This window comes from Mirounga angustirostris, unplaced genomic scaffold (genome assembly GCF_029215605.1).
Source record: "Mirounga angustirostris isolate CCGP_5_RB_7025 unplaced genomic scaffold, mMirAng1.0.hap1 SCAF_5, whole genome shotgun sequence".
NCBI lineage: Eukaryota > Metazoa > Chordata > Mammalia > Carnivora > Phocidae > Mirounga > Mirounga angustirostris.
In genome coordinates, this window is record NW_026991713.1 from 148,844,231 (window position 1) to 148,985,323 (window position 141,093).

A 141,093-nucleotide genomic window follows, 5' to 3' on the forward strand; every position below is an offset into this window, starting at 1 on the left:
AAAGAGTAGCTGGCCCTGGGCCCAGAAGGTTCTGGAGCTTAGAAGGTGGGCTGTGGTATAGGAATGTGCCCTCTATCCATCTCTCATCTCACACGTGAAGGCCGGTAGGCCAGTTCCAGGTTGATTCCTGGCACCACTTTCCCTTCTAGAAGCTTCCTCCTGCCTCGAGTGAGATCCAAGGGGAGCAGAGTCCTGCCTGGACCCTTGGGCTCTGGTACCGTGTCCACAGTACAGCCCCAGAACCAGCCCCAGTCTCAGTTCCTGTGGGAACCACAGGGAACCAATGGGAGCCAGCCCAGTTCTCAGCTCCTCCTGATACTATATTCTTGCTCATATATCGCTCTATTATAATACTACTCCATATTAATGAAATATGATAACATTATACATTAGTATTTTATTATTCTGTTAACCTCAACACGGAAGTCTCACAGACCCTATCATCTGGCAATTCTATGATCCAGGACTTGATATTTCCCTGAAAGTTAGTGGTTTTTATTTTCCACCTTTATTTTCCACCTTTTTAAGGTGGAAATTCCACTTGAATTTTTTTTTGGGAAAAGCACCCACTTGTGGGATTGTGGGGACGACTGGATGAGATGACCGGAGCTCGGGGTGGTCAGCACTCAACAAACGCCAGGTTCTGTGATTCTAGCTCAGCAGCACCATGCTTTTATATGTTTCAAATTATTCTTTAAAATCAAGAAATCAAAAAGAATAAGGCATATCTATGCAAGATGATGGGAAGCGAGTTTTGAGATCTATTTTCAAGTGAGAAAAGCAAAGAACAGCATGTATGGAATATTACCATCTGTAGTTTTAAAAATGGGGATATCTCATTCATACAACTCAATAGCAAAAAAAAAAAATGTGATTTAAAAATGGGCAGAGGATCTGAATAGACATTTTCCCAAAGAAGACATACAGACGGCCAAGTCTGTGAAAGTACTTGCCAAGTATGTACACAAGTACAAGGTACATGAAAAGGTGCTCAATGTCACGAATCACCAAGGAAATGCAAATCAAAACCACGATGAGGGATCACCTCACACCTGCAGAATGGCTATTACAAAAAGGACAGGATACAGGTGTTGGCGAGGATGTGGAGAACAGGAACTCTCCTGCACTGTTGGGAATGAAAACTGGTTCAGCCACTGTGGAAAACAGTATGGAGGTTTCTCAAAAAAATTAAAATAGAACCACCATATGATCCAACAATTCCACTTCTGGGTGTAGATCCAAAGGAAATGAAATCACTATCTCGAAAAGATATGGATCCATTGCAACACTATTTCCAACAGCCAAGACATGGAAACAACCTAAGTGTCCATCGATGGATGAATGGATAAAGAAGATGCGGTGTATACGTATACAGTGGAACACCATTCAGCCATAAAGCAAAGAAAGAAATCCTGCCATCTGCAACCACATGGATGGAACTTTGAGGGCATTATGCTAAGTGAAATAAGACAGAGAAAGACAAATGCTGTATGACCTCACTTACATGTGCAATCTAAAAACGCTAAATCATAGAAACAAAGAACAGATTGGGGGTTGCCACAAAGAACAGTTGGGGGAGAGGAGGGGTGGGGTGGGGGGGATGGGTGAAGGTGGTCAACAGGTACAAATTTCCAGTTATAAAATAAGGAAGTCCTGGGGATGTCATATAAAGCATCGTGACTACAGCTAGTAATACCATCTTGCATATTTGAGAGTTGCTAAGAGAATAAATCTTAAAAGCTCTCATCACAAGAAAAGCAAATCTGTAACTGTGTTTCTGGTGACTGATGTTAGGGAATCTTACTGCGTTGATCATTTTGCAATACATGCAAATATCAAATTATTATGTTGTGTATCTGAAATGAATATGTTATATGTCAGGGTGCCTGTCTGGCTCAGTTGGTGGAGCATGCAACTGTTGATCTCGGGGTTGTGTCTTCAAGTTCCATGCTGGGTGTGGAAATTACTTAAAAATAAAATCTTGGGGGACGCCTGGGTGGCTCAGTCGGTTAAGCGTCTGCCTTCAGCTCAGGTCATGGTCCCAGGGTCCTGGGATCAAGCCCCGCATCGGGCTCCCTGCTCAGCGGGGAGGCTGCTTCTCCCTCTCCCTCTGCCTGTCTGCCTACTTGTGATCTCTCTCTCTCTGTCAAATAAATAAATAAAATATTTAAAAAAAAAAAAAAAGGTAAAATGAGGCAGTTAAGATGGGCCTGAATCTGCCTGCTATCCTTGTAAGAAGAGATTAAGAAACAGGGAGAGAAACCCACCCCGCCAGCACCTCGAGCTCGGATTTGCTGTCTCCAGAGCCATGAGAATGGACATTTCTGTTGTCTGAACCCCCAGCCTGTGGGACTTTGTTACGGCGGCCCGAGCAGACTAGTTCAGTGCGAAAAAACAATGTAAGGTATCTCATTAATAATTTTTATATCGCTTCCATATCCTGGGTTTGGATATATGAAGCTACAGAAAATACATTATTAAAATAAATTTCACCTGTTTCTACGTTTTTTACATGTGGCTCCTTGAAAATCTCAAATTTCACGTGTGGCTCTCATTCAAGGCTCATATCATATTTCTAGTGGACATCACACCTAGCATGGTGTCTGGCACATAGTAGGTGTTCAACAAACACCTGTTGAATAAAGAAATTCAATAGTTGTCTTTGGGAGTGACTGGAGGACATAAGGGAAGGAGCTTGGCTTGTCCCCTTGATTTCACCATGAACAAGTATCTTCTTTGAAAAAAAAAGATCTAGAATAAAATATACCCCTTGTCAAAACAACATTAATATTTATGCACTTAAAAGATGCCTCTAGGGACACCTGGGTGGCTCAGTTGGCTAAGTGTCCGACTGCTGATTTCGGCTCAGGTCATGATCTCAGGGTTGTGAGATCGAGCCCTGCATTGGGTTCTGCACTCAGTGTGAGTCTGCTTAGGACTCTCTCTCTCTCTTCCTCTGCCCCTCTCCCTGCACTCGATCGCTCTCTAAATAAATACAATAAAATAAATAAAATCTTTTAAAAAAGATGCCTCTCCCAGGTATGGACATAATAGTTAGGCACCAGGTGCTCTCAGATGGATGGACTGCTGGAGATCTTGGACTCAGACGGCAGGGGAGATCCCTCTCTACACCAGGCTCAGGCAGGGAAGCAGGCCCCAGAGTCCATGCACACGCCCCTTCCCCAGGATGAACAAAACACACGTGGGGCCCCAGTCCAGCCCTACGTACCCCCACTCATACTCCAATCCTCCTGCCTGCTTCTGGGGTTTGTCCATCTGTAAAATGGGCACATTAGGCTCACACCATTTTTTACAAAAACCTCTTATGGAAAACTTCAAATATATACAAAGTCACAGATGATAATAAAGGGAGCCTCCACACACCATCCTCCCCCTCCACACAACCATCAACTCATGGCCAATCATTGTAACATATACCCCCTCTCCACCTGATTGTTTTATTTATTTATTTTTAAAGGGGCTGGTCCTGGATAAATCCCTTTAAATACCCACAGTGGTATCAACCACCTGGGTTTACTGGGGGCGTCACTAACACGACAGGCTCTGCACTTGTATCTTCTTGTCTCAACTTCCCAAAGGCCCTGCCAGGTAGGGGCTATGACTCATTACTCCCATCTCACAGATGAGGAGACTGAGGCTCACACAGAAGGGACTTGCCCAAGGTCACCCAAATTCCTTGACATCCCTTCCTTCAAAAAATGGAGCCGCTCCCCTGAGCGTGGGCTGGCCTTAGTGACCCACTTCCAGGGAAGAGAATACAGTGGGAATGAGGGAGGGTGACTTGTGTGACGAGCTCATACAAGGCATCCTTCTTGCTCCCCATCTGGAATCACTCAGGCTGGGGGAAGCTGGCTGCCATGTTGTGAGGATGCTCAAGAGCAGAGGCCTCCCGCCCACAGCACATGGAAATGGGTCCTCCAGCCTGTCAGGCCTTCCTGTGACCACACCCCTGGCTGGCATCTTGTCTGCAACCTCTTGAGAGACTCTGAGCCAGAACCAACCAGCGGAGCCCCTCCTGAACTCTGGACCCACAGAAGCTGCGAGGAAAAACGTCATCTGCTGAGGGTTGGGGTGGTTTGTTATGTAGCAATAAACTAATACATGCCATAAGACAAAAATGGGTCTGCATGATTCCAGCAGCTCCACGCTTACCCCTGCTCCTCAGGCAGGGCCTTCCAACAGGCAGGTGCGGGGGATGTGAGCTTTGTACGGTCTCAGGGAGGGGTGTGCATGAGCCCCTACTCCACCCAGGGGCAGACCTGGGAGCCCTCTGCCCCCAGCCCGTGCCCCAGCCTGGCTGAGGGCTGACCCCTCCTAGCAGGACCCCGCGTTTCCTGGGGCGCTGGACTGTAAGTGCCGTGGATACAGGGACATGATTGTCGGTCACCACGGAAGCCTGCAGGGCACATAGTAGGTGTTCAATAAACAGTTATTCCACGACTCATCACCCCGAACAAGCTTCTATGGGGGGACGTATTGGCTGATTAGAAGCCCTTTTTGCAGGCAGTGCACTGGGGGTCTGTCTCCTGTAGGAGACATGCCAGCCTTATACCCTCAGCCGGGCTGGGACACAACCCCCGGAGGCGTGACTATAATAATAGTTAACTCTAGTGAACGAGCTCAGCTGCGGTCTACTCATGCCTCCTGTGCAGATTATTTCTACATCTTTCAGCAAGGAAGAGCTAGTTACTCCCATCTTACAAATAAGGAAATATAGGCACAGAAGAGGTCACTGGGAGGTGACAAAGCTGGGCTCAAGGGCAGCTCAGGGCCCTTTGTCTGCTGGCAGACCCCGGGCCTGGAGCACGTGCTGGAGTCTGCGTCCCCTCTTGGCGGGAAGCCCCCAGCCCTCGGATCTAGAGAAGAGGGCTGTGTGCGCTCGGGCTCAGCTGTGGAGAAAAGCCCCTGAGAGCTGGGCCTTGGGAGTAGTAATTCCTGCCTGACCCCAAAGCAACCCAGGCCCAGGATGGCAGCTTTGGATAATGGATGACACGGGGAGAACATTACGGCCAGTGAATCATCTATGTGGCTTCCGACGGCCCTAGAGGAAGAGGATGGATGGACTTTGCTGCCAGCCTCTCGCCAGCTTCAGAGTCAAAGGCAGGGACCCCAGGGGAATCGAGGGCCGGGGAGGGGAGGGTCAACTGCACTGCCCACCCCTCCTCCATTTCAACCTTTAGACACTTCCTCCTGGAGAGACAGCCATTCCACTCCCCAGGGACTGGATCCTGGAGGCTGGAGGAAGGGAAGGAGATGGCTTTGATGTGTGGTGGTGATGCCAGGGTTCAAGTCCTCTGCCACATGCTAGGTGTGTGCCCTTGGAGGATTTACTCACTCCTATTGAGACTCCATTTCCTCATCTGTAAAGGGTAGGGGGAAACATCTATTTCATGGAGTTGCCAGGGGTTCCATGAGTTAATAACACATATAAAGTGCTTGCCAAGTTACCTGACACATAGCAGGTGCTCAATAAATGCTAGTCGGTGTTCTTATGCTTTGTACCAAGCAATGTGGGGAGCATTCTGCATACTTTAACTCATGGAATCTCCAAACCAGCCAAGGGCAGTATCCACTGGAATTCCTATTCTACAGATGAGGAAATGGGAGGCTCACAGACCTGAAGCATAGGATCTCACAGGCAATCCATAAGAGCAGCAGAATTTGAACTCAAAACCCAGTGAGCAATTTCTAGTATAGTCAAGAGTGCCAGTCTAATGTCCTGTCCCACTGTCCCCCAAATACACCTGTCACCCTACAAAAGCCCCTAAGGTTATACGACCAATCCCTACCTCATACCATATATACAAAAATCAACTCTGGATTAAAGGCTTAAATGTCAAAAACAAACAAAAACCACTTAAAAATCTTTTGTAGAAATTATAGGTAAATATCCTTTGGAACTTGATGTTGATTATAGATTATGAACTCAAATGTCTAAAACAAAGGTTCAGAACCTTAATAGAAAGTATAGGTGAATCTACTTTAGACCTTAGGTTGAGAAAGATGTTCAGCATCATTAGTGATCAAGGAAATGCAAATGAAGGTCTCAACTGGAAACAGCTTTATACTCAATTGGCAAACATTTTCAAATCTAATAATGCCAAGTGTCAGAGAGGACACAGATCGTATGCGTTGCTGGTGGGAGTGTAAATAGTGCAGCCACTTTAATTTTTTAAAGATTTTATTTATTTATTTGACAGAGAATGACAAAGCGAGAAAGAGAACAGAAGCAGGAGGAGTGGGAGAGGGAGAAGCAGGCTTCCCGCGGAGCAGGGAGCCCGATGTGGGGCTTGATCCCAGGACCCTGGGATCATGACCCGACCTGAAGGCAGACGCTTAAGGACTGAGCCACCCAGGCACCCCAGTACAACCACTTTAGAAAGCTGTTTCCTACTGCCTCCTAAACACTCACATATTCTGAGTCCTGGTGATTCCATTTCTAGGTAAACACCCCAGAGGAAATCCTGCATGTGTGTACCAAGAGCCATTCACAAGAACATCCAAACAGCACTTCCAGATGCCTGGACACCACCCAAAAGGCCATCCACAAGAGAGCAGCTGTACGCTGACCCGGTGGAATATGACAGGACAGTTAAAACAAGTGAACGAGTATGGGTCAATCTTAGTTACGTACTATTACATGAAGAAATTAAGCCCCAGAAGATTCAAACACCTTGATACACTTTTTTGGTTGTCTGGATGCCCTTGTTATGGATGGACTTGTTTCCCCACCCCCGCCAAATATATTAAAGTCCTAATTCTTGGAACCTATAAATCTGACCTTATTTGGAAAAAGAGTCTTTGCGGATGTGATTAATTAAGTTTAGATGAAGTCTTATTGAGTTAGAATGGGACTAGCCCATATATGGTCGACTAGTTTTTTTGATAAGGGTGACAAGAACAGCCGGTGGTGAAAAAGAAGTGTCTTCAATAAATGGTACTGGGGGGCGACTGGGTGTCTCAGTCGGTTGAGTGTTTGACGCTTGATGTCAGCTCGGGTTATGATCTCAGGGTCCTGGGATCAAGTCCCTCATAGTGAGCCCCGCATCAGTGGGCTCTGCTGGCTCCCTGTGCTGTCCCTCTCTCTCTCTCTCTCTCTAAAATAAATAAATAAATCTTAAATAAATAAATGGTATTCGGTAAACTGGGTATCTGATGCAAAAGAATGAAACCAGACCCCTGTCTTACACCACTCCCAAAAATCAACTCAAAATGGATCAAAGACTTAAATATAAGATCTAAAACCATAAAACTTATAGAGCGCCTGGGTGGCTCAGTTGGTGAAGCGACTGCCTTCAGCTCAGGTCATGATCCTGGAGTCCCGGGATCGAGTCCCGCATCGGGCTCCCTGCTCAACGGAGAGTCTGCTTCTCCCTCTGACCCTCTTCCCTCTTGTGCTCTCTGTCTTTCATTCACCCTCTCTCAAATAAATAAATAAAATCCTTTTAAAATAAATAAATAGGGCGCCTGGGTGGCTCAGTTGGTTAAGTGACTGCCTTCGGCTCAGGTCATGATCCTGGAGTCCCTGGATCAAGTCCCGCATCGGGCTCCCTGCTCAGCAGGGAGCCTGCTTCTCCCTCTGACCCTCCCCCCTCTCATGCTCTCTCTATCTCATTCTCTCTCAAATGAATAAATAAAATCTTTTTAAAAATAAAATAAAATAAAATAAATAAATAAAACCATAAAACTTCTAGAAGAAAACATAGGAGCAAATCTCCTTGACATTAGACTTGGCAATGATTTCTTATATGAGATACCAAAAGCACAGGCAACAAAAGCTAAAATAACAAGGGGGACTATATCAAACTAAAGAGCTTATACAGAGCAAAGGAAACAATCAAGTGGAAAAGCAATCTACAGAATGGGATCCCAAATATATAAAGGACTCATACAACCCAATAGCAAAAAAGCAAACAATCCAATTAAAAAACAGGCTAAGGACCTGAACAGACATTTTTCCAAAGAAGATAATACGAATGGCCAACAGGTAGATGAAAAGGTGCCCAACATCACTCATCATCAGGGAAATGCAAATCAAAACCACAGTGTGATACCACATCACATCTGTTAGGATGGCTGTCTTCAAAGACAAGAGATAACAAGGGTCAGGGAAGATGTGCAGAAAAGACACTTTGGTGCACCGCTGGTGGGAATGTAAATTGGTACAGCCAGTACGGAAAACAGTATGGAGGTTCCTCAAAAAATAAAAAATAGAAGTCCCGTAGGATCCAGCAATCCCACTTCTGGGTATTGATCTGAAGGAAATGAAATCACTATCTTTTTTTTTTTTTTTTTAAGATTTTATTTATTTGACAGAGAGAAACACAGTGAGAGCAGGAACACAAGCAGGGGGAGTGAAGAGGGAGAAGCAGGCTTCCCCCGGAGCAGGGAGCCCAACGCAGGGCTCAATCCCAGAATCCTGGGATCATGACCAGAGCCGAAGGCAGACACTTAACCGACTGAGCCACCCAGACGCCCCGAAATCACTATCTTGAAGTGATATCTGTGTCCCCATGTCATTGCAGCGTTATTTATAATAGCCAAGACACGGAGACAACTTCAATGTCCTTCAATGGATGAATGGATAAAGAAAATGTGGTACACACACACACACACGCTGGAATATTGTTCAGCCATACAAAAGAAGGAAATCCTGCCATGTGCAACATGGATGAAGTTGGAGTGCATTATGCTAAGTGGAATAGACCAGACAGAAAAAACCAAATACTGTATGGTATCACTTCTATGTGGAATTAAAACAAAAGAGCGAGTTGCATAGAAACAGAGAATAGAATGGTGGTTGCCAGAAGCTGGGGGGAAGGGCAGATGGGGAGATGGAGGTCAAAGAGTACAATCTTCCAGTTAAAAGATGAAGAAGTCCTGGGGATCTAATGCACAGCATGATGAGGACAGTTTCCAACTCAGTACTGTATGCATGGAAATCTTTGAGGGGAGATCTTAGGCATTCTTACCACATAATCATTCCGTAATGTGTATCAAATCATCACATTGTACCCCTTAAATATATACAATTATATTTGTCAATGATTCCGCAATAATGTTGGGGGGCGGGGCGTGAGGAGAACTCACGTGACAGCAGGGTGGCAGAGACTGGAGTGACGCATCCACAAGCCAAGGGTTGCCAAGGATGGCTGCCAGCCACCAGCAGCCGGGACAGGCAGGGAACAGATCCTTCCCTGGAGCCTTCGGGGGGAACACAGCTCCGCCGACACCTTGAATGCGGACCTCTGGCCTCCAGGACTGGAAGAGAAGACACTTCTCTTGTGTTAAAGCCACCCAGTTGGTGGCCATTTATCCCAGCAGCCCCAGGAAACGAATATACTCCTCTGCTCAGGTGGCATCTCTGTGTCACATTTTGGTAATTCTCGCAGTATTTCAAACTTTTTCATTATTATTCTATTTGAATTGCTGCAATCTCCTGATACAACTTGAAGGGATGAGGAGTTGCTTCTCACGGACGAGCAAAGAAAGTGGTTTCTGAAGATGCCATGCAGATGTTGAAATGACAACAAAGGACTGAGAATATGACATGAACTTAGTGGATAAAGCAGCGACGGGGTTTGGAGGGTTGACCCCAGTTTGGAAGGAAGTTCTGCTGTGGGTGAGATGCGATCAAGGAGCATCCCATGCTACCGAGAAATCGTTCAGGAAAAGAAGAAGCCATCCAAGCGGCAGACTTCATTGTTTTATTTTTAAGAACCTACCACAGCCACCCCCACCTTCGGCAGCCACCACCCTGATCGGTCAGCGCCATCAACATGGAGGCAAGACCCTCCACCGGCAAAAGGATTACAGCTCTCTGAAAGTTCAGAAGCCGGCTAGCGTTTTTTAGAAATATTTTTTTAATTAAGGCATGTGCATTGTTTTATAGACATAATGTTATTGCACACCTAATAGACTTCAGTATAGTGTGGACATAACTCGGACATGCACTGGGAAACAAAAAAAATTCATCCAACTTGCTTTATTGTGATATTTGCTTTACTGCGTTGGTCTGGACCAAAACCAACCATATCTCCAAGGTGTGCCCGAATACCTGTAGGATGTGGGTATGATAAAACTGCCCAAACAGGAAGGCAGGGAGTGATGAAGACAGGATTCAAGGCAGGGATGGGATGGGGGTCCCTCGGGATTAGATGTTGGCCATTGTTAGGGTCCTAGCTTTTGATCAATGGGCTATGGGGTGTGTATTACATGACTAGAGTTATTTTAATCATGGACATTTTTAATAAGAGCAGATCATGCAAGGACCAAAGAGAATACACCATGATCCGGATTATGATGTGCCCATAATTCTGTGTACCTGAAGTTCATGACCTGAGTTCTGCCTGTCCAGCTCATGGCTATCTACCCAGCACCCAGCACAGGGCTCGGCACATAGTAGGTGCCCAATAAAGATTGGATAGATGAATGATTTAGTGAATGGGTGATTAACGGGCTCCAGTGGTCAAGTGTGGGGGGGGGGGCGGGGTGAATACCACAGATGGAAACACAGGGCAGCCCAGGGGTGGTGTAGGGGTGTGGAGAGCACCTGAGGTGAGGCATGCTGATCCCCACAATGACACCACAGACCCCAGGAATGAGGACCAGATCTGACCCAGGCCCTACACAACCCATGACCACCCAGATAGAGTTTTCTTGTGGATACAGGAGCTTGGGGGATATCTCGGTCTCCCAGCCAGGGCTCTGCTGGGCCCTGCAGTCAGGGGATGGTGGGGTGCCTGAGCTGTGAGTGGTTCAGTTCCAAGAGGTTCCCCACATCATCCAACCGTCTGCCACCGTCCCCAGTGCTTCCATGTCCCCATACCCCCTCTAGTCACTCCCATTATATGCCGCTTCAAGGTGACTCACTTTTTCCCTCCTAAATAGATGGATTTAAAAAGGAATGGCTGGGCGCCTGGGTGGCTCAGTCGTTAAGCGTCTGCCTTCGGCTCAGGTCTTGATCCCAGCATCCTGGGATGGAGCCCCGCATCGGGCTCCCTGCTCCGCAGGGAGCCTGCTTCTCCCTCTCCCACTCCTCCTGCTTGTGTTCCTGCTCTCTCTCTCTGTCAAATAAGTAAATAAAATCTTAAAAAAAATAAAATAAAATAAAAAGGAATGGCTATGTCACGACCATAAATGGAAAAGCAATACCTGTGCCACAAATAGGAGACTGTAAACATAAACAGGCAGAAAACAAGAGGCTGTGCAATTCTAGCTCAAAAGCGCAAGGCCCGCTCTCTCCCGGCCGGCAGTGGCTGAGCCAGCGCTGAGCCAGCGCGGGAGGGATGTTAATGCTGCCTAACAGTAAGTGAAGCTTTCTCCCCTTGAAGGAGAATTGCTGTGTGATTCAGAGCTAGGGGCCGCCTTCTCTGTGACCCACCCTAACCTCAGCCTGCAGGACTCGCCAGTGGGTTGCCCCTCACCCTTTGGGAAACTGCCCCCTGACCAAGCAGTTTTCATTTTGTTTTTAGGCCCAGAACCCTTACGGGGAAGCCTCATGAGCAGAGGCCCGCCCGGCCTGAGAGCTGTAGCTAGGCAGGGAGGCCCAGCTGGAGGAGTCTCCCTAGCTCTACTTCCCAGCGAGCCCCTCCCTTGTTCCAGCCCCTCCAGCACCCCAGGGAAGCAGGCACAGGGCCAGACTGGCACGGGGCAGGCCCAGCTGGGCCCCGGCAAGCCCCAGGGAGCCAGGGTGAACTCATCCCTCGCCCTTAATTATCTTCCTGGCTAATGAACATCTGAGAAGCTCCATGCCATCAACAGGGAGGACCCCTGGGATGCTCAGGGCTGGGAGGTTCTAAGGGCCAGATGTCACCTCGGAGGGAGGTGGTAGGGGCCCTGAGAGAGGAAATGGGCTTGGGGAGGGGAGCTATACTTCCTGCTGCTTCTCTGTAGGGGAGATAGCTGGAGCCAGGCAGGCAGTTAGAGCCGAGGTTAAGTGTAGGACTCTACAGCCTACCATATGGGGATGAAACCAGGCTCAGAGCTCACCACTTTGGGTGACCTCTAGTGAATGCCTTAGCCCCTCATTGCTCCAAGTGTGGTTCACAAACCATCAGCACCACCTGGGAGCTTGTGAGGAATGCAGAACCTCAGGCCCAGACCTACTGAGCCAGAACCTGCATTTCAACAAGACCTCCAGGGGATTTGTGCCTCAGTTTCCCCATCTGTAAAACAGGATTAAAATGTGCTTATACGTATGGGGTGCTTGCTGTTTGCTGCTATTATCATAACTTATCACTCTTATTATTGACACAACTCACTCTGGGCAAGATAAAGGCTGGTCCCAGGTCGCCTACTCCCAGCCCCCCACCTCTCAGCATCCCACAGGTGGGTTTCATGGGACTAGAAACTTGTGGTTCCAGAGACGCAGTGACTTGCCCAAATTCCACATGGGGAAGCCCAAGTTCACCCCACACCTGACTGACCCAGTTACTACTGTTAATAGTGAACGGGTAGGATTGCGTCCTCTGCAGCAGGCACTTGAGGGACTCCCAACCACCCCCTGATGGCGACCTTACTCCCGCCCCCATCTTCAGATGATACTCAAGGACAGAGAAGTTACGCTGCTTTTCCAAAGCTACCCAGCAAGAAAGGCTGGATTTGAGCCCCAGCGGGCTCTCAACTTCTATGTCACATGGCATTCCCCTCATCATTTTGCCCCAGAGTCTCCCCCACCCCCGCCCCCCACAGTGTCCTTGCCTCTCCAGTCATCTGCCAGTCCTGGCTCTGGGGTTCTGAGCCTGCCCCTCCCACGTCCTCACCACTAATGAGGTCTCTGCCAACTTAACACTGGGATTGCAGAGAGCTCTGGAACTGGCTCCGTGGGAAAAACCTGCTTCCCTCTGCTCTGAGCTCCTAGGTGTGGCTGCTGGAGGGGAGCCTTTGAAGGCAGCGCTGGGCAGAGCCAGGAGCTAGAGCTGTTCTGAGATGCTTGATCTCGCCTCAAGAATAGCTGACCTGGAGCCAGGCTTCCCTCTGTTTCTCTGTCCCCCATTCCTGCTTAACCTCCAGCTCACCATTGGCGCCTGGCCCCCCCTGGCTAGGGTGGAGGCTGGGCCAGGCCTGGAGGTCTACAGTGTGATCATTCACTCACTCACTCACCATCCCTGGATTCAGGATCTACTGTGTGTCAGGTACTGTTCGGCAGATGTGGCAATGCACAGAACAGACCAAGGCCTGGCGGGAGAGACACACCAGAAGTTAATCACACACCCTCACAATGCACGGGGAGGGAGAATAATGAAAGGGACTGCTCTTGGGTGCGTATCTGGAAGATGAAGGGCAAGAATGTTGCAGCAGAAAGAAACAGCGCTGGCCAAGGTCGGGTGGCTGGGCGTGGGGGTGTGGGGGTGTGGGGGGTGTGGGGGTGGGGGAGGGAACAGCTTGGTGCCTGTGAGGAAGGAAAGAGGCCAGCCATGCTGGAGTGGGGAGAGTAAGCAGGGCCTGACCACCAGGCCTCGTGAGCTGGGCCCTCCATCTGCTCCCAGAGGCTTTGCTTGAGGCTTGGAAAGACATTTACAGCAGACAAAGGCTCCAGCTCCCATGATGAGGGGCTCTACCTGCACCCCTCCTACCTTCCAAGCTGTGGGGGCCCGGAGGACTTGGGCCACAGAGGCCTTGAGGGACCCACTCTCACCCCTCCTGTAGGCCCCAGCTGGCCACAAAGGGGCTCTCATCTCGCTGGACTGCCTTCTTGGGTGGACAAGTGGGGATTAGCACACTAACAGGCACCTCGGTGTGTCCAGGCAGACAAGGCCTGGCCTGGAATTCTGCCTCCATCACGAGGAGACCGTGGTACTTCACTCTGGAGCCTTGGGTTCCTCATCTGTAAAATGGGTCGGGTGGATAAAATGTGTTAAGCCAAGAGTACAGGGCGTGGCACGTGGTGGGGGCCTAATCACGGGCTTATTACGTTAAAGAGCCATGATTACAAGCGGCCAAAGGGCTGCAAATTCCCCGCAGCTCAGCCCGCACCTGAAGGAGAGCTCCGTGCGGGCAAGGTCCTTGTTGGTTTTGTTCGTGGCTGTTCTCTCGGCCACCGGTGAACCCGGCACCCGGCGGGTGTTCCGCAGGGTGGAGTGAACCGATGCACGAATGATGAATGAATGAATGAACGAACGACTGAATGACCTGCTCCCTCCCCAAACTAGGACATTCAACTGCAATGTCCCGCTCTCTCTCCAGCCCCGGCCCAGGGTGCCGCGGCACCCTGTTCCCAGACAACACTCTTACCTGCGGTGCGCCTCAGTTGCCCTCTCTGTGAGTGGGCGGGAATAAGGGCAACGTCGCCGCGTTCGAGGGAGGGCTGCCGCGGGCGCCCCGCACCCACCGGCACCCAATCCGCGCGCGCCGAGGCCGAGTCCGCCCCCCGCCCCCAGGGCTGCCGGCTGCGCGCAGCCCCTGCCCCGCCGGGGCCGCCCCGGCCCCGCGCGCACGTGACCCCGCCCCGGCCCGCCCCGGCCCGCCGTCCCAGCGCGGGCTTCCATTGGCCGCTTCGAGCGGGCCACGCCTCCGGCCGGGGCGGAGCCGGAGATGCCCCGCCCGCCGCAGAGCGGGGCTCCTGCGTCCCGACGGTGCGCCGCGGCCGGACCGGGCTGGCTGGCGGGCGGAGCCGGGCCCGCGGGGCTGCTGCGGTGCGATCGGGCCGGGCTGCGGGCGGCGCAATGGTGAGCAGAGCCGGGCGGGCCGGGCGCTCGGGCCGGGCGGGGGTTCGCGGGAGGGGAAGGGGCGGCCCCCGGTGGGCTGGGGGCGCGCGCGGGGCGGCTCAGCCGCGGGCCAGGGGGTTGGGGGGGCGTCTCTGCGGCGGGGGAGGGGCAGCCTGGGCGGGGGCGCGGCTTCGGGAGGAGGGTCTGTTCCGGGGGGCTGCGCCCGCGGGCGGGGGTTCTTTGTCCGCTGCGCTGCGGCGAGATCGGGACAAAGGAGGCGGCGGGGGGCGGCGGCCGCTTTGCGGGGAGCGGGTCTCTCCTCCCCTCCCCTCCCACCCCGTGCCTGCCAGCCACCGCGGCCCGCAGTTCCGCGCCCCAGGCCGGCCGCTGGCTTCCTCGGGACGCCTCGGGATATTTAAAATTAACGGAGGAGGCGGGCGTCCTAGCATCCCCCAGGGTGGCCCGGAGGGCTTCGGGGGTTAGGGGTGGGAGCGCGGGTCCTGGCGAGGTCTGGCGCCCATTTAGCAGGTGGGGAAACTGAGGACGGGCCGCAGCGTTTGGTGCCGAGTTTCGTCGGCGGTGACTGCGCGGCGTGGGCATGACTGGGTATCGTGGTCCCCCGTCCCTCCTCTCCCCCGCCCCAGTCGGGCCGGCTGGAGTTGCTTCTCCACTTGTCGCCCCCCTCCAGCTGTCGCCCAGGGGGCCGAGCCCCTTCGTCCCTCTAGCCTCGCTCAGCTCCTTGGTGGAGTGGGGGAGACGGCGTCGCCTGGCAGGGTTAAATGAGACGGTGCGTTGAGCTCGCCTGGCACGGCGCCTGCACGTTGCCCGCGCTCAGCACGCGGTAGCTGCCGGGGCGCCTGTCATTCCTGTGTCCCCAGCATCGAGCCCTTGTCACCCATCCTGCCCCGGCGGGGGCCGCACTCGGGTTTACCTGACCCCTGGGCCTGAGGCAGGGGAGTGGGGAGGTGGGGGCCAAGAATATGACATTTTTGTCTCAGGGTTGAAATCTGGGATTCAGAATCCAGGCTGCCTGGGTTCGATGTCCTGTGCAGCTACTTTTGAGCTTTGTGACCTTGGGCAATTGACTTAATTTCTCTGAGCCACAGATTCTTTATCTGCAAAGTGGGCTTAATAACAACACTACAGTTGTTTTGAGGCTGAGCGGAGAGAGGATCTGCGTGAAGTGCTTAGCTTCTCCGCGTCTGGCACATGGTAATCATTGGCAACTTTCGTTGGGCATCTGCTGTTATTACTAAAGTTGTTTGGCCAAGTGGGCTGATCCTGTGAGGATGATCAGTGGCTGATTCACAGGGTGGGGGTACGAGCCGCAGGTCTGGGTCCCAAGCCTGGGCCCCAGGAGACCCAGACTGACCTTGGGGCAGTCCCTTGGAGCAGTCCCTGGGCTCGGTCTGCACCAGCTTCCTCTTCTGCCCCCTGGGAACCTAGGGGGTTCTGGTGCGAGCTTCCTCTTCTGGAGGATGGAGTGTGATTGGGTGGCTGATGAGAGGCCGAGATGACACTGGCTATATGGCTGCACATAGCCTCAGCCCCGTAATGCTTTTTCCCATCTGCATCCCTGCTGTTCTTGGTCCTGGTTTTTGGAGGGCAGGAGCCTTGTGCCATGCATCCTTGGGTCCCAGTGCCTGCTTGGATCTGGCACGGGGTATATACTTCCCCTGCATCCTGACTCTGCCCAGCAGTGCCCTGTCCTTGGGCAGGCTTCAGCAGACTGGTGACCCTGGACTTTAGAGCTTGTTTTTCTAGGAGCTGTGGGTGAGATCCGAGGGTCAGGCCACCCTTGGCCCAGGGAGGCAGGATTGAGGGTCCACGGAGCGGGAGAGTGGAGGATTGGTCCTGTATGTTTTGGGGGATCCAGATGGCCTCGGGTGCTAGCCTTCATCCTGACTGAGGGAACTTTCCAGGAGCTGCTACAGAGGTTGGGGGTGGGGAGGTATGTTCTGTCCCTCCCCCCCCCACCCCCCGCGGAGCGCCCAGAGCCTCCAGGCTGCTGGCTCTGCTCTGTCCACCAGGCTGGCCCCGTCCTCTGCACTTGGAAGACCCCCTCCTTTGATCTCCTGGGCCCCACTTCTGGGGGCACATCCCACATTCTGGCTCTTCAGTCTTGGGCAATGCACTCAAACTCTCTGTGCCTCAGTTTCCTTATCTGTAAAGTGGGATCGATACCGGTGAGCTGTGTTAGCCACAGGGTTGTTGGTAGGATGAAGCAAGTGTATGGGAATGAGTGTTGAGCTAATTTGATGATTGTTCTGAGAGGGTGCAGGTTTCCCACGCGCCATCCTGGGCGTCGACCCAGCCCAAGCTGTGGCATCCCTGTCCTACCCTGTGTGCTTGCCTGGATCAGGGTGAGGGGTCAGCTGACTTGCAGGAGATACCTTGGCTCAGAAGGGCATGAGGGAAGTCGGGAGAGGCAAAGCAAGTGGGTAGGGTCCAGCCTGGGCCACGGGGGTTCAGGGGGAACCAGCCAGCCACCCTCATGCTTCACATGTCCCCTGGGCTCTGATTCCCGGTGGCACCCCACTCTCCCTGCCTCCTAGCACGTGGAGACAGCTGCCCCTTCATGGGCTCAGACCTCTTGGGAATCCACCTGCCCTTGCACTCAGGCTGCCAGCTTCCTGGAGTCTATTGGGACAGGTGTGGGGACCCATGTGGAGGGTCCCGGGAGTGGCTTTGGGTTAGAGAGCGGGCTCAGGGGTGGGAGCTGCCGACCACAATCCCCATGAGGGCAGGGGCCCCTCTAACTTATCACTATGTCTCCGGGCTTGGAACACTCAGCGGGCATTTATCGAGCACCTGCTGTGCACTGGTAATAGGGCTGGGGATCGAAATGGTAAAATGCAAGGCAATTGCAGGTGTGGGGTGGTGGGGCGTCTGGAGCCAGGGTGGTCTGGGAAGGTACCCTCCCAGAGGCACCCACGGAGAAAGTCCCGAATGGTAAGAAGGAGCCAGTCACGGGACAGTCAGGAAAGAACATTCCAGGAAGGAGGAACAGAAAGTTCAGAGGGTTTGAGGTGGGAGGGCAGGGAGGGTGTGAAGAAATCCAGGGAGGCAGGGAGTTTTGCTTCTCTGCTGATGCCAGGAAGGGCTCTGAGCAGTGGGTGGTGTGAGCAGAGTTTTTAAACCATCATTTCTGAGGAAATACTTGCTGAGTGAATGCAGGGACAAACAACTCACTTGGGGCAGGGAGGGGTGGCGCCAGTAAGCACAGGCCAGGCATGCCCATGGCCTGGTCAACCGGGCTCTGTGCACTTGGGGGTGAGAGTCCTCCTGGCCTGGGGCGGGGGCAGCAGATAGGGTTTTCCGGTCACCAGTCCTCTCAAAGGGTCCCTCTGAGCTGGGGCTGCCTCTGTCTCAGTTTCCCCATCAGTCCTGGGACCATGTGGCTTTCCCTGGACTGGTAGGCGCCTCCTAGGCTCCCTGGCAGGTTTGGCCCCTGGGGGTCCCCCCTCCTCAGGTCTTGCCGCCATTGTTTGATTTCCTACTTCCTGCCCCCAAACACACATATACTTCCCCTTTTCTGAATTGATACTGCATTGCCTTCCTGTCCAGGGGCCTGGTAGGAGGGCAGGCACCCCAGCAGGTGCCAGACACAAGAGGGCCAGGGGAGGGACAAGGCAGGTGGGCGTCCTCTGTAGCAGGAAGAGCAGTTCACCCGGCACAGCTGGCACGCTGTCCGGCGGGCGGGGGGGGGGGGGGTACCTGTCCTGTCTGGAGGCCTGAGGGGACAGGCTGAGAGGGATGGTGGGAGCTGATGGCAGCCCTGCTGGTGGCAGGGAGGAGGCCAGAATAGTCTGTGCACTTGGCAGCCGAGCAGTGTGCAGGGCCCCTCCTGGAGCACACAGCCTGATGGGGGAGGCAGGTGCCAACCAGATGGCCGTGCTGTGGAAGCCAGGGTTGCACACTGAAGCAAGCGCCCTGGAGGGAGGGCAGGAGTAGGTGCAGGTGCAGGATGAGGAGACCCTCCTGGGCTGCGGGGCCTGGCAGGCGTCCCTTACTGAGCTGGAGTTAACCAGGGCCCGCCGGGGTTTCTCACCCTCCGCACTACTGATATTTGGGGTCAGATCTCTGTTAATGGGGGCTGTCCCCTGCACCGTGGGATGTTTAGCACTCCCCTGGTCTCTGTCCACTCCATCCCAGGAGAACCCCCTCACTGCCGGTGGTGATGACAAAAACGTCTCCAGACATTGCCAGATGTCCCCTGGGAGGCACAGTGGCCCCAGCTGAGGCCCACTGAACAGGGGGAGGGGAGCAGAGCATTGGGGCACAGAGACCTGTCTGGCTAAAGGCCTGGAAGTCATGTGGCCGGGGAGAAGCAGGGGGTGCGGGCGCAGCCTGTCGGGCCCTGTAGGACTTGAGGCTTTTCCTCTGGGCCACAGGGGCGTTGGCTACAGTGGACCCACACAGGTGGGCCACGGAGCCTGGTGGGAGTGACAGCCACAGCCTGAGCCTGCAAGTGGTAAGGGGGGGCAGACGTCAGAGGTATCACCCCCCTCCTGCCCAGGACATCTCTGCAAATGTGGGCATGGTTGGCAGGGCCGTACTCGGGGGGAGGGCCCTGGACAGACTCCAGGGGCGTCGACTGAGCCACCTTGGACCTCCAGGAACGCCTGGCCTTGGGTGGGCGGGGAGTCTCCTTGGTGTGGGTAAGAATCACTTCTCATTATGGCTGTTATTGCTCAAGGACGGCAGGTTCCATCCTGTCTGGAGGGAAAGCCTTCCCTTCCAGAGCTCTCTCCCTGTGTTGATGGCCATCTCTGCAGAGTTCAACAGCTAGCTCTTACTGAGCGCTGAGAGTGGCTCATGCGTTTCCCCACCCTCAGACGCTGGGGTGCTCGATACTCTTATTTGCTTCCTTTAGGGCAAGGAGGCCAAGTTAGAAAGTGCAGGGTCTTGGGACGCAGGGGAGCCGGCTGGCTCCAGCACCTGCAGCCTCAGAAGCCCGAGAGGGTCTGGGATTTTTCTGCCTGCTGGGCTTCCCAGTGCTGGCTCCCCTGCGCCCCTCGCCAGCCCTGTCCATAGAGGAGGAATCCGAGGCCCAGCGAGGTGCAGAGGTTTGTCTGAGGCGGGCGGCGGTCCAGCGCACTCTCCCGCTGCCTACCGCCCTCAGCTCCTGCACTTGCCTGCAGGCCCTCCCCTGCCTCAGAGCCTTCGCCAATGCCATTCGCCTGCCAGGAATGCTCCCCAGGGGCTGGCTCTTCCTGCTGCCTCAGCATCAGCCTCACCTCCCCGGGTATCGCCTGCCCCGCCCGATGTAGCACCCTGGCACCCCGGCCCCTGTGTTCCTGGCATGGCGTTGGCATATCAACCCATTTGTGGTCCGGGGCCCGCCCCTGACGCTGAGCTCGGTGCGGGCCGAGGCCGGTCTGCCCTCCCCCAGGCTGTCCTGAGTGCCTCCACATTCCAGGACCCAGGCGGGTCACAGTTCTCTGGTGGACAAAGGCTGTCATCTGCTGCAGCCTCTCCCAGGTGTTCCAGGAGACTTGGCTGGGTTACATATGTCGCCCGTTGGAGCGACGGACTGAGGTCACTTCCCTGCTTTCCATTCCCTCGTGTCTGGCCATCACAGAGTACTGGCTCCTCTTGGTCCCTGGGCAGTTCCTGGCTGAGCGAGGGTGACTCCTGTCTGGTAGCAGAAGCACCGATGGTGTCAGGGGTAGGAAGTGGAAGTGGGCTGTTGGGAGCGAAGAGAACGCTTGTGACGTCATGAGCTAGAAACAGCGAAAGCCAGCCGGCGTGTTTTTCACTAGGATGAGGGCAGGATGGTCAGGCTTAAGACCTGATTAAAAAGAGCCCCTTTGGGAGAGGTCCCCCCACCCCGGCCGCCCCGAGCTTGGGAGCTGGCAGGGCCCCGTGGAGTCCCCGGTGGAGCCTCACCCTGCTTTGTCTTTCAGGGCTCTCGGGTCCAGCCTGGGTTCCAGCCTCGCTGAGCAGACGGCCCCACGAGCTTCCTCCCGCGGAAGCCCAGGCGCTGACCATGTCTATTATGGACCACAGCCCCACCACGGGCGTGGTCACGGTCATCGTCATCCTCATCGCCATCGCTGCCCTGGGGGCCTTGATCCTGGGTTGCTGGTGCTACCTGCGCCTGCAGCATATCAGCCAGTCGGAAGACGAGGAGAGCATCGTGGGCGATGGCGAGACCAAGGAGCCCTTCCTGCTGGTGCAGTACTCCGCCAAGGGACCGTGCGGGGAGAGAAAGGCCAAGCTAACCCCACACGGCCCAGACGTCCACGGTTGAGCTGGGATGCGGAGGCCCCGTGGCCTGTTTGCAGCTGGCTGAGAGGCATGGGGAGGGGCGGAACCACAGACGTGCTGCTGGGGACGGCTTGACACCTGCAGGCATGGCCTGGCTGGGCTTCATCACCGCATGCACTGGCTCCTGAGGCCTTGGCCGTCCTTAGCCGGGACGCCTCCTGGTGGGACTGCCCATTGCAGGCAGTGGGCAGGCCTGACCTTGCTGGGGCTCACGACCCCGTAGCGCTTTTGTTACTTGAATGTTGAGCTGAGCCTGTTTTTGATGGAGCTACTACTGTAACGCGTGAACTCACAAACCTGTGAACTGTAAATAGGCCCCAGAAGCATGTGCTGAAGCCTTTTTTTGCTGATTTTTAAAAATACCGTGTAGAGCACATGGGACAGACTGTAGTCATGATAAGCTGACTCAAGGCTGTGGGGGGGGGTTTCTTAGACATGGAAGGCCCACACTGCACTTGGTAGGGGCCTCTAATATATATGTGTGTATGTGTGTGGGCAGAGGACGGGACATGTCTGTTTTAAGTCTCATGGCTGACCAGCTGGGGTGCTTTGGTGATTTCTGCTTGGTTAGCAATGGATGGAAGAACCACGCGCCCCCCTTCGGTCGCGAAATAACCAGTTCCTGTTGAGAGTGGAGTTACTGCAAGGAAGCCGCCGCCGCTGCTTGAGAGCCGGTGAAGGACGAGCCGGGGCCCGCATCCTGAGGGCTACCAGGCGGCCTGGTGGCAGAGCAGTTTCTTAAGCATGCTGAGCACTCTCCCCCGCCACTGCTGTCCCCCCTGGCCCGCCCCCCGCAGCATTACTCATCATTAAGCTTCGCTAGGAACACCAGCGCCTGTGGCGGCTACCTTTATCTGAAACCCAGCTGGCCCAGCAAAGAGGAAATAGTGTTTTTTGTTTGTTGTTCTATTTAATACTTTCTGCACTGGAGGGGTGGGGGAGGAGACCTCGAGGGTCCCCCCTCCTCCTTTTCATGCATTAGTCTCCTTTCTTCTCTGAGCACCACCCACCTGCTGGGTACTGGACTTCACTTTCCCCAGCGGGCCACCTAGGAGAGTCTCCTGACCCTGCTCCAAGAGCCCCAAGTGCATGAGCACCCAGGAAAGCCCCCTGGGACGGCGGCCTGACAGCCCACCCCTACTGGGCCCCGGGGGAGGGCGTGGCGGGGAGAGTGAGTTTCAGGTTCAGGACGGGGTTTCCATGAAGATGAGTTGGTGGCTGTCACTCGGGCCAGCGCCCCCACAAACATCTCCAAGGTTTCCCTTGTGTATACTTCAGTGAACTCGCTGAGATTGTTAATCCCACCACCATAAAGCACATTCTCCACTATCATGATTAAAACGTGGCTTGTGTCAGCATCCTTGGTAATAAACTGGAGGCCAGCGTGGGCTTAGCTGCGGAGCACTGGTCGGGCTGACGGCAGGTCCTCTGGCCTCACTCAAGTCTCTAACAAGCATGTGGAACTCATAATCTACTTTCTGGAACCTCAAGGAGGGGGCTTAGGGAACACTTCGTTTTAGCAGCATACCCTTCAGTTGGGGGTCAAACATGAAGTGTTAGCTTGTGGGATGGGAGAAGGGTAGCTCGGTAGTGTCTGAGCTGTAGGCGGGAAGGAGACGCCCCAGGGGGCTACTGAGGAGCCCCTGCAAGGCAGCTGGGCCTTAGCACAGGAGACACGTCCCTGTCCCCTAAAACGGGGATGGCCGAGCCTGAGAGGCCAGAGACCCTCAGAGGCCCCTTGGACCGGAGGAGGCCAGCACTCTCAAAGGCGCCCCCTGGAAGATCTGGGAGAAGGCTGGCTTTCCGGTGAAGGACCCTGGAGACCCAACGTGGAAGGTGTAGGGGTGTCTGATCCGTTCCGCTCACATCTCAGAACTTCCAGGCTTTCTACCTCTACTTTCCGCAGCCAGCAGCACACGGCCAGGCTGTCTTCATCTGGGGAACCGAGGAACCCCGGCCCCAGGCCGTCCCTGAACGAGATGGCTTTGACTGTCAGACTTGCCCTGAGGTTTGAACTGGTGGCGGTGAAGTTCTGGTTTTGAAATGATGAACCTTCACTTTCTCCTGGGTTTCACTCCTGGGGGTTCCTCATCCCACCTCTGCCCCGGTTGCCAGGGGCAACGTCTTTGCAGTGGCAGGGCCGGGTCAGGGTCGCAGGCTCGGGGGTGGCACTGGTGAGGGTCTCTGCGAGGCAAGTGGGAGTGCCCGGAGAGGCGGCGAACAACCACATAATAGCGCTCACTGTTCCTATTGATCAATAGCTACTATTTTTAGTGTCGACGCCAGAACCACACATTCACATGGCTTAGTTAAGTTATGACCTCTCATTGAATTCTTTCTGAATAGCCCCACTGTTGTGTTCTGGTCTTCTGACGGGTCAGTCAGGAAATCAGCCTTTCATCCTGCATGTCATCACAGAAGCAACCGTCGGGGAATGGGGAGGGAACTCTTTGTGACACTGAGCCACGAAACTACGGACCTACTTTTCAGACAAATGTTCAAATGGACTGTGTTACTGTTTCTGTCCAAGCTACCAAGTTTGTGCAATAAGTGGAAGGGATGTCATCCCTATTCAATAAACGCTGAATGACATTCAACTTGATTTTCTAGACCACTGAGAAAATCTTTATTTACAATAAATTTCAATAAAATTTGCATAAATATATTCCCAATGTACAGTTTTCACCTCTGATTTCTTCATGTCATTTTAAAAGTTAGTCTGTCCTGTTCTCATTGCTCCTTTCAGACGCCAGTGTGGAGCTGCTGTTGGAAGGCAGAGGGGTGCTGCCAGGTAGCCGGGAGGGGCCTGGGGGCTCGGGGTGGTCAGAGCCGACCTCCTGTGGGGGAGGGAGGCTTTCGGCTCCGTCCTTGCCCTCCAACTTCCGCTCCATGGTTGCCACCAGGATCTTGAGCCACGTGTTCTCGGTGAGGAGGTTTTCCGAGGCGTCGGCCAGCTCCTGGAGCTTACGGGCCACCTCCTCGAGCTCGCGGGTTTTCTGCTCGTACAGGGCCTGCAGCTGCTGGCTGTGCAGCTGGAGCAGGCTGTGCTGCTTCTCCAGGGTCTGCTTCTGCCGGAGCAGCCGGTGCTCGTCCCTGCGCACACTGGAGAGCTGGGCCTCCACCTGCACCTGTGCGCGCTGAAGGGTGCTGATTTCTGCCCTCAGCTTCTGGATCTCTCTCTCCAAGTGGGAGATGTGCCCCTGCTGGAAGACTGCCTCGCTCTGAAGACACTCTTTGGTAGGAGGGTTAGCTAAGTTCTGGGGGACGGAAGCAGGGTCTGAGTGATGCAAAATGAACCTCAGCAGATTAGGAAGGGTGATGGGAAGGTCTTCGGGGTATTTCACACTACGGTCCTTTCTGGAGAGAAAGGGAAAGGAGTCAAACGTGAGAGTCCTGTCAACATTCGTAGTCCAAACTACACCACTACTGAAGGTCAGGCTGCTTACTTCCCACCGAAAGACATTCCGAGGATTTTACTTAAAGCGGGGAAAATGTTATCTGGGCAAAAACTTTTCTACGAAGCTGAAGATGTCCCATGTGCTCATTCTGTAATTAACGTGGCTTATCTCAAATATGTGTTTGTTCCTGAGGACAAAGAGCCCAGTTTCTGGTAACAACCTTCCAAGAAAGACAAGAAGCTCCCAGACCCAAGCCTCAAGCCAGGGATGGAGGGCACCGGCAGCGCATGGGCAACGGGGCCTCCGCGAGCTCTGAGAGGCTCAGGGGCGTGTAAGGAAGGATGTCCTGGGGCAGGACGTCACCCGTGTCACTCCGTGGCCGTCAACAGTGGCGCAATAGGGAAGACTGAACACTCAGCCAGATTTCTTCCGCCAACATTTATTACACATTATCCAAGGCAGGAGTTCTCAACCGGGGGCGACTATAACTCCCCAGGGGCATCTGGCAACATCTGGAGACATTTTTATTACCACGATGGAGGAGGTATCACTCAAGCCCTGACCCCTGATACAAAGACCAACCAAGGGACTCCGAGAAATTAAGGCCACCCCGCCCTGAAAGCACAGAATAAGGAAGGAAAGTGACATATGAAGGGGGTTCCCCCAAAGCTCTGTTGCAAGTCCTGATGTAGAAAATTCCTTTTTAGAAGTTGTCATTTAACTGTCTGATGACCAACATTTCTGCCACATATGGGCCCCAGAGCCGCCTGCCGGGCAGACTCACAAGGCTGCCACTCACAATCCTGAGCGCCCAGACAGGTGACCCCTCTGCACCCCTGCACTGCCTCATTTCTGTAAAAGGGGTAATAAACGCATCGTCACTCTCACGGGACTGCTGTTCAGATGACACGGATTAACCTGAATGCTGAGTGTTAGCTGAAAAACAGTCATATCATTCCTTAAAAAACCAAGAAACCATTCATTAAAAGCTTACACACCCTCTCCACACACAAAGCCAGTGGTCAAATATCTAAGAAAAGACAAAAGGTGTTCTGCTGATGGATAGCTCTTTCCCAATGAAATAAGAATCACAGGGAAATTAAAATCACACATGCCCTGTTTTATACATTTACGGAGACTTTCAGATACATGGACTAGTCAAATATGTGGAGTAAGTATATAACCACACCCTCCCTTAAAGCATGGTTTTCTTCACAGAGAGAAGCTTCCTTCGAGTTGGGGACTCCCAGCCTTTCAACGGATGACTGAAAACCCCCAGGTCCCTATGAGGTGCAGGTGAGGAACGACGACGAGTGGACGAGCGGACAAGTGGAGGCTGGCTCCGCCCCTGAGCCGTGCAGCGCAAACCTGGTCTCACAGGACAGAGGAGCTGAATCCCCAGGAGAGAGCTGCCGAGGTGCCTTAGTGTGTGTGGAGACATTTGCAGGACTGAGAATGACACCTGTCAGCACACTATTCTGGAGTCCAGTCCCTGGAGCAATCTCTGTGAATCCACCGAACCCATGTGCTGAACGGCTTTCCAACTTTCTAGGAGTGGCAAGGACACGAGGTGTGAACAAACTTCCACAAAGGAATCATTTTGGAAGTGGAGTCGTAAAAGGCCCCACGGTGTGAGTCCACTCTCAATCCGCTAGGAGTGTGTTCATGCACCTCTAGCACCTAAACGGCTAGATGAAAACATGAGGAACAGGATATAAGGCCTCTACTCCAAAGAAGGGGGTAGGAGAGTGGGGGCAGGCGGGCTGCTCCCTTCCCAGGGCCCACACTACAGTAATCCACCGCACCCCCGGGACATCCTCAGCCAGGCCCGGCCAGAGCACCTGACTTCCGCAACGTCACACAGAGCGGTGTGAGCAGAGCGGCTGCAAGACGTCCCTGCACAGGAGAGCCGGACCTGCAGGGGCAGGAGGGGCACAGCCATCCCATGTGGCTTCTCTCTTCCATGACTATAAAACACGTGCTCACTGGGGACCAGCTGCAAAGCAAACCAGCTGCAGCCCTCACATCACCTGTAATCCTCCTCCAAAAGAACTGTCAACATCTTGACATTTCTCCTACTTGCTGCACACATTTGAACCTAGTGCACATGCAAACTTCTCTTTTATCAAAACCCATATATTCTCTTCACTAAAAATAACATAAGCATATGCATTGTGAAAAAGACCTTTTTCATTTCCTCTCTTGCAAGCTGTCAGCTCCTGCCCATGACACCTTCTGGCCCATTATGCCGAACACTCAACTTGAACCAGCTGACGAGGAGCTTACTTCATTGCTGAATACTCTTTGTTTTTAGGAAATAAGAAAAATTCCATTCCTGAGCAGTAAGGCTTTGGTTTCCCAAGCTCTGCGTACTAACAAAGAGCTGGACTCTCTTCTCATATCCAATATTTACCTTCTTGACTTTTTAATGGGGAGGGGCTGCAGGGAACACCAACACGCATCCCCACAGTGACATCAGGTGGCTTCCCGATGAAAGCTCGGCCCCCCACACAGCCTGACTCAGTCTCCCAAACACACGATTCTCTGTCTCTCTCTCTTGCTCTCTCTCAATACATACTCCTGCATTCTAGTTGCTGAGAATGTCTCCATGCAAAGGCATGTGCTGGGTGTTATGACTTTACCACTTTCCCAGACTATGTTTGAAATTCCAAAACCAGGCTTCATTAGATTTCATGCCCGACCTCCATCCCACACAGATGAAATTGCGAGTGTTAGTGCCCAGGATCCCTTGACTGTGTGGCACTTTAAATGCTTCTTAGAAGGAAAAGGTTCATCACGACAGTTAACAGATGAGTCACACTCTGTTTTTAGTGTGTGATGTGACAGGACCCTACTACCCCAGGAAGTATTCCAGCAAAAATTCCTTGAGATAAAGAGGAAAAAACAAGGAAATGATTCAATCTCTAGGAAGGAAGCATGCTCCTGGAGAAACAGAAAGTATGGCAGTGGCTACAATGAACAGTAGAAGTGAGTGCAGGAGATGAGAACAGGAGACATCACATGTATGACTTAGGAACCTCACTAAAATAATCCTGCAAATGCTTCCCCCTGGAAAGATACTGTCAGAGCCGGGTGACTGGTCCCTGAGGACCCATTCTTCTATAAACAAAAGGGAATATTTTTTTAAAACAGGGCAGAACATCTGGTTTATCAGGCTTTCAAAGGCCAAGAGTTAATTTCCTTTTTAGCAAAACATCCGCATCTAACATTTACTAATTGCCAAGTTAGGCTTTGCTTATGTCCCACCCCTGTCTATTGGGCTTTCAGGGTAGTTGCTGTCATCACTGAATTTGGGAGTCCGCTTAGACAAATGTGAAGACATTCAAGGTGACAGCCCCAGGGCAGACGTTCACAGAAGTCTGCACACCTGGGGAGAAGGCTCCTTGAATCCCAGGAATGGGGTGCAGTGGGGAGGAGAGTCTCCATTTCCAACTTGCACAAGAGGGACAAGGTGCTCATCAGCAGGACCCGATGGAAAATGACACACGTGAAAGCCTGGGGCAAGCAGGGCCTGACGTCCGGGGGCTCAACAATGAGCGACCATCCTGCCCCACGTGAATGTGGCTCTTTGCTTTCCATCCACTGTAGTACGCTCATAAGGCCAAGAAGGCAAACGAGTCCTGATGGCCACATTCACGTTCGTGAGAACACACACTCTGGGAGGGGAAAGTTCTCACCAAAACCACATCTGACCTCGTGATGCCAAAGCCCTTTTACCCCTGGTCCCTAATGGCACATTTTTTGAACAATGTATTTTATTCATAATAGTTTAGTAATAGCTAATGATTTGCATTTCACTTCTCTGAAGTGCCTTAAACCCATTTCATTTTCAGCAAAAGAATCCCATCCGCCCAAATATTGAAAAAATTCAGCTTTACCTGTTGCAGGGAAAAAATAAGACAGTGGGAAGACGGTCGACCATAAATTCCCAAGGAAGGTCATTCTGAGACACATCAATCCTGGCAAAGGGAAAGATGAGAAAAAGTGAAAGATCAGCCCAAGACACTCCACCCTGAAAGAAGCTTCTCCAGTAACAGAAGAGCCTGGAACATTTGCTGTGGCCACACTGACCAGCCCCTCATAGTCAGTGCCAGTGCAAGCCGGCTGCAACTCAGGCAAGAAGAGCTGATGCTTCCAGAATATGTAACTTTCCACCTCACTTACGGAGCGGAAGGGACATGTCCTCAGAGTAAAAATGAGCTTTCCAAAACAAAACAAAACAAAACAAAAAAACCACCTCACTGACACCTTGGGAGCAGTCCACCCACCTGACGGGATCTGGTCAAGTACTTTAATCTCTCCATCGGCTCTGGAAAAAGGAAATCACTGTGCAAAATACATCAAGCCTCTGAAGACATAAGAAAGCTACATTCTATTTTATATTTATATTTTGTAAATCTGGAGGGAGGCCACAAACCTGTATTTTTTAGCAGATTTTAGATTAATTTTCTAATGCAGAAGATGACAAAAAATGACACCTGTGTTCAATTACCCACCCTGTGCTTTATTACTATTGAAGGAGGCAGCAGCCCCCAACCCCAGCCCGCAGGGATCACTCAGGTGGTGCAGAAACAAACAAAAAACATCCTAGAAGGAGGGAGCAGACCATGGAGGGCCACTTGGCCAGGAGGCTCCGATGTCAATCATCACAAACAATGCATACAAAAGATGGCAATTTTTTGTATCACTACCTTGACAGAAGTTTCCAGAAAGTATAATGGGGGGTGGGAGTGAATCAGTACCATGCATTTGTCCAGAAGGATGACCAAATTATAATGGTTTCAAACAACTGAACAAAACAGCACTCCTCCCTCTGCCTGGGACAGCCTGCCTAAAACATCAGAGTTCCGTTTTTTAAACAAGTGGCATTGAACGCTTTAGTCTATCATCAAATACTTTTCTTCTGAGTTTTACTTCAAAAACAAAAATTTAAATTTGAAAGAAAAACATCATCGTAAACATCCGCTCAGAATTCCACTGGGCTAATCAGGACCTTCTTTCTGGGATTCTCATTCGGGCTTGGTGTATATGCCTCTACATTGTAAAGAGCGGCACTTGTACATCTCATATGCGATTCTTTTCAATTAATTTTATGAAAAGCATTGCTCTAATAAATGGGTCAAAATCCCATCAAACTCCCAGCCACAACTGACTTAGCTATGGCTCTCCTGTTGGACATAAACCATGCCACAGTGTCACGCTCCTCTCCAAGCCCTAGTTCCTTAATTCCCCAAAGTGAAATTAACTGGGGCAAAAATGTTAACTATTTTTGTGCTTTCTTACAAATGCTGCTAACACGCTTACCAAAACGGTTACGCCCAATTCATGAGCTAGGTCTGACTGTGCCAACTTCACTTTATCAACACAAGATGCTGTCACTTAAAAGCATCTGTTAGTAAGTGTAAATGACACTTTGTTATTATTTTATACTTATTAGACTGTAATCTCCATACTTGTTTATTTATACTCTCCTCCTCCAGGAAAAACCTACTCAAGTCTTTTCTTCACCCAGGAGTCCCTCCCGGCTGTGTCTCCCCTGCCCCCGGGCTGGTTTTTCAGTGTGGTAGAACACACATAAAATGTCCCAGCCCGACCATTTCTGAGCGCAGAGCTCAGCAGTGATAAGTGCACTCATAATGGGGTGCAGCCATCACCACCACCCAACTCCCCAACCATTTCTTCATCCTGCAAAACGGAGACCTTCTATCCATTCAACAGCTCCCCACTCCCCCGCACCCACCATCTACTTTCTGTCTCTGTGAATCTGACTCCTCTGGGTGCCTCATATCCCTGCAATCACACAGTATGTGTCCTTTTTTTTTTTTTTTTAAGATTTTATTTGTTTATTTGAGAGAGAGAGAGTGTGAGCACAAGCAGGGGCAGGGAGGGGCAGGGGGAGAAGCAGACTACCCACTGAGCAGGGAGCACTGAATAGGGCTGGATCCCAAGCCCTGAGATCATGACCTGAGCCAAAGGCAGACGCTTAACCGACTGGGCCACCCAGGCATCCCGTGTCCTTTTGTATCTTTGTACTTCATTTAGCACTGAGTCCTCAAGGTTCATCCATGTTGTAGCAGGTGTCAGAATGTCCCTCCTTTTTAAGGCTGAAGAACATTCCCCCATGCGGACAGACCACATTCTCCTCTTGGCAGTTCCTTAAGCCTTTGTTCTTTCTCAGGGTCTGGAGTATGAACACCTGATTCTGGGTCCTGGTCCCTCACTTACAGGCAGTGTGACTCTGGGCAAGTTACCTACCCTCTCTGTGACTCAGTTTCCTCCTCAGTAAAAAGAGATCCTAAGACCTGCTTCACTGAGTGTTCCAACGAGCAGGACAGATAACATGTATGAAGAAAAATCTCATGGCACAGTAACTCCTCAAATTTGGCTCTAATCATCACTTAGACCAGATCCAGTGGGTGAAATACAGATGCTGTAAAATACAGCTACTGTCCTTTTTTTAAAGCCTACCTTCCTCACTTCTCTCATTGAGCCCTTTTCTAGTGGAATCTGTTTATCTTTAATTATTTTTTGTAACTGCTTCACCTTGGAAAGTTTCCATCTCTCGAAGGAACTAGCAAAACCCAATACTCTACGTTCTGCTATTTTTTCCTATGATTTAATCTTCTATATTTAATTCTATCTGGAAGGCTGAAGTCTAAACAACGCCCCCCCAGCCCAAACAGCTTAGTACCTTTTCCAAAAACTCTTTATTTGAGGCTTGTTTTTTACAAAACAATGATTTAAAAATTGTTTTGCTTACTACAGAGGCCACGTCTGGTTACCCAAGGAATCACAAAACTAGAACACATAGTTATCAACCAATTCTTCCTCCTAATTTTAGGAGTGAGAAGGGAAACTAAACCTGGTGGAGAGATTTGCTCCAGGTCCCAGGGCCGGTTGGAGGCACACTGGGGACCTGTCCCCTTTCACTGGGCCAAGGCCCCAGCACCATGGAAGTCCGTGGGCACCCTTCCCATGGTATTCCGGAGAGTTGGCCAATCCAAGGGTTGTCCTAGCAACCAGGTCAGCACTGCTCCTCCACTCACCCTTCCATGAATTCAATCAGGGCTAAACATACTCGACACCATGGAAGGAACATTCAGAAATCATCAGGAAAACTTCAGTTTCGGTGAGGTTTTGCTCATGGCTTTAAACTGACAATTAAATCACACCAAGTCTTACCCAAGGTTAACGAACAATGGGCAGACCCTTGCAAACCATATGGCTAAGCCGTAAGGAGGGAAGACAGGCACAGGCCCAAAGTGCCGCAGGCTCCCTTACCTTGCCACAGTGAATGTATCCGTCGGCAGGAGGCGAGCTAGCTGGATAAAGATATGATTGAGGGATGGACAGAAGCCACACCACTGTGCGTAATACAGCAGCAAAACGTCCTGGGGGAAGGGAAGACGGCTGTTACTGGCGCCTAGGAAATGGGCTCACATCCTCATTGTGCTTAGAACCCAGCAGGCATTCAAGAAATGTTGCTTATGCACCCATGATGAAAAATTTTATTTTTAGATCTTTCCAATTATGTGTTTTTTTGTTTTGTTTTGTTTTTTAAGATTTTATTTGACAGAGAGAGCGAGAGAGCACAAGCAGGGGGAGCAGGAGGAGAGGGAGAAGCAGGCTTCCCTCCAAGCAGGGAGCCCGATGTGGGGCTTGGTGACCCGAGCCGAAGGCAGACGCCCAACCATCTGAGCCACCCAGGTGCCTCATTATGTGCTTTCTTTAAGGACTTTTTGCAGTTAGAAAACCAGCATGTAACTCATGCATGCTGTGCAAGAAGACTGCCATGTGATTAATCTGCACATCAAACCTGAATGCTCACCCCAACAACTGCAGCTCTGGGGATTATTTTAGTAGGGAGAGATGGCATGATTTCTGCCTCTCTCATGATTCCATACCTGTTTTTGAAGGACCACTTCCCAAAAGGTATCAGTTGTTACTTCAGTGATTAGATGCTGAGAAGGGTACTGGGCAGAGTCACTTCCAATGAGATGCCTTTTCAGGGGACTGTAGAGAACGCTGAAGTTTTGAATAAAAGACTCTAAAAATAAAGAGAAAATGAGATCAGCTCTTCGCTAAGTACTGGGAGAGTAGCTGGCCTACTTTAAACTCTACATTTAAAAAAAATGGGCTGGCTTCACAGGCTTGCATTTTTAACACTTCACCTACAGGCAAAACCCTGAATGCACCAGGCGGGGATTTAGGTAACAAAATGCCGCACAATGTCAGATGCTCTAGTATTTACAGACTAGGAATTCTCCTTTTTTTCTAACAGGATCAGTCCACAAAGAGACACCCGAGACTGCACAGATCATCATGCCACAATCTTTAAGAGATTTCAACCTACGATCGCAAGACCTCTAAACATCACTACAAAGACAGCTACTACACAAGCTGCCGTGAGCGGACAGGTGTTCCTCATGTTTATTTGAGTTCTTCAAGTTTCCTTTTTGAAAGTTTAGGAAAAATAAACTCAATCATATTTAGTGGGAAAACCTATAAATAAAACCCACAAGCAATCTGAAAACCTAACTTGAACTGACAGCTTTTCCCTTCCCATAAACTCCAGTGTCCTCAGATTGCTTGGTTGTCTGTCAGAAGCAGGACTGATCTGCTGTGTTCTCCCTTCTTTCTCCTACTTCTAACTCTCCATTTTGAGGTCCAATAGTGATGTGTTCCGCAGAGGGAGGAGGAGTGAAGGGTGTCATGTGCATACTAAAGAGAGGTCATTGTCTTGCATGTGAGTTACTTACTTGGCTAGGTTTCTGAAACATAAAACCAAAAATTCCCTCATGTGAACGAAACCTAAATCCCTAAACTGGCCCGGAGAAGCTGAATGAAGAGTCAACTCTGCAAACCAGCGACACACAGGCCTTTTTTCACGAGGACCCTTACAAATGTCACCAACTACAGGACAAAGAAAAACTGAGCTAGACTTATGTTTCAGAGTAGATACAGAAGATCAAAAGAAATCTGAAGGGGGCGCCTGGGTGGCTCAGTTGGTTAAGTGACTGCCTTCGGCTCAGGTCATGATCCTGGAGTCCCGGGATCGAGTCCCGCATAGGGCTCCCTGCTCAGCAGGGAGTCTGCTTCTCCCTCTGATCCTCCCCCCTCTCATGCTCTCTATCTCATTCTCTCTCTCAAATAAATAAAATCTTAAAAAAAAAAAAAAGAAATCTGAAGAAGGCTTCTTTCAGATGACCCTTGAACTCAAATTGAACACCATTATGAGCTCACTGAATGGCAAGTATTACTGAACAGAATTATGAAGTCTAATAAACACTCTAAAAACACAGGCTTGTTTCACTTTAAGAAAACTCAGGAGGTGCCTGGGTGGCTCAGTTGGTTAAGCGTTTGCCCTCCGCTCAGGTCATGATCTCAGGGTCCTGGGACCAAGCCCTGTGTCAGGATCCCTGCTCAGCAGGGAGCCTGCTTCTCCCATTCCCCACCCCCACCCCCCCGGGCTCCTGCTCTCTTTCGTTATCTCTCTAATAAATAAATTTCACTCTTGCTTTCATATTCTCTAAAACTTGGAAGTAAAAGGTTTCTCTCCCTACCAAATTCCTCCTGTCTCCATTTGGCAAACAATGACTTTCCCCGTGTTTCCACTGAGGCTGAACTAACACGGCTTTTGAATTCTCACTTCCTTGTGTGGACATCAAGGATGTCAGCAAAGTCCTGGGAACAGGACAGCGTGGGTTAGTTCACTGCTGCTGCCAAGCCCCAACAGCAAGCTCGCGGATGTTTTCCCATCACGGGGCTCCCCACCCCCAAAGTGGGTTTTTGCTGGTCTGCAACAGGACACTTGTTTGTTGCCCTTGACGCTTGTTTGTTACAATCGAGACACAGAAGATCAGAGCAGCATCTCTCAAGGAGGTATAAACAGCAAAAGAACAAATTAGGTCTGGTGGCCTTGATACTTGCACATCCAAACCTGTGAGACCAAAGGGAGGACAGGTGGTTCTACGTTTCACTGCTTCCTGTTTAAGCTCCTTTGGAGTGGCACTGCTGCGGGGGTCCCATTCATCAGCCCCCCGGGATGCTCGTAGCACAATGGGTCGCCACCCCATTGCCTTTCCTGCCCACCCCATGCAGCTCACTGCAACTCAGAAACGGGACAGGCACTGCCAGTCTGGAACATTGGACTCCTATCCCCCCCAACCCCCCAGGGACTACAAGACAAACTTATCCAAAATCTGGAGTTAGGAAGTTTCTGTTCCCTTTATTAGACAAAATTAGCTTCTTTTAAAATGATGACCAACTGCAGTCTAAAGATTTCAAGTGAGCTACAGAACTGACATCCCCCCATGACCAAATGTACTGAGATCCCTGGATAATAGTTACCGGTATTAAATTAAGCAATACTTTTTTATGTTGGGGAAGGAAACTGCCCACAGTACCTAGGGTGAACTTCATAAGAGCTTGTTTTGGATCCAAGATATAGTGAGACTCTTCTTTCACATCAACAATTGTGGCAAATTCCTTCACCCGAGTGGCGCTCGGAGCCCCCAGCCTCTCTGCATATAACCAAAATAAATTTGAATCCAAAAGGTAGATGTTCAGGGTCTTGTTGGTTCTGCAGCTCAGGCCTGTGAAGTTTGTGCTACTCACGTCCACTTCAGGAAAGAGATACCTGTTCTCCTCAATGTGAGGAACGGAGCCTGGGGGATCAGCCTCACATTTCTTCTCGAGGGAAGAAAACGCGATGGTCGGGGTTTCAAAGACACCTTGTCCAGAATCAATGAAGCCCGTCACGGCCCTGTTTATGGTCCTGCAACATGCAGTGTAGTAGCTGAAGGGGCTGTAGAAACTCAGAAAATTGCTGCATTCTATGCTGTCCGACGCCACATGATAAAAGGTCTGCTCCTTGAGGTAGAAAGAATCCAAAGCTGCCGCCATCTCAAAAAAGCTGCACTGCGGCATGCCGACCGAGCTCGGCCTGACGCCCCCCGCGCTCTGGTTGACACACAGCTCACAGACGTTGTGCGTCCTGGAGACAGAGTGCCACTGGGGCAGCACCACGGTGTTGCAGCAGGGGGACGCCGTGATCAGCGGCGGCTCCGGCAGCTGCGCGGGGGGCTCAGGCGCCAGAGGCCTGAACACCGGGGTGTCCACTCGCCGCAGGTGCTGAAGGAGCCGCTCTACCACCTGGTCCCCGTGACAGTTGTTGTACTCCAAGGCCACTTCGGTGATCTGAAACACAGGGTGGAGCTCATGAGAGGCACGGCGATGGCGGAGGGAGGGAGCCCGCAGCCATCGGGCCCGGGAAGCATCCTAGTCCGATTCACCAGGAGCCCGGGCCGGCTCTTCCGCTCACTCCATCAAACAGGAAAGCATTACCCCAAAGCTATGAATGAAGAGGCCTGGATTACCTTTCAGAACATGTCACTCTATTAACAGTGAGCCAACTGTGGGGAGCAGGAAGGGGTCTTAGAGGCAGACGTCTCCATCCACCACACGACAAGAGCCAAGCTCCCCCTCTGCAACATACCTCTAAGCTGAGGGGCCACTCTTCCATACGTATGATGTCTTCTTCACCTTTGCTAACAGTCTAAAAATGTCCCAAACACCTCATGAGTGGATCACAGTATTTCACGGCATACCTGTTTCCAAATAAATTCACACCTCACAGGAGGCTACAAATTCAACCTGTTCCAAACCATACTTATCCATCCTGTCTTCCCCCATAACCTCCTCCCCACCCTGTGCTGCCCTCTCTGGGAAAACAGCATTACAAAGTGGGAATGGTGATCCCTCGAGCCCCAACTTCCCCTCTGCGTCCGCACGAGCCTCAAGCTCCGCCACCTCTGACTTCAGCTACAAAGCCGTCCCCATCCTTTGTGTCCCCATGGCCACGGCCTCGATTCAGGCCCTCAGTCGTCACAGACCACCACCACATGTTCTCCCCTGCCTCACTCGGCCTCCACACTGTCACTATTAATTTTAAAATTACCACCCTAAGCACAGCACTCTTCTGCCAAATGACATTCGATGGCTCCCTACTACCTGGAGGATAAAACCTAACACAGTCTGGCCTGCATTTGCCTTTCCAGGGTCACCCCACCCTCTTTAGAGCAGGCCTGGCCAGGACCTCCTCCATCCGACAAACCTCAATACTGTCCCCAAGGCCCAATAGCAGGGTGGCTGCTTCGGTAAAGCTAACGCCGCCTGCGCCACCTCACCTGGGAGTTTGGCTCTGCCTCTTCGGGACCCCAAAGTCCTTCCCACAGAGTCTCACAAGTGTCTGTTCAGATGCCCCTCCTCCCCACAAGCTTATGGACCCTCACAGGTAGAAACCCTGTTTGATTTCTCCTGTTCTCCCCACAGCCAGGCACAGAACAAATGCACAAGAAGATCTGGTGAATGAATGGCATCTCGGGGTAACATACACACTCCCACTTCCTGGGGAGATTAACCACTTTACCCTCAGATCAGTATTAGCCCGATTAGATTTACATTTCATTCTAAGACTATCTCCAAACTGAATACCTTTCACTACCCACCCCAGGTTCATAAGAAAAACAAGCAAGTCATTACAATCCAAAGGCATTTACTCCACCTATTGTCTAAAATAGAATCACGTGCTCACTTGGATCAAATCTTGCCAGTTAGTTAAAAGGTGTTAAGTCACTCGGGATTTTGTTTCATTCAAGTGTGTCTGTGTGTAAAGCCACTTAGTGAGTACTTTTCCAATTTCAGAAAAACTCCAAATTTTATATACGGTATTTATAGAGGGTGTTAATTCAAGACATATGCATCTGTACAGAAATATAAACTGAATAGTTCTCGGGCATAAGAAAACATCACTTCAGATGATAAACCAGTGTTTCCTTTTCTCCCCCCATATAAAGCGTCTCAGCCCTCTCTGGAAAAGGCTCTGACAGCACAGCCCACTAATAAGGTCAGGCCCGTGCGATCCACAGGAGCCCAGCTGCCCTCTGGCCCCATCCGGGCACTGCTCTGCACCCAAACACACAATGGATTACCATTCCCACCCGTGCCCCCTGCCCATCCCCCCCCAAAACCCCACAGAAATTGAAGTATTTACTGCAATCTTTTACAAGAAGCCCAAGGAGGAGTATACTAAGGACAGCAGGGGTCCTTAAAGGGTTTTCTCTCCTCATCTCTTTTCACAACACTGCTCATAAGCAAAGCACCACGTAAAGGATATTTTTAATTGAAGAAAATATTTTGTATAGAATAATGCTCTTAAAAAAGAGAGGAATTCTTATTTTTCTCCTATAAATTGAACTGGTTTTCACTTTCACATTCCTTTCACACCTGGGGCAGTTTTGACAATGCAAGTCCAGTTCCATCTTTACATGTGAAATGCTTGAGGTCATACTTAATTTCACATGAACTAATGAGGAAAATCTGGCAAATAACTTCAACTATTTGTGCTGTAAATGCTTTCTTCCATTTTCTTTAATCAGACAAATGTTTAAGCCAGAACAAGATAACCATGACCTTGCTCGTGAGGCTCACACACTGAACGTGTCAGAGCGGCGCTGTGAAAGCGGAAACGAGGCACACGGACTCTTTGCTGGCTGCAGGGAGCATGTCTTCTGAGCAGCTGGGACGTCCTATGACCTCTCCAGGACCCTCTGCAGAGACTCAGGGGGCCAGCAGCCTGATGCTGTGCTCTCCCGTGAGGGTGCTGGGGGGGATGCGCGTGTGTCGGCAGCTGCTGGCCCCGGACCGGGGCTCACAAGGGAGCCAGCATATGGCCGTCCTCTTGTGTGCCACCCACCACACTCCCCACTATGGCTGCCTCAAAACCCGCTGCCCAGCAAGCCCCGACGCTACTACTCTCACGGGACACTGACCTCTCTCCACAACGTAAGCGTCCTCAACCGCCTGCCCAACTGGGCCTCGAGGTGGGCATGGGTAAAAGGCTTAAGGCTTAAACTCTCCTGCGCTTGAGGAGCTGATGAGCTTAGAACTCAGCCTGGGAATGTCCAAGTATGCTGCTCCCCCGACCCAACCCCGACGGCTTCCTCACCCCTGCTCACATACCCCACTTCCCGTCCCCACCAGCACCCAAGCTCCGGACTTTACTACTTCCCACACTCCTGGAACACTGCTGCCTGGAAAATGCGAATCATGGGAACACCACTCTGCGGACATCTCTCCTTTGTCAGTGACACTGTGCTGGCCACGCTGAACCCTGGAGTCCTCGAAGTCGCACCCAACGGCCTCTCCTCTTCAGGCTTTCCACCTGGGACTTCTCCAGGCAGCCCCTCTGGGGGCCACACAACCCGCACTACTTGCTAACACTGAACCCGCAGCAACCTCCCCACCACCGTGCCTCTGCTCAGGCTGCGCCTTCCCTTACGCTTCCTTCAGCGCATCCACATCCCGGCCACCCTAAAAGTCTGTCCCCCATCCCTGCCCCACCCACAGCCTCAGCTTCCTGGCACAGAGCCCTCTCTCCTCCAGTTCCTCCTGAGCCGGGCCTGGGGCTGACCTTCCTCCGCCCTGAATTAATTAAAAGCAAGCTCCTCCTGCCCCTACTGGACAAGCCTCTGAGACCACGAGGGTAAGGCTGCGTCTTCTCCATCTTTCTCCCCCACGGCTCCCTGACACAGTGCTCCATAAACATTTGCTAAACTGACCTAAAATGAAGAGGGAAACGTACTGCACAGAACACTTTACTTGGCTAATAAGGAAGCCATAATACCGCTGAGATGCCATTTGGTTATCAACAATCTCAACCATACACTGAGGTTGGGGAATCCACTCACCTTGCAGGGACACCCTGAGCTCTGAGGAAAGAGCCACAGGAACAAAGAGATTTAAAAAAAAAAAAAAAAAAAGAAGGCCTGGCCATAGATGGAGGAGTCAGGGGAGAGAAGGGAAACGCTGAGCCAGGGAAAAAGGCAGGAAAGCTAGCGTCCTCCCACCAGGGGCCTAAATCCAACCACGACCCCCTGAACAGAGGACCGGCTCCAGTTACAAAACACTACCCCACCCAGGACACTTACTTGCCCAAATCAGACAAGATAGAATTCTCCACAAAGAAATTTTAGAAGTCAAAGTAAAAATCCCAAACCATAGCTAATGCCGTGGTTAAAAACCCCACCTTTCCTACAAAGAGCCTTATGGCTCTTAATAGTAGATGTAGTAAAGGCCTAGTAATTTGGGAGAGTGTCAGTTCATAAACTATCCGTGTAGTGAAGATTTTCTCAAGAAAATAAGTCTTATTACTTCAAGTCCTCCCTAATCAGAGGAGAAGAAACAAAGCTATTTCATTTCTCTCGTTTCTTCCTTGAAGCCAGAGTAGCAGCGGGGGTAACAACTCTCACAATAAGGCTCCAGAATAGCAAAGTCAGGGGTCTGGCTGGGCAAGAGGCCCGTCTCCCTGCCGCCTCCAGGCAGACCATCAGGCTCACGTGGAGGGGCTCGGGGAGAGGCAGTGTCTGGTTAGCCTGGCCAGTGGTACACTGGCGGTCTGAAATTGGTTTTGGCCAATTAAGGGATCCTTGAGGGAAGGAAAAAATAAACCCCCCAGTAAATCCAATTTAGCAATCCCAGGCGCTCTCTGTAATTGTTATTACTCTCTCTAAGTGCCTCCAAATGATCCATGTATAAAATCAACTCCCACCCAGAGAGCGTGAGTGCACCAGCCGAAACAGGAAAAGCAGAGGGAGGGGCAGACTCCTGACAGCGTCCGCCTCTGGAAACCGCTCTGCTTATCTTCACAAGAAAGGCTTAGAGAAACAGGGGAGCCCAGCATCACCATTGCCGCTCCCGGCTGCCGGGTTGAGGTCGGCCAGGGCTGGTGGTCAGACCCAACCCCCCCACAATGGCCACCCCCGAGGCCACCCCGCACCCTGCCCGTGCCACAGTCCAGCCCCTCTACGCCACTCCCGCAGTGGGCCATGGCGGGACGGGGGACATCTGGTCCCACCCTGGGGAGGCGCAGCTCGGACAGGCCTGTTCTCGCCGATTCCCCCAGACTCGAGCAGCTGTCCGTCAACGTGGCCAGAGAGGCCGCGGTGGGTCCTACCCCCGGCACCCACTCTCCTGCCCACTTACGGGACGAAGGAGTAACGGTGCAGAAATGCAGCGGCCGCTGCTGGCGGGCTCTCGGCTCCCGGCGGAAATCACCGTGAACCGGGAGCGAGACGTCCAAGTTCACGAGGCTTTCCTGGTCCCTAGGAGATACCTTTTAACATTATGACTCTTACCTCATCTATTAAAGGGTGGCTTTCGGCTAAAGGATTAAAAGGGAGAAATACAAGAAGCGCCGGCCCCTTCTTGAGCTCATTGTTCAGCAGGAGGCTCTTGCCGCCGTGCGGCCGCAGCCATCGCAGCAGCGCCTCTCGATTCTCTAAGGCCCACTTATGGATGTTCTCTGCCGTGTAGTTGACAGCCTCCCTGCGGAAGACCTGCGAAGGACAACACAGGGAAGGCTGAAGGCAGGGCAGGCTCAGGAGGCCCCGACCACCCCACCACTGCCCAGCTGCAGACAAGACGACTCAGGGACGTGACCTGCCCCTGCTCCTCCAGACACAGCGTTTCCTCACAAGTGGTTGGAAAGAGCGGAAGCGGCTGCAGAGAGGTGACTTCCAGGTCACAGATGCCTCCCGTCCCCTTCAGCTGACTCCTCTACCACTGAAGAACTCTCCCAATCTGCTGCTGGCAACAATGACCTCTTCCACCCTGGCCAAAGGGAACTATTACATTTTACTGGGTTCTTATACAAGGATTATTGTAAAAGGATCAATGAACACCTACAGGAAAGGAGGTTATAAAGCCAAGGATCATTTAGATTTTTACACTGGTTCCTCAAAACTTGGCTCATAATGGCGGGAGGAGCACCCCCCCCCCATTCCGCCACCCCGTTAGGGCAGACCTTTGTATCTGTTCTGGCCCCCTGTACTCCCAGTGACTACAAGAACACTTGGCACACAGCAGGAACTCAACAAATACTTGAAAGAATCCACGAATGACCCACAACTTGTACAAGACCACAGATCACACTTATGTGTACAGAATGAAGGAAAGAGACACTTAGGTTTTGTGCTTTGTTTCTCTGTAACAACCAAAGTAGGTCAACATAAAATTATGTTTGAAATTCCAAAAATATGCATCACTGGGTTTCAAATGAAACTCCCCAAAAAAGTGCTTTGGAGGGTTCCACAAAATGAGATCTTTTATACTCTCCAAAACAGAGAATTAAATTGCCTCGTGACAAAGATGTCCACTGGTTTTATGTTAAAATACTGGTATCCCAGTAGTAGTTCATTTGATAAAAGGAATTCTGCTAAACCAACCAAATGACCTTAAGAACTACAGACCTGATGCAGTAAGCCCAGTGCATTTGCCAGGGCCATTCCCACAGCCCTAGCTTCTCTGTTTCATGTTCCTTCCTCAGTGCCCTCCCCTCTAAATCCATACGATACATGGTGGTTGTACAGCATGCTACAAAAGGAGGATGAAGGAAGATGGGACAGACAGCGAAAGCAGAGGAAGTAAGAAGCAGCTCAGAGGCACGAGGAGAGCGGGAAGGCAGCAGAGAAACCAGCAAAGCAGTGACTCTTGAAGTGGGATGGCGGGAGTTTGAAAAAATATACTCAAACATCATGTACACATTTCTATTTGCGAAACACAAAAACACATTTGACTTTTGGAGTCCAAACTACAAGAAATACAGCATAGCATCTGGGCTGCTAGGGAGCTGCAGAAGCCAGGGCGACTGGCAACCAAGGGAGCACCCCGGAGAGGGCCTAACAGTCCCCCCACAGGCATGCGACTTGCACGCTGAGTTGAGGGGAGCCCAGGTTCAACAGGCTGGGTACACAGGTTACACAGATACTGGTCTTCACTCAACCTGTAAGTCACACACACTGTCAGTGAAGTTAGAGACAGAAAATACTTAAGAAAAATAAACTCTCAGTGATGGGACTGAAGAAGCAGCAACAAATAGAGCAGAGGTACAGGACTAAGCAGGATACAGGTCAAAAGCTCAGAAATAGCTGAGTTGGGGTTGGTTCACCAAAAGCAAATGAAGACAGGGAACAAAGACGACAATGGAAAACCAAGGCTCACTGGGGTGAGAAGCTATCAACTTCTCACTGTGACTTAACAAGAACTTCAAAATCTGTTTCACCACCTAAGGAGAAGAGCATGTCACATGAGTACTCCTGATGAATGGAACAAATAAACAGAGAACATCGCCCAATGGAAGCTTAACCTCTGAGAACACGGGCCCAGAGTAACAATTCTCCAACGGAACAATCCTGCAATTTCATCCAAGGAGGAAAACTAACGAGGCTGTACCAGAGTCAAAGAATATAAACAAAGAATTTCTAGATGTTACATTTGAGAGCCCTTTAATGCAGGGGTTCATAAACAGGGGTACGGGCTCTAGCATGGGGTTGCAGAACTCTCAATTTGCATATAAAATCATGTACACTTTCCTAGGGAGAGCACCCACAGATTTTATCCAATTCTCAAAGAAGTCTGTGACCTAAACAAGGTTAAGAACCACGGCGCTAATATAAATGTGATTTCAAAATACTTACAAGTGATGTGTTGAAATGTCTATGTAAATACACACTTCCAGAGTGTACTAAGGATACCAGTTTCGCAAGATGTTTATTTGTGATAACCCCAAATCGTACTGTTCCTAGGTAATCTGAAACAGAAAATTTTCCTTTATTAAAGAAAAAGCCTATGCCTTAAAACCACCACAAAACCCAATGATCAAGTCTTGATGCACAAATCCCCAGAGCAAAGCTCTTTCCAGTCACCTAAGCCTAGACAAGAAAGGAGGGGCTGGAGAAACCTCCTCCTGAAACAGACCTCACGCCTCCTCCTGATGACCATCCCTCACGGTCACCTGCGATGATGTGACCTCCTCTCCCGTGACCCCGTGCCCGTCTCTCATTTACCCCACCGTAGAGCCCAGGCACATGCTGTTCTCTCTGGACACTCCCATGGCTGGCTCCATGCCATTCAGACCTCAGCTCCAACCCCACCTTCTCCAAGAAGCCTTCCCTGACCATCCCACCTCAGTGCAAATACTCCGAGGATGAAGTCTCTAAGGGCAAACTGGGGCTTCCTCTCCACTCGAGCACTCTCTCTACCATTACTCTATTTTTTTTATAGCATTTATTAATATCTACATAATCTGGTTGATTTATTTTGATTTTCTTTGGTCCAACTTCCTCTTAACTCCTGTGAAATTAGCAACCTTGTTTATTGCTATTACCCCGGCACCTACAGCAGTGCCTAGGCATCTAAGAGATCAATAAACACTGGTTAAATGAATGAATCTAAAATGTACAAAGAACTCACACAAATAAATAAGAGAAAGAAAGCAGTTAAAAATGGGCAAACCACAGAAAAAAATGCAAAAGGCTAATAATTACATGAAAATACACTCAACCTCCCTACTTAGAGGGAGGAAAGCGAATTAAAACAAAGTACCCCTCTCTACCCTCAAACTGCCCCAAATTTGAGACGCAGGAAATACCAAGTGTTGGTGGCCAGTAGAGAAAGGTCACTCTGATATGATGCTGGCGGGACACGGAACGTGGCGGCCACTCGGGAGAGCACGGGGTGTGCTGCTCGCCATGAGATGCGGGCAGAGGCTGCAGCCCCGAGCCCCGCTGCTGATCCGCACCCGGGCGCTCTGAGCCACACACACGGACCGTCACCAGAAGTACTCTGGCAGATGTTCAGAACAATGGAGGGGGGCTATCTGTACGGCACGAACATTTTTCTTGACACGTGAGTGAAAAAGCAAGCTGAAGAAAGGTAAAGTATACCTTTTTATCGGTTAAAAAAAACACACACAAAACCTCACACCTTATAAAACAACATACATTATTTTTTCCCTACAGGAACGTATGTTTAAAAAAAGTATAAAGACTCTGAAAGGATAATAAAAATAGTTTTATGTGGGGGATAGAGATCAGAGGGGACCTTATCCTTATGTGTAAGCTTTCTCTTCTTTCCCTCAAGGAGTAGATGTAGTATTTGTGCGGCTAAAAATTGACTAAAATATCTAGTATTAAAGGCAAGTGGAGGGACGCCGGGGTGGCTCAGATGGTTGAGCATCTGCCTTCGGCTCAGGTCATGATCCCAGGGTCCTGGGATCGAGCTCCACATCGGGCTCTGTGCCCAGCGGGGAGCCTGCTTCTCCCTCTCCCTCTGCCTGCCTGTCTGCCTACTTGTGATCTCTCTCTCTCTCTCTCTCAAATAAATAAATAAAATCTTAAAAAAAAAAAAAGGCGAGTGGATAAGATGGTGTAGGAAAAGGTACCCTCTTTCCTAGCCCCCTTCTGCTTTATTGGATGTTAAATAAAATACCAGTTAACTTTAAATATAACCAAGTTCTATCTAAGTAGCCAAAATGTAAAAATATGAAAGTACTAAAACACACCAAGTTTCCAGCTTCACCCACCCCAGTCCCACTCTGCAGCAGGGGTGTCGCCTTGCTCTTGGACGAGTGGCCAAGAGGGAGAAAGCGGGCGTGGCAATCCCTGAGACCACCTTTCATACAAATCTGACGAGTTTAAAATGGCACAAAACCAAAGAAACAGGAAGGGTAAGTCAGTAACGACAGAGACTGGTTAGGTATGGGGGGCGGGGGGCAAGGATGGGCAAGGATGGGAAAGGGGTCGGGAAACAGGGGTGAGGCAGCCTGACGCTCCTCCTCCGGGGACACCTTTTCCTATCGGGACTCTCAGAGCCCAAGCGATGTTTCACACCCTTCACATACCCACAAACAAAAATCATTAAACCAACCAAGATGTGGGGGTGCCCAATGTGGAACACAAGCACTAACAAATAAACTTAACTATCACACCACGGTGGAAGGGTGGAGGGGTAGGGAGAAAGAACGAGTAACTGGAACAGTATCTTAGACTGAGTACCGTAGAACTAAGGACAATGAGAGCCAGGCTTCTCGGGGTGGGTGGAGAAAGTTACACATTAATAAAGAAAGCTACACTCTGGTGTTAGATTGGAATCAGAGGGAATTAGTATAAACTTAGGGCTTTTCTCACACACACACAACAGAGAACTACAGACGTAGGCATACGCGCGGGTGTAAATATATACATGTCCTTGCTCTGCCCGCTGAAAGGGCCTACAAGTCATGACACCCGATACCAAAGAGCATACGCAGCACCCCAGTCTTGGTTTCTAATTGCCTTTCTTCCATAAAAGAAACCAGGGCTCCCTGGAGAAGAGGCTGATTCCAGAGCTGGGGCAAGGGAAGCACAGAAGGAGATGGAAACAGCTTGTGTCACAATAAAGGACAGAGCATGTTCAAAGGACACAGGAGCCGACCCAAGACACTCCTAAAGGCGAGAGCTGGAGCTCTTTGAGCAACAAGATGAACAATGACCAGTGTTCCTGAAAAGGGTCAAGTTCACACAAGACATGGGAAGACTAAGGAGTTGTCATCAGTTGGAAGAGACTAAGGAGAAAAAAGAACTAAATGTGATGTGGGATCCCATATTGGGTCCTAGAACAGAAAAGAAACATTTCATGAAGACACTGGCAAAATTTAAATAAGGCCTGTGGTTCAGTTAATGATACTGTACCAATGGTAATTTCTTAGTTTTGACCAAAGCACCGTCACAAATGGTTGGTTATATAACATCTTAACATTGGGGGAAGCGAGGTGAAGGAAGAAAACAGAGGAACTCCCAGTCCTATTTCTGCAACTTTTCTACAAGTATAAAATTAGCTCAAAATCTGGATTTTAAAAAATGGCATAACATTTAAGTTCAGATGCCAAAGCTGTCAGAAGAAAAAGCAGGACGTAAGAGAGGGTTAGAAGGCACCACTCTCCAGAAGAAGGCTGAATCTTGGTGGACAGCCACGGCTAAAAAGAGAAAAGAGAAGGAAAAGCAGCCACTGAGGAAATACACTTGATAGCCAGCCAGTGTCACCAACATGACTTATCGGAGCAGAGGAATAAAAAGTGACAGGCTGGGCGCCTGGGTGGCTCAGATGGTTAAGTGTCTGCCTTCAGCTCAGGTCATGATCCCAGGGTCCTGGGATCGAGTCCCACATCAGGCTCCCTGCTCAGCGGGGAACCTGCTTCTCCCTCTGCCTCTCTCTTCTGTCTCTTATGAATAAATAAATAAAATGTTTAAAAAAAAAAAATAAAGTGACAGGCTGATCCAAAAGTTGAAAGGGCCTGTTCAAAAAACCTGTTTAACTGCATTAAGAAGGGACAGCCTGCCTGCACACAGCAGATTCAAACATGCCCAAACATATCACAATTTTAAAACTTTACTTTTCACATACAGAGATATCTATGAAATTCACACATCTATTTTAAGTTCCTGCATATAGCGGAAACCTTGCTAGAAGAGGCCACTTAAATTTGCACTGTCATGTGTACAAGGAGTACTTGAATTAGCAGAAGAAGTTTATAGTGTTAAGAAAGACACACAAAAAAATAACGCTTCTCACCTCCACATCCAGAACATTCTCTGTTAAGCAAGGGCTCCAAGGCTTTCTACAGTAGGAGTCTCTGTCATTTCTAAAATGAGTAATTTTGTCCTAAAGGTGGTGAAGCTTCAATATTTTAATTAAGGACTCTGAATTCGTTGAATTAAAAATAAATTTGGGGGGCGCCTGGGTCTCTCAGTCATTGAGCGTCTGCCTTCGGCTCAGGTCATGATCCCAGGGTCCTGGGATCGAGTCCCGCATCGGGCTCCCTGCTCCGCGGGGAGCCTGCTTCTCCCTCTCCCACTCCCCTTGCTTGTGTTCCCTCTCTCTCTCTGTCAAATAAATAAATAAAAATCTTTAAAAAAATAAAAAATAAAAATAAATTTGAAATAACGCTTTCCCCTCCCCCACCAAAATAAGGTCCAACAATGACATACATCCTGTTCAATTAATTTTTTTAAAAATCTCAATAAACTCTTCTTAGCCAGGTAACTGGCCAGTTTCAAGTCTCTATTAATCATTTAGTGAAAGGCGTCACAAAGACCACTTGCAAGATGTACCAAGACCAGGAAAGAACGTCGGGGTAAAACCAGTAGTTAAAACCAGTTTCTGTAGCTGGTCAGTCAGGCAGCTAAGGAGGTCGAGTTGACCACAGCATGAAGACTGGCTTATTGGCCGCTTGCTACAAAAGGTGCTGAGTCCCTGGCTCTGGGTCCCTCAGCTACAAGGCAGCCCACCACAAACACAGCCACCATCTAGGCCTACGGCACCACATCACTGTTTGTGTGCTCTGAATAATAAATGACCTTGATTTGATCCATTAATCTTGTCTACTTTCAGGGGCGCCTGGGTGGCTCAGATGGCTAAGCGTCTGCCTTCGGCTCAGGTCATGATCCCAGAGTCCTGGGATCGAGCCCCACATCAGGCTACTGGTTCAGCGGGGAGTCGGCTTCTCCCTCTCCCTCTGCCTCTTCCCCTGCTCACGCTCTCTATCTGTATGTCTTAAATTAATAAATAAAATCTTAAAAAAAAAATCTTGTCTACTTTCAGTACTTATACAGGTTTACCCCTTGCTATCTTTGAGGTTGGGGTTGTTCTCTGCCACTAACGGAAAGCTCCACCCCTGCTTCCCACACTCCCCTTAGGTATATAGCTTCTGTTGACCTTCCCGTGCCTTCCAAACACCACTGTCACCATTTACCTCATGGCAACCACCAAAGACACATCCAGGATGGAAGAATCTGAAATTCCATCTGGCTTCTACTCAGATGCATCTGGCTCATCGCGATCTTTCTGGTTTACATCAAGACTTTTGTTTTGGGGCTTTTGCATAACATTTTAATATCAGACTATTTTATTTTGCTTAAAACCACTTGCCTTAAATTCAATTTTTAATATGAAAACTTCAGTTTAGTATTGGGGTAAAGCACATATACTGAGGGAAAATCTACTACCTCAAGGAGGCAAAATGTTAAAATTCTCAAACAGTCCAGAAAGAGTAACAAATAGTTTCCTTTATTAAGAAAGAGAACAGATTTTCAACGGTTTTAAAATTACTAATAGGGGTACCTGGGTGGCTGAGACGGTTGAGTGTCTAACTTTTGATTTCGGTTCAGGTCATGAGATCGAGCCCCGAGCAGGCTCTGCACTCAGCATGGAATCTGCTTAAGAGTCTCTCTCCCTGGGGCGCCGGGGCGGCTCAGTTGGTTGGGCATCAGCCTTCGGCTCAGGTCATGATTCCAGAGTCCTGGGATTGAGCCCCACTTCGGGCTCCCTGCTCATCGGGGAGCCTGATTCTCCCTCTCCACCCCCACCCCCTGCTCGTGCTCTCTCTCGCTATCTCTGTCTCAAATAAATAAAACCTTTTAAAAAAAAAAATCTCCCTCCCTTTCCCCCTCCCCCTCCCCCACTCGCACACTTGTGCACACGCTCTCTTGAGCTCTCTCAAAAAAATAGTAATAATAATAATAATAATAAATTTGCCTGAAGCAAAGTTACACAACTCACACTCACCAACTAACAGATAACCAGGGACACGAATCTGAAATATTAACTCAGGGATGTGCTCGCAGGAGACTCAGTAGCTCAAGAAAAAATTGCTTTACCCTTGGACACTTGGATAATGAGGCCTATGTCCAGAATTGCACGGTCCTATACATTAGCCACTAGCAACATATGGCTAATGTGCACTTTAAATGCGAGTGAGGGGCACCTGGGTGGCTCAGTCGTTAAGCGTCTGCCCTCAGCTCAGGTCATGATCCCAGGGTCCTGGGATCGAGCCCTGCATCAGGCTCCCTGCTCGGCAGGCGAGTCTGCTTCTCCCTCTACCCCTCCCCCTACTTGTTCCCCCCCAATAAATAAATAAATAAAATCTTAAAATAAATAAATGTGAGTGAAGGACTAGATTTTTAACTTTATTTCATTTTAAATGATTTAATTTTTTTTTTAAGATTTTATTTATTTGATAGACACAGCGAGAGAGGGAACACAAACGGGGGAGTGGGAGAGGGAGAAGCAGGCCTCCCGCTGAGCAGGGAGCCCAATGCGGGGCTCGATTCCAGGACCCTGGGATCATGACCTGAGCCAAAGGCAGACGCTTAACGACTGAGCCACCCAGGTGCCCCTTAACTAATTTAATTTTAAATCAAATTGACCGACTCAACTCAGTCATTAGAAAACTTTTAAGTATGTTTAAAACAACTTGAGTATGTAAATCATTTTCCCACCGTAATCTTTATGTAATCTAAATACAGATTAAGTACTTCCAATGAAATTTCAGCATCTGAATTAAAATGTGCTGTTAAATGTAAAAGTATAAATAACTAGTGTAAAAGTATAAAAGACTAGGTTCAAAAATATGTATATATATAATATCTCAACAGCTTTTATATTGATTGTATGTTAAAATGGTAATAATTTGGATACAGTGGGTTAAATGTATTATTTTATATACATAAGTTATTTTTACCAACTTCTTCTTAACTTTTAATGTAGCCAACCAGAAAATTTTAAAATACCTATGTGGTTCATGTTATATTTCTATTGGACTATGCCAGGGTGGTAATTGTGAAAAAGCAAGATTCATGTAAACTCGGGAAGAAACTTAGGCTGATATGATAAACCCAATAGCAAGTCTTAATAATGGTCAATGATCTGGGAAGGACACCTAAGAGAATATTTCTTACATTTTTTTTCCCACAAGAACCCCTCCAACAGCAGAGAATTATTAATTTTATTTTTAAAAGTGTGACCTTATCTCTCCTTCAGAAAGGAAAAGGTGGATCTCTAGACCTTGTATAAACTGCTGAGCATCTGAAATTAATTCTCTCTCAGAGGCCTAGAGCTAACAGCACTTGGTGCACTGCAAAGTAAGGCACCCAAGGATATACTCAAAGAATGAAGAGAAATGCTGGAGCTGAGCAGTGAGGAAATTTTTATACCAGGACTGGCCATGTGCTATCCAGCAGACATCTGTGTGAGCTAATCTCTTAGGGATTGTGGAATAAAATGGAGTATCAGGTCATGTAAAATACTCATGAGGAGAACGGCTAATAAATAAAGCATGATACTTCAAAACTAAATACCACTGGATTAAGTCCTGTGGCTTTTCACCAGCATGGCTAAGAAGTCACTGACTCCCTGGGAAAATTTCTTTCCCTTCTTTACTCTGGGAAGTAGTGACATTTCCAAAAAGCAAACCTGCATCATGGTACCTTCCACCCTGGAAACAAGCCTCACTTTACTCTATACTCTGCCATTTTTATGAACTGCTTTCCCACTCTTCTTTCCAAGGTTTTAGACAAGGCAGGAAAAGGGAAACAACAGGAATACATAAAAAGGGTAACAACCCGCCCCCGTGTTACTTAGCATTTATATAGTGATTTATAATTATTCAGTGGATGACTTCCCACATTTCCAATAATAAATACATCCATCCAAATGAAAAAAAACCTTCAAAGAAATGTAATAGACTACAGAAATGTTTGCATCCAACATACGAACTATAACAATTACTTGCATTTTGTCACTAGAAATTTGACTCTGAGCCTTGTGTATTTTCAAAATTCTTAATATAAAGCACAAAACAATTATCCAGAAAATTCTCTGGCATTTGGGCACCACAGAGACATGCACATTCTGGTGCCTGCCACAATATGGCTAAATGCTAAGTAAACACAGAACTCCTTCACTGGGACTTTTAATTTCTTGTGAGTTAGGGAGGAGAGAAATGCAGTTCCAAATATGTTGTTTTAGGGGAACACAAACTGCAGAGCTAAATATGCACTGTCACATATACTAATGACAGTAAACACCCTCACACCATCCGTATTTCACCAAAGCACAATATTAAAATGATCAAGTACTTCTCTCACACGTATTTCTTTTTTTTTTTTTTTTTAAGATTTTATTTATTTATTTGACGGAGAGAGAGAGAGCGAGAGCAGGAACACAAGGAGGGGGAGTGGGAGAGGGAGACGCAGGCTTCCCGCAGAGCAGGGAGCCCGATGTGGGGCTCGATCCCAGGACCCTGGGATCATGACCTGAGCCAAAGGCAGCTGCTTAACCGACTGAGCCACCCCAGGCGCCCCTCTCACACGTATTTCAATTAAATTCCTTTTTGTTTTAACACCTTCAGGGAAGGAAAGACTTCACAAAAGAAACCCATCCGCTTACAAATCCCTCCTCCATCCCCATTTAAGGCTGTTCTTACTAGGGTCTAGCACAAGGGTCACACGTTCTTTTTTTATTTTTTTCTTGCAAACAACCCTTTACAAATATGAAAGCAATTCTTACCTCCCAGGCCTACAAAAACAGGCCAAGGGCCAGTGCATTCTCAAGCTGAAGTGTCTTTTAGAGGCGATCAGGGCACAGCTCCCTCATCTTCCAGACAGGGAACATGAAGACCAGTTGGAAGGGGTCATGGGTCACACAGGACACCGGCTACTAAAATGACTTATTAAGAGACTCAGTCCGGGCCTATGGGAACTTCTTGTTAGGAAGATACTAATAAAGTTCAGGGGAAAATTAGAAAATAATACTAGTTGCTAAGTGGGTGCACAGCCAACTCGTGAGCTCCAGGAAAGGACCGGTGGTATGGAAATCTCCATTTGATGCCCGTAATGTACTAGACATTATGCTAGCGAGGCAGAATTTATAAATACCCCAAGGACTTCAGCTAGGCCTTGAAAAATTAGGGAGGTGGATATTAACTAGGGAAAGGTATTCTAGTTAAAGCAGTATCATGGGCAAAGGCCAGGAGGCAGGAATCACCATCCTGTGCCCCCTGCCTCATCCCAGGAGTGTACAACAGTAAATGGGAGTAACATGGTCCTGGGTTCCTATCCCAGCTCATTTACTGGTATGCGACTGTATTCATTTGCTACCTCTACTCTCACAAATTACCACAAATTTAGTAGATTAAAAAGACTATTTACCTCACAGTTCTGGAGGTCAGAAGTCCAAAACGGGCCTCAAGGGCTATAATCAAGGTGTCAGTAGGGCATGATCCCTCTGGCTCTTGGGGAGAATCCATCTCCTTCCGGTCACCAGCCTCCACAGGCTGCCTGCACTCCTTGGCTTGTGGCCCCTCCCACCTTCAAAGACAGCAAGGGCTGGACAAGTCCTTCTCAAATTGCATCACTTTGACACTGTTCTTTGCCTCTCAATTCCAATTTTAAGGATCCTCCTGATGACACTGGGCCCACTCAGATAATCCAGGATAATCTCCTGTTCTCAAGGTCAGCTGATTAGCAACCCAATTCCACATGCAACCTCAATTCTCCCTTGCCATGCGACGCACCATGTTCATAGGTTCTGGTGATTAGAACAGGGGCATCTCTGGGGAGCCACCATTCTGCCCGCCACAGTGACCTCGGGTCAGTTAACAGTCTCCTCAGAGCCTGTTTCCTCACCAGAGACAGTCACAATGACATATTCACAGTTTCTACTTCAAAGAGTGAAGATTGCATCATCCAGATAAAGGGCTTGACTAACGGAAGGGCTCAGCCTAGTAAGAGCTTACCATACCCACCTTTACATAAAAAGTGGTCAAGTAGAGACCAGAACTGGGTTTGTCTGCACTGAGTTGTTTCACTGTAAGCTTGTGACTTTATTATAGAAGGTGATCCCTGAGAGTTTTTTAAGATTTAAATATTTTTGGTTCTTTGTCTGGAATCTTATCTTAGCTTCAAAAACATCAAAGAAGCAAACCAAAAACCTTGAAGAAATAGGATACACACACACTCCCTAAAAAGGACAATCTTCCAAAAGTAGAAAAGATCACAAAACAGAAAGTGAAGATGGTCCTATTTTTAAAATACATAGGTTCAAGGAATCTAAATATCTATAAATGACTAAATTTGGTTTGGAGCTTCCTGCATACCTTTTGCTTTCCAGAGCCCCTCTCTATCTTCCTTCTAGTTCCTTACACACTTACCTGAAGGCTGACACCTCATTCTCCCGGAAAACCTCCCCACCCCAGCACCACTTCCTCTGAACTATCCGTGATCTGATGTGGATGTCCCGCCTCCACACTCCAACAACCTGTCACAAACCTGTCCCCAGTCTCACATTGTAGGCAAGCCTGCCTGTCTGCCTCACTCTCTGGTGGTACTGTATGTTGGGGAACTAGTTTTTTTTTTCATCTTTCTAGTTGGAGCACATAGTAGATCCTCAAATATTTGTTGAATTAAAAAGTCATGTTTCTGAATATAACTTATGCGGGGAGGTCTGGCCTTAATTCTTACCTAGCGGTATTTACAAGGCTTAAGAGATAAGCCACAAGGGGAAGAAAAGCATCTCCTGTGAAACATGAGGAGGACATCCTTGCTAAAATGATAGCAACATCACAAAAAAAAGTCAGTTTTAGGCACAGGAACAAAAAGTATGGAATTTCTAACTCACGCTAATGTGTATTAATCAGTACCCAGAGGGCCTTAGAACTCAAGGAGACAGGAAAAGATTTCCCTCTACAAGTACAGTGACAATGAATGAGATTATCTAAGAATACCAAGCAATCCTAGAACCTATTTCATTCACAGAGAACTGTTAAGCCCAATGCCTGATCCAAACTCTCAAGAGTTAGATCCAGGAACCCAAGGAAAAAAAAAAAGCAATCTCAGAATCAACCTTGCCTAAGAAATCAGTCCCTTGTTTTCTCAATACCTTTAAGAATGTGTGTCACTTACAGAATAAGAAAATCCTCCTCTCTGGACTTCCGGATATTACATAAAATTTCACAATCTAACAGAAAAGTGCTCCCAAAAAAGCTTTATTCATGAACAAGGATATGGAGGAGAGCGCTTTGTATGCATCCTGACTCAATTCTACCAGCAAAGCACAGCTCCACTGGACGCCACCTGGTGGAGTAGAGAGACCCTACACTGGAATTAGCAGTTCGTCCTCTACTAAATTCCTCTTTAAAAAATTCATTACAACAGTAGTTCCCAAAGGGTGTTCCTTAGAAAACTAAGGCCACAAGGTTCCCCAGTCAACTAAGTTTAGGAATTCCTAACGGTGGCAGAATAAAGTAGAAACGACATCCTTAGTTAATGGATTAGTGTATTTCAAGGTAACATTTAAGTACCATGTGAATTTCAGTTCAGTTCCTTAGGATTCCAGTGTCAGGGGACAGAGAAAAGACAGTGGAAAGACAGAGAAAGAAGAATGCTTCAGGAAGGGGCCAACGCAGTCCTGTCGTGAGCGATGCCTACACCCTGGTCTAAGGAACCCAAAAGGCCAGGCACGAGGAGAAGTGGTGGTGGTGGGAAGGGATCCAAAGTGACTTAGTATCTCACTGCTTCAATCACTCTCACTTGAGCAATTTCAAGGTCAAGTGCCCTTTATTATAGTCATTCATTCAACCTTTTAACTACAACACTGAAATCGAGAAAAAGAACCACAGATTAAACTACATGAAAACACAGAACTGCTGGGTGCCTGGGTGGCTCAGTTGGTTAAGCAACTGCCTTCGGCTCAGGTCATGATCCTGGTGTCCCGGGATCGAGTCCCGCATCGGACTCCCTGCTCAGTGGGGAGTCTGCTTCTCCCTCTGACCCTACCCCCTCTTGTGCACTCTCTCTCACTCTCTCTCTCTAATAAATAGATAAAATCTAAAAAAAAAAAAAAAAGAAAGAAAGAAAGAAAGAAAATACAGAACTGCTATATAAAAAACGGTGACAGTAACACAGCCAGGAAAATAACGGACAGAAATATGACAAAGCAGCACCGCCCCCACCACCTAACAGGCAGGCCTCCATCAACAGAGAGATCAGCACCAAGACTGCAATCAAGGGGTGAAGGACCCAGATAACTGAGATGAAAGGAAACAGTTAAAACAACAAAAAGAGAAAGCAATCACTATTAAGTGCTCAGGCGGAAAGCCAATTTTCCCTAATTCCCTTACAATAATGTGTAAAAGTATCAAATGTTACAGAAACGGTCTTAAGGGAGGGAGCAAAGTACCACGGAAGCAGATCTTACAACTAAACTCACGCAGGGGCGCCTGGGTGGCTCAGTTGGTTAAGCGACTGCCTTCGGCTCAGGTCATGATCCTGGAGTCCCTGGATCGAGTCCCGCATCGGGCTCCCTGCTCGGCAGGGAGCCTGCTTCTGCCTCTGACCCTCCCCCCTCTCATGTGCTCTCTCTCTCCCATTCTCTCCGTCTCAAATAAATAAATAAAATCTTTAAAAAAAAAAAACAACTAAACTCACGCATTCTTGAGGTAGGCATGTACTCTCTCATAGCACACCCTCCACACCTAGACACGGTACGTTCTCAAAATACTTGTCCACTCATGCCAGCCAGCTACCTTAAGACAAATGTTAGAGAGCGTCCTGGCTATTTCTAAGACAATTAAAAAAAATAAAGGCAATGGAAAGATACGTGCATTCTGTAAACACTTGTGGCATGTTAAACCAGGACATCTGCTTTCTACCACAACAGACTAAACACTTCTTTAGTTAAGCTCTCCATAACCAATTGTTAAGTGAGGCAAATGTGCCTTAGGCCTCAATTTGTTGTACACAATCTAAATACAACCTTGACCTATAATTTACATTTCAAACTATAACATTAAAAAAAAAGTGTGCACACATTTCTCTTACTGAACAGCTACTATTAATAAGTAAAATACTGTCTGACTTCTGGGTATGAGAAAGAAAAGTGGAGGAAAAAACCAGATGCCCAAAGCAAGGTTTTAGTGCACATATTATGGGAAGTCATCATTCCAAACTTGTCTTTTTCTTCTAAAAATGGTTCATTAAACTTAAGTGAGAGCTTACCCACAAAAACGAAGTGAAAAATGATGAATTAGAATGAATCTCCGCTCTTGCAAAGTTCATATGCAAAAGGATTTTACCAGACCCCACTAGAGTCACAAGCTAGGGAAGAAATGTAGCCAAGGTAATCAGAGACTAGATTTATTCTGAGAAGAAACTGCCTGTGATCATTTGTCAATATTAGGGATTCGACCAAAGAGGTTTACTTTGTTCCTTCAAATAGTTTTTACCCATTTATCACCTTCCTTTGCTTAAAAAAAGAAAAGAAAAAAAGGGGGCTAAAAGATTACTGTATCTTGTACTTGGAAAGGTTCTTCCAAAAAAGAAGTAATATTTTGAAAACCTCTGAATGAAAAAGTAATTTAAGATGAATCATTAGCACACAACATAAGCTAACCAGATAATAAAACATCCTTCCACCATCTCGAAATGTCCTCTTCAACTTAAGAACTTGAATGCTACCATCATGTCGATGAGGAAGTGATTGCAGACTGGCCTTTCACGTACAGTTTTCGCTTGAGATCTCTGAGGGGGCTTTCATTTTTTTTTCTTTTTTTAGATTTTATTTATTCATTTGAGACAGAGAGATAGAGAGAGAGAGAGCATGAGCAGGGAGGGGAAGCAGAGGGAGAAGCAGACTCCACACTGAGCTGGGAGTCCAACACGGGGCTCAATGCCAGGACCTAGAGATCACGACCAGAGCTAAAGGCAGATGCTTAACCATCTGAGCCACTTGGCGCCCCAGGGCTTTCATTTTCTTTCTTTTTTTTTCTTTTTTTTTTAAAGATTTTATTTATTTGACAGAGAGAGACACAGCAAGAGAGGGAACACAAGCAGGGGGAGTGGGAGAGGGAGAAGCAGGCCTCCCGCAGAGCAGGGAGCCCGATGCGGGACTCGATCCAGGGACTCCAGGATCATGACCTGAGCTGAAGGCAGTCGCTCAACCAACTGAGCCACCCAGGCGCCCTGTTTTTTGTTTTTTTAAAGATTTTATTTATTTATTTGACAGAGAGAGAGCACAAGTAGGCAGAGTGGTAGACGGAGAAGGAGAAGCAGACTCCCCGCTGAGCAGGGAGCCCGATGCGGGGCTCGATCCCAGGACTCTGGGATCATGACCTGAGCCGAAGGCAGACGCTTAACGACTGAGCCACCCAGGCGCCCCGGGGCTTTCATTTTCTAAAAACATTTTTGAGTACCGGCTTCTCAAGCTTTTTTATGTTGGCAGTATGCTGCTTTCAAAATTTTAACTCACACTAAGTCTTCTTAGTCACCTGAATCTGGGCAGCTCAGTCTTTCAAGTGGACAGACACATACTTATGTGACAGCCTGATTTCCTCTCTTAACGTCCCTAGTGAAAAACACGAATGCAGTAGTTCTCTATGCATACAACCCTAAGACAGTGTCTATCTTAAAATGGCCAGTCATATGACTGTTTGATGTATTACTAGTATACTATTCTAATCCTCCTCCCCTCAAAATATGGAAGCAATCTAATACCCAGTAACAGAAGGACAGTTACATATTTTTGGTTGATCTACTGGGGGAAAGATGACACAGCCATCACTCTGATCGCTCACTTGGCAAACAGTGACTGAACCCCTGCTATGTGCCAGATGCTGGAGGAAAAGCACTTCCTGAAGACACGGGCCCCACCCTCAGAAATTGCACAGTCTGAGGAAGAAGACAGACATTAAACAAATCTCATAACTTCATACATAAATATAAACTATGTTAAGTGCTACAAATGAGAAGCAATAGGATACCCAACTGAGATCGGGGGAAACTGTAGAAGTGGTATTTGACTGGACCCTGAAGGATGAATTGGGGTCTGACAAGTGGAGACCTGGGCCCTAGAGGCTGGGGAGAATGGACCCTAATGTGAGGAAGAAGGGGCAAGAGTGGGTACCAGCTGAGGGTCCACTGGCCTAGTCCAGGGGTGGGGGAATGGGCCTGGACCAGCACGGTAACAGAAGACAGACAAGTGAGCAGATGAAAGTGTATCAGAGAAGACAGACAAGTGAGCAGATGAAAGTGTATCCAACAGAAAACTGACAGGAGGTCATGACTGTTACAGAGAAGAACATGGAACAACATGAAAAGATGGGCAGGACACAATGTTTCATTTAAAAAGTAGGGACCTCAAATAATGTATGATTCAGCTGAGTATAAACAAATAAAACAAAATTATACATATACATACATATATATATATATATATATGCATACTTATGCTGTAATGTGATATGACTTTTATACTTGTAAAAATACTCCCCAAAGGAAATGTATTCCCAAATTATGGTATATCCAACTGGTAATATAACCACTAAAATTCTGACCAAAACTTGTAACTATACACTCAGAAAGGTTATGGTATAAATTTTCAACTGCAAAATATATAATTGCAGACACAGTATGATCAAACCACAGTTTAAAAAGCTACAAATCTTAGAGACTAGACTGTATTTGAAATAGCATAGTATTTTGTTTGCCAACAGAACACAAAACAGTGTATTTTATATAAATACAGAGAAAAGGAATTGGGAAATTTAAATATAGAATCATAAGGGTAACATATGTAAAAGAAGATCTAAATATACACACATTTGTTGCAAGTACCAATGTCTGGATAGGAATTATTTTTACCTTTCTTTAGTGAGTGCAGTGCTGAAGTGAAGAAGGTCAGATAACCAGGAGGCTGGGGCGAGCCACTGAACTCAAAGTAGCCGAGGACTCCAGGCTGCAGGAACAAGAGCAGAATGAGGTGACTGAGGGACCAGAGGCCACTGCGTCACAGGAATATTTTATATCTGGACATGCCATCATTATTTGGCAACTGCAATTTGTTGTGTTTCATTTTTTAAGAAGGCTAACCACATGAACAAAGTTGCGAACAGTACTGAGCTTTCCCTCCATCTACACAACCAACAGGGTAAGGGATGGAGACGCAGAGCGTTCACAGGGGCATTCAGAGCTGAAACTTCCTTCCCTCTCCCTAAGTGGATCGATCTCTCCACCCTCTGCTTACAGTTCTTAGGCAGACGCTTAACGATCTGAGCCACCCAGGCGCCCTGCTTAGAGTTCTTCTAGATCCCTGGCTAGAAACCTCACCATCAAGACGAGTAACTCATGCCTTTTGTTTAGTGCCTCTAGGCAAACTAAATCAATGATTTCTTTATAACCTTTCTCAGATTTCTTCCTCAATCGCTTCCTCTCATTTACTCTAAACATGCCTTCACACTTAGGGAAATCAGGTTAAATGAGACTGGCTCAGCTAGTGTTCAAGGTCATCCTTCCAGGGGCTCTTTGCCCCCATACCCAGACCCCCACATTATACAATGACAACCTTCCTCTCTGGTCAGGTCAGTCTGTGGAAGGCCCATCTCTTACCCTCTTGCTCCTCCACTCCCACAAGTTTCTTTCCACCTGCTCAATCCACTTATCTAAGCTTTAGCACAGAACACCCCTGCGTTCTGCCAAACCAATTAATTGTCTCCTACCAGACCAATCCTGCCTTCCACGTCAGGGTAACTGCTTCCTTCTCTTGAAGGCCCTGTGGCACAAATTCTGTCTGGTGGCATCCTGTGATAATCGTATCTGCCCTAAAAGCCAAACTGTGAGATCCCTGGGGAAAGAGTGCTGGGCCTGGAGTCTGACACTGAATGGTCTTGGGTGGACACTTCAATGGAAAGCCTCAGCCTCCTTCTCTGGCAAATGGGGACAATTCATCACAAGGTTACTGAGAAGAATGAGCTTGATAAAGCACTAGGCAAATGTAAAGACCCCTTTCTGGCCCTAAAGCACATGCTTAATAAGTAAATGGAGCTGATCTGATCACTGGGACAAAATCAGATCCCAAAGGTAAAGTAGAAATTTAATCTGTTGGTAAAATTTTACATCAGTACACTGTAAAAAAAGGGGAAATTTCTGATCTGTAGTGGAAAACACACCCTTTCAAATCTAATACACTTGCTTATTTTAAGATTCAATTTTAAATAAACCAACTGGTTTTTAGAAACAGAGAGTCAGAATGTTTAATCCTAATATCTAAAAAAAAGAAAACAGCACATAAATTTATTTCTCAAACAACTGAGGAAATCAGAAAACAACATTTTTTCTGCTAAACTCCTTCAACATGTTTTTAACAAGCCGACCCAGAACTGACTTCAAGTAGAATTACAGTGTTTGGGTTCTTACGGTTTCAAACAAGGCTATGACAGTGTAATAAGCGCTTCTACCGAAAACAAAGAAAGACAACATCTTTAGAAATTCTAGTCACTTCGTTAATATTGGGCACAAAAGATAACAAAAATGGAAACTAACAGAAAGACAACAGACTCATTTAAGTTTCTTTAAATTCTGACCAATCTTCCAAACCAAAATCAAATGGAATAAATTCATCCTACATATTAATAACTGTTTCGTGGCTAAAAATTAAATGAGGTCAATTTCAGCCCTCTTCTCACTCATGCTAAGAGTGGACACATGGCCCACAAGCATGCATCTGTCTACACGCATGGTGCAACTACACATGTTCATGCATACATATGAACGGGTACACATAGTAGTGAAGTAAGGAAAATGCGAATTCGAAGTCTTCAAGGAAAACCCAAACTCAACCTTTCAAAACAAGTAACAGGGTGGACACCTCTATAAGGGAAGAATTTCTTCTTGTTGACAGCCTCACAGCTGCAGTTTTCCAAGGGCCTTCGTAGTTTGGAGGAAGGAGCCTCATCTTCAAAAGAACCAGCACTGCAATTTTCAAGCACTTTGACCAAAGCAATCCCATAAACAATACAAAGCAAGTAATCCCATCTGCAAAATTATTTTCACTTCTCATTGCCAAAGAAATGAAGACCATAAGACTCAACAACTACAGGGGATGATACAAAGCTACAGAAATTGTAAAAAACTAGCCATTCAGAACACAAGGAACAGGCAAAGTCTATTTCAAGTGTTATTTTTCAAATATGCACAATACCATTAATGGTCTGTATTAAATTTTGAAAACCGGCATGTTTGAGAATGAACCTTAAAATATTTCAAACAAAAAAGTGCATATTCACACACAAGGACCTTTCTAGGTCCAGGCCCATAGTTTGCTCAGCAGCAAATAAACCCAGGGCCCACTGCCAGGCAGACGACTCTGTCCAGACCCCGCCCCTGTGAGGCTCTTTCAGATGAGCCGGCCGAGCACGTAGACCTGCCTGACGCTGGGCTGAAGTTGGGGAGCAAGACCTGCCGATCCACAGGCTGTCCCTCCTCACTCGGATGCTTACCAACGTGTGAAGGTCTTCCACCCCCAGGGTCCTACTGGTCCATTCCTGGATGCTTAACTGGCCACCAGATGAGCGGACACAGGAGCTCAAGTGCCCGTGCTCTTCCCTCACGCGTGTCACGGTCAGGTTTAATCGGGACCCACGACAGTAGGAAGACACCTCTGTGACCTCCTCTCCTACCACTGTGCCCTCTGCTCTGGCTCCACCAGTCCTAGTCCTTCCTTAGGACCTCTGACTTCCTGTTCCCTCCTCCTGAAGCACTCCCTCCATCTTTCCTCAGGGCTGCCTCACACACAGGCTTCAGTGGAAGTTTCTGCTGCGACATCCTTTCCTCAGAGGAAAGGCTTCCCTGTCTTCTAAATCAGTTATACCATTCCTCCCTGCCCTTGCGTCTACCACATCACCCTCCTTCATTTTCCTGTGGGCACTTATCTGAAACGACCTTGTACATTAGTTTCCTAGAGCTGCCCTAACAAATTACCTCAAACTCAGTGGCCTCAAACAACACATTTATTCTCACAGTTCTAGAGGCTAGCAGTGCGGAATCAGGAGGGCAGCAGGACTGTGCTCTCTCTGCAGGCTCCGAGGAAGAATCCTTCCTTGCCTCTTCCCCAGCTTTTGGTGGCTCCAGACATTCCCTGGCCTGTGGCTGCACCACTCCCGTGTCTGCCTGTGGCTTCACATGGCCTTCTCGCCGGTGTCTCTGTGTCCTCTCCTCTTCTTATACAGACACCAGTTACTGGGTGTCTTTAGGACCTGCTCTAAGTCCAGGATGCTTTCATCTCGAGATCCTTAACTAACGACACCTGTAAAGACCCTATCTCCCAATAAGGCCAATGCTGAGGTTCCGGGCAGACAGGCATTTTGGGAGGACACTTCTCAACTCCCTGCACCTTGTCTGTGTTCCTGTTTGTTGTTTATCTCCAGAGGGTCTCTCTTGTTCATCACTACATATCCACTTCAGACAGTACCTGGCACCGGGCAGGCACAAAATAAACATTTGTGAATGAGTGGAAGAATGGAGACAAAAAGAGAAATGAGACAAAGCGCCTCCTACAATTTAGCAAGACTAAAACATGATGAGTACCAGATTACAACTTGACCCAGTTTGCATGCTTTTAATTCCATTCCCTGGGGTACAGTATACTCAGCACCTGCTATCATGAGGAGGCTGGAAAGAGGCTATTTATAGGAGGCCAGCAAACCTCATCAGCATAAAGTATTTCTTTGCTAAGTGAACACCATTTGCAGTGAGGCATACATTTTGGCAGACGGGGTGCACACCCTCTAGTGGCCGTAAGAACAGTAACCTCAGTGTTTCTACTCCTTGGCACTGGAAGTATTTCTTACTAATGTCAACTCACACCCGAGAAAATTCAGAACTGTTTCATTCACGGTGCTATCAACCTAGGAGTTGACAGAGGTGGTACCTATTTATTTGCTCAACTGCAGAGTAGACTTTTACTAACAAACAACAGGTAACAGCAGGTGCCAGGCATTCTACTAGGTTTTTCTCCAAAAGGCTCAGGTTTTCTATCACCAGGCAATTTTCCTAACACCCAACTTTCCCCTCCAAAAGATTCCCAAGATTGTTCCCCATCCCACTTAAATTTAAAACAATGTGGTTTGCCAAACCTGCTAAGAATAAATTAATGGATGTACGCTAAATCACTGATCGTAAGTGGATAAATTACAGAAAACTCATGAAAAGAATCAAAAACTATTTTGGCTGCAAATACAAGATAAGCATTCTAAATAATACTGTTGGCTTTTGGTAGGTAGGTTACAAGGCACAAATCAGATGATTCTGTCAAGTGTTTTCAAAAACAAAAAAGCATTATTGATGTAGAAGCTACTGATACCTGTCAAATGATACCTAAAAAAATACTAAAATTAGAAGAGTCATAGAACTCCTGACCTTGTAAGTGACATTACCATTACCAAACGCTATTCCCTGCCCACTCAACTCGACATTCACCAAAATAAAAATGCCCCTGGCATATGTTTGTCTATGTTGTCCACAAGTAATAAACGACACTTTCCTGTCTGTATCTTAAACAGGCAGGAAGAACCCTCAAGGAAGAGGGATTCTACAGATGGAGGGAATGAAGAAAGCAGAATTTCTTTTTCTTTTTTAAGATTTTTTTTTTTTTTGAGAGAGAGAGGGAATGACAGAGAGCATGACAGGGAGGAGGGTCGGGTGAGAAGCAGACTCCCGGCTGAGCAGGGAGCCCGATGCAGGACTCGATTCTGGGACTCCAGGATCATGACCTGGGCCGAAGGCAGTCTCGCTTAACTAACTGAGCCACCCAGGAGCCCGAAAGTAGAATTTCTTAATATGGTTTGCAACAGGAGGACTTCAAGCTCTTCTTCTCCCTCTGCAGTATCCACTGGCAAGTTTACCTCAGTTTCTAGTGGCATTCATTATTTATAAGGCAGGTATGATTTCATTTATTTATTTACTTATTTACTTACTTATTTTTAAGGAATCTCTACACCCAACATGGGGCTCAAACTTACAACCCTCGAGATCAAGAGTGCACACTCTCCCAACTGGGCCAACCAGGTGCTCCAAGGCAGGTATGATTTTAGTGCATATCTGAGAAGAAAAATCTAGACGTTACCCTGCCTCGATACTGTGACTATCCTACATAGAACACCCACTCGTGCCCCCCACGTTCTGAATCTGTTTAGAAGGACCTATCATTTCTATCTCACATGGCTATTGAGGAAGATCAGAAGCAAAAGCACGTGAAAACTGGAGGGCACTTTACCAGAGCATAGTTTACACATTCTTTGTTGGCTAATAACAAGTAAAGTATTTTGGAACTTACAGAAACAAGTATTTATAATATTCACCCTGCAATGTCTTTCTGTGATGTTCAATAAATCAAAGGCAAAATTATTTTCCTAAAAACTGCATCCAGGCTCAGTGTCATATTCTACTCAGTGCATCCAGGCTCAGTGACATTGCTAATGTCAGGACTAAAACCTAGAAAACTAGAGTTAATGACGAGCAAACCGATTTGGGCAGGTTTGAGATATCAAGTTAAATACAATGTTTTCCACTGGTTAAAAACTTTTACTGGTTTCGATAATTCAGTATCAAATCAACTGAAAGAGGCTTTTGGAAGGATTCATCTGAGGGACTTACAAAAATTCAAACCAAGATAAAACTAGAGCATTTCTCTTTGTGACAGCAACATAAGCATATACATATATGGTCAGGATACACATAATAAAAGTTTATGTTAAAGGTTATTACTTCCAGAATATCATCACTTCCCAAGTAATAAACACTAATGGCACAATTTTATGACGGTCCAAACTGCTCACAAATATCTCGATTAAAGACAAATGAATTTACAATTAATCAGTATGGTTTTTTTTAATGAGGGGACAATTATCAAATGTACTCCTTCAAGATGTCACAAACACACCTAGAGACATAAGCAAAAAGCATTGCCATTCTAACAAACCTCAGAAGTGCCACAAAAACATTAAAGCATTATTTTAGCCCAATTCTGGTATACTTAAATTTAAATACACTTAATATTGAAATCCCTTTACAAAACACAAAAATTACGAGATAAGGCTCTTGATCAAAAGATGTACCTTTCATAGTAAGATTTCTTTAAATTAGCAAGACCCTTAACATATTAGGAAGTATATTTTGTGGGGAGGGGCAGTAACAATGAGTATAAGACTGAACATCACGGACAGCTCTACTGATGACAATACAACTCATCCTGTCTCTAGTCCCCCCAGATAACGCTCCAGGATTTTCCAGTCAAGGCACTGCTTGATTTCCATATTCTCTCTGCCACTGTGATATGAGATAAGCTTGCAACAATTAGATTGTGGCATTCTGCGTGCTACCTGAAAAAAAAAGATCTGTTTGTTCTAATACCTGTGAAGCATCCTAAGGCCTTATTTGGGAAAAACAGTAATTTACAAGAGACATTCTCAACTGAGGTGATTTTGTCCCCCTAGGGAATATCTGGCAATGCCTGGCTATTTTTGGTTGTCACAGCTAAGGGCGGAAGGAAGTGCTACAGGTGTCCAGTAGGTGGAGGCCAAGACTGCTGCTAAACATTCTGCAAAGTGTGGGACAGCCCCCACCCTCACAGAACTACCTGACTCCAAGTGTCAATAATGCCGAGGTTGGGAAACCTTAATTCAGAGGAATGTCCAGAAGCATATTGTGCTCTATAGCGGGGCCTCCAAAAATGTCTTTACCTTTCCTCTTTATTCGACTCTCGAAGCCATGGCGGTGGTTTCATTTCTGGATCTAACATTTTGCCGTTACGTCATCTTACAAAGAGTGTGCACGAAACCGAGACCATCTAGGCAGTGTTGGCAGGTTTCACAAGATAGATGGTTTCACAAGTGCCATGCTGGGCTGGCCTCCTGAGTTCTTTCACCATTAATCAAATATTGTCTCTTGCCAACCAGGCAATTTCATCTCAGTGAGAAGCAGCCCAGTGAAAGATGATACTAACATGATAAAAGCTATCTACCACTTTGGGAGGAAGCATTCTAAAGGCTGACAGGCCATACGGGGTCCCATCTTGGCAGCACCTTCTTGGTCCTGTTTTAAAGGCAGTCTGAACACTGCTGTACATCATTCTAACTCAGCAGGCCGCCGAAATGAGTAATGTCACCAGCACATCAGTGAGTCTGATGTGAACTCAGCGTCAAACTTTGAGCATCATCTCTGAAAGCACTGCTAACAAGTAGATTCAGAGAATGCAGAGGCTAAAGGTAAGGAACCAGCTTTGCTGCTCAGTCATAAAGGGGAACTCGCCTCTCTCCTGCAGGTCCAACCACAGAGACACTATAGAGGCCATAAACAAAACAAGATCAGAAAGAGCTCTGATACAGATGTTCAAAGGCATGTCTCAAAAAAACTTCCCCAACCAATAACTGATGAACCTTCTTCTGCCTCCCTCTTTCAGCCTCTAAACTTCATCAAAGTCAAAACAGTCAGAAGGGATTATGTGAGCCAATTCCCTACCTTCAGAGACTAGAAATCTGTATAAAACTCAGAAGTCAGAGACTTGCTAATGTCAGGACTAAAACCTAGACCTCTAGAGTCCTAGCTGAGTCCTACTCCTTATCACATGACCCCTGCTAAGAACTAGCTCTGAACTCTGGATACAGATCTCCAAAGGAGCTGAAAATAATAATGAAGTTGCCTCTCAGTACTCTTATTATAAGGCTAAGTGATCTCAATGTTTTCCATACTTTTCTTTGAAAGGGTAAACACATAATATATACTATTTATTCATGTGCCATTGCTCGTCTGCCATTTTCCCTTTATTTTTTAGGAGAAACTCAGTGAAAATGTAAAGAAAAAAACAGGATTTCAAGCAAAACTAGGCACAGTGTCCTACAGAAGTCCCTACAAAGCCTACCTGAAGGAAGACCTCTTCACCCCTGCAGGTCATTTTTTATCATCTTAATTATAAAACAAACAAAAGATTTCTTATATAAGTAGGAAGTTCCAGCAAACATTACACACATGTCGAGTTCTCTCAATAGTGCTAAATATCCAGGATTTTCCCATGACGCCATTTCTATGGATAAGTTTTCATTTATTGGGACTACATCCTGCAGGCACTTTCATGTCTTATTTAATCCCTGTTTATAGATGAAGGCATGGAGGCTTAAAGAGGTTAAGAAGCCCATAGGCCACACAGCTAACAAGTGACGGAGCTCGGTGTCTAAGTCCTGATTCTTCACCATTCTGCCGTACCGCCTCCGTGACCGTCATCTACTGCAAATCTACATGAAAACCCACCTATCACACAACTATTGCAACTAAGAGTTAAATGCCCGTTCCAGTCCCCTGATGCCTGGCAGGTGAGTGACCTGCCCCATGTCACAGAACCAGTTAGTGCTGCCAGTGGGACCAGGCCCAGGCACCCAGGGTGGCTCCCAGCTGCCAGCCTGCCTTGGCAGAATGAGAGACAAGCCTGTGAGGGGCATGGAGAGCCATCCCGTGCCTGCCCTCGCAGAACGAGAGACAAGCCTGTGAGGGGCATGGAAAGCCATCCCATAGCCACGTAAGAGTAAGGACACATTCACTCTAATGCACAGCTGAGAACTTACAAGCAGAATAACTAGATATTAACACTGCTGCTTAAAGAATCTACTCAGAGTTAACACATAAACAGTGTCCCTAACATGACCGAAAAGCTGTAACGACAGAAATTCATGTCCAATCTACATAAAATCTCCCCAGTGCAAAAGGTAAAATCCAACCCAGTCACAATTACTAAATCCTCAGTGAGGTCTGGATTCGTAGGGTTTATGTCTCAGGTACCTATGGTCCTGTATCTAGGTATCACTTTTACTTGCTGTACCCAAGTATGATTTACACTTGCTGCAATGACTTCTTCTGTGGAACTGTTCTTATAATTTATTGAGATTATTTTAAGCTTTATACTGGCCTCTCAATAATAAGAGGTCCTGAACACACACTGAAGATCCTATAAAAAACAATTTATCAGGGGATGAAGCTGGCAATGGGAAAGCAGCAGAGAAGCCATGTTAGGAAACTTTCTGTTAATAAGACCTTGAAAGAGTTATGCACTTTATAAAATAGAAGGGCACACATTCCCAGTTTTTTTTAAAGCTAAACTACAGCTGACAAGTAAAACCAAGTATTCCATAGTAACATGCCATACAGTATCAAATAAAATTTTTAGAAATTTGCAGGTGCATATAAACCTGTAAGTTAATTCTTATCTGCTCTAAGCTCATCATAAGACAAATTGAAAGTCTGCTGGAAATTCCCAAACAAAAAATTCACAAGGTTTACAAGTGTTCCATTCTCTCAAAACTCACTCGGCCAAACCATCCCTACGATCGAGTATCTCAAAAATCATTTAATTGGGGCTTATCTATAATGTGATCTTTTCATTGCTGCAAATCAAGAGGTATAAAAAACCCTTCTAATATAAACAATCCAACACAACCCAGTGAAACCTTGGGGATGGGAGGAGATATGAAAGACAGGTACCTCGTAGTTTGAGAGAAAATCTAGTAATTCTGATTGAGATGGGATGTAGAGAAGTGGTTTCATCACCCGGCGGATAAACTTCTCAATGTAAACAGCACTCATGGGGCCTTTGTATTCGATTGGTCCAAAACTAGTACCAAAAAAATAAAAATAAAAAAATAAAAATAATACACCATGCATTAAACCTGTAACGTATAACTGAAATCATCAACACCACAAGACGATCCTGACTGCTTCGTAGGTAAGTAGCCTGTGTCCCGGGAGGTGAATGGAGGACCAACTGAGAGTAAGCATTTCATGTGCCGGGTGGCACAAGCAGCCACTTCTTTTCTATGAGCTTAATTCAACTGCAAACTGAATTTCAAACAAAAAACATTCATTCTAGCCTCTGGGGGAAAAAGAAAAATCCCCATAATGATATTTCTTTAAAAAACAAAACCAAACAGAAAGGCAATCCTGGAAACTGACCAAATGCTAAAGGATTGCAGGATCAATTCATTCAATTAATTCAACGTGGGGGGGGGGTGCTTTCTTTTACACATCACCCTGAAATAAAAAACAAGCTGAGCAACTAGCCCTTGGCCTACTAAAACGTACTTACTAAATATTCCCATAGGCACTTACACAAAGGATCACTAAATAACCTGAAACCTACTGAACGCTTTACTATAACAAAAAAGGATAATGGGAAGGGACAAAGTTAGGGATCTCCAAAAATGATCTTATTTTCCCTTCCAGGTGTGCTTAGGGATGCACAGGAATTTGATTTAGCATTGCTAAGAAATAAGACCAACTTTCAGTTACCCTCCTAAGCTAATCAGAATCCTCACATGGCTTTCTTCAATCTTGCACAATGCAGACGCTGCTCAAACATAACTGAATGGTATGTGGCGGGATGGGGGAGTAAGGTGAAATACAGTAACTCCATAACCATTCTTCTGTCTAAATAGAAATTGACATTAAGCTTGCTGTTAATAGCAAAATAAACAGAGTATAGTAAAGATTTACATAAATGCTGTGATCCCAATACCATATGCTTACATAAATGACAAACACACATATAATGGGATGAGATAAACACAATTCTTCAGGGTGCACTGAAAATATGATGCCAAACAAAAGAATGTTAGCATGAAAAAAGTAAAAATAGCGCTCTACATGTACAGCTGGGAGACAGAGTTAACAACTCTATCAATTCAAGACCTACATTAGTTTAAAAAGTACCACCACCACCAACCCCATCAGCCACTAACAATTTTTAATTTAAAGGAAGAAATCAAAAAATCATCTGATAACACATTTTGTTCAGCAAAACGGAGCCAACAAATCTGGAAACATCATCTACTCAGGCAAACAGCCTCCTGGAGGGTCGTTAGAAGGATCCCAGTGACTTGTAAAAGCTGAGAAGATCTCAGAATGCAGGTGCAGAACACATTTTACCAACATGCCACAGTCACGACCACGGGACGAGCTGATCCAGGGCTGCTGAGCCGTGAACAGAGTGTTAGAAGAAACTACTCCCTGCCTTAGAGCCTTTTATAAACTTTCTTAGTGAGTGGTATCAATACAAGCAAAAAAAATGGAATCTACTTAAAAGCAAAACAGAAAGTCTATTAATCTCAGCAGCCACTAGTAGGTAAGCCATTACGAACACAGGAACAACAGAAACACACGGACAGCGATGGTCTGTCTGCCCAGGGATGAGGCTGAGGGGCCACATTTGCAAGCACTATTAACCAAGAGAACCTCAGCACCACCGAAAGGTCACAGGAGAGCTTAGCTGAAGACACACATTCATTCATGTGTGTTATGTATAGAACAGAGAACTTGCAGATTCTTAAACGGGATATGAAAAGGCTACCTTTCAGGTATCTCTGTGCCTTAGCACTTGCTTGTTTTTGGTACACTGGGAATGGGAGATATTCAAGTGAGTATTAAGAGGTCTGAACGAACTGAAACAAGTAAAACCTAACAGGCAAAGATGAGGGGCAAGCACTTCAAGGAGAGTATCAACCTCAAATTCCTCATAAAATGAGAAGGATGGACTAGATGTTTCTAAGGTTCCTTGCCTGTCCTTTCAATCTTTCCATAAATCTAAGAAAACAAACAGTATAAGACAATATACTGCACAGCCATATAACCCAAAAAGATATTTTGTACTTGATTCAAGGCAAGTCTCCTGATTTTAGTATCACATCAAATTAGGCCCACCTCTGGACAGTTGACTTGGGTTACCTAGTGGCAAGGCCTATACTCCTCACTAGGCACCTGTGACCTATTTCCTATCTCCAAATATTGTCTACTTCCAAAAAGAGAACTGCAGGGACCTTCGCAGGGCAAGCTTATTTATCCCATTACAGAGCAGACAGCTTTAGCATCTTCAAATGCAACAGTTTATTCTCTGAGAAGTACTCTTGTATCTAGAAGAGACTTTGAAGGTGGAGATGCGGTAAGAAAGTGCATTTTTGCTCAAATATTACTTAACAGCTCTTGAGAAACAATACTACATGCCACACAACATTTTATGTTAGAAACATGAGGTGTGATGGAACGTGACAGATAATCCACAAATGATAGTTTGATGTTTCTTATAAATCCTCACTGATTAAAGCCTAGGAAGTTCAGAGGGAGGGAAAAAATAAAGCATAAAAAGTAAAGTTCCTACTAATCAAACATTCTTTACCCATTTTACCTTCATTAACAAACTTCAAGCCAATTACACTGAACAAAGTCTAAAGTCTCATCTGTCTCCAAAATTCTTCAAGACCGATTTTAGACATTACTTAACACTCACAGCAACGTCTGGGCAGTATTCCAAAATCAAACACCAATATTTCTGCAGCATAATAAATAAACTGGCTCCTTAAGTGGGATAAAGACCAAAGGCAGCCTCTTGTTACTTCAGGCTAGATGAATGCATACGGAACAAAATTTACGAAAACTTTTCAGGTCTTCAAAGCTCTTTGGGTTTCAGGATTATGGGCATAGGACCGGGGACTCATAGTAACTTTCTTCCCAGCTGAAAAGGTGCTAAGATTCCCTCCTGCTTATGTATGTTGCCAGGTGACAGGATAAGGACCTTTGTGTATTTTCAGACAATAAAGTACTTCAGGATGTCTGAAATGTACAGCCGCACAATAGGGCCGCTAGCACTACCAAAACCAATGCCATACACTACGTAATGGTATGAAAAAAATGTTCACACAAGCAAGAAAAAGCAGTTTAGGAAATACTATTACTACACAATCCCATTTTTTTATTTTGGAAAAAAAAAAAAGAGGGTGGATGTGTATAGTCAGAGGACGATATAAATCAAAACACATAACGATTATGTATGGCTGATTAAATATCCGGATCCTCTTATTTTTGCTTATCTGTGTTTTTTGCTTATCTGTACTTTCTCAATTTCCTACAGTGAATATCTAATACTTTTAAACAGAAAAAAAATTCACTTCGGAACGTAACTGGAATTAGAAAACTAATTCTTACCTCCGATGATACAGATATATCACAGGGAAATAAAAGAAATGCTTCTGTTTTCTGCATTTCCCCTGGTTCCACCAACAGTTAATTGCCACAAACAACACCTGCAGAGCCAAAAAAGGTTTCAAATGACTATGAATAACAACTGAAAAATTACCAAGATTTTAAAGATAAAAATCATAGAAATGGAACTATTCCTCTCCAAAACAGAAAGTGAGAAAAAAATTATCTCTGGTATTCAAAGAAGGTCATCATCTACCACCACAAAAAAAAAAAGACAGACTTTCATCTATGGTGTCTAGCTAGGACTCTAGTATTTGACCAGTATTTTACAGTCTAGTCCAAGAGGAAAATGATTTGCTTTGAATTCTAAAGTCAATGAGCACCAGTGAGCTTTTTCTACTTTGACAGTCAAACTGAGCATGGGAGAAGGAAAAAAAATGTTAGCTGCAAATAAAACGTCACAAATATCAAAAGCCATTTTTAACAACTACATTAAAAACCAGTAAGAATAAGATAATTAAAGCTATGCTCTAAAATGTAGTATTAAGCAGCAAAAATACAAATTAAACACATATTTATAGGTAGATGCTAAGATATTTCAGGAGAAGTGTCACTGTGTCTCCAATCTACTTGGAAAAGTACCCCAAAGAAGATGGGTTCATAGATTAGAGCAGGGTTTCTCAACTTCAGCACCACTGCTATTTTGGCCTTCCACTGGTAGGAGGCTTTCTGTATGTGTGTCTTTGTTGAGGGGCAGTCCTACACACTGGTTGTAGGGTTTAGCAGTATTCTTGGCCTGTACCCACTACATGCCAGCAGCTTCCCCCCCTCAATAGTGATGCCCAAAAATAGCTCCAAATGCTGCCGAAAGTCCCCTGGGGGAGAAAATTTCCTCTAGGTGAGAACCACTGACTGGAGGAATAGTAAGAGAAATAAATACATGATCAAATAAGCAAAATAAAATGTCATTAACAACATTTAACTGGCAATCATATATACAATTCCTTTACCTTTGCTATGTGAAGAAATTTTCATAGTAATATTGAAAAAATATGAAGATTACAAATGAAAAGTCACTTTTAGAGGCCTTCCTTACATGTCATAAATAGCAATATTGCTCAAAACTTCGTGGAAGCTCTTTAGAGCTCCTTTTAGAGTCCATTTATGAGAAAGGAAAACAACGATATCTTTACTTAAAGGCGACATCTCATTTTTTTATTCAAAAATAGGGCACAATCTACCACGTTTGCTAATTTTACTTAAAGCAATGTGGCTCAAACGATTTTGCCTGTTTCCAAAAATAAACCCCCTCCTTTTCCCTAGTGAGAACACAGAATAATAAGCTCTCCATTTGGAAGGAGCTGGAAAAAACATTTGAAAAAAGCAGTGCCCGTTAGCTGTGGATGGCACTATAACCTTCACCACTTGTCATGTGATCCTTAGCCAACCGCTCCACCATCCAAGTCTGAGGTCCTGCTTCCAAGCGACGCCAGGGCCAGTGTGCAGAGCTGTCATGAGAAACTGCACAGGGCCCAGTACACCAGAACGCCACTCCGAAACTTACTCAGAAGGACACCGCTGCTTCAGCTCACAATACGGTAACAAGGAACTGACACCTGCCCTAAACACAGATTTCCTCCTTGTTCCCCACATGTTCTCTTAATTCAGAAAACTTGGGCAATGCCTGGGGAATGAAGTGGCGACTTCTTTTATGCTAACCTATCGCTTGCCTCCCAGCGCTCCATTAGAGTTCCTGCTTCCTCCCTGGAAGTGTCTGCCAGTTTGGTTATTATTACCTTTTTTTTTTTTTTAAGTTAGCTCTACTGCCCAATGTGAGGCTTGAACTCACGAACCTAAGATCAAGAGTCACATGCTTTACCAACTGAGCCAGCCTGGCGCCCCTATTATTAGTCATTTTTAAAGGGGGGGGGGTAAAAGGGAGTACTGGGAACTGATCGATCCCATGGGTCCAAAGTCAGAACACAAAATCACAACCCCCTCAGAACCAGTGTCCCAGGCAATGAAGAGTTCTAATGAAGAGCTAGATTTAAACAGTACTTTGCACCACATTCAGGGATCTATAATGGTTCAAAAGGCTTTGCTAGGTTGGGCAGAAAGCCTCACCAGCATTTATAACATTGTTTCTAAGAAAAACCAACCCAGAGTTCCAAAGAAACTTCTGGAACTCAGCTGCCTGCATAAATTACCTCAGATGAGTGGTTCTCAGCAGCAGCCTTTTAGAAATCTGTGCGATCTCTTCTGCTTGTTGCAGTGACTGGGAAGCTACAGGGCATGGGGTGGGCAGGCACTGTGGGAGACAGCCCACGATGCTCGAAACTGCGTTGCACAGGGAAGAGCACCCCAGGGCAGTTTGAAATGTCCTGCCCAACAATGAGGCTGGAGAAAACCTGTCTGTTAGTAATCAAGCCCAGGACCTAATTCCATTTCATCTGTGAATCCAAAGTATGGTTTTTGTATTCACCGAATTTCTTGGGAAGGCAACTCCTATGTAAACCCAAGGCAGAAATTACTTTGTTTGGTTCCAGCCTTTACCAAGAGCTGTTTACCGCTTAGGAAACTCGAATCAGTGAGAGCAGTGTCCCCACGGTACCTGAGTCTCTAACACAACACACCTTTACCAGTCTGACCCCAAAAGTTCTCCATAAAGGGACCAGGACCTATTTTGCCCCAGCATTTACATCCTGAAACACACATGACCTGATTGTGTTACCTTTGTTTCCCCCACCTTTATAATTAGTAGATTGGCTCTTTTGCAATTTAATGTGTAGGGAAGTTTTATCATCTATGAATTCCTTTTCAGGATAGCAAAAGACACCTCATAAAATATTTGTTTTATAAAAGGCAACTGGGATCCACTGGGTTGAAAACCACTGCCATATAGATAACTCATTTGTGCAGCCCTTTGGTCTAGCACAAAGGTTAACCTTCATTAAGTATTTGTTGCATATAGTTCTGGTCCAAGTATTTTTATTTTTTTATTTTTACTTTTATTTATTTATTTATTTTTTTGGTCCAAGTATTTTTAAAATGTCAGTATGTTACATTGTAGTCATGACATATAAATCTGTCTTACAGCAGGGCACCTGGTTAGCTTAGTCTGACTCTTGGTTTCGGCTCAGGCCATGATCTCAGGCTGGTGAGATCCAGCCCTGCATCGGCGTCCATGCTGGGCATGGAACCTGCTTAAGATTCTCTCTCTGCCCCTCCCTACTTACCCCAACCCCATGCACATGCACACGCACGCATGCACTCTCTCTCTCAAATAAATAATGTGAATATTTAAAAAAAAGAAAGAAAGGAAAAGAAAATAACTCATGGACAAGTATCCAATGGATATTCAACTAGGCTTTTCAGCATTGAAACCAAACAGCATGGCACCCTGAGATGAACACTGACCTGCATCACAAGGAAACACAGCTCAGTGTTTCCCTCTCCTGCTCCCTCTCCTGCCTCTAACCAACTATGACCCTTACCATCAGAAATCCTTTTTCTTTATAGAAGGCATTACAATTTTTTAAAGTAAGGCTCCTGGCCTTCACCCTGGCTCAGTCAGCCAACTGGGTAAGGGATCTCTGGGAACAACCAGCCCTGCACATAGGGCTGAGTCATCCATTTGCAGGCTGAGTGTTGGCATTACCTGGTCTGAAAGCTGACCCGCTGCTTGCTCAATCTCTGACCTGGCGGCAATGGACTGGCCACACCACGGAGCGTAGAAGAACAACAGCACCACCTCTGAGTCCCGGCGAACATGCTCTGCGTAGTCCAGCTGCCCCTGGAAGAGGTCAAGCACTGGAGACCTCGAGGAGAAAAAGCTGACAGGTGGCTTTGCTGGTATTATCACATCTTTTGCTCGACTACAAAAGAGCAAACACAAACATGATTGCTAAGTTTATCTTCTTCTAAAAACAGCTTTCTGTGGAGGGAGATCGAAGCTTAAGAGAAAAATCCCTTGAGTAAGAACATGGAGTTCCTAAAACATCACCCTGGAGTAAAAAATATGCTGTGCTAAGGCAATATTTAGCTGAGAGAATGCAAGACATGACCAATATGCTGAAAACGACTCTCTAATACTGTCTCCCCAGGTGTGGGGTGGGAAGGCAGCAGAGAGCAAAGGAGAAGGAGGACTTAGAATAATCCCTATTCTTGCCTCCCACACCCAACACACTCCTCCCTCACCTCTCTGCAGCCTGGCTCGCCAAAGGAGCTGATCTCCAGGGCTTCAGAACAGCCAGCGAGCTTGCTCAGAACTAAGGAGAGGGAGCTCTCGTGGCTACCACTAATAAGATTTCTATGGGAAATTCTTACCATGGACTCAACTCTGAGAAATCATTATGTTTATGAGCTGGAGTTGACCTGTACTTATCCAGGGCATTCAGGCAAAAGTAACAAATAATAATGTAGTTTCTCCAGATACATATATTGGGAAGCCACTAAAATGGAGTGGGGAGGCCAGAAGGGGGAGGCAGCACCTCTCCCTGTCAATTACAGGAAAAAATGATCAATTAGACTCCAACAGGAAACTCCTCAACAGGAAAAGAATTACAAGCCCCAACAGGAAAAGATGTAACAACTCCTACAAAAAGACTGACTACTCCAGCAATCAGCCATTGAAAAACTGTTATCCCCCCAAACTCTTGCTTCTCTCCAATGGACTTTCACTCACAACAACCCCTCCCATCTTCCCCTTTCTCCATAAAATAATGTTGTTCTCCTTTGTCTGTGGGACTTGCCTATGATTTGTCATAGCTTGCATGTCCTGGATTGCAGTTCTCTGCTATTTCTGAATAAATCCATTTTTCTGGTAAAATAACTGTTTAATTTTTAAGGTTAACAATATCATGATCCAAAGGTTAATAAAGATGAATAACAAAGTATCAGCCCATTTTAACTGGAAAACAGTCTTCCTGAGTACCTGAAGTTCCCAAAAGGGAGAGATCAAGAGAAGACAGAAAAGAATGAACAAGTGGTCTGAAGTCACAGAGCTGCCACTATTTTTCCCATCAAGACAAAATATCTTGGCTGAGGCTGCATCCCACCAGGTGAAAGGAGCTTAATGAACACCTTGAGCTGTTCACACATCTGCACTAACATGACATAAAACCAATACAGTGGTTTAGCCCAGAAACCAACAGAATTAAAAAAGAGACCCTAGAAAATATTCAATTAACCCAAAAGGCAGAAAACGACCAAGGAAGGAACAAAAACCAGAAGGTACAAATGGAAAACAAATAGCCAGAAGGTAGGATTATACCCAACAATATCAAATATTAAATATGTAATTAAATATTACATTAAATATAAAAGACTAAACCACCCAATTAAGAGGAAGAGAATGCCAGAGTAGATAATGAAGCAAGACCTACCAAATGCTGTCTAAAAGAGACCCATTTTAAACATAAAGACATAGGATGAAAGCATAGGATGGGAAAAGATAAATTATCTAAATAGTAAGCATAAAGAAGCTGGAGTAACTCATTAAGTGAAAGACTAAACTGGGGTATATTCTTACAATTAAATGTTACTCAACAATAAAAGAACTGATACATACCATAACTGGATGACTCTCAAAATAATTACACTGAAGAAGTCAGACACTAAAGAATACATATAACATGAATGCATTATATAAAATTCCAAAACTAATCTATAACAAAATAATCACACCAGTGACTATCTAGAGTGGGGAGTGGGACAGGAACACTGACTGCAGAGTACGGGTACTGAGGAAACTTTCTGGGGAGAAGGAAACATTCTCTATCTTGACTGAAAGGATGGAGGTGGTTAAATTTATCAAAAGTAATTAATCTGGGGGCGCCTGGGTGGCTCAGTCGTTAAGCATCTGCCTTTGGCTCAGGTCATGGTCCCAGGGTCCTGGGATTGAGCCCCTCGTCGGGCTCCCTGCTCTGCGGGAGGCCTGCTTCTCCCTCTCCCACTCCCCCTGCTTGGGTTCCCTCTCTCGCTATGTCTCTCTCTGTCAAATAAATAAAATCTTAAAAAAAAAAAGTAATCTGTACATGTAAAATGTGTAATTTTACTGAAAATAAAATATACCACCATGAAGCTGATGAGAAAAACATCTTGGCTGGTGTGTCTCCTCCTCTGACAACTCTACCCAAAGTAGGAGACCTCATTTTTTTCTCTCAGCTCCCTGTTGGTTGCCTTTTATACCCCTCACCACAATCAGTAACTTACTTCTTTTACTGATTACCTATTTACTCTACCACATCACTAACTCCCTGAAGGCAAGAACCCTATTTTTTTCACTGTTAGAGCCTCACTGTTTATGGTGCCTGGTCCTCTGAAGTTCGATAATTTGTGAAACGAACAAACCGACCCCCCTACTCATCTGAACATATGCAAAGGCAAATTAAATATAAACCCACAGAGATAGGGGCACCTGGGTGGCTCAGTTGATTAAGCGACTGCCTTCGGCTCAGGTCATGATCCTGGAGTCCCGGGATCGAGTCCCGCATCGGGCTCCCTGCTCGGCGGGGAGTCTGCTTCTCCCTCTGACCCTCCCCCCTCTCATGTGCTCTCTCTCATTCTCTCTCTCTCAAATAAATAAAATCTTTAAAAAAAAAAAAAAAAACAACTCACAGAGATAGACATAATTAAGAACACTCAGAATAAAAGTGTCAGAGGCTCATTTGCTTTACTAGGCATGATCCTAAGGGCCACATCACTATGTTCTATGTTCACATATGTGTTCAAACTAACTTGATAATCTGGCTTCTCAGAATACAGCAAGGTAGCAGGAAGGAAGAACAAGAAGGAAAGTGTGCCGGCTCTGAGATGCCCAGCAGACAGACAGATATTTAGAACCAAAAAGGAAAACCTAAACACCCAAGACCCTACCTCCTCTAAGAGCCTTGGGTCATTTAGCATAAAGGAAAGAATCCCATGCCCTCCTCTGCATCTAGAAGGTGTTAGCTTCCTGAATTAAGACAGGTTTAAATCTATTACTTCCCTATTTGTAACCAAAAATTATTAATATCATGAAGAAGCGGTATTAAAAGAACAAATCTCCTATTTATTCACTCAAACTACCATTTTAACCCCTCAATCAGGGAGCTTTGTCTATATAAAAGTTCTCCAGAACCTGAAAAACTCAGTCACTTACACAATAATTTTAAAAAAATGTTCACTGAGCAAATGTTAGTATGCTTCAGAAACCACACTGCAGGCATGCAGGCTACAGCCGAAAGCACGAAAATGTTCTCAAGGGAGACGACACACAACCGAACACATACCCAACAAACAAAAACCCACAAAAGGATCACTGCTAGGTGGAGAATTTAACAGGGTGATGGGACAGGGGATCTTTTAAGCCGAGACCTGAATGACAGGCAGCCATGCAAAGAGATGAAGAAGGCCCTGCGTGACACGTTATCAAAAGCTCCAAAATTTCCCTCTTTCGAGATGAGTCTTCTACTAGTCAAACTGCATGCTGAGTGTTAAATAACACAATCTGAGGGAAAATGTAGGTCTGTGACAGCCAAACAAAGGATAATAATCCACTCAGTATTACTGCTCTGCGTGTTCAGAGCGGTTCCTAAAGTACACCAGCTAGATAAAATACGTGGCCCATGGAAAAGCAAACATTAACCAGGGAAGACAAACATCTGCCTCTGCTCCACCAGAAACATTCACAAGTTTCCATTTAACTCTTAAAACTTGCTACAAGTTTTTGAGAAACTCTACCTAGATCAAAGATTTCCTGCAGATTTGAAGGCTCAGTCTCAGGTTCGAAAAACTCAAGAGCTGGTTGCAAGCAAAAATGGCGGGTTGCAACTCCCAATTTTTCTATGAAACGTGCACGTTACACCTCCTTCTGAAGAGGATCTGAAGCAGCTTTGAAATCACAAAATGCAATAAAGGAAAATGAATATATGCACACACATACATATATAGATACAGACACACAACTTTTTCCCTCCAAAATCAGGGTGAAAGGAAAGGGAGTAGGATGCAGTCAAGGAGACTCAATGAATAGAAAGGCAGGTAAAATAAAGATTAAAGGCCCAAAAATGCACAATTATTGTGTTTCCACCCCAAATCAACCTTTTTTATATTATCTGGTTTGAACTCAGCTAAGCAACCAACACTGAGGAGGGCTGTCCCTTATTTTAGGCCTGGTGCTATTAATAAAAATAAAATTTTGAAAAAAATCCTACTTTCTCGTAAGCTTCTGTCCTCATTAATGCAACAATCTTAAAAGTAAAATAGAAAAAGGGGGTCAGAAATGTTCGAGTCTATAACAGTATCATGACACCATTCAATCAAACAAGACTCTAAAAAATCAAGTTCAGTCTATTAAAAGACTCTCCAGATTTGCCAGTGGCACAGAAAAAAGAGGGACAGGCAAGCGGCCATTCACTGGCTCACTCCTATTCCGAAGCAGGTAGGGATCTTGCTCTGCCTGCCACAATAACTGGATTTACACTCTTCCTTCTTCCCCAAATCTCAAAGGACTTTCTTAGCTTTTTAAAGTCATGTTCTTTCAGAAAAAACACGAAGCATTATTTCTATGGACGAACAGATGTCAGCAAGTTCCCCACCCCTGGAGCTGCGGGGGGCGGGGGGGGGGGGTGTCGGGGACGGACATGGACACACACAACGGACCTCTCTTCCTAAATTGAACCCAAAGATATCTTGCAATTCCACATTGTAAAATACTTCATATATTTTTCTTTGCGCAGCCCATGATAAAGAGCAAAGTTAAGAGCCTAGTACCTAACAATAAAGGATTCAAATTCCAGCTCAGCCACTTAATAGGTGGGTGTGATTTGGGGCAAGTTTTGTAACATGACCAAAGCTCAACTCCTTCATCTATAACCTGGAAGGATAAGAGTATATCCAGACTTTATTGGGGACTGAGCCTTTCTGGGTCCATACTAGGTTCTCAGATGATGTATTAAAGGAATAAATGCACTGATGTAAGTAAGCTGCAGTGCTCAAGCAAGCAGTTTTGTTCCCCAGGGGGCACTTGGCAATGTCTGAAGACATTTTTGGTTGTCATATCTAGGGCTGTGTACTATGGGTATTTAGTAAGTACAAGCCAGGGATACTGCTAAACACTCTACCATGGACAGGACAGCTCCTCTGCCCAAGTGCCAAGGATGAGCAACCCGGCTGGTACTTGGCAAATGATCAATAACAGTTATCATAATTTGTCCCCTTTCACTAAAATTCCCAAACCTCTGACACCTCTCTGACAACAAAGGCCACATACTATGCTTAACACACTCCGTAAAAATGTTCCAAGTTGAAATCTTCCTCTTGGCTAATATGCCAGTCAGTTGCAACAGAGACTTACAAACTGGGAGTCCGAGAAGATACACTGAGCACTTGGGAGACCAAAAGTACTCCTGAAATTTAAAGCACATTTTGTATCTGTGTACCTTCCCCAAAAGAGACACAGTAACTTTAATTTTTTTCTTGTTCACTATGGTCCTGCCTACCCAGGCCTTCTTTTCAGCTCCAGTAAAACAACAGCCCCGTCCAGACTTTGCCCTTGTTGCTCCCTCTACCTGGGACACTCTTCCCCCAAATCTTCCCAGGGCTGGCCCCTTCCTCCTCCCCGGGTGAGCTTCCTAGGTCTCGTGGTCACGAAGGCCTTTCTGCCCCACCCTCCTTCCTTCTGTTCCCTGCAGAGCACTTACAGGAGCCCTTTAAAATTATATTAAGTTGTTTACTGCCTGTCCCACTGGAAAGGAGAGTGGGATTTTTATCTTGAACGCTCACCTGGGTGAGTGTTATCCACCGTAGCACGTGTGGATGAATAATCGTTAGATCGATGAGTGCACGAATTGTCGAAGGGGTCTGGGACTCTAACAGTTGTGAATCATTACACTCGCGGCATAAGGGAAACGCGATGGGGGTTAAATGAGGGTCCTACAGCCTGCGCAGAAGTGACAGGTGCGCCCCCCACCCCAAGAAACCCCAACAGGTGACGAGCAGCTCAGAACGTGGCCCACTAACTTCGGTGCTAAAATGGGATGAAGGAAGGATCCTGAGCAGCCCCCGAAAACCTCGCCTGGCCCGCGGGGCAAGTGGCGGGCACGGCCGAAGGCTGAGCAGGGTCGGGTCCGTGGCTCCAGGCAAAGCCAGGCCTCACTTCCCCCGCGAAGGCCGCTCCAACCCCGGACCCTGCGGGCCCCGAGCCGGCCCTGCGCCGCCGGCCGGGGCCCCGGGGCTGCGGGCCGCCTCACCTGCAGGTAAACTTGAGGGCGACGAGCAGCGCGCAGCCGAGCGCCACGGCCCCGCAGAGCAGCTCGGGCCGCCGGCGCGCCATGAGGGAGGCGCCGCGCAGCCCGCGACGGAGCCGGCCCGCCGAGGACACTCCGGCCGGGGCCGGGCTGAGGGAGCCGGAGCCCGCGGGGCCGCCGCCGCCGCCACCCTCGTCCTCGGCGTCGTCGCTGCTGCTGCTGCTGCTGCCGCCGCCGCCGCGGCCTCCGCATTCCGACATTACATGCTCCCTGTCGCCGGCTTTATACCGCCGCCGCCGCTTCGGGCCCGAGGGCCCGGCCCGGCCCGTCGCTCCCCAATCCCGCAGCCCGCCGCGCCCGCTAACCCGGACCCTCCACGTCAGCCCCGCCGCCGCCGCGGCGCCCGCCCCCGCGCAGGCAGCTCCACCTCCGCCCACGGAGTCTGCGCGGACGCCGGCCCCTCCCGGCGGCCCCGCCCCCCCGGTGATCCCGCCTCTCGTTCACGGAGTCTGCGCGGATGCCGACACCGCCTGACAGCCCCGCCCCCCCGGCGGGCCACGCCCCTCACCCACAGAGCCTGCGCGAACAGCCTCCCGGCAGGCGCCCCTACGGCCGCCAGCTGTCGTCCCACAGGCTCCGCCCTCCGTCCGCGGAGTCTGCGCAGGCGCGGGTCGGGCGTCCGGCCAGTCCACGACGTGATCCTCCCAGCGCGGAATCTGAGAGCTCGGGCATCCGGGAGTCGCCGCTTGGCCTGCTGAGTTCTAAGTGGCGTGATGATGATGGCATTCGTGCCCGCGAGTCCGTACAGGCCCCGGGGAACATAGGTGCCGTTAATTATCCCCGCTTAACCTTGGGAAAATAGGTGCGGGGACGAGAGGTGTCCAGGGTCCCGCAAGTGAGGCGGGCGGGAGAGGTCACTCGGCCTCGGTTTGCACGTCTGTAAAATGGAGGGTAATAGCAGTACCTCTCCCACAGGGTTGTTCTGAGGATAAATGAGGTGATTTACGGAAAGTGCCAGGCCCACAGTGAGATCTCACTAAATCTCAGTTACTGTAGTCTCCCAGCGTGCACGATCTGCATCAGTTAAGCGGCGTGTGCCCGGAAGCCTCATCTCCCACCACCTCGGCCCTTGGGGGAGGGTCTGTGCTGCTTGGACTCACCCCACAGATGGCAAGAAAAACCGAGGCTTGGAAAAGTCATTTGATTGAGGCCACAAAGCTAGTAGGTGGGAAATTCAGACTCAAAGGTAGGCTGCCCGGGTGACCAGTGACCTACAGCTGACTCTCTCAAACATCTCTGACTCTAAATGTTAGGTCCTTTCTAAAGTTTTGTGATTATAAAAGACAAGTCAGTAAGGGATGAAATGCGGCGATTTGAGAGCGACAGAAGAGAATTGCTGCCATGAGGGAGAGGGACAAGTGTACCTGGGGCGAAGTGAAGTCCATACTTACACGGCTGCTGAGGCCGCAGGTGACTATGAATAATCAGAAAACTAGGCAAATAAAATTCTGAGGGAACCAGTGCAGTATGACTGCAGGCAAAAAACAAAACAAAAAGCTTGGGCTGGCGAGAACCAGAAGCTAAGGTGAGACCTCACCTCTGCCCCAGGGCAGCTGGGTGAGCCTGGTGCCTGGCTTCCAGGGATGTAAGGTGTGGCTAGTGTTGGCTACCTTGCTAGGGAGCCATGGCATTCAGTGTGTCCACCACTGAGGCCCAGGATGTTGGTAGCTTATTTACACCTACCATTTTGCTAGTTGTTTTATAGCTCTCCTGTCTTTTTTTTTTTTTTAAGATTTTATTTATTTATTTGAAAGAGAGAGACACAGCGAGAGAGGGAACACAAGCAGGGGGAGTGGGAGAGGGAGCAGCAGATCCCAGGACTCCAGGATCATGACCTGAGCCGAAGGCAGTGGCTTAACCAACTGAGCCACCCAGGCACCCCTCTCCTGTCCTTTTTGTTCCTTCTTTATTCCCTTCGTTTGTATTAAGCGGATATTTGCTAGTATCCCATTAATTAATGATTTTAAACCTTTCTTTGGTATATCCTCAGCAGTTGCTCTGGGGATCACTATATAGATTTTTTCCAGAATTTCTACTTCAGATTATACTACCCTAATTCCAGTAAGAGACAGAAGCTTCTCCAATATAGCTCTGTTTCCTCTTCCCGTTCCTGTGCTTTTACTTTTTCATCTATTACATTACAAACTCGGTAATACAGTGTTTTCATACTGTTTTATATAACCTTGTTTTTATAGACGCCGAAAAAAAATGTATTTCTAGGTTTTTTAATATTAACCTTATTTCTAGTCCCTCTTGATTTGTCTGTGTAGATCTGAGGTCACTGGTGTATTACTAAGGGAAACAAATATGGCCAAAGTCACCAGTCTCCATTCACTGTAGGTTGCCAGGACAGAATCCACCCTACACTTCTATAAGACACACCTGTCATTGGCACAGGCCTTTATAAGGTCCAAAGAACTTTTGCTGCCTGTGGGTTCTCTTTTAAGACCCACAATGCCTTGTGGCAATGCAAGGTGACGTCTCATAGGCCAGGAAACCACCCTGGATTTAAAAAGGCAGTTCATTTCTTCTTCTCTGTCTAGACATTTCCATGCTGCTCTGACACCAGAATGTACTTCTGAAACTGATTAAGTTCATTTCTGAACACACCAGGCCGTCAGGGTCAGGCGACACTGCTCTTCAGGACTCAGTCAGCCATAACTTGTCCACATCGACCCATATCTGAGCTTTCATAGCCACTTTTTACACCATGATCAAGTTGGTGGAGTCTGAGAAGCGGGCAGGGAGAGTATATGTTGAAATAATGCTCATTAACTTTTAAAGCTTCTAAGCATTTACTTAGCAAACAGGATATGCCTGACAAGGTACAGGTTGTCGGGAATTGGAGGAGGGAAGCCAACGCCCTGAGCCTGGGCAGTCTGGGCAATGGTGGCTATGTTTCTTGGAGACCTTGAATCAGGACCCCAGAACTGGCTTTCCAGAACTTGCTATTCTTCCCTTGCAATAAATACAAGAAGTCTATATTCTAATCTCTCCAGGCCAACTAAAGAGTTTGAGTTCTCGACCACTCACAGGATCTCAAGCTGTTTCTAGCGTGGATTCCAAAAGTTAAGACAACCGACTTTTTTATCTGTTAACTGAAACAGAGCACCAGAGACCACTTTTTACCATCTGCTTTTCTCCCTGGAAAAAAAAGAAGTTTGGAAGAAAGTACAACGATGAAAAAATGTAATGAGGGCCATCAGACTAGAAAGACCTGGTAGAAAAATAACACTACGAGTCTATTCTACAGAAACTGTCACCCATAACAAATTATCTATTTGGCAAATAAGATGCACTCCTAATGCATCCACCAAGTAAAACTGGTCCCAACTGCTTTCCCGCGCGTGGAGGAAAAACAGTCTCTCCTGTCTTCAAGGAGTCACAGGCAGCCTCTGGTTCTTCTAGATGATCTACTTGTCTCATCTCACTACCAGCAGCTATACCCTCCTCTCCACGGTGGCTGGACTCACATACAGGAACCAAGACCCTTTTCCGTTACACCCCTAAACCCACTCATTCAAGGGCGTCACGAGGAAGTGACTTTGCGCGAGGGTTTGAAGGCTTGGCACATCACAGCCCAGCAGATCCCTGTCTTCCAGGCCCATCCACCACTCCCCCTCCGACCCCCACCCCCAACAAGGACACAGCACTGGTAACATCCTCAGGACATAGCAGCCCCCCACCCCACACCCTGCCGACAACTCTTCTTCCTAGGTCACCACGTCCCAGCCCCTGAAGCAGGTCAGGGTCCCAGAGGACAGCTTAGCTCTTTGTGTCTGCCAGCCATCCTGCCAACCAAAACAGCCCTACTGAGAGTGTTGTGCCAGTTATCTGTGGAAACCCATGGCCCACATCCTAGTTGGCTGTTTGTCTCCTTGCTACTCATGCATCTGAATGTAACACAGAAGAGCCCCAGAAGAGTTAACATGTCCCTGAACAAGAGAAGCTGCTTATCAACCCAAATCTGGAAGAGAGCAGGACAGAGTGAAAAGTCGTTATCATGTCTAATTTGCATACTATCACTAATTGCTTAAATAAAGGCGTTGAGGGGCGCCTGGGTGGCTCAGTTGGTTAAGCGACTGCCTTCGGCTCAGGTCATGATCCTGGAGTCCTGGGATCGAGTCCCACATCGGGCTCCCTGCTCAGCAGGGAGTCTGCAAAAAATAAATAAATAAATAAAGGCGTTGAGGAGCGCCTGGGTGGCTCAGTCGTTAAGCATCTGCCTTTGGCTCAGGTCATGATCCCAGGGTCCTGGGATCGAGCCCCGCATCGGGCTCCCTGCTCCGCGGGAAGCCTGCTTCTCCCTCTCCCACTCCCCCGCTTGTGTCCCCTCTCTCGCTGTCTCTTTGTCAAGTAAATAAATAAAATCTTTAAAAAATAAAAATAAAAAAATAAAGGCGTTGAAAAAAAACCCCCAACTTTGTGATTTTAGGGCCCAGTTTCAATAATTCTTGGGGGGGGGGGGAAGGACCACACCAAAAAATGAAAGACATCTATATATAAAATGTTTATTACAGGCAATATTGGTCCATACACTACACAATACCAACAGTACAAGTGTAATCTTTCAAAATCATCATTTAAACAGCAAAAGACCAAGAAATAAAATTTGAGTCCAACTGATTATTTTTTCAAAATAGTGTCAATGCACATTATCCTTAGTTCCCTTATTATAGTGAAACATACAAATACAGAAAAATACCCCATTTAACATGTACTAGTGTTAAATGGTTATTTGGCTTAAAATCTGAGTTAAGAAAATCCTTTTTAGCAACCTACGTACAGATAAGTAGCAAACTTTATTATATTAAACAAATTTGTTCCATTTAAAATGTGAAGAATTTCATCCATCATGTCTTCTGACCCCTAGCGCAAGTCTCTACTCTCTCACCATGATGGTTCTTATCTGAAGGACCAACTCAAGGAGTCGTCTTAGACATAACCTTATCCTCTTCCCCAACACACTTCATCCAAAAGTCTGTTCAACAGATGGCAACAGGGTAGCGGTCACTTCGCCATTTGATGCCAATGGTGCCATGAGAGCATGGCCAGACCTGTTAAACAGCGCATTTTCCTACCTACTGTGGGTTGCTGCTCAGGAGGGACGATAGACGCCAATACAAGCAGAAAATCTGCAGCTCCTCTGCTACGTGCCTTAGAACACTTTCAATTTTTCTGGTCAATGCTTTGATTAGGTAACATACATAAAAGCCAGCATATTAGTTTAAATCTTTAAACAAAAAACTATATTTTCCAAAGTCATTATCATTTGGGGCGATTAAGTGATCTTTTCTTGCTTTGTTGAGCTTCATCTTTAGGGCATCCCTTCTTTCTTCCCATTCATGGAGTTCGGCATTCCCGTGTGCAAATTTACAGCCATTCCCTTCTGTGCAGGTGCCCTTCATATACCTGCAGGGCGAGTCAGCGTGGTGAGCATCCCCGAGTTATTTATACAAACCCAAAAAGTCCGCGCTTCACTAGCTTGGTGATTTGCATAAAACTTTTAGTTCAAAATCTTAAGCCTAGAAAAATGAACATTATATAGCCTTGACATCTACAATGGAAAAAAATAGCCCTTTTAAATGTATTTGGTGAGAAATACTGATTGATGGGGGGAGGAAAGACCGCAGTCCTTCCTGATGCAGGAGAAAGAAATCAGAAGTGACGCTACCTAAAAGATGTCTTCAATAGTTTGGGGTATCACGTGGATCTGAACTGGGAAATTACATACAGACAGTGATTTGACAAAGTGAGGAGCAACTCAAAACTATCTGTTTTTTTTTTGCTAAAACGTTTTCTAAGGCAACTTAAACAAAGGAGCGATAGTAACCTCTTCCTTTGACCTGAGTTGGTTCCATATATGCCCTGGAACAGCCAGGATTCAGAGGCAGTTTCCGAACTGACGAACACCCCCTGCAGGGCACGTTGTGGTTGGCCACTCACCCCTGACAACTCAAAGATGGTTTGGGCAAATTGGAACAAACATACATCTCTCCTCGGTTATCTTAAGACATCTCAACCCCACACGGGCAGGCTAGTCAGTCTTTTCACGTAACCGCAGAAGAGTGAAGAAACGCCCAAGGAGCAACTAACGCTTCGAGCCCCAGTCCAAGCACCCACTCTCAGACCACATCACCCCCAAAACCTCTGCCCACCGCCAGGATGATTGAGCGAGTTGCGTACCTCCGCACTCCCCACGCGGGAGCTTCCGGGGGCTACGTACCTATCACAAATACTAAAATACCCTGTGGGAAAGCGGTGCTGCCAGCAGTACTGGTCGTCCTCGGTGTGAAAAACCTTCTCCTTGTGCTTCTCGGAAGAGATGTGGCCCTGCCACTGCTTCTCGCTGTTACAGTTCTTGCCGCACATCCAGCAGTGGAAGTCCGCCTGAAGTGCACGGGAGACACGCGTCCCATCAGTGGGTGTTGTCTGGGTCCCTCAACGGGCCAAACACGGTTCGGGGAGGGCACCAGGGCTAGAAACCCAGACTCTATTCTCAGGGAGCCCATCTGGGGCGGGGGGGGGGGCGGTGGCGGAGCCGGGCAAGAAGGTAAAGCTCAAAGTCAAGGTCAGAAACAGGACCAAGAAAAGGATCCCAGCACTGGGAGGGGGGACAGAGCACAAGCAGCAGAGGGCAGTGGTAATGGATTCGGCCAGGTTCCAGCGAGCCTCTGGCTGAGAGGTGACAGGGGCTGGTGTGCAAACAAGGACGTGTGTAGGGAGGACAAGGGGCCAGGTTCACACGAGGACCCTGGGACGGATGAACACTGTGAGGACCAGCAGAGAGGACGGGAAAGCCTGGAGCTCTCCAGCTGCAGAGGGACGAGCAGCCTTGCCATTCAGGGCACATGAAATGAGCTCCTACTATGGGCCAGGACTCGCGCCAGGGACCAGGGAAGCCCAGATGCTGAGAGGACTCGGTCCCCGGGGCACAGACCTACACAGAAGGAACTGTGTTCTCGTCAGTGGAAGACCACCACAGATGCAAGCTGTAAGCATCTGGGCGGTGTTCCCCAAATGCCCTGGGGAAGCATCATTTGCAGTGGGTAAGAACAGATTCCTGGAGACTTCCCATGAGACTGTGACTCGCTATGTCGGGGGTGATGAAGATCTACCTGATTAAACAGCCCAGGTAAATCTCCCAACCCAGCAGGTCCAGGTGACCCTGCTTTGGGAACACAGGAACACACTTGAAAGGTGGCAAGGGAATCAGCACTGTGCCTTGGCAGAGGAGGTGGAGTTCATCCCAGGCACACGCGTGGGGGCAAGGCCAGGCCACAGACGTGACCCGGATCCAGCGGAGTCAATTACAGGGAGGTGCCAAAAAACAAAACAAGAAACAAGGAGCGGGATAACACATGTGCCTATGTCCTCTTTAAAAACACAAGCCAGGCAGAACTATAGCTTAGGAATAAATATGTCAAAGACAGGTACACATAGCCTGGATCTTTGAAATACACACTGGATCTTGCCCCTCAGGGATGGGGGACAAAGGGGGTTCCAACTCTATCTGCAAACATTTTATTTATTTCACAAAAGCAAACACAATGAACTATTAACATGGTGGGCTCAAGAACAGTCATTATACTGTCCTCCTTACTCTTACAAAAACTTTTAAAAGAAAACCCAAACAGTAAAAAACCACAGAGGACTTAAAGTGTCCACAGAACCCTGAGGCAGGGGCCAGACGCTAGCAGGTAAGGAGACAATGCGGGGGGGGAGGGGCCTGTTAGCACCCACATTTCCAGAGCATCTTCTGAGGCCCAGCATCGGCCCAAGTGTCCAGGACCCACCCTACTTCACTTACCCATCACGACCCCCCTCAGGGATGCTCACTAATCTGCCCAGGGCCACAGGCTCATAAGGAGAGGCCCCAGCATTTAGGCTCCAAATTCTCTGGCTCCAAAGTTAGCAAAAGGATCAAGGAAAGGATCTGCTAGAATCGGGGGACTTAAGTTAACGGCCCAAGGCCACCAGAGGGAGGTGGAGAGACCAGAGGAGGGCAGGCAGCCAGCGAGGGTACCAGACTTGAGGGAAAGAGAAAGAAAGGAAAGGCTCCATCAGTGGTGGAAGCGAAGGACTCACAGTAATTTCAGCGTAATCTGTTGGCATGTGAATTTGTTTTCCGTTTTCCTTGTTTGATTGACTGGCACCATCATCACTTTTTTCATTTTTTTGACTCTTTAGCCAGAGTTCATAAAACTGCTCCATATCTTGTACTAAAAAAAATGAATCACTTTCAGCAGCGGAAATTTAAATACACCACTGAAATACACACAAGATCATGCACACCTTTTGTATCAGTTGGCGTACATTTTTGAGAGGAAAGCGAGACGGCAGAACGGAGACGGATTACATTAGGCGAGGAGAGGGGCCCTGTCCAAGGGGGAGGTAAACCCTCATGACTCTGAACCTAATTCCGGACTGTTGAGAGTGCCAACATTAGCTTTCAAGATGAATTAACTCCCTGCGTGTTTGCAAGACCCTTTGGGGGTGCTGAAAAGTCAGAAACCATTAAAAGGGTATTGCTAAAAAAAAAAAAAAGCACCTCCCACTGCTTCCTGTTGCCCCCAGTAAAACACTCACTATCACCCCCACAACCATATGGGCTACTAAACACGGCTCAGGGGCCTGCAGCGGATACACTCCTGTCTACCAAGAAAGAGCAGAAACTCACTACCACTGGATCGAGATTCTGACCCTGACGGGAGCCCGTCAGTCGAGCCACCGTCCCCGAGGACCCACATGCTGGGGTGCAATTTACAACAGCACAACCGTGACCAGGTCCTCGGCTTCCTACAGTAAGAACAAGTACATTCGGCATGACCATCAAGTGCGAAGCCAGGTTTCTCGGCCTCACTGCTGGGCCAGCTAATTCTCTGCTGTGGGGGGCTGTCCTGTGCATTGCAGGATGTTTAACAGCATTCCTAGACTCTACACACTAGATGCCGGTAGGACACCCCACCCAAGTCATGACAACAAAAACGTCTCCGGACATTGCCAAATGTTCCCAAGGGAGGCGGGTATGTGTGGCAAAATTCATCCCTGGTTGAGAACCACTGTGCTAAAAAAAATCTGGTAATGAGGTTAAGGTCAAAAATCGGCTTTGCTGCCTGCGCAAGTGTTTCTAACAATATGTCATCAGACTAAGATGAGAGGCCACCTAGAAATCCTTCGCCATCCAGACCAGTTGGAGCAGGAATCGCTGCAACAGTCCTGATATGCAAGGACATCTTCAGTAAGGCCCAACAGTATGTCCCTCTCCAAGCAGGACAGCGAGGAGTCCTGTCCACACAGGTCACTGAGTGTGAACACCGGTTAAACACAGCAGGGGACATGCTTCAATCTGATTGGTTCTTGTAATTCAGAGATTGCAGATCTCAAGCAGTTGATAAATTTCCATCAGTTTCCTAGAGATTAAACAACAACGATCCCCGTCCTTGCAGTAAAACCTCTCCGGTCAAAAGTGAAAGGTTGTCTGAGGCTCCTCTCAAAGACTCCCACGATCAACTTGCAGTTTGACCAAGATAAACATTCTCTCCTCGGGCCTCTGCATCTGGGGCTGTTCTACTGGGAAGGCCTCCTTGAGGAAACCTTCAATTCTAACCTGACTTTTCGGGGGTGCCTATTCACAATCGGAGCAGATGGTCTGATCCAGTCAAGAAGGACTGCACTTCCCAGGCCACCTTTTGGGCACACGTCTGTGCCATTCAAATATTCCCATGTATTTGTATCCAGCTCTGACCTAAGCAAACACAGATCAGATGCCAGGCTCACACTCCACTGACAGAATGGCACAATGCAAACTACTTCCTGGGTTCGCGGTGAGTTGGCACATGTACAGAGAGGAAGGAAACTGCCCAGCAAGCTAGATGTCATGGATGTCAAGCCACAGGTAAGACAGCAACTTACTCCCATTCTCCTTCATGTAAGTCCACACTTCCCGCTCCTCAGGACTATGAGCAAAGGAACAGTTCCCAACATATTGACATTTCTTCCCAGAAGCAATATGATTGCACAGCTGTATATAAAGGAAATATGAATATGCTTTAAGAGTACAGTTAGTAAAACTGCCTAATTTTTACATTTAAGCAAAATAAGCGTCATTATCTGTGCTAACGCTGAGTAACACAATTATTACATAAGATTACTTTGAATGAATTCAAACTGACTCTAAGCCCAACATACATGAGATGATATTAAGCTTTCTATCTCAAAATTTTTCAAAAGAAAATCTCCAAAAAAAAAACAAAGTATGGAACTAGGATATGGAATATTTTCTTATAAGAAAATGTCTACAAACTCCCTTATTCAGAGTACCTGCTTTTAACTCAGCAGAGCATTTGGTCTCCACAATGCAAATCTCTGGCCCCCTCAGTCTGACAGCAACTCCTCTCCCTGCCTAATCCCCATGGAGCCTCCTTGTCAGCTCCTGGGAGGCAGTAAAGAAACTACGGACTACTCCAAAGGTCCTGAACAGTGTCAGGAAAAATCTCAGACATTTAGCTTACTTATAACCCATACTGGTAGCTAACCTCAGCCATCATTCATTCGATATGCATTGTCTGGAGACAATGAATACACGAGCCAGGCCATCCAGTTACGTAGCATTCAAATATTACCTTTTCTGGTTATTTGCATTGTGTTTTTACTAAGTAAATACAATGAAACTGGTAGGAAAATAAGGTGGCAGCGATCAGCAGAATGTAGATGTCTCTAAGAACCACAACTATCAAGAACTAAGAAAACCTCCAGCACCAAGACAGCTCATTCTCAAATATCATCAATATACCTGTCTTAATAGAGCATTCTAGTATAATTAATTGTTAGCTTACTTTGTGTTGCAACAGAGGCTGGCCCCATATATTAGTTTACATAATATCAGATGCTTAGCATCAGTTTTTGCTAAAAATCTAAAAGCAGTCAGCCCTGAATACTGCAGGTTTCCTTCCTTGGGCCAATGTCAACACCCCCCACCCCCAATCCTCTGCATAAAGTGAGAAACCCCAATAAGTTCTTAGGCAGGTATTACTAGGGAAACATTTACCATAGTCTCTCAAAGTTCAATGATAAGGAGCAGGGAGAAGAGAAGATAAAGGAGAAGGCCGGCCACTGTGCTGGGTTTTTACATAACACCATCTCATGTAATCTTCCCTAGGACGTAATTATTCCCATTTACAGATGAGCAAACTGAGGCTGAGTAACTTGACCAGGGCCTTTCTGGCAGACTCTGAAGCCCATTCTCCTTCCACCTCACCATACTGTCTACACACATACACACACAGAGTATTATTTCTTCTTTTAGAAAAAGGATCCCTTAGCAATACCTAGTATGGTAGAAAAAAAAGAGGAAATGAGCTACTGGCACATTGCACGGCAATACAGCACGTCCGAGATTAAAGAATAATCAGTAGTCCCAGCAGCTGAACTAGAATCGTTCTCAGTCGCCTTTGTTTTAACAAAGAATGAGGAGTACACCCATAATCTCCTCTTTTAAAGCCTAAGATATCCACGGTTCCAACAAACCTTCTTCCCCTCCTACAAGGCCCACCAATTCAATCACTCAGATCCCCAAGTCTAAAACCACTGTGGATGAAACACAAACATACCGCCTCCTTCAGAGCCTGACCTCGTAACCTGTGTATGTTTACAAAACGCAAGGTACCCTGGGCAACGGGAAATTAACCTGCCTCTTCCTCAACTCTCTTGGGCAAGTCGGAGAGGGGGCATCATTTCCGAGGGGGCTCTGCAATCCACCTGCTCTGCTTCTCTGGGCAAACAGTTTTCTCCTCTGTCCACCACTGGGGCAGAAAGTTTACTGCCTGTCAATGCTCCAAGTGTCTCTGTTAGCTCACACAATGACACCCCTCCAGACTCGCTCCAGACTGTCTCCCTTGAAGGGTCAAGTCCAGAGCCGGCTCAAGGGATTTGCTTGGACCGTCACCTTCAAGACCACGGAATGCAGCAGAGGGTATGGAGCAGAAACGTGCCACCTTGTGAATGAAATACTACCCCTTCAGTTGGTCTGATACTTTCTAAGGGTTTTGAAGAACGTGTGCCTCGAACACTGACCATTTTTCCTTTGCGTTACTTTTAGAAAATCCTATAAAGTGGGGTATCTTTTAGCTAATATCCATTGCTTGAGTCAAAGAAACTTATCAGTAGCGTTCATAATAACAGAAGGCCTTGAGTTGGATAGCAAAGCCTAGGAATCAAGTTTAAATGAAATCCTCTCCTACTCACTCCCAAAGTAATTCATCTGAAAAATAAGGTAGGTCATGCCCATAACTATTTCTTGACTCCACCGTCTATTTCCTTTCTCCAAGTAACTCATCCAATCCCAGTCAATCTGGAAACTGTCACAGAACCACACATACAAAAGGGGAAGGAAAACAAGAGGACCATTTAAAATTTTGGTATTACGACGAGCATTGAAGTTCCAATCTGAATCACTACTACTTTCTAATGATTTGAAATGCCTAATTAAAAAAAAAAAAGTGGCTTAAAAGTTACGTATGTACATCAAACTGTAAAGGCATTTGTTTCTTTGTGGGGAGAGGACGGATGTTCATCCACTTCTTACGTTCGATGGACATCACTCTCATCGCACGCCGATCTCTGGTCCACCTAAGAAACATGGAGTTCAGAAAAAACAAAGACACACTGGCACAAGGCATAATATAAAGGGACAGGTACAATGTTCGTACCTGAAGGACCAGAGATTTTTTTCTCAACCCTTCTAAAAGAAATGCCTTATGATTCTGTCATTTCCTTTCCTGTTATTTTAACAGACATTCCCTAGGAATCCTGAACAAAGAACTGATCAAATTCAGAGAAGACACTACCAAATTTTGTTGAATTCTTATCTATGAAATCGTAAAAATCTCTTCCCTTTCACTTTGCAATTACTCCTACATTATCTACTTTGCTCTGCTCTCTTCAAAGTCAATCTTTTTTTCTTCTATGTAACATACCCATGTAACAGAGAATTATGAAATAGGCATTGTTTGCACACACTCACACACACACACATACACACTCACACACTACTTACGAATGCCTTGCTTTTGCACTACAATATTTTCTGTTTTTGTCTGGTTCAATGACTTGGCCATTTCTCAGACACTGAGCACACACAAATTTTATCTTCATATTAAGACATCCGGGCATTATTTGATTGCCAAGTACCTGAAACAATTAAAACACAAGTTTACTTTTAAGAGAACACCAGTTTTCTGAGGACAAAATACTGAATTGCCAGGTATTTCTTTTCGCATAATAGCATACAATTTCTGATACTGTCTGGTTTGATGAGTTGACCATTATATACACTATTAGAGACACTGAGTAGATAACTAAATCTCCAATTCTCCACCCAATGCAAGAGAATATGATAGGTGCAGATTACAGACACCAAACCTCAACTTATGAAAGCCAGCTCTGGAGGGTGATAACTAGGATTCTGTGGCTGGGGGTAGGGAGGTAGTGCATAGAGCAGTCCTGCCAGGTGGGAAGCAGAACCACAGACACAGTCTCCCTCCCTCACTCCCAGGATCCCCACAGCCCAAGAACCCAACTGTTTTGCCAATTAAACTGAGTAAGACAACTGTATCCTACAGCCTTGGCAGGCATTACGGGATGCCTATTTTTTTTTCTTTATTACAATCAACTAAAATTTGGGATTCTTTTCACATTAAGTCAGTGAACAGTAAGGATGTAAGTGCACTAGAAGTATAAACTGCATCCGGAGTACCCGGGTGGCTCAGTCGGTTAAGCGTCTGCCTTTGGCTCGGGTCATGGTCCCAGGGCCCTGGGATCGAGTCCCGCGTCGGGCTCCCTGCTCAGCAGGGAGCCTGCTTCTCTCGCTCTCTCTCTGTACCTTCCCCCCCACTCGTGTGCTCTCTCTCTCTCAAATGAATAAATAAAATCTTCTTTTTTAAAAAAGTATAAACTGCATCTGTCAACAAGTGGCATCCACAAGGCCGCTGCAGAAAGGATACCAAACGCAGAAAGTACACAAGAGAAAATACCTGAGCTCCAGGTATGTTCGCTTCCAAATTTTGCCAATATCGTTTAGATTCTTGAGCGATAGCATCATGTGAGATACCTGGGAAATGTACAAGCCTTGCTTTAGGTTCTCCCTCTGTGCATGAACAGTCCACCCATCCAATCACAGACTCGATTCCCTCATTATCCCCCACGTAGCATAATCCGCCACCAAAGATGAATGCACGTCACATCACTCTTTTTCACAACGGAATATTTACAAATACAGCTCTTGGTGTGGTCGGAGGAATCTCTCTTCCTCACAAAAGCACACTACATGCATGAACTCATACCAGCAAGTCACTACATGAGGTTATACTCAAAATAAGCCACTCTAAAAATGAACAGTGACAGCTTAAAGCTAAGGATAAAATCAATAGTTATGTTGCCACATCACGATGACAGAGAAAAGTCTCTGATACTGCTCTGCCAAACCTTGATTGCTTTTGAGGAGACCTTTTTTTTTTTTCATTTTTTTATTTTAATTCCAGTAGAGTTCATGTACAGTGTTCTGTTAGTTTCAGGTGTGCAATATAGTGATTAAGCACTTCCATCACCCTGTGCTTATCATGATAAGCATGCTCTTCATCCCCATCACCTATTTCATGTGCCCCCCCCCACCTGCCCCCTGGTGACCATCAGTGTGGTCTCTAGAGTGAAGAGCCTGTTTCTTGGTTTGTGAGGAGACATTTCTTCATCATGCACAAACCTACCTGTTTCATTTTGTAATATCCAGACTTTAAGTTCTACAAGACTATGCGCATAAAAGCACTCATCTTCCCTTAAACAGCCGTATCGAACCTCATGTCGACATAAATCAAGCTGACACTGACCGTGAAAAGAACGTATTTTGGAGTATTTTACTGTTGTCTCTCGCAAAATGTGGACAAGGCACCTAAGAAACAAACGGAGTGATCTATTATTGTTCTGCCAAAGCCTTTTCAAAAGAAAACAAATAAAAATATATACATACATCAGGTCAAGCTCTAGACTGAAAATACATCTTAAAAATCTTTATCAGAAAAAATAAATCACTTTACACAATTGTTGAATTAAAGGAGGGGGAAGATGACTACACATTAAGCCATAAAATATTTAAATCCATGTCATAAGAAGCTACAAATCAATAATGCTTTTCTGTATTAAACATTAATTTAATAATTCATTTAAAAATTCCCAGCAAAATATACTAATAGACATTTTTAAGTAGTCATCATCTTTCAAAACAGCGACAACAGAAGAACAGGGCTAAGATGCCTGGGGAGATACTACTCTGGTTTTATTTGGATCTAAAAACAGAATCTATTGTGTCACTATAAAAATTAGAAACTACCAACATACTTATTGTCTTCAAACTCATGCTTTGTAACCGGGTGAGAACAAGAAGTAGAATTATCTTTATTTCTTTTACTTATCATTCTAGGCTTATGATCAAAACATTTCTGGAACAGACAGAGAAGAAGAATTACCACAACAACATAATACAAAATAGAACTTTTGTACCATACTTATACACATGCTTATACATTACATACTTCTACTGATTAATATTTAAAATGAGGTTTTTGTATTCTTTTGGATCCTAGTAGTAACTACCGCTGGCTGAGTGAATGCTCCCCATTATGGCCGGACCAGTGCTCAGTATTTTCTACTTCTGGACTTGCAAGTCAGAAACTCTCACCGATTCTACAGTAGAAAATAAGGCTCGGAGACAGTACCTCACAAAGGAATATAAATTCTCCAAGATGCTCTTGGAGAAGTTTGAATACGGTGAGGTTGATTTTTCCATTGCCACCAAAGAAAGCCTCTCTGCTGAACGCTCCTTTCCGCTCCAGCGTCCAGATGTCTATCTCTTCTTGGCAATAAGCAAATGTGCAGTGGCCTGAGTATCTACATTCCTCCTCAGCAGCAACATCTAGAAAGACAGACAATTAAAAGACAGTGAAAACATGGCCACTGTTTTTCCAAAGCGGTGAATATCAAGCATGTTCAGGGCACCATCTGAGTTTCTCGAACAACTCGCGGATAGCTTCAAGCGAGGACGTGCCTCTTACTGCACAGGGATGGCATGGGCTCTAAAACAGCGGCCCAAGAGCCTGAATTATTTCTACTTCGGGCAGGGAAAAGACTGTGATACCCTCACGTACTCCATCTAAGCTTAAAAAATCATGTAAGGACATTCAAAGCGCGTTCAGATGAAGCAATCTGACAAAAATGAATCCACAAAGTTCTCTCAAAAGCAACCTCAAAGAGCAACCTGGTCAAAGCCTTAGTTCAGTGTTCTGACTCTGTTCAGACTAAGTCTCGGAACTTCAAGTGTGAGACGGTTTTCCGTTTGAAACCTGGTCAAAGCCTGTTTCCATAAACATCGAGAAAACACACACTGTGTAAGAAGTTAAAGACAGGGGTGCCTGGGTGGCTCAGATGGTTAAGGAGCTGACCATCGATTTCGGCTCGGGGTCATGGGATTGAGCCCTGTGTTGGGATTTACGCTCAGCGAGAGTCTACTTGAGATTCTCTCTCTCTTTCTCTCTCTCCCCGCTCTTCTGCCCCCCACCCCTGCTCACACCTGCTCGCTCAAATATTAAAAAGTTAAAAACAAAGGTAAAAAAAATAATAAATAATAATAAAAAAATACAAATGTCTCAACCCAAGGAACTTGCAACAATAAACTCTACACACTTTTAGTAACAGTAACACGGGAACCATTAGAATAAATGTAGCAAATCACTTCTCACTTATGTCATGCACGCCAATTAAGTAATTACAGTACATACCTTTACATATATAATAAGGTCCTTCATAATTTGTTTTTGTTGGTCTTGGACGTATTTTTTTCCATGATTTATCGTCAACATTCTTTATTCTACCAATTAAAATATCCTTCTTACATTTATGATCCATATTAGCATGATAAGTGAAATCCATTAACTTCGGGCCTGGAAAAGATGTGAAAAAGGATTGCTCGAAGGCACAAAAAGTAACGTTTCATTTCACAGGCACATTTATAAGCAGATATGAACAGATAGATACTGATTATTACATTGTCACAAAAACCCTATTTTTATAACTCCCAAATGTAAATAAGCTACTGATTTGTGCCTCTTATATGCTATCTGTCAGAGAACACAAAGTTTTATTTGACACCAGGAGCCTTAAAACATACCCTTATTTAACTATGAGGACAGGAATTCTGATGGCTTCTAAAGGTAAAGAACACCATTAAATACGCAACTAAGAAAGAAAATGAATTTGGATCCAGTTTAAGACAAACTGTTTCTATCACCAGACTTAGGGGTAAAGATATGAAACAAACCAACAGAAAAGACTTTAATTTTATACACATTACATCAAATATTGGTCTTAGAACGCTTTTTTTCTCGTTCTTGCTTTATTTGAAAATGATCACATTCCTGGGGCACCTGGGTGGCTCAGCAGGTAAAGCATCTGCCTTCAGCTGAGGTCATGATCTCAGGGTCCTGGGATCAAGCCCCACGTCATTGTGCTCCCTGCTCAGCGGGGAGCTTGCTTCTCCCTCTGCCTCTCCTCCCCCACCCCACTCATTCTCTCTCTTTCTCTCTCAAATAAATAAAATCTTTGAAAAAAAAGATCACATTATTAAACATATATGTACAATATAAAGAATTTCATAAAAATTTCAGTAAGATCTCAAAAACAGGTAGATGTTCCATTCCATATAATTCTATAAATGAAATCATATCAAATAAGACTAGACTTATCCTATTAGACTCCAAGGGGCCCAAGTCAATAATTGCTGCTTGCTAAGAAAGAACTCAAATAGGGCTGGAAGAATCACAATAGCTGGTGTTTTCCACGCCTATTGACAAATTCCTAAGAACTCTCAGATGGACTAGCTTATTAATACTGTCATCTCCTTTGTTTGGTTCTGACCTGATTTTACAAAACAGATCTGACAAGCTTGTCTCAGTTCATGGGTTCCTTCAAGGGGATGTCGTGGGGTCACTGATGAAGGTGGTTTAGTAAGTGCACTTCCAAAAAAGTTTCCAAAGTCATTTCTGGGATGGCTTGAAATTCCCAGAAAACTCTCAGAAGCAAACAAGGTGCCTGGTCCATTCATCTGCAAGAAGAATAAGAAAAAAACAAAAAACAGGAAAAAAAAAAACAGCCAACAAATATTGCACTATCACTAAAGAAAGAAACAAATTTGTGAAAATACGACATTCTTCATCTGCTGAAATCCATACTAGTCTGCCCTTGCTGCGCTTCTATTTAAAAAAACGGGTTTCTTTCTGTTTTCCAATCTTTGGGTCTCTAGGCCCCTCCCCCGCTGTCTTTGATCCTCCGTGCAAAGTTGTTAAAAGTAACAGGTAACTGTTCTGCTTCGACAGCACAGCACACGCATTTTATCCGCCCTGATCTCAGCTTTCCTGTGGTTTCTGCTGAGCTAAAGCCTCTTCCACCGTCTGCGACAGACCCAGTCACACACAGAGCATTTATGACCGGATGCTCCAGGAGAGTCTTATTTTACCACTCTTTCCCCCAGCACACGCAAAATGTAAGGGAGACCAGCACCGCCATTCCAGTAAGTCAGTTACTTAAGCAAAAGGCCTCCGTTCACGTTTAAGCGACGACGCATTTACAAAAGAGGAAGTGACACTTACAAGTAAAAGGGAAGAATTACTGCTGCTAAGCGCTGTTCCCTCTCTAGAAGTGGAGGTGGGCAGATCTAAAATAATAAAAACACTTCAACAGACCTTCTCATTCTAATCATGCAACAAGAACATCAGGGCATCAGGGCTCAGGGGCTGACTACGGCTTCCCCGCACTACTCCCCATCCTCACTTGTGACACCCAGACTGGGCAGTGGACTTCCCTCTGGAGACCAAGGGCACACACAACCCTCCGACACACTTATATAAAGAGCTGTTCTCGGAGACGTGAGCTAAAGCAGGGCCTACGGAGCAGGACCAGTTAAAAGGACTAAGAAAATAATTCATACGCCAAATGGGAACAGAGCCTCTCCTTTTCAAACTATGAAGCCGGAACTCGTCACAACATGAAAGAAATTAGTAAGGCGCAATGACTTTCTCTGTCTCAGTCTACCACTCGGTTAATATGCTCTCTGCCCTTCTGTTTCACACTAATTTTAGGGTTTTCAGGTGTCAATCTCTTGAAATCAATCGTTTTGATTTTTCTCCCTTTAACCATGTAACAATGCCTTAGAAAAAATTTGAAGATTGTTAGCATTATTGTTTAAAGTATATATTAAACCTGGAATTACAGAAACAGGAGTCAGACCAAAAACTCAGCAACCCCTTGTAAAAACTAAGGCACCAGGCAGTGACCTCCAGGGATGGAGCCTGAAACAGAAAACTCTAACTCTGTAATCTAATTCTGAACAATTCTGACCCGAAATTAGTCGTAACTAAGTATCTACCTCGTTCAGAATTTAAAAGGATAGCCTGTCTTTATGACTCTCTCAGATGGGGTACTCCTTTCTTGGAGAAAACATTAAAAGTCATTTTGCCCCCCAAAACAATAGACACCCAGCTTAACAAAGTATCTTGTTTAAGAAAACAAACAGAAACGAGTGCCACGTACATCCCTACGTATCCCTATGCTTCCTGAGCTCCGGAATGGCACACAGTTCAGTCCAGGCAAATTAAAACTGAAGACTGAGTTTTTATATTTTCAGCTACCCTGAAAATAATCCAACTCCCTAGAGTTAAATAATTGCCAAACACAGAGTATCTTTTTTTAAAAATTAACTGGGATTATTTACATAAATGGCTCGATTCTTACCTCGCTTGGAATCACTCATTGAAAATGAATTTAAAGAAGAGCAGAAATCTTCTAAGGATGAAGTCAAAGGCGGATACAGCTCGGAGAAGGTTGGTGGAGGAGCATACCTTGCACCAATCGGCAAGGTGCCCAGCAGAGATGCTGAGAAGGGTATGCTGGGGGGGACACTGGCGGCCGGGAGGGCTCCTCTGACTAACGCTGATGGCTAGAAAAGAAAAAAGATTCTATTAAAATCCAGGAAACTCAGTTACAAGTAGGCCGAACTGCTTTGAACATCAGCATATAGGCACAAACTCTTACGCTGGGTAATTACGTAACAAAGTTGAAATCAAAATCAAGCCTCCATAGAAGAATCTAGGCTACAGAGCTTAGTTCTCTGCAAGCCCACCTTTCAAAAAGGATCAAGGTGTGACGGTCAGTACTATTTCAAGCCAAATGTTACATTCACGTTTCATTTCCCTCTGATTCCTTCCCTTCACCCTACCCTGAGACTCGTAAGAACTGGCTCTATTCCAGAGGAGTAGTGTGGGGGCTGGGGGAGAAGGAAGGTGCTCAAGAGAAGGGAGCTGCAGAAGCCAGACACCCTGGACCATCCTTCTTGGGGATGTGAAATGCACAATCTCACAAAGACAAATGGAACGCTGCCTCTCTCCTCCCCGCTCACTGTGACAATTTACTGACAGCTCCCCCGCCTTGTAAGTACTGAGGAAAGTTACATACTATCTATTTAATTGTTAACCTTTCCAAGATACTTCCTACCATGATGGCCACTGTACAGACCAGGCAACTGGGGTGAAGTAAGTTGCCAAAGACCACAGAGGTGGGAAGATTCAAACCCCGGGGTGCCTGCTTTTTACACTGTACCTCCCCTCTCTCTTTCAGCCACACTGAAACCAGCCCTGAATTGCTCCCACTCTTCCTCCTCCTCCTACTATTGTTGCTGCTGCTATTTCAAGATACTTTATGGCAGGGTCAGTAAACCTTTTCTGCGAAGGGCTAGATGGTAAATATTTTAGGCTTTGCCAACCACAGTCTCTGTTTCAACTATTGGATCGTGTTGCTGCAATAAAAAGGCAGCCCACAGACAATACATAAGTGGATGGTCATGCCTGTGTTCCAACAAAACTTTACTGATGACGCTGAAATATGAATTTCATATCACGTTTTTTTTTTTTTTTTAAGATTTTACTTATTTATTTGACAGAGAGAGAGACACCAAGAGAGGGAACACAAGCAGGGGGAGTGGGAGAGGAAGAAGCAGGCTTCCCGCAGAGCAGGGAGCCCGATGCGGGGCTCGATCCCAGGACCCTAGGATCATGACCTGAGCTGAAGACAGACGCTTAACCGACTGAGCCACCCAGGCGTCCCATGAATTTCATATCATTTTCATGTGTCACTAGATACTGTTCTTTTTTTTTTCCTTCCAACTATTTAAAAATCTAAGACCCCCATTCTTATGTTGTAGGCCATACAAAAACAAGCCTCAGTCCCGATCTAGCCTGACCTTGGCTTTACAGTTACCCTGAGGTATTATCCCTTAAACTCTTAATCCAAAAGACGTATTTTTCTTTAAATATCAAATGGCTATTCTTTTTCAGAATTTTATTTATTTTTTTAAGGATTTTATTTAGTTAGTTAGTTATTTGAGAGAGAGAGAGAGAGAAAGAGAGCATGTGCACACAAGCGACCAGGGCTCCATCCCAGGACCCAGAGATCATGACCCTGAGCTGAAGGCAGATGCTTAACTGACTGAGTCACCCAGGTGCCCCTCTTTTTCAGAATTTTTAACACATCCTTTCCATGCTATGTGATTCCAACAGGTGTTGAGGAAAACTGGGTCATTACTAGATTAGCATTCCTATTTTATTTAAAAAATAACCACGTGAGCCTGGTACCACCAGAGAAGGACAAAAGTAATTTTTAAGGTAAGAGACCTAAAGTTTAGCCTACAGGTAATGCTGAAAATACAGTTACATGGCAATTTTTAAAAAATTAAGCCTGGGGTGCCTGGGGCACCTGGGTGGCTCAGTTGGTTAAGCAACTGCCTTCGGCTCAGGTCATGATCCTGGAGTCCCTGGATCGAGTCCCGCATTGGGCTCCCTGCTCGGCGGGGAGCCTGCTTCTCCCTCTGACCTTCCCCCCTCTCATGCTCTCTCTGTCTCATTCTCTCTCTCAAATAAATAAAATCTTTAAAAAAAAAAAATTAAGCCTGGGCGCCTGAGTGGCTCAGCTGGTTAAGCATCCAACTCCTGATTTCGGCTCAGGTCATGATCTCAGGGTTGCGGGACTGAGCCCTGCATTGGTGCTGAGCATGGAGCCTGCTTCAGATTCTCTCTCCCTCTCCCTCTGCCCTTCCCCCACCCAACCTTGCTCACGCTCTCTCTATAAAAATAATAAGAGATAAATAAAAATTAACCCTGGCTTCAAAAGAGAGGAGTAATGCTGAAATTTACCATAACAGTTTCATTGGCTTCAGGGGCCGAATCAAGAAGGTCATCTATTTCATCTCCAAGGACCATATCTCCATCATCCAAAAATGCTTCCGGCATAGTGAAGGGGGTCTTCCCTCCGTTTGCCAACACTGTTGATGGCAAAGAGCTCTCTTCCACTTGCAGTGGCAAAATAGAAGTTAAGGGCATAATGGGAACAGAGGCCAGCTCACTTCCAACTTGGTGAGAGAAGCTGGATGTAGGCACAGAGACAACGGGAACGGCTTCCTGCCTCGGAGTTAATAAATCTGTAACACGGATAGAAACGTACTCACTCCTCCTCAGTGTACTCACAGAAGACTAGCATCAAGAGCCCATAACAGAGAAAATGAAGAGCTAGGTGAAAACAGGGAAGCGATTATAAAAGTAAATGGAGAGACGACAGTAAAAGCAATTCAAATGAGAGGGGGAAAATAATTCTAAAAGTCATTTGTTTTACCCAGGAATAGACATATTCACTTGTGAAAACAAGCATCTTTCTCACAGTGCCCAGGCCCCTTTCTGGCCAGAGCTGTGAGATGCTGGTTGGGCCCCAGGAGGTATTCAATGACCACCTACCGACATCCAGTATTATCAATCCCTTGCCAGCACATCCAGAAGCACAAAGGTAGTTTTCGAAATTATTCTTGCTTTAATACTAACAACCACACGGTAATCTTATTTGACGACACTACGAGACATACAATATCTAAAGCTGGTACTTTCTAGATGAAGAGGACAAGGGAAAACATACCTGGCTCGATATCTTCCACAGAACAGTTCAAAGCCTAGAAATTAAACCAAATAATGGATCATAGTATTGTCAGGATTCTACGCTACAAGCCATCTGTCAAATCTCATTCTAAGAGAGCAATGCCAAGTTCTCACAGAAAGCTGACTTCCTTCCAGTTAAGATCCAAGAAACAAATGGAATATTCGGTGCCATGTGGCTAAGCAGGGCTAGTCTATCAGCACCACCACTGGCTTTTTTTTTTTTTTTTAAGATTTTATTTATTTATTTGACAGAGACAGAGATAGCGAGAGCAGGAACACAAGCAGCGGGAGTGGGAGAGGGAGAAGCAGGCTTCCCGCTGAGCAGGGAGCCCAATGCGGGGCTCGATCCCAGGACCCTAGGATCACGACCTGAGCCGAAGGCAGACGCTTAACGACTGAGCCACCCAGGTGCCCTCCACCACCGCTGGCTTCTGGTAGACACTATTTCACAACGGATACTCAGGAGCATCCCCGTTCCAGAGGGACGAGTCTAGCCACTACTCACTCCCCAACTCACGATGGCATCCTAACAGCTCCAAGAAGACTTACCTTTAAAAAACAACTCGTTAACTGTGTTTAACCCAATGACTCCCAAAATTAGTATGCGGCTCTGAGCCACTTTTTCTAATAAAACCTAACATCTACGAACATCCTGGAAAATGCTCCCCTGGACTTCAGGAAATGCTGGGTAAAAGATATTACTTGAGTTGTTTGCTTCTTTTTATAGGACAGGAAGCTCTGGCCAATTATGTGTCTGAGGAACAAAAAGCTCCCAAAAATAGACGCAAACCAAAAATATTAAAAGCAGAACTGCCAATGCTTCTGTTTTTTTTTTTTAACAAAAAGCTATGAGTCTTACAGAAGTAATCACTTTACCTTGGTAGCCCCATCCCCAGGAACTGCTTTTAATGAGAGCTGAAAGAAAATAAAGACGCTAATTTAAAAAAATTAAGTTAAAAATAGAACTGACTCCAAGTTACAAAACAAAACGAAAATACCTCCTGCAGAGAACTCTGGCTTACCTCGGCCCTGACATACGCTTTTCTTATTTTAAATCCCAATTTCTGTGCTAGTTCTTGAGTCAGTTTTATTACATGTTCATCCTGGGGGGGGGGGGAGGAGAGAAGAACAATGAAAATATGATTAATGGAGGCTTGTATTTACTAACTGTGAAGACAAATAGGCAAAACAGCTATAACTCCCCTTCTGTCCAGACACTTGCTTTATGATCACTTCTAACTCAAGCATGCAGACAGCTGGCTGGAAAATGTTAACTCTTTCCATGCCATTTCTCCACCTGGAAGCAAGGAAATGGTTACGATGTAAGCCAACAAACTGAAGTATGAGGTCCATACCTGAGGCACGGCCAAGGAGCACTTCGCTACAGAGTCATAAGCCTCTCTGTATCTTCCTAAATCACTGAGAGCCTTCGATTTCCGATACAGAGCTTTGCAGTTACTGGCATTTAAACTGAGGACAGCATCACACTCTTCTAAAACTTTATCGTGGAAACCCTGAGATGTAAAACCAAAGAAAGTTAGCCGCAATTCATTTCTTGCACTGATGTCTTCTTGCAAATGCAAACAAACGAAGACCCGGACTATCACCCCCACCCCCTTTTAAACTCTTACGTTCGCGGTATTATTTTTCTAAAACTTATCTTCAAAAAAAAATTTAATTTAAAAAAAATTATCTTCATTATGAAATTTCAAATCCACAAAAGTACATAGAGTATCAGTCCCCATGTACCCATCATGCAGGTCAGATAAACGTTAACATCTGGCCATAAAGGCCCCAGATCTTCAAGAAATAAAACTTTTCAGACTCGGCTGATGCCCCAGGCATCACTCTCCTGTCCTACTCTCTCCACTAGTTACTCTTTGTTGAAACTCATTAAAATGTCAACTGGAGAGGCACCTAGTGGCTCAGCTGGTTGGGCATCGGGCTCTTGGTTTTGGCTCAGGTTATATCTCAGAGTCATGAGATCCAGCCAAACATCAGGCTCCAAGCTCACCAGGGAGTCTGCTGGAGATTCTCTCTCTCCCTCTCCCTCTACTCCCCTGCCCTGTGTGCGCACACAGATGCGTTCTCTTTCTCTTTCCCTCTCTCTCTCAAATAAATAATCTTAAAAAAAAAAAAAAAAATGTCAACTGGAAATATAACTCCCAAACAGCTAGCCAATGAAGAATCCACTATAGAAAACAAATCTGTGAACACCTGGGTCTTCCTGCACTTACTTCTCTTATAAGCAGACACAGCCCAGAAGCCAGACTCACATGGCAACTCTAAGGACCATCCAAGAAACAAAGTATTTCTAAAATCCCGAAACATTTATCCAAAGCTGATTTTTCAAAGCCTCAGGCCACTCTAAAAGCGTCAATATGTCTTTCTTAAAAACGGAAATTAGAAAACTGACTTTTAATGTACTATGTTATTGAAAATGTTTTTTTCTCTCTAGAAACACTGTTTTAAAAAATCACAACTCGGGGGCACCTGGGTGGCTCAGTTGCTTAAGCGACTGCCTTCGGCTCAGGTCATGATCCTGGAGTCCCAGGATTGAGCCCCACATCGGGCTCCCTGCTCAGCAGGGAGTCTGCTTCTCCTTCTGACCCTTCCCCCTCTCATGCTCTCTCTCATTCTCTCCCTCAAATAAATAAATAAAATCTTAAAAAAAAAAAAATCACAACTCGGGCGCCTGGGTGGCTCAGTCGTTAAGCGTCTGCCTTCGACTCAGGTCATGATCCTGGAGTCTCGGGATCGAGTCCCGCGTCGGGCTCCCTGCTCTGCGGGAAGCCTGCTTCTCCCTCTGCCACTCCCCCTGCTTGTATTCCCTCTCTTGCTGTGTCTCTCTCTGTCAAATAAATAAATAAAATCTTTTTAAAATAAATAAATAAATAAATAAAAATAAAAAATCACAGCTCACCATATTAGAATAGCAAGCAATACGATTTATATGCAGTTTTTCAATTATTTCTTTAGGGATGACAATTTCTTCAGACTTTGCATAACCAGCGATATTCAAAGCTTCCGTGTACTGGCTTATCGAGTTGTTCCAATCACGTTCCCGATAAACATCATTGCCTTCATTAAAAAGATTTCTCACAAGAGCACGTAAATATACCTTAAAAAAAGAAAGTTACCACTTGAAGCCCTTTACGGAACAAGTCAGGGTATGAGGAAATTTTAATTTGTGTATGGAAAACTTCCCGAGTCTTCTACGTGACATAGCAATAAACACAACTCTAAGAAACTGGGAACCCAGACCATGCCACTGCCATCTCAGCAAGGGCTTTATCTTGCTCGCTTTTTAAAGAGAAAATTCAATTTCTCATGAAGAGAAATGCAGCAAAATATTTGTTCACATCCCCAACTCCGCGCCTGAGGCATTCCTACAAGGAGAAACTCTAGGTCACAAAGAATGAGCATTGTAAGGCTTCTGACTAGTATTTCTAAACTGCCTTCCAAAAGGGCAATAACGATGAACATGTCTAGCGGTTTCCTTCACGGCACCCCCACCAATACGGGGTAGTATGTGTGCACCTGCGTATGCGTACACATAAAACCCCTACTAATTTCTAGGTGAAAAACTGTCCCCATTTTTATCTGCATGTCTGATTACCAACAATTTCCCACATTTGGTGGTGGTTGTTGTTTCTATCTTTTTTGTTTGTTTGTTTCAGAGGTAGAATTTAGTGATTCACCAGTTGCAAATAATGTCCCACATTTTTATGGACCATTTTATTTCCTCTTTTGTAAACGTTTGCTCAAGTCAATTACTGATTTGGGAGTGGGGATGTTAAACCTTTTTCTCACCGAGGAAGTATAGTATACACATTCTTTCAGTACCTATAAAAGTTCTGAAGTTTCGGTACATGTAAAAGTTCCTTCATGATTTCTATCATTGCTTTAACGTTGTAAAAGTCAAGATCAGATAAATAGTACAAAAACAGATATTCAAGTCTTCAGTCTCATTTTATGAAATTCATGTCTAAGCAGACAAAAGTAATAAAGAACACTGAACAGATCAACCTTTAACAAGGGAGGCGACTTGTGACCTGACACTTAACCTCTCGGGAACCCAGTTCCACATGTAAATGTCAGGACTATAAAATGAATTGTAAAATGAACAGTTGTTCCAGGTGCTTTCTAGCCATAATACTCTCTGATTCTACATCTGTTTGGAGAGATGGAGGGAAGGGAGAAGGAGGAAGACAGAGAAGGAAACAGAGAAGAGGGAGACAGAGAGGCAGAGAGAAAGAAGGACTACTTAGAAGGATCAAAACCCACAGAGACAAGAAGCCACAGGTGAACTAACAGTCTGCACCGATGAGGGCCTTTAGTCTAAGACCCAGGGAACCAGGCTTTCACTGTGTTTCTCACTAGTTTTATCTCTAACTGTTCCCTCTTAGGATCGAGGCACCCTTTACTACTGTTAGATCATCTCTTCTCCTAAATAAGAGAGTGTGTGAACTCTCCTTTGAAACATAATCTGTCTCACTTGTTTTCAATGAAATAAGAGGTAGGCTAACAGTAATTTTCAAAGGTCTCAGAGGAAAAATTAGCGCAAACTACACTCATGGAGGAAAGACAATATAGGACAACTGTCAACATGTGCCAACAATAATGTTGTCCTCTATGTGTATGAGATTGGCAAACTCTTTCTCTAAGTGCCCAGAGAGCAAGTATTTCAGGCTTTGTGGGCCATATGGTCTCTGTCTCAGCTACCATATGTCACACAAGCAGCCACAGATAGGTGTGGCTGTGTTCCAATAAAACTTTATTTATAGCAACAGACAAAGGGCCACATTCGACCCACAAAGCCATCGTTGGCCAACCCCCACTAGACATGATAGTTCTCAGGCTACTTGCAGAGCTTTTAGGCAGGTGTTCCCCATCATTACCGCATACTGTTCCTGTGTTCCTGGGTACGACAGTGGTGACCTAAGGAGAAGAAACCAAGTAATTGTAATTATCAGGCTCTCATGAGGATTGGTTCATCCAGAAGTCATTGTAAAACTGAGCTTCTGTTAGCTTGCCACAGGTTCAAAGCATGTCTGAAAGACCTACCTCTCTTTACTACCATTACTCACATATAACTGTAGGCATGGGAAAAAGAACCTGTAACTCTTCCTTTATATTCTCTTGAGTAAGTATAACACTTTTCTTCTCCAACCTACTTCTACTAAAAGAAGGCGTAATTCCTCAAATACCAAAAAAGTTGTAAAATAGCAGAGAACCACTAATACTTTGGGATTCTGTAGTACAGAGAAGTTGGTCTCCTTCCTGGGAAGAGCAGAGGCCCTTGGGCCTGGACTAGTCCGCCCAAGCACCGGGCTGTATTGTCCCCGCCAGGCTCAAGAAGGCTAGTTAGAGCCCAAGCTTCTCAACAGAAATGTTTGATTACAAAAGCCCTGCGTGCAAGTTCATTCTCAGTCACTTTTCAGTCATCAGAAGTGTTCCGATGTGATTAGGTTCCAATTCCTCTCAGTCTAACACTTTCAGAGACACTAAAGGATTTTAGCTCTAAAAATCAGTGACAGTAAGATATACTTCAGAACGCACAAGAAATCAAAAGTACAAGAGCAAAAATTATTGCTGAATAAAAGTATCTAACTTCGGACCTGAATTAAGAGGACTGACAAACCGGACTTAAGATTTCTTAATCCAATATAAAAAAGTACAGTTGACCTCTTGAACAACACAGGCTTGAACTGAGCAGGTCCACTTATAACTTTATCTTTTTCGATAAATATAATACAGTACTGTAAACGTATTTTCTTTTCCTTATGACTTTCTTGCCACTTTTTTCTCCAGCTTACTTTATCTTAATACAATAAATAATACACATAACAACGCGTTCATCGACTGTTTATGCTATTGGTCAGGCTTCCGGTCAACAGTAGGCTATTTGTAGTTACATTTTTGGGAATCAAAAGTTATATGTGGACTTTAAATTGGGGGGGGTCTGCGCCCCCCACCCCGCGTTGCTCAAGGGTCAGCTGGACTATGTGACATGAACGCAGGTACGAGTCAGGCCCTTACTGTATAAACTGCAGTCCTTCCTTAATGTTCTGCTGCCTTTTTCTTCTCTCCTCGGACACACTGGACATGTTACCCCACACATCCACTTTCTAAATGATCGATCTGGAAAGAAACAAGGCACAGAGTTACATAATGCACAGGGCTCCTGGACCCCGATTATAACACCCGTAATTTGCGATCCTGCCACAGTTACTTGTGGCCACGTCCCTCTCTGCTGACTTGACTCTGGGGTCCCTGACACCGAGAATCCTGGCTTATCCGCACAGTCCCTGTTGCCCAGCACACAGAAGTATCAGGTTCTCACTCTCCTTTAAGGCTCAACAGCCATGCTGATTCTGTATGCTCCTCCTAGAGAATCTCCATGAAAAAGTCATTTTCCTCCACCCCTCTTCTCACCCCATCCCTTCAGCTCCAGGTTTTGCTTCTTCCCTTTCTATCCGCATGCACGCATAAACTCCTACTAAAACAGTCCTGGCCTTGTTTTGCTTCTGGAAGCTCTCCAGAAGTGAAAAGGTTTCACATCCGCTTGCCTCAGAGGGAGTCTGACTTCCTGGTAAGCAGAGTGGAAACCTTATACAGAAGTTTGTTACACAAACTTCTGAAATAATCCTTGTTGATACAACTGATAAAATAAAAAGCCTGAATGAAGTCATTCAGTTGGAATTTTCTCGAAAGTAAGGGTTTACCTTCAACTTAACACTGGCAAATGTCAACACCAGTCAAAGCTATTGGTGTCGGCCCCCCCATCACTGTTCATTAAGCAATTCCCAGCAAGTTAAAGGAGAACCACAGGGAAGAGACCTGTGATAAAACACCATCTCCCAGGGTCTAGAACTAGGGTTTCTTGACCTCAGCAGTTTGGGCCAGACAGTCCTTTATTATGGGGACCTCCCTGTGCTCGGTAGGGTTCTAGCAGCGCCCCTGGCCTCTACCCACTAGATGCCCGTAGCGCCCCTCCCCCCAGTATGATAACCAAAAATACCTCCAGGCTTTGTTAAATGTCCCCTGGCAGGGGTGAGGAGGGGGCATGGTTATCCTGTGATGAATACTGGGATCTAAGCCTAAGAGGACAGGTTCTCACACAAACCGCCCACTTGAACCCACGTGATGGACGGGGAACTTGCACCCAGGCTTCCTAGCTGAAATGTTTTAGTTTCATTATTGCTTGACATTGGTAGTTTTATTTTTAAATCTACCGGTTTCAAAGTGTAGGGGTGGAGGGGCGCCTGGGTGGCTCAGTCGGTTGAGCGGCTGCCTTCGGCTCAGGTCATGATCCCAAGGTCCTGGGATCGAGCCCCACATCGGGCTCCCCGCTCGGCGGGAAGCCTGCTTCTCTCTCTCCCACTCCCCCTACTTGTGTTCCCTCTCTCCTGTCTCTCTCTCTGTCAGATAAATAAAATCTTTAAAAAAAAAAAAAGTGTAGGGGTGGGGACAAGCGTTGGAATGCCCCAAAGGTGGGTAACTGGTGATCATCTTTTTTCATCTTTTAAATACTGTCATTTCTAAATATTTTTATCTTCTGCTTAAGCTGTTACCTTACTGAAGTCTTTATCTGTGAAAGATCTATCTGGGATTGGCTTTAAAATATTCCAGCGGGGCACGTGGGCAGCCCAGTCAGTTAAGCATCTGACTCTTGATCTCAGCTCTGGTCCTGATCTCACGGTTGTGACTTCAAGCCCCACACTGGGCGTGGAGTCTACTTAAAAAAAATCAAATCGGGGCGCCTGAGTGGCTCAGTTGGTGAAGCGTCTGCCTTCGGCTCAGGTCATGATCCCTGGGTCCTGGGATCCAGCCCCACATCGGGCTCCTTGCTCCGCGGGAGGCCTGCTTCTCCCTCTCCCACTCCCCCTGCTTGTGTTCCCTCTCTCAGTGTCTTTCTCTGTCAAATAAATAAATAAATAAAATCTTAAAAAAAAAATCAAATCAAATATTCCAACAACCAAAAAAAAAAAAAAAAAAAGGAGTGGGGTGGCGACGAAACAGCAAAATGTGGCCAACCAGTGACAAACACACAGATTCTTTCTACTCTGTCAATATTTGAAACTGCCCCAAAATAAAATGTTTCCAAAGCCCATGACACGGAAGGAAAATGGCATTATTTCTGCAGTTTGTTTTTCAGGTAATCTACCTTAAAGGGGGATGAGCGGGTGGAAATGAAACAAGACTGACAAAAATATGGACACCTGTCCCTACTGGCAATGGGAGTTATGTGTCGGGCCTTCTACGCTTCCACCATCTGAGCCACCCAGGCGCCCCTTTAAGTATTTTTTAAAAAGTCTACGTAGCCTCTGAACCCTTCCTTGGAAAGATGACTTAAGGGACCACCAAGCCTTTTTTCTCTTTTATTTAAAGTGGGGCCAATTCTGGGACACCTTGGTGGCTCAGTCAGTTAAGTGTCTGCCTTCAGCTCAGGTCACGATCTCAGAGTCCTGGGATCAAGCCCCACATCGAGCTCCCTCTCCCTCTGCCTCTGTGCTCTCTTTCTCTCTCAAATAAATAAAATCTTTAAAAAAATAATAAAATAATAAAGTGGGGCCAATTTAGAGCAAGAGCTTACCGCTCAAAGGCACCCAGAACAGCACTCGGTTGTGGGGGGAGGGGGTTCACAGCAGTCAGGCCTGAAAGTCAGTGACAAAAGAAAAGGCCACCCAAAGCAAGAACTCTTCCCCATCTTCAAAGAACAGGACACCTTCCCCCCAACCTCTGTACAGGGAAGGTGGGAGAATTAGGCTGAGGTCCCTGTTAGCTAAGAAGGGACTCGGGGATCATGATAATCCACTGAGTTAATAGCCTTGAGCTGTTTCCCCAGAAAGTGCCAGAAAACCTTGAACCTCGACCTCTTAAGGACAAAGGGCTGGTGGCAAAGAGCTGACAACTCAAGTAGGTGATTAAGTGGAAATAAGACACAGGCTCTTTTAATAGCATGAAACACAGGCCTCCTTTACATGGTTCAAGATTTGAGAACATAATACCAAATGATGGTCAAAAATAGTAGGATAGGGAATTTCATGTTCTTGTAGATTTCTTCCCCCAAAATTGCATTATGAAAAACTGTACACGGGCGCCTGGGTGGCTCAGTTGGTGAAGCAATTGCCTTCGGCTCAGGTCATGATCCTGGAGTCCCTGGATGAGTCCCGCATGGGGCTCCCTGCTCGGCAGGGAGTCTACTTCTCCCTCTGACCCTACCCCCTCTCATGGGCGCTCTCTCTCTCATTCTCTCTCTCTCAAATAAATAAAATCTTTAAAAAAAAAAAAAAAGAAAGAAAAACTGTACACACAGTAAAGTTAAAAATCTTTCTCAATGAACATCACATACCTATGTTCTATATTTAATATTTTGCCGTTTATCACATCTGCCCATCTTTGTCCATCCGCCCATCCCTCTGTCCATCCATCAACCCACCTTATTATTTTGATAAACTGCAAAGTAAGTGGCAGACATCAATTATAATTCATCAGTTAGCACGTCAGCATGTATATCATTGCTCTAGATTTCAATATTTGTTTACAGTTTTTTTAAGGTAAAACGCAGAAACTTTTTTCCCTTGTAAAATGCACAAATTTCAAGGCAAGTTTTGACAAAGGAGACAGTCCTGTAACCCAGCCCCAGCCCCCCACTTTGGCTAAATACCATTACTGTCACTCTAGGAAGTTCCCTCAGGCCTCCTCCCCAGCCAATCCCTGCCCCACCCCTACCCCTGGCAATCTCTGTCCTGATTTTCTTCCATCACAGCTGAGTTTCACCTGAGAAATACACCCCCCTCCCATTTTGAAAGAAAGAAAAGATAAATGCTTTATCCATCATCTTATTTTTGGATCCAGTTAAAACCTGGCCTCAATTTTAAAGTGAGGAAGGATCTGATAAAGTTAATCCAACAGCCACTTTTCTTATTCAAACTCAGCAGCACATGACAGGTGTATATACTGCCTCCTTGAGACTGGGGTTTCAACTCCAGCTGGCCTCCAAACAGGAGAGCGCTGTGGCTTCGCTGGAGCCCCTTCTCTCCCCCAGTCACACACCCCCCCCTTTCCCTGGACCTCCTGCACCACTCAGGGCTCGAGGCCCTCTGCCTGTCTGTAGTTCTACTAAAGGTCTCAGAGGCATCACAAACTGTTGAAAAAGTAAGATTTTTAATACTAGGACACTGAAAAGGAATGTCTCCTCTCCTGTCACTCGGCCACCCATATGCCCTTTCTGAGGGCAATCACCCACCATTAGGGTCTCTTCTGTGTCCTGACAAAGAAAGTCTGTGAAACAAGAGAGTATCTTGACTGGCGGTGGTTCCGTGAATCTACACATAGGATAAAATTGCAGAGACAGGCCGACAGACACACACAAAAGGGCACGTAAAAACCAGTAAGAGTAAGAGCCTGTACTCTGGTTCATAGTATTCTCTAATCCCAGTTTCCTGGCTTTGATACTCCACTACAATTATGTAAGATGGCACTGCTGGGGGAAAGTGGATGAAGGGTTCATGGGCCTCTAGATACCACTTTTGCAATTTCCTGTGAGTTTCTAATTATTCCAAAATAAAAAGTTCAACATACCCTGTGTGTCTGTTATTTTTTATACAAACTGGGGCTCCTGATGTGTTCTGCACTTGCTTTTGTCTCTCCGTACCTAACCTCAAAGGTCAGTCCCTACCAGGGCGCAGGAAAAGCCACCTTAACCCCTGTGTTCCGTGATACGGTTGTACTGTAACTTCTGATGCACATCTGGGTTGTTTCCAGTCTCTAAAGTTCACCAGGTACCCAGGACATCTCATATGTGTGTATCTTCGACAAGTTCTATAGGCTAAAGGGTGTATGCGTTTGGCCCCAATTTTGCCACTTCACCGACCAATCATCCAGTGCTTCACTCCTGCCAACCGGGAGGTGAGAAACGGGTGACAGTGGTGCGACAATGTGATGAGGTTTTGTCTCAGCCCTTCTATCACTAGTGAGGCTGCTCAGCTCTTGAAATTTAAGAGTCACTTGTACTTCCTTCCCCATAAACTGTGTGCTCGGATCTTCTGCCCATTTTCCTTCCAGATTGAGCTTTTCTCATTCAGGAAAGCTCTTTACATAGAGAGGAAAGTAGTCTTTTGTGGTACTGTTTTTGTTCTTCCCACTTTGATGTCAATCCTTCGACTTTCGGCCTGGTTTCTTACACTTTTTGACACAAGTTTTTATCTCTAAGTGGCTGAATTTATCAATATTTTCTTTCATGGTGCCTGGATTCGGCCACACTCACATATACCTTCGCCACTTTGAAATTATAAAATAATTCTTCATGTTTTCCCTGAATACTCTTGTTTCATTAAAAAAAAAATTTTTTTTTTTAACGTGACCCACCAATTGACTGTAAGAAGTGATGCAGGGATACGTTTATTTCCCTTCCAAACAGCTACCCATTGTACAAGAAGCATTTATAAGATGACCATCTACTTTTTTTTTTTAAGATTTTATTTGACAGAGAGAGACACAGCGAGAGAGGGAACACAAGCAGGGGGAGAGGGAGAGGGAGAAGCAGGCTTCCCACTTGAGCAGGGAGCCCGATGCAGGACTTGATCCCAGGACCCTGGGAACATGACCTGAGCCGAGGGCAGACGCTTAATGACTGAGCCACCCAGGCGCCCCGATGACCATCCACTTCTACGCTGATATGCGTAAGGCCATAACATATATGAAGTCTGGGCTGTCTGTGATATTTATTCAGCATTTCTGACTTGAATGGTCCCAATCCTAGGCCTTCCCGCCAATCCTAACCCTTTGCACAATCCTATCTTTTCAGCAATGAAACCAGCTTCTCACCACTTGCTCAAACCAGAACCCTGGCACCACCCTCTCCTTTCTCTCCCATCCCACTTCCATCAGCCCCCTGACAAATCCCCCAAGTGACACTGTAGAGTATGTGCAGGGCCCCCCAAATCTGACCACTTCCCAGGCTTCCTCCGCCACCCCCAGCCAGATCACAGATCACACCATCTCACGTGGATGTTGCAATATCCTCCTTTCCCTGCCTGGGCTCTAAGCTCCCAGTCTTCTCCACTGTCCCCTCCCCCCTCCACTTCCCACACTAAACTAAAAGGAATGCTCTTTTAAACACACAAATCAGTTGTTACAGCCCTGCTTTAAATCCCTCAGTGGCTTCCCCAGGCCCTTAGAATAAAATCCAGAGTCCTTACCATGACCTATCAGATCCAGGAGGATCCTCCCAACCTCTTTTCCCGCCGCCCTCATGCACTCACACATTCAGCTCCCATCACAGTGGCATTCTGTGGGTTTGCAGAATGAGTCAAGGGCTCCATGTCTCTGGGACATTGTGCTTGCTTGTCCCTCCACCCCAAACACACTTTCCAGAACTGCACAGAGCGAGTTCCTCTCCCCCCTGGGGTCCTGGCTTAAATATCACCTTTAGAAGCCTTCCCTTATCCCCTAAATTGTTGCGCTATTTACTCCCAGAGCTGCCTTGTCTTTCTTAGTCCTGATTGTCTCCCAATATCTGGATCCAGGTCAATACATACTTGAATGCAAGAACGAATGAAGTGGCCAAGCATAAAGAGAATGCTTCACACAAAGTTCAGAGGCCCAAGAGTTAACACCTAACATGAAAGGGCAGGCGTGGCAACGTAGGGTCCCAGGGAGGAAATGACCAGGCAGGCAGAGCTGGCTGTGGTGGGCTCCACCTTCAACCCTCAGGGGAACAAGGTGGGGAGTAAATCAACATGGTGGGGATCTAGAGACAGTGACAGAGAGAAAGACCATAAGTGACCCCTGAAGGAGCTCAATGATGGGTTTCCTTCATCGCCAACAAGGAAGAAGTACAGCAGACACACCTCTCCCTAAATGAAAGGGAACTGGAATGGGAGAGCTTCGAAACTCAACTAATATAAACTTCATTAAATTATCTACAATTTTATAAGCTGGAATATCCTCATCAACTCATCTTTCTCCCATCAGCTGATTTTAAATGTTACTCATTCTAAAGTTCTAGGTAAGGCGGAAAGGTGCCTTGGATCTTCACTATAATTCCTTATTTACTCAGTGCCTGTGCAGTGAAACTGATTATACTGGAGTCTGGTACAATGTGCAATGCTAGTAGCTGGACACTGTATTCGTATCTGTGGCATTTTAGCCTCACAAGGTAACTTTAGAAACTAGCTCCCATTAACAGAAGACACCACGGTAAGTGATACGTGATTGCCACATAGTGTATACACAGAACAATAGCTAACACTTAGCACCCTTACTGGATGCCAAGCATCGTTCTAAGCGCTGTGCATGTATTAAATCATTCAATCCTCCTAACAGTCTCAAGAGGTAGGTACCATGAGGAAACTTTTACATAGAGAAGTGACGCAAGCAATCCGGGATCACAGCTAGGGAAGTGGCAGAGCTAGATTTCAGAGCCAGACAGCCTGGCTCCAAGCAAGAATTCTTATCCACCATGCTATTCTGCACTGTAAGTGGCAGTGATGCCAGGAGGAAGGCGAGTAGTCTAAGTCAGCCCTGGGCTGCGCTCTGAAAGACAAACACAGCGCCGGCAGACAGGTGGGCATTTAACTCCAGGGGAACAGAATAAACACCTCTGCACACACACACACAGGGACATGCTCAAGGAACATCATTTAAAGAAACTTAGAGCAGAGGGTTTCCACGGGAATACAGCAGACGCACAGAGTTAGGATAACAGTCCAGGGAAAATCTGCATCTGGAAATATGTTCCACCCATAACATAATGTGTTTAGACACAAGGACTGAATACTAAACAGTCTTACAAGACAGACACAGGAAAAGAGAAAGTGGGCAGGGTATATGGCACAGTGTTTGTATTTTTCCTAAAAAGGTATTCCTATATTGCTAGTGAAAAATTACAGTTACCAGTCTGGATTAAATTCTACCTTCAGACTCAAGCCTCCTCCCTGTTAGGGCATAAACAAACAGAAAGTAGTTAAAGTAACATTACTGTCAACCCTGGCTTGCAACAGTTAGCTCACTCTGTAACACTTACAAAAATGTCTGGCTACATTGCAACCCTCAGAGACTACAAAACCCAGACAGAGAAACATCACAGATGTTCTACCACTTTCTTGAAACAATGACTCTTCTCCTGGATACTTTGTTATGAGACCGAGGATGAGCCCCCAAGCAAAAGTCACAGTAACTCAGAGGAAGGCATGAGCTTTCCAGTTCATTTTGGTGGCAGAGGGCCTGAAAATTAACATGCTCTTTACAGAACCCACACACGAATACTGGAAATACTCATCCTCAATAATTCACGATCTGATTCTGATTCTAACCTAACACAACTATTTCCAGACTCCAATACACAGCAGAGAAAATTTTTCAACAAAGAAAATTTGGTCTATTAACTTGCATTATTCTGCAAATGAGGACAAGATCCTCATTTGCAATCAGCTTAACAGTTCAGTTCAGCTCAGAGTGAGAAGCAAGAGGCAGGGGCTTCTTGAGAGCTTAGGGGACAGGAGGCCACATGCCATCAAGGAAGCAGGAAAAGATAAGCAGGCGGCACAGGCTCCCAGCCGCCCTGCCCCCATTCAGATGCTCTATTGGAGCACTGTCCAACAGAAATATAAGGCGAGCCACAAATGTAATTTCAAACGTCCAAGTTGCCACGTTCAACGAAAGTAAAAAGATACCGGCGTAAATAATGTTAACGGTTTATTTTGGTCGACCCGATTAGGTTCAAAGTATTATCATCTTAACATGTACTATTTAAACACAAAAAAATTACGAGATCTTTTGCTGTTCCCCTCCCCCCCCTTTCCATACCTAGTGTTTAAAATCAGGTATGTCTTTTTCAGCCGGAGCACATCTCAGCTGGGTCCAGCCACACACCAAGCGCTCAACAGTCCCGGGCGGCGCAGGTCTAACGTAAGCAGATCCCCGCTCTCTCGGTACCTAGCACAGGTACCTTCTTTGATCTCTAAGCACTGGGGGCGGGGGGGGGGCGGGAAAAATACCCGAGCGCTGATGAGTTCCCACCCCGGGCGCAGGCGCAAACTCCCGGGCCCCGCCGGCGCTTCCCGGCTTGACCACACCCCTGCGATGACCATCCCCGACCGTGCCTTCGCGCTAATGAGAGCTGACAGGTCTCCATTCCTCAAGGGTGGGGAAAGAAACCTAAAACCCGGCAGTCTCCGCATCCCCAATAAAGACAGGAAACCATCCGCCGCGCGTCCCAGCTGCGCGGCCCGCGCAAAAGAAATGGGGGCGGGGGGGCGGTTAACCCGAAATAAATGAGCCCCGCGCTCGGCGCGCATCCCTCCCGCCCCCAAACCCAAGACACTGGATTAGGGGACCCGGGTCACCAAACAGACACGCGATGGAAAAAATAAACTGGGGGGGGAGGGAAGGGGGGTTAAGTAAGCAGAGAGGAGGTGCCGTGCCAGCGGGAACGCATGCAGGCGTGGACGGCTGGGAGCGGCGGCCCTCGGCGCCCCGCTTCCCGCAGACGCGCCCCGGGGGGCGCCCCGCCGCCGGAGGGCAGGGAAGAGGGAGGGGAGCGCAGGGGAGAGGAGGGGGCCCCGGGGACCCCGCCCGCCTGCGTCCGCCCCGAGCTGCCGGGCCCGGTCCGCCACGCACGCGCCGACCTTCCCCCGCCGGGGGGCCGCGACCCGCCCCCACCTCAGCCGCCCCGGCCCCTCCGCGCCGCCGCCCCTCCCCCGCCCGGCGTCCGTTAACGGCCGCGCGCGAGCACGAGGCGGCGGCGGGCGCGCGCCGGGCGGGGGCGCCGGGCGGGGGAGGGGCGGCGGCGCGGGCCGGGCCGGGGGCGCGCGGGGGCCCGGCGGCGCCCACCTACCTGCGGGGACGGCCGCGCCGGCCGGCGGGCGCACCACGGCGCGCAGGGGAGCGGGCGGCGGCGGCGACGGAGGCGACGGCGACGGCGGGGGCCGGGGCGCTCGCTCGCTCGCTGCTTCCCTCCGCGACCGGCGGCGGCGGCGGCGGCGGCGGCTGCGCTGCGCCCGTGCGGCGCCCTCTGGCGGCGGGAGGCCGCGCCCGGCGCCCGGGAGACGCCGCCATTGGCTGCGCCCGCGAGTGTCGTTGCGGGGGGCGGCGGCGCCACGTCGGGCCGGGCCGCGTCGGACCGGGCGGCGGGGGCCCCGGGCGGCGCGACCCCCCTCCGCCGTGCGGGCTGCGGGCGTCTCCGGGGGCGGGCGCGCGGTGTCGGCCCCGGCGACGGGCCCGCGCGGCCCGACCGCCGACTGCTGGTTCACGCGCGGTTCAGATTTCCGGGCGCCGCGCGTGCTCCGCGCGGGCGGCGGCCCGGGAGCGGGGGGGGGGTTAGAACGGCGTCCGACCGGGAACTGACCCACTTTCGGGTTTCAGGCAGCCTCCCCGAGAGACTCTTTACTTGGCCGGCCCTCATCCGGTGCTTCCCTCTCTGCGGGGGGGAACTCGGGAGCCCCGAGCCACCATGCTGTCCCCGGTCTGGACTCCAGACGGAAGGGGCTCGGGCGCTCGGAGCAGCGCCGCGATGCAAGGCCCGCCTCGGCCTAGTTCGCTGCGCTGGCTCCGCGGGGGCCTGGCTCCCTGTCCTGCAGGTGCCAGCTCAATGCCACGTCACCCACGTACTTTCAACAGCCAGGTGCCCTTGTGGGCCCGGCCCGGCCCTGTGCTCGGGGGCTCATCAGTGGGCAAGGCAGAGTCACCAGCTGGGGTTGGAAGGGGAGCGAGGTGTGGAACAACAGGGACACAGACCATTCAGGACACCGAAGCCAGGTGACATGACCGAAATGGAGGTAGGGGATGAGTCACTAGGAGAGGCCTCAGAAGGTGACAGCCACGCACAGATGGGGAGTGTGCCCCAGGCGGAGGAAGAACAAGTGCAAAGGCCCTGACGCTGGAGCTTCCTGTCTGGGGAGCAGGAAGGGTCTATAGAGTTAGTGTGTACAAGGGGAGAAAGGGCCGAAAGAAGAGCGGGGCCATGATTTGGAACTTGGAGTTTGTTCTATGTGGCATGGGAGTCCTTCGGCAGATCTGAATTGGGAGTGCCATAAACTTACATTCTGGACAGTTCTCTTGGGCTACTGTGCAGACCCTAGGTCACAGGAGGGACAGGATGAGGAGCAGGGAGACTCGTGAGGTGGCTCTCACAGTGGTCAAGGGGATGAACATTTACAATTCAGCTGTATTGGTCTGCACGGGCTATCGTAACAAAATGCCACAGACCTGGCGACTTAAAACAAGAATTTTCTCGCAGTTATGGAGGCTGGACATACCAGAGAAAGGTGATGGTATGGTTGTCTCCGGTGAGAACTCTCACCTTGGCTTGCAGGTTTCTACCTTCTCACAATGTACTCGTTTCGCTTTTTCTCTGTGCACACACATCCCTGGTGTCCTTTTCTCGTCTTATAAGGATGACCCCTGCGATTGGTTTAGGGCTCACTCCTATTGGTTTAGGGCTCACTCTTGTGACCTCTTTTAACCTTAATTACAGTGAAGGCCTTGTGGGTTAGGGCTTCCACATTTGGATTTGAAAGGGACACAGTTCGGTCTATAACACCACGTAAGCACGGTGACAGAAACATTGAGGGAGAGCTCTAGGGGCTGTGGCTTCAGGGAAGGCCCCTCCAAGGAAGGAGGCTGCTCTCAGAGAGCCTTGCCCTGAAGCCCATTGAACACCGCTCCTGAACACGGTGTCAACCTGGTCCTTACAGCAGTCCTCACTATCTGGAACGACCTTGTTGAATCGTTTGGCTACTTACTTACAGTCTATCTCCACCTCACTAGGACAGCAGAGACCCTTCCTGTTTTGTTGTCCCTTGCAGCCCTTAGAAGAGTGACTAGCACTGCCTAAACGCTTCTTCTTTTTTTTTTTTTTTAAAGATTTTATTTATTTATTTGAGAGACAGAGAATGAGAGAGAGCACATGAGAGGGGTTAGAGTCAGAGGGAGAAGCAGACTCCCTGCCGAGCAGGGAGCCCGATGCGGGACTCGATCCAGGGACTCCAGGATCATGACCTGAGCCGAAGGCAGTCGCCCAACCAACTGAGCCACCCAGGCGCCCTGCCTAAACGCTTCTTGAATGGATGTCCGCAGGAACCTTGGAGCCAAGATCTGTAGGATGTGTAAGAGGTAACTGACTGCAGGGCTGCATGGAGAGAAAAGGAAAATTTAAGGTAGAAGATCCTGAAAGGCCAGGGTGGCCAAACCCCAGAGTGCTGGGTGGGGTACCAGGGAGATGAGATGAGCAAAGGCCAGGCCCTGAAGGGCGTCGTAAAGCCTCAGGAAGCTGTGCTATCCTGTCCGTACAAGGAAAAACTCAGCGGGGCTGTATTAGTTTCCTGTGGCTGCTATAACAGATCACCACAATCTCGATGGCTTAAAACAACACATATTTATTACCTGATAGTTCTGGAGGTCTGGAGTCTGAAATGGGTCTCGCTGAGCTAAAGTCAAGGTGTTGGCAAAGCTGGTTCCTTCAGGAGGCTCCGGGAGACCATCTGCTCTCTTGCTGTCCCCAGCTTCTAGAAGCCACCCGAATTCCGTGGCTCATGGCACCTTCCCCAGCTCCATGCATGGCTCTGAATCTGCTTCTGTTACATCTTCTCTGGCTCTCCTTTCTTCTTATAAATACCCTTGTGATTACATGGAACCCATCCGGATAATCCAGAATGCTCTCCCCCATTAGACTTCACCCTGTGACCAGTTTGAATTCTAAAGAGAAGCCATTTTTCTTACGTGTGTTCGTTTTTCCTAAGGTATGTTCTACTAGTGATTTCAGTCTTCTTTCTTACCTCGGATACTATACTCTGCATGTTGTCCCACCTGTTATTTCTCAACTGTATGAGGAGTCAGTATATAAGACTATTTCTGGTCACCTTGGCTTTCCTTTCAGCGGAGCACTAAATTAGATACCCTAGTGAAGGACTCTCATCTCCAACACTCATCTGGAGACGTGGGAGGTATTGCTCCCTGGGCCAGGGGGTCTCTGGGCAGCAGCTCCCACACCTAAGCAATGATGGCGGTGTTGGTTCTGTTTTATGTATAAGTTCTCAAAGATTCTCTGCTAAATCTGGCCTGCAGACATAACAAGAGGGGGAGTTTTTTTGGTTTTTGGTTTTTTTTTGAGTGTTTTTTTTTTTTTTAATGTATTCATATCCTAAGTTCCCTCCAAAGTGGGAAAAAATGTTCTATATAGTGATAAATACCACATTCACTCAAGCTTCTCCAAATGAATATAAGGTGGGTGCGCCTGGGTGGCTCAGTCGGTTAAACATCTGCCTTCGGCTCAGGTTGTGATCCCAGGGTCCTGGGATCAAGACCTGCGAAGGGCTCCTCGCTCAGCAGGGAGCCTGCTTCTCCCTCTCCCTCCCGCTCTGCCTACTTGTGATCCGTCTCTCTGTGTCAAATAAAATCTTAAATAAATATAAGGTGAATGTTATGGAATGAATGTGTCCCCCTGAATTCCTCTGTCAAAATTCCCAATGTGATGGTATCAGGAGGTGGGGCCTCTGGGAGGTGATTCAGTGGTGAGAGCAGAGCCTTCTGAATGGGATTGGTGCCCTCATGAAAGAGGTCCCAGAGAGATGATTTCTCTCTCCACCACGTGAAGACACAACGAGAAGGCTGCCATCTGCGTACCAGGAAGCAGGTCTCGCCAGACACCAGACCTGCTGGTGCCTTGATCTTGGACTTCCCAGCCTCCAGAACTGTGAGAAATCAATGTTGTTTAAGCCCCTCAGTCTATGATACCCTTTTAGAGCAGCCAAAGGGACTAAGACGTGAACACCTGAGCTAGAAGTAGCTGTTAGGAGGTAGTGTGATGGTGAAAGGAGAGGGACTTTGGAGTCTGGGAAACTTAGGCTAATTCCCAACTTGCTCCCTACCCATCTGGGTGAGCCCTAGGCCAGTCCCTTAACATCTCAGAGGCTTGCCTTGATCACCTTGGAATGTGGCTAACAATGAGGCATGGTGAGGATCGAAGAACACATACGTACATAAAGCACCTGGTACCCGGAGTGTGTTCAGTTGTGCTGGTGCTTACCTTTCCCTAGAGGAGTGACGAATGAACGGAGTGAGCTTTCCAGCATCATCTTTGGGGTCGGAAGGGGTACTTGCAAGGCACTCCACCCCCCAGACACTGGGGCATATTCCCTGGTCCACCGTTGCAGAAACTGTTCCCATGGGACGCGATGGAAGGGTGACATATCTCATAGGGGCACTGAAGCAGAAAAGTGCTTGAGACTCCCTTGCTTAAAAAATGGAGCCTCAATCTTGGGACCATTATCACTGTATAAGGCAGTGGACTGGCCAGAGGGACAACATCAAATAAAGAATAATGAAAATGATATGTTTGCTGACATTACATACCTGTATCAGAAAAGGAGAATTTTAGGGGCGCCTGGGTGGCTCAGTCGTTAAAGCGTCTGCCTTCAGCTCAGGTCATGATCCCAGGGTCCTGGGATCGAGCCCCGCATCGGGCTCCCTGCTCCGCGGGAAGTCTGCTTCTCCCTCTCCCACTCCTCCTGCTTGTGTTCCCTCTCTTGCTGTGTCTTTCTCTGTCAAATAAATAAATAAAATCTTTAAAAAAAAAAAAAGGAAAGGAAAATTTTATAGCACTCAGATATGAAAGACAGGCGCTAAATGTTTGCCAAGTGACCACGTGATAATTGTACAAGCCACATGCTTTGACATGTGCAGTGAATCATATGGAATTCTGTGCTAGAACCTAAATGTGCAGCATAAAACAGTTAATATCACATTCCTTCTTGAATATTCAAGTGAACTGAACAGTTCCCATGATCCTGGGCTGTTCTTCTTCCAAATGAAACTCTTTTTTTTTAAAGATTTTTTTATTTTTTATTTATTTGACAGAGAGATACACAGTGCACAAGCAGGGGGAGCAGCAGAGGGAGAGGGAGAAACAGGCTTCCCGCAGAGCAGGGAGCCTGATGTGGGGCTCGATCCCAGGACCCCGGGATCATGACCTGAGCCAAAGGCAGACACTTAACCCACTGAGCCACTCAGGCACCCCCCAAAATGAAGTTTTAATGAAATGCTGAAGTGTAAGAAAGTTACAAAAAAATATCAACTGGATTCCTTTATTTCCCGTAGGCTGGTTGCCTGGACATCAAGTTTAATGTGTACCTAACTGCAAGCAAGCTACTAAACATTAGATAAAGCAAGAGAGCACTAATTATTCAGGGGGGGGAAAAGCAGATACATAAATAATATGGAGGATAATAAGACAGACTTTGTATTTTTTTTCCAGTAATTTTTAGGTGCTCTCCTGAACGATACTCTGCACACAGACAGGAAAACAGATCTTTGCTTCTGAAGGACTTCTTTTCCTTTTGGATTTGATACTGAGTTTAATGTCGTAGTGTACCACAGTTTCCTGCTTGTATTTGGGGGAAACAACACGTTTACCAGAAAAAAGCATTCAATTCCTAGTAGTTTCTGAGAACAGAGAAGCATAAATCAGGAGTGCTCCCTTCCTGGACTCAGGAAGGGTCCCTACTTTCCCCTACTCTTTTTTTTTTTTTTTTTTGCCCCAGAGTTGGGAATACAGGATCCCTTTTCCATGTGTTCTGTCTTCCCTCAATACCTATTCCCAGCTGATTTTTCCTCCCCTGACTTTCCGATTAGGGAGTTAATCCTGCCCATTCTTTCTACTGCTTCCAGCCTCTGGAACTCAGGCCACTTGGACTGGTCGTTCTGGGATCATGGATAGAATCCAGGGAGCTTCCCGCATCTTTTCAACAAATACAAGTGCCAACTATGTTCAGGGCAGTTTGCTGGATTGCCAAATCGACCAGTCACGGTGCCTACACTCAAGATCCTTAGAATTAAAAAAGCTGTTTGAAGATCCTCCAAGATGTGGGTTTGGGAAATGGAGAGCCCGGAAGTAGCAGCAGGACCCCTGTGAGGAAGCAAAAACACAGATTAAAGGAACTTGATCTGTTGGAATGCCGGGGCCAAGATCTTGGTCTTTTAAGACGTGAGACTGTGGGATGTGTGTAAATGAGGAGAATTAACGTGACATCAGATGGTAACTCACCACCAACATTGCAGTTGAAAAGATACTTCCTGTCTCAATTCAAGGAAACCTCTGTCAGGCTCCTTTAATCCAACTAATCGACAAGAGAGTGCTGACTTTTTTTTTTTTTATCATACTCAAGGATCATAAATTTTACTCAGTCATTTATATCCCTCGGCAGGGTGCCAAGGCTTATTAAGAAATTCACAGAAACCATAAATATAAAGAGTGCACAAGTGCCCCCTTGAGTAAACACACACAAATGTTTCCAAAAATATGTCCAAAGCCATTTTTCCCTTCTGTGAGGTTGTTATGAAATGCACTTAGCACAAACTTACCTCTGCTGCTGTACATTGATTTATAGCAAAATTTAAATCACCGTATTTAAAAGACATTTGCCAAAAGGAATAAATGTGAACACATTCTAAATCTAAATCATGGTAATCGGGTTGTGCTGTAAATTTTTAAATATTAATTAAAAAAAAAAAACACTTGGGCCCACTCTGTTCCCTAATATTCAACATCCATCAACATGATTTTTAAAGCATGTGTCTTCATTAGAAGAGATATTTTGGGGGGCGCCAGGGTGTGTCAGTCGTTGAGCGTCTGCCTTCGGCTCAGGTCATGATCCCAGGGTCCTGGGATCGAGCCCCACATCGGGCTCCCTGCTCCACGGGAAGCCTGCTTCTCGCTCTCCCACTCCCCCTGCTTGTGTTCTTTCTCTTGCTATGTCTCTCTCTATCAAATAAATTAAAAAAAAAAAAGATGTTTTGGGAACGGGCGCTGCCTCAGGTGCATATTAGCACAGGGAACCAAGTATCCGTGTGTGTATGTATATGTTGTCTTTTGGAAGAAAAAAATTCAAAAATTTTATGCATTACACACAAATGTGTTACAAAACCGACTTAAATCTGCTGCTTTTTTTCTTTTTTTTTTTCTTTTTTTAAAGATTTTATTTATTTATTTGACAGAGAGAGAGACAGCGAGAGCAGGAACACAAGCAGGGGGAGTGGGAGAGGGAGAAGCAGGCTTTCTGCCGAGCAGGGAGCCCGATGTGGGACTCGATCCCAGGACCCTGGGATCATGACCTGAGCCGAAGGCAGATGCTTAATGACTGAGCCACCCAGGCGCCCTCTGCTGCTTCTTTTCTAGAATAAACCTATCTACCTAGGTTTTAGACATTCTTGGGTACAGTGTGGCTTTGTAACAGCATTCACTTCAAATGCTTATTTTCCCCACCTGGTCGATATTAACAGCAAGGTCTATGTTGCTTTTCTTCACCTTTGATCAGGGGACTTGGTTTCGAGTCCACTAGATTATTCACATTACAGTGGTTTGGCACACTTTTTTTTTTAATAGGAAGGCATAAAAATCTAGCAATGAAGTCCCAGTAGCCAGGGGCAACCTACCTCTTAGTGATTCAGATACCCTTTTGGGGACTAGTTCCTTCTAAGCACTTTACTGGTATTCTCTTTAAAGGTGTTGGTGGGTTATGTCAAGAATTTTTTAGTTGCAAGTGATCTGTAAGTAGTGAACCCTACTTAAACTAGGTGAAAGCAGAAAGCAAATGTATGAGCTCATGGAACTTAATCATGCACAAGACGTTGACTCCGGTGTCATCAGAACCCAGTCTTTATCCATCTGCTGACTCTGCTTTGCATTCTTTTTTTTTTTTTAATTTTATTTATTTATTTGAGAGAGAATGAGAGAGAGAGAGCACGAGATGGGGGAGGGTCAGAGGGAGAAGCAGACTCCCCACTGAGCAGGGAGCCCTATGTGGGACTCGATCCCCGGACTCAAGATCATGACCTGAGCCGAAGACAGTCGCTTAACCAACTGAGCCACCCAGGCGCCCCTCTGCTTTGCATTCTTAAGCAGGCCCTCCCTCTGGGAGGCCGGAGAGCTGCCAGCAGGTCCAGACTTATGGGACATCTTTTCAGCAACCCCATGAAGATCGGCTCTTAGAAAAACAAATATTCCAGCCTGACTCTCATTGGCCAGAACTGGGTCATATGACCATCCGGAATCAATCACTGAGGCCAAGGATGTGGTCTACAATGTGTTGTATACAATCATGTTATATGACTGGGGCCTCAATTAGGTCCTTGCCACTCCTGGAGCTGGGGAGGGGTGTTGACCTCAGCAAGAAAGGGAAGGATGGCTCCTCCAAGGAAAAGTGCTTGTACCTGAAGAAGGTTACGGATCAAACACATGGACATCCAAAATGGTGACTCTATTTGTCGGAAAAGAAAATCACTGTTGTGTGTCCTCTCCTGTTCCAATGCTCTGCCCTCCCAGGCAATCTTTAACATCCCACTTCTGTCATCTAAACTCCGATACTCTCGCATGTGTATCTCTGGCCCAGACCAGCCCATTGAACCCCCTACGTTCACCTGCCTGCGTAGCATCTCTTCTTGGCTACCTCAGGAGCATTTCCAACATAACACGTCACAAACCCAACTCATGGCTTCTCCATGTGACACTTTCTTAGGAAAGTGTCCCTAACTTTACTGAGTAGGTCAAGTCGGCCAGTGGAGGTCTTCAGTGTATCACGTACTTCCCTCTTGGCCCTGGACACAAGTGCAAGGTTACATTTGTTCATATATTATTTGATTCCTGTTTCTCTTCCTCACTAGACTGTAAGTCAACGAAGACAAGGGTTTTATCTTTTTTCTTCTTCAACATTGCCCCCCATTGTGACAGGAACACGATGTTCAATAAATATTTTGTTGACTACATTAGTACTTATTGATGTGTATCTATTTATGGAAAAACGTTTTCCACTACCATATAAATACTCTCTAGGGGCGCCTGGGGGGCTCATTCAGTTAAGCCACCGACGATTCTTGATGTCAGCTCAGATCATGATCTCGGGGTTTTGAGATTGAGCCCCAGGTCAGGCTCCAGGCTGGGCGTGGAGCCTGCTTAAAATCCTCTCTCTCTCTCTCTCTCTCTCTCTCTCTCTCTCTCTCTCGGCGCCTGGGTGGCTCAGTCATTGAGCCTCTGCCTTCGGCTCAGGTCATGATCCCAGGGTCCTGAGATTGAGCCCCGCATCAGGCTCCCTGCTCAGCGGGGAGTCTGCTTCTCCCTCTGACCCTCCCCCCTCTTGTGCTCTCTCTCTCTCATTCTCTCTGTCTCAAATAAATAAATAAAATCTTAAAAAAAAAAAGATCCTCTCTCCCTCTCCGTCTGCCCCTCCCCCTCAAAAAAACTTTCTAAAAAAAAAACAAAACCCATTTGCTAGTAAGAAATTAATCCACAGTATAGCAGACCAGATGCTGCTGGTGGATGAAAAGAAGTTGGTTGTGAATGCGTGCTCCTTGACCACTAGTCTGCAACAGATTCTAAGGGGAATTTAAAAGGCCATCCCCGGGGGCGTCTGGGTGGTTCAGTCGGTTAAGCATCTGCCTTGGCTCAGTCTGCTTCTCCCTCTCCTTCTGCCGGCCGCTCCCCCTGCTTGTGCTCTCTCTCTCTCTCTCTCTGTGTCAAATAAATAAATGAAATCTTAAGAAACAATAAAATAAAAGGCCATCCTGATGTCAACTCTGCTTCAGTAATAAAAAAATGTTTTAAAAATTAAATAAGTAAAAGGCCATCCCAAAGGATTCCTATGTAGCCTGAAGGCTTTTAGAAGATAGGCAAGTCAAAGAGAATGTGTGTAGCATTCTATACTGAGTTGTGAAAATCAAGCAATTGTCAGGTAACAAGGTATCCTAACTGATCGAGGTGTCAGCGTGAGAGAAGTGATGCACCCCAGAGGAAATAAAGCAGAGACTGATAGGATCAAAAAAGGCCAGGGAACAAAATGGAAGAACAGGGAAGGAAAAGTAAACAACGGGATATGAAGAGCCAGGGAGCAAACTATCCTTCAAGAAAGCCAAATAAAAGCAGCAGTGCTGGGGGGCCAATTTTGAACTAGGTGCTTTTTAGCGCAATTAAAAAATAATAGTAGCAGCTTTGGGACTCCTGGACGGCTCAGTCCGTTAAGTGTCTGCCTTCGGCTCGGGTCATGATCTCAGGGTCTTGGGATCGAGCCCCACGTCGGGCTCCCTGCTTAGTGGGAGGTCTGCTTCTCTCTCTCCTTCTAGGGCTCTCACCACCAACTCCACACGTTCTCTCTCTCTCTGTCTCAAATAAATAAATAAAATCTTTTTTTTAAAAAAGAACATTATTATAAATGCTTTGGTCTGTTTCTTTTTTTTTTTTATCGCATAGAATGTTTATTTTATATTTATTGAAATGGTTTTTTAGGGGCGCCTGGGTGGCTCAGTTGGTTGGGCGACTGCCTTCGGCTCAGGTCATGATCCTGGGGTCCCGGGATCGAGTCCCACATCGGGCTCCCTGCTCAGCAGGGGTTCTGCTTCTCCCTCTGCCCTCTTCCCTCTCGTGCTCTCTGTCTCTCATTCTCTCTCTCAAATAAGTAAATAAAATCTTTAAATAAAATTAAATTAAATTAAATTAAAATAAATGGTTTTTTAGAGTGAAGCAGGTTTTAACACATCGACCTTGTGCATACCCGAAAGTGTATGAAGTAACTGGTTTGGTTATAACTATCACCTCATATTCTGGGTCCAGCTCTGCTGAATCACTTCTCAAATCACAGCCATGGATGTCTGCTTTCGTCCATGTTAACAGCACCTGTGGGATCATCAAGCGCACTGGGGATGTGGTGTTTCTTGAAAGAGTACTCCACCACTGTCTTCTGCTTAATGTCAGCAGAAAGTTCTGAGCAAAACAATGTCTGATGCCTTAAAGATAACCCTGCTCAGCACATGAACCGGTCACACCAGCCTCTCATCGCTTCGATTTTGTTTCGTCTATTCCCAGGGTTTTGGCGATTTCCCCTGCCTTCGATCGCATTGCTTGGCGTGTGACGGGCGATGCTTTCGCACACATCTCACTAACAAAATGTAGTACAGCTTCATCCACCTGTGGGTATCTTCCTTTCTTAGGCCCCCTTAAGCATTTTGTTGTTGCTTTACACGAAAATATGGAATGGCAGTCACTCCTCCAGCACCGGATATCTGCTTCCCTAACCCCAAACGTTCGCCCCACTGCTCTGTTTCCATGTTTTCCCTTGTACACAATCAGTGTTCGTTTCAATGCTGAATCATAGTGCAATCTTTTTGAAGACGTCTTTAAATGCCAATTACACCTGACGCGTTTGGTACCAACAATATAGTGATGATGCTGCGACAAGCCATTAATAAGTTCCCACCCGCACAGGCTGGGATAATTACATCATGACCCTCTCCTGGTTCACAGTAATCATGAGACACATCCCAATTTCAGACAAGGTAAAATGTGAAAACAAAAACAAAAATACAACATACATTACAGAATTAATAAAACACGGTTTTTCAAGCCTGTCGTGTTTACCAGATCCACACCAGTGCAAGAAAATAAGCCCAGGAGCCAGAGTTAAGTATGTAAATAGAAAGCTAGTGGAGCAAAAGATTATCTTTAAGATGAAATCTGCAGTGGTCTGATTTGGTTTTAATTCCCTTTATTTTCATATGGCTTACATATAAATCTTTTTCTTTTAACTGGACTTAACATCCAAGTAAAAATGTACTTCGATCTTTTACCGAACTGCAAAGCCAGGTCATTAAAGACAGAGGCTCCCCACTGCCTTCAGTCGTTCACTAGTATGGGACTAGGTTTAGAGTCAGTGGCCTTCATCAGCAGGTGCCCTCCTTTGCTGAGAAGATCTGATCCCGTGTGAAGATGACGAAGTGTCTTCTTCAGTCTCAGAGCCTGAGGGCTCATGATCTCCCTCCTGAGCTCCGGTGTCTCCCACCAATTCCTGCAGAAACTTGAATTTCGATAAAAAAAGATGCCATACAAAATACCAACCGCACACCGTCAGCAGCGGTACGATCAGCAGCGTGGCCACAAACACCAGCAGGATCAGCCCAACGTTGTGCCACATCTTGGGGGGAGGAGGACGGTCGGCATGGGGGGAGGGGTGACCTGAGCGCCAGGGGGTGGGGAGCGCCCTGGTCTGAGTTTCTAAAATGAATTATCACTAAACTTGTCTTGCCGTTGTTGCAAGATCAGAACCAAAGTTTGATGTATAATACATATTTAATACAATTTCTGTGTTTTCCATGTCTACACATATCTGTGCAGACATTATTCTGTGGGTATAATTACGCAGGTTGCATAAACTATCAGCTTGTGATACTTAATCTAATCCAGGTAAAAATGATAATTCTAATTTTGTGAGCTCCAAATCAGGAAGGTTTTATGGTAGTGGCGGCAGCTGATTTTTGCCATGGTTCTGTCCATTTTCTGGGGTCTCTTCTAGATTCTGGTCCTGCTCAAAGCGCGAACCGTGTATCAGCAGCATCAGCCCTTTGAACTTGTTGGAACCTGATTCGATAGATCTGGGGTAGGGCCTGAGGTTTGGTACTTCTTACAAACTCTCAGGCCATGTCATCACTACCAGTCTGTGGACCACACTTTGAGAAGGGAGGTTCCTCTAGACCATTTGCCTTTTTAAAACTCCATTCCTTCTCTTAGGGGTTTTCTGTGTTTTCATCTGAAAAACAGTGGGATACGGGGATTTCACAATGCTCCCAATCAGAAAAAAACTGAATATAGCAGCTTTGGCTGAGTCGGTCGAGCATGGAATTTTTCTTTTTTTAAGATTTTATTTATTTATTTGAGAGAGAGAGAGAACACGGGAGGGGGTGGTGGGGTACAGAGGGGGAGGGAGAGGGTGGAGGAGAGACTCTCAAGCAGACTCTGCCCTGAGGAGAACCCCTCACAGGGCTCCAGATCTCACTACCCTGAGATCACAACCTGAGTGGAAACCAAGAGTCCCATGCTTAACCGACTGAGCCACCCAGGCGCCCCGAGCATGCAACTCTTGATCTTGGGGTCATGAGCTCAAGCCCCACCTTAGGGATAGAGATTACTTAATAACGTTTATATATATATGTGTGTGTATATATATACACATATGTGTATGTATACAACTTAACTTACTATATATATATGAAAACTTCATATATATTCATATATATATACACATATATATAGTATTTTAATATTCTTAAGTCAAGTCCTTCATGAATGACAACTCTCATTTAGGGAAAAAGGGGAAAAAAAAAAGTTTCAGTGAGCTGTGACAGGCCACCAGTGACACCTTGTGGCCAGTTCTTATAATTACAATAGCATTTCTGGGTCCCTTTCAAATGTAAAATTAGAAAAACTGACATTTTTGTTTTCATTGCAATAGTCTGTTTTAATCCTATTTAACTTTTTAACTTTTCATTTTGAAATGATTATAGATTCACAGATTTCTTTTTTTTTTAAGATTTTATTTATTTATTTATTTGAGAGAGAGAGAGCACATGAGAGGGGGAAGGTCAGAGGGAGAAGCAGACTCCCTGCTGAGCAGGGAGCCCGACGTGGGACTCGATCCCGGGACTCCAGGATCATGACCTGAGCTGAAGGCATCGCTTAACCAACTGAGCCACCCAGGCACCCTCACAGGAGATTTCTAAGAAATGTATGGGGAAATCCCGTGTACCCTTCTCCCAGTTTCTCCCAATGTTAAAATACTATATTCTCAAAAGCAAGAAATTGATATTGTTCAGATTTCACCAGTTACAGGTGACAATAGCATTTTGACATGTCAAGGGAGCCACAACAGACCTATAAGATTCTTTTATTCTGGTGGTTAAGTAATACTAAATTCAATATGAACTGGAAATTCTTGAGAGTTGTAATAAAGTAAAATGAATTCCATATGCTACAACCCACAATTTTATTGAGTCAAATGTTGCAAGAAGTATGATATAGTAAAATAAGTACTGAACTGAGAACAAGAAAGTTCGGGTTCAGTCCTTGGATTCCACATGGCTGAATGCCTTTGGGCAGATTTTATCGTCTCACTGGGCTTTATTTCCTTCATCTGTAAGATGGGAGAATTGAACTAGTTGATTCTAAGATTTATTCAAAGCCAAGGATTCAAAATATATTCCTCGGTCTTTCAATCAACAATTATTTGAATATCTATTATCGGCTTGGTGCTGAGACACATCGACACATTTTTCTTCAAGGAGCTTGTAGTCTAGGACGGGGAGACAGATCTGTAAGTGAAGATGTCCAGTGTGCCGATGGGTCTGGACCCATGCTGTCTGGTACAAAGGCCCCTCGCCACATGGGACTATTTAAATTTAAATTAGTTAAAATTACCTAAAATCAAGACTTCTGCTTTGGTCACAATGCAGCGACAGGGGTCAGATAAACCATACTGCATGAGATACCTAAAAGAACAGATAGAATATAGGGGCGCCTGGGTGGCTCGGTCGGTTAAGCATCTGCCTTCGGCTCAGGTCATGATCTCAGTGTCCTGGGATTGGATTCCGCGTGGGGTTCCCTGCCCAGCGGAGAGTCTGCTTCTCCCTCTGCCCCTGACCCCAACTTCTGCTCTCTCTCACAAGCACTCGCTCACTCTCAAGTAAATAAATAAAATCTTTAAGAAATTAATAAATTAAAACAACATTACATCAAAGTTGTAGCTGCCATTATCCCTGCATCAGATGCTGAAGTCAAGATCTATCAGGTATGGTCCCTACTGCCAAGTCTCCTGTAGACTAAAAAGGAAAGCACAGGTGAAAGAATATGAAGCTACGTTTGCTAAGATAAAGGCTTGCCTACCGGGCTCTGCGGGGTGGTAGGCATGCAAGATCGGAGAGACAGGTGACGGAGAAACACTGAATCATAATAAGAGGAGATGTTTGCAAGGCCACAGGAAGGAACCCAAACTCTAGCCGAGCAGAGGGAACCCGCAGCTCTGAGACAAGGTCAAGGGAAATACCCAGGTGTGCAAGGAATGATTAAAGGTAAATGATTAAAGGTAAATGATTAAAGATTTTCAGTGTGCTGGGAAGGTAAACCCTGTGTGGGAAGGTAGACAAGGACCACCCAGAAAGCTGCATGTGAAAGCTCAGAAGACCAGGTTTTATCTTTTGTGGGTGAGAATAACAGGGGAGGAGGTTTAAGCAAAGAGGTGGTGTAATCACGTTCCCCTTACCTTTGCATAAGGTGGAGGATGGGTGTGATGGAACAGAAGAGTATCACGGAGAGAAGAAGCTATTTAAGGGGTACAGGAAGGAGACAGTGATACAGATGGGGGGTTGGCAGGAGAACACATTAAGGAAACAGAATGTCTGGACCCAGTGACTCGATGTGTGAGGAATAAAAAGAAGCTGTTATTGCCAAGAGTAAACCTGTATAGTACCCAGATGTCTGGCTCAGGTGACTCATGGTTGACGGCAGAGAAATTGGGTCACAGAAAGAAAAGCATATTTAGAGGCATGTGATGAAGTTTCAGACGTACTGAGTTGAAGCTCCTGGAGGTTTCTCCAGGTGGCCGGACCTGATGGTAGGCACATGAAAATGTACGGAAAGGGGTCTGGGCAGAACACAGATGGGAATCACCAGTCTATGAGGCATTTGAGTATGAAAGTAGTTGTGATCAACCAGTGTTGAGTGTGTGGGAGAGAAGGGAGCCAAGAGAACCGCCTTGGGTGCCTCCCTGGGAGACCAGGGGCAAGTCACTCAATCTCTGTGTTCCATCATCTGTAAGTGACACTGTTGGGCTCAAGGTCTTCTCCAGCCCTGGAGGACTGTGGTCAATTGCTGCACCCGCTTATCTCCGATGGCTGGGATCTGTGGGTCGTGAGACCAGGGATGGGGGTTATTACTTGTCAGAGCAGATAGCAAGGGCTCAGTAAGTGCTTGTTGAGTAAACAAACGTCAACCTTGACTGGTTGTATATTTGTCTGACATCTAGTCCACTCATGAAATGATACCAGTTCTAAGAGTTTCTTGAAATGTTACATTGTAAAAGGTTATTACTGAAGTCTTAGGTAGTCTAGGTATGTAGTCATAAATGCAAGTAACAGTTGCCTCTTTCCTGTGCTTTATCATATTTCGTTTCCTTTACGTGAAACTTTCATTGCGGTGTTGAATGATGCTCATATCTTCGGGTTAGGGAAACACCCTTCAGGACTTCTCATGAGGTTTGCTTTTTTCTTTCGCATGAAAAAGCTTTCCCTGTAACATTTTACTTATGATTGCGATGAATTGCTGCTGAGTTTTAGTAAATGATTAAAGATTTTCACATCTATGTTTAAATGAAACTGATATATACTGTTAATTTCTGAGCCCTTTTGCGGGGGAGGGACCAGGTATCTGGATTATACTCTCTGTATAAGAACGCTTGGGAAGTTCAAATTAATCGATTGCACGGTGATGTTATCTGAGCAGTGTTATCTGAACATAGTGTTTTCTTTGAAGGTACATCATTAACTGTCTTTTCAGCTTTTCCCAGAGTTATTTATTTCCTTTTTAATTTTCATGAGTCAATTGTGTCATGTAGTCAGGTGCTTGCTGTGGACCCTTCCATTTCATAATACTGGGAATAGTTACTTCTAAGCCGCTGGGCATTTCTAAGATTTGCTAATTCTTCTAGGCTGAAGGATGAATTTTCTGAGTTTTGACATGCTTCATACAAAGTGAGCATTGCAGTAATAACAATAAAAACAATTCCAGAAACAGCTCATATCATTGCAAGAGAAAAAGGTATGTGATCAGATAAGAAAGCCACTGCAGAAAGTTCCAGAAGCAAAATGAGTAATTCCCCGCCCCCCCCAAAAAAAGAAAAAGAAAAGATACATTTGGGGCACCTGGGTGGCTCAGGCTCTTGATTTCAGCTCCATGCCCAACATGGAGCCCACTTAAAAACAATAAAAAAACAAACAAACCTGAAAATGCTAATGGTGTCAAAGGGCTGGAGGTTAGGATGAGCACAGAAGGTGCCAGGGAGTTAGGGGTGGTTCATTTATATTCTTAATTTCCTTTCCATATTCCTTCCTTTTTTTTTTTAAGATTTTATTTATTTGACAGAGAGAGAGATAGCGAGAGGGGGAACACAAGCAGGGGGAGTGGGAGAGGGAGAAGCAGGCTCCCCGCAGAGCAGGGAGCCCGATGCGGGACTCGATCCCAGGACCCTGGGATCATGACCCAAGCCGAAGGCAGTCACCCAACCGACTGAGCCACCCAGGTGCCCCTCCATATTCCTTCCAATAACCACCACGAAGGGATCACAAACTTCTGGAAGATTTCCAGAGAGACCCATATTGAACTGGGGCATTGTCCACAGTCCTGAGCGTTGCTTAGGGATGTGTATAGACCCAGGATACACACTGCATTTTTGGGAGTGTCGGCATTACTTGATGGTATGTTCGAGGTTGTTAGACTAGAACTAGTACAGATGGTACTAGATATAATGGAATGGAGGCTGAAAGCCACATAGAAGACAAGGATTTAAGATCCTTTCTATACAAAAAACATTGACAAATAAAGAAATAAAAACAAGAGAAAAACAGAGGGTAAAACAAGAAACATCTAAGTCATTGCAGTGGTCGATGAACCTAAAAAGACATCCATGACCTCACCTAGTAATAAGAAAATGAGCATCTTTAATGACTTTAAAACACCACTACTTTTATATATAAAAGTATATATATGGATACATATACATATAAATTGTAGTTAGCTCTACCTGGCATTAAATGCAGCCTTTTCACAATAGAAACAGCCAGACACAGCTCTTTGGGCTTCTCTTATAGGAGATAGGATCTTGCTTGGATATTTGGAATAACGTGGGTTCTCATGGCAAACCACTTTCACCCATCAGCTTAGCTTTCTCCCAATTCTTCCAGTCACAGAGGATGCCGAGGGGCTGAGAAAACTCTTTCCAGGAGAGGTTGGTGGGACGCTGTTAAGCGGTACTTACGGATCTGGGTGAAAAGCCAGGAAATCCTGATGGTTTCCCCCTGGCTCTTGATGGTGGGGTTTTCATTTGGCTTCAGCTGATGATGGTTTGGTCAAGAGGAGGGAGGCCTCCTCCTTGGCTCCCACCCACTTTACACCCGTGTTTCCCAAGTCCCTTGTTGAAAGCACAGTTCACCGGGTGCTTCACAGGGGCTCCGGCAGCGGGACCCGGAGAATAGACTTTCCCCAGTACCCAGGGCTTCCTGATCTATCAGCAAAGACGGGAAACGCTGCTTAAAATCACTCACTCTCTGCTGCTTTCTTCGGAGCTTCGTGCAGGTAGAAACGAGGGACAAGACTGTACCAATTCAAAGCATACAGTTGATGGCTTTTGAATTGTGTGTGTACCAATGAAGCATCAGCAGGAATAAGATGAAAAACCCCCATCCGTCGCTCCCAGAAGTTTTCTTGTGCCCCTTGGTAATCCACACCTGTCTCTCTATATCCAGTTACCGCTGATCTGCTTTTTGTTACTGTAGATTGCTTTGCATTTTATATAAACAGCGTTAAGTATGTAATCTTTTCTATTTTGCTTCTTTCATTTTGGGTGATCTTTTTTAAGATTTTTTTTTTAAGATTTTATTTATTTATGAGACAGCGAGAGACGGAACACAAGCAGGGGGAATGGGAGAGGGAGAAGCAGGCTCCCCGCTGAGCAAGGAGTCAGACGCGGGACTTGATCCCAGGATCCTGGGATCATGACCTGAGCTGAAGGCAGACGCTTAACCAACTGAGCCACCCAGGCATCCCTTAAAAAACATTTTTAAGTAATCTCTATACCCAATGTGGGGCTCGAACTCACAACCCCAAGATTAAGAGTCACAACCACTGACTGAGCCAGCCAGGCAGCCCCTTATTGTTCCCTCTTTTATAAATATTTAGGTTACTTTGGGGCCATTAAAGTAATTTAAGTAATTAAAGAGATAGGATAAATGACAGTTTACTCTTTTTTCTTTTAATTAAAAAAGAAATTTCAGGGACACCTGCTGGCTCAGTCTGTACAGCATGAGACTCTTGATCTCAGGGAGTGGAACCTACTTAAAAAAAAGGGCGGGGGGGGGGAAGAAAAACATTTTATTAACAAAAACTTGAAAAACTATGGATTGGTAATTTGAGGAGAATAAACCCATCAGAAAATCAATGACCCTTATGTTTAAGAGTTCCTGGGTTTTTGATACTCTTTTCTTATAGATATTCCATCTCAGCAGTGGAAGACATTTTTGAAATACCATGGGGAGTTATCCCCATTTTAATGATGGAAAAGCCAAGACAAAAAGCTTACAATTGTTTTTAAAACAATACCATGATATGGCCTGTATGAAAATGTATTTTTTTTTTCCTTTGGGAATGTATTTTCATTTCCTTAAACTTTCACTGAGTCACCAGGATAGTGATGTTATATATACATAACCAGTTAGAGTTTTTAAATTACAATATAATACAGAAGCCTTGGTGAAATTTCAGAAAATTCCATAAGATTTGACTAGAAGCAAAGATCACTACTTACCTCACTGCTCAGAAACAATTACCATTGGGGCGACTGGGTGGCTCAGTCGTTAAGCGTCTGCCTTTGGCTCAGGTCATGATCCCAGGGTCCTGGGATCGAGTCCCGCATCGAGCCCCGCATCAAGCCCCGCATCAAGCCCCGCATCGAGCCCCACATCGGGCTCCCTGCTCCGCGGGAAGCCTGCTTCTCCCTCTCCCGCTCCCCCTGCTTGTGTTCCCTCTCTCGCTGTGTCTCTCTCTGTCAAGTAAATAAAATCTTTAAAAAAAAAAAAAAGAAACAATTACCATTAATGTAATTTCCTGTTAGCTTTACTGCCTTATGATATCAGTTTTAGGGACAGTAAAATGTCTTACTGTCTTATTCTGTGTCTTTTTTTTTTGTAATTACCTATTGTTGGATATTGTTTCAGTTTTTCCATTATACATGGTTCTCCTCAAGTTTTTATCATCCAGAGATTTGGTGTTTTAATATCTCCCACCA

At 46.5% G+C, this 141,093-nt stretch overlaps 4 protein-coding genes and 1 long non-coding RNA gene across 14 annotated transcripts; 1 reads left to right on the plus strand and 4 right to left on the minus strand.

The window, feature by feature from the left end:
- Window positions 1-9,039: 9,039 nt before the first annotated feature.
- Window positions 9,040-14,438, minus strand: LOC123844464 (uncharacterized). Its single transcript, XR_010411847.1, has 2 exons — window positions 14,257-14,438; window positions 9,040-9,282 (listed from the first exon to the last, which is right to left on the minus strand). It is a non-coding gene; the product is annotated as an uncharacterized LOC123844464 (long non-coding RNA).
- Window positions 14,439-14,566: 128 nt separating this feature from the next.
- Window positions 14,567-23,607, plus strand: SNN (stannin). Its single transcript, XM_045874988.3, has 2 exons — window positions 14,567-14,690; window positions 20,579-23,607. The coding sequence occupies exon 2, from the start codon at window positions 20,662-20,664 to the stop codon at window positions 20,923-20,925; it is 264 nt and encodes an 87-aa protein (XP_045730944.1). The 5' UTR covers window positions 14,567-14,690; window positions 20,579-20,661; the 3' UTR covers window positions 20,926-23,607.
- Window positions 23,545-82,458, minus strand: TXNDC11 (thioredoxin domain containing 11). Of its 6 annotated transcripts, none has more exons than XM_045874982.3 (12): window positions 82,089-82,455; window positions 75,515-75,731; window positions 71,860-71,957; window positions 68,371-68,500; window positions 58,711-58,804; window positions 42,898-43,010; window positions 40,558-40,758; window positions 34,768-35,560; window positions 32,266-32,408; window positions 31,643-31,752; window positions 28,240-28,320; window positions 23,545-24,299 (listed from the first exon to the last, which is right to left on the minus strand). In XM_045874982.3, the coding sequence occupies exons 1-12, from the start codon at window positions 82,343-82,345 to the stop codon at window positions 23,657-23,659; spliced, it is 2,880 nt and encodes a 959-aa protein (XP_045730938.1). In that variant the 5' UTR covers window positions 82,346-82,455; the 3' UTR covers window positions 23,545-23,656. The 6 variants fall into 6 exon arrangements, with proteins under 6 accessions (XP_045730938.1, XP_054363490.1, XP_045730943.1 ...); XM_045874984.3 differs by lacking the exon at window positions 23,545-24,299 and adding an exon at window positions 24,309-25,888 and having other exon boundaries at window positions 82,089-82,458; XM_054507515.2 differs by lacking the exons at window positions 71,860-71,957; window positions 82,089-82,455 and adding an exon at window positions 81,622-82,013.
- A 4,184-nt stretch (window positions 82,459-86,642) lies between these two features.
- Window positions 86,643-121,208, minus strand: ZC3H7A (zinc finger CCCH-type containing 7A). 5 transcript variants are annotated; one of them, XM_045874989.3, is made up of 24 exons: window positions 121,068-121,205; window positions 120,038-120,198; window positions 111,263-111,364; window positions 110,122-110,161; window positions 108,144-108,341; window positions 106,576-106,734; window positions 106,243-106,323; window positions 106,097-106,135; window positions 105,201-105,234; window positions 104,432-104,715; window positions 101,979-102,183; window positions 100,838-100,902; window positions 100,107-100,293; window positions 98,972-99,133; window positions 97,913-98,109; window positions 97,536-97,636; window positions 96,908-97,089; window positions 96,179-96,255; window positions 95,203-95,336; window positions 94,670-94,775; window positions 92,061-92,169; window positions 90,234-90,367; window positions 88,372-88,535; window positions 86,643-87,557 (listed from the first exon to the last, which is right to left on the minus strand). In XM_045874989.3, exons 3-24 carry the CDS (start codon window positions 111,328-111,330, stop codon window positions 87,368-87,370), a joined length of 2,916 nt encoding a protein of 971 aa, XP_045730945.1. In that variant the 5' UTR covers window positions 111,331-111,364; window positions 120,038-120,198; window positions 121,068-121,205; the 3' UTR covers window positions 86,643-87,367. The 5 variants fall into 5 exon arrangements, with proteins under 5 accessions (XP_045730945.1, XP_064448633.1, XP_045730946.1 ...); XM_064592563.1 differs by lacking the exon at window positions 120,038-120,198 and having other exon boundaries at window positions 104,432-104,559; window positions 121,068-121,208; XM_045874990.3 differs by lacking the exon at window positions 120,038-120,198 and having other exon boundaries at window positions 121,068-121,208.
- Window positions 121,209-132,918: 11,710 nt separating this feature from the next.
- On the minus strand, window positions 132,919-133,182 carry LOC123842392 (small integral membrane protein 13-like). Its single transcript, XM_045871732.1, has one exon. It carries the CDS (start codon window positions 133,180-133,182, stop codon window positions 132,919-132,921), a length of 264 nt encoding a protein of 87 aa, XP_045727688.1.
- Between the last annotated feature and the right edge of the window lie 7,911 nt (window positions 133,183-141,093).

Excerpts from the sequence above, each read along its gene's own strand:
- SNN (XM_045874988.3), top strand. The coding sequence starts at position 20,662 with ATGTCTATTATGGACCACAGCCCCACCACGGGCGTGGTCACGGTCATC.
- TXNDC11 (XM_045874982.3), bottom strand. The coding sequence starts at position 82,345 with ATGTCGGAATGCGGAGGCCGCGGCGGCGGCGGCAGCAGCAGCAGCAGC. Across the intron at positions 71,958-75,514 it reads CGGGTCAGCTTTCAGACCAG|GTGTTGTTTGTGGCAATTAA; the intron begins GTAATGCCAACA and ends TTGGCTCTGCAG. Across the intron at positions 28,321-31,642 it reads GATACATTCACTGTGGCAAG|GATTGATGTGTCTCAGAATG; the intron begins GTAAGGGAGCCT and ends TCCCTTTGCCAG.
- ZC3H7A (XM_045874990.3), bottom strand. The coding sequence starts at position 111,330 with ATGTCCAGTGTGTCCGAGGAGAGAAGAAAAAGGCAGCAGAACATTAAG. Across the intron at positions 100,903-101,978 it reads AATGAGTGATTCCAAGCGAG|ATCTGCCCACCTCCACTTCT; the intron begins GTAAGAATCGAG and ends TTATTATTTTAG. Across the intron at positions 95,337-96,178 it reads CGAACATACCTGGAGCTCAG|GTACTTGGCAATCAAATAAT; the intron begins GTATTTTCTCTT and ends TAATTGTTTCAG.
- LOC123842392 (XM_045871732.1), bottom strand. The coding sequence starts at position 133,182 with ATGTGGCACAACGTTGGGCTGATCCTGCTGGTGTTTGTGGCCACGCTG.